This window comes from Mytilus californianus, unplaced genomic scaffold, assembly GCF_021869535.1.
Source record: "Mytilus californianus isolate M0D057914Y unplaced genomic scaffold, xbMytCali1.0.p SCAF_19, whole genome shotgun sequence".
Lineage (NCBI taxonomy): Eukaryota > Metazoa > Mollusca > Bivalvia > Mytilida > Mytilidae > Mytilus > Mytilus californianus.
The window spans coordinates 4,613,209-4,740,181 of NW_026262667.1; the positions used below are offsets into that span (position 1 = coordinate 4,613,209).

General features: G+C 32.7%; 4 protein-coding genes across 7 annotated transcripts; 1 reads left to right on the plus strand and 3 right to left on the minus strand.

The window, feature by feature from the left end:
* Positions 1 to 26,449: 26,449 nt before the first annotated feature.
* Positions 26,450 to 81,929, minus strand: LOC127727095 (uncharacterized). Of its 2 annotated transcripts, XM_052234507.1 has the most exons (22): positions 81,853 to 81,929; positions 72,193 to 72,294; positions 71,325 to 71,422; positions 69,899 to 70,027; positions 68,960 to 69,094; positions 68,458 to 68,519; positions 67,498 to 67,559; positions 57,366 to 57,469; positions 55,448 to 55,649; positions 50,465 to 50,530; positions 49,898 to 50,049; positions 49,235 to 49,393; positions 48,103 to 48,261; positions 47,330 to 47,414; positions 45,473 to 45,663; positions 43,551 to 43,637; positions 42,133 to 42,345; positions 41,567 to 41,685; positions 34,948 to 35,082; positions 31,613 to 31,691; positions 30,026 to 30,149; positions 26,450 to 29,202 (listed from the first exon to the last, which is right to left on the minus strand). In XM_052234507.1, the coding sequence occupies exons 1-22, from the start codon at positions 81,926 to 81,928 to the stop codon at positions 29,000 to 29,002; spliced, it is 2,742 nt and encodes a 913-aa protein (XP_052090467.1). In that variant the 5' UTR covers position 81,929; the 3' UTR covers positions 26,450 to 28,999. The 2 variants fall into 2 exon arrangements, with proteins under 2 accessions (XP_052090467.1, XP_052090468.1); XM_052234508.1 differs by lacking the exons at positions 26,450 to 29,202; positions 30,026 to 30,149; positions 31,613 to 31,691 and adding an exon at positions 31,704 to 31,815.
* Positions 62,765 to 66,308, minus strand: LOC127727108 (uncharacterized). The gene is made up of 2 exons (XM_052234522.1): positions 65,526 to 66,308; positions 62,765 to 63,945 (listed from the first exon to the last, which is right to left on the minus strand). Exons 1-2 carry the CDS (start codon positions 65,608 to 65,610, stop codon positions 63,623 to 63,625), a joined length of 408 nt encoding a protein of 135 aa, XP_052090482.1. The 5' UTR covers positions 65,611 to 66,308; the 3' UTR covers positions 62,765 to 63,622.
* Positions 81,930 to 96,558: 14,629 nt separating the features above from the next.
* On the plus strand, positions 96,559 to 117,825 carry LOC127727101 (actin-2-like). Of its 3 annotated transcripts, none has more exons than XM_052234516.1 (2): positions 96,559 to 96,744; positions 98,154 to 99,315. In XM_052234516.1, exons 1-2 carry the CDS (start codon positions 96,619 to 96,621, stop codon positions 99,156 to 99,158), a joined length of 1,131 nt encoding a protein of 376 aa, XP_052090476.1. In that variant the 5' UTR covers positions 96,559 to 96,618; the 3' UTR covers positions 99,159 to 99,315. The 3 variants fall into 3 exon arrangements, with proteins under 3 accessions (XP_052090476.1, XP_052090475.1, XP_052090473.1); XM_052234515.1 differs by lacking the exon at positions 98,154 to 99,315 and adding an exon at positions 116,621 to 117,825 and having other exon boundaries at positions 96,567 to 96,744; XM_052234513.1 differs by lacking the exons at positions 96,559 to 96,744; positions 98,154 to 99,315 and adding exons at positions 114,692 to 114,894; positions 116,621 to 117,825.
* On the minus strand, positions 106,353 to 109,165 carry LOC127727103 (actin-5-like). Its single transcript, XM_052234518.1, has 2 exons — positions 108,972 to 109,165; positions 106,353 to 107,486 (listed from the first exon to the last, which is right to left on the minus strand). Exons 1-2 carry the CDS (start codon positions 109,095 to 109,097, stop codon positions 106,482 to 106,484), a joined length of 1,131 nt encoding a protein of 376 aa, XP_052090478.1. The 5' UTR covers positions 109,098 to 109,165; the 3' UTR covers positions 106,353 to 106,481.
* Positions 117,826 to 126,973: the final 9,148 nt, after the last annotated feature.

Consider the following 126,973-nt stretch of genomic DNA (forward strand, 5'->3'; position numbering starts at 1 on the left):
AAAATATGTATTGTAAGAAATAAAAAAAAAAAGATTGAAAAATTAGTAATAAAACGAAGTCAAGATGACATTTATATATATAATTAAAGCTTCCATCATTTACAATTAAAGTCGCGATCATATAAATTAATGTTTCCTTCAATAAGACAATCGTAGTAAGCAAGAGAAAGAGGCGCGAAAGATACCAAAAGGGACATTCAAACTCATAAGTCGAAAATAAACTGACAACGCCATGGCTAAAAAAGAAAAAAAGACCAACAGACAAAAAAAACAGTGCTTAAACCACAACATTGAAGACTAAAAACTGAGCAACACGAACCCAACCAAAAACTGGGGGTGATCTCAGGTGCTCCGGAAGGGTAAGCAGATCCTGCTCCACATGTGGCACCCGTCGTGTTGCTCATGCTAGTACAAATAACGGACAAAAAGTTCTGTTTTCTTTTTTTTTGTGATAAAATACAAACCAAGTCGCCTTGGCATTGCAGTAAATAAAACTAATACATTCAGTTCTTTTCTTCAACACAGTACACCTTGATATAACGTGGCTATAGTCCTGTTTTGATTAAAGACATTTATTCCTAAACGACTGTTCTTGAATAATTTATCTTGTACAATTATACAAAACAATGAATTTATATCGAATTTAGAAAAAAAGGTACCGATCATTTGAAAACGAGGAGATGCCTCAAGAGTTGGCATGAAGGCCACTAGACAGTCTCTCTTTGGACATTATAGAACGTTTCTGTTTAATCTATTGTAACTCATTGTCTTCATGAATGCAACATTATCGTCGAGCATACATGATATTCCAATGAGATACACACATAAATGGTGTAAATGTAATTTTGCTCTTACATAAAATAGAAAAAGTATCCTTATATAGTTTTTTTATATTTAAATTTATAATTCAATATATTATAATATATAGAACCTTTTTAGGTAGGGATACGTTTTTTTCACCTATTGCTAAATCGGCTATTTTTTTTTCGGTAGGCTTACTTTTATTTTTGTACACTTTTATTTCCGGCATTTTGTGGGGCAGAATTTTTTTTTCGTTTATTGTTTTGTTATGAATTCACATTTGCTTAGAATGCATTTGAATTGTTGTCACATTGGCAATCATACCACATTTCCTTATTTGTTTTATCAATATGTTTTTAGAAGTTATAGATATCTTTGAATATTTTAATTGCATTTTTTCCATATTTTACCAATCAACTGAATAATAGACCAATTTTGGTCAATATTCAATACATAGTGGCACACATGCCGACACAACGAAGACCTATTTTTCCCATTTGTACCTGACCCTTGTAACATTGTTATGTTGATATGTTACACGAGTTTTGTCAGTAAATTATCATGTTCTTCCGTCAAAATAAAATCATTTGTTCAATATTTAATACCATCTAAGTTGTAAACAAGATACAAACTTAATTCTGTGCGTAATCGGTCACTTCTTAGTACATACGCAGTTTGGAAAAGTTATAGTGGAAGATTTTAAGTAAATGAACAAAATTAAAGGAGGATAATGCATTTCACCTTAAATGTCAATTGTAATTCATAATTTGTCCACTAAATTCGGTTTAAAGCAACAGTTATGGTGTAAAACTTAGTTTAATTTCCCATGACAAGCAAACATCAACTAATTCACATTTAAAGGCATCCTCTCATATTTATACTAGTATAAAAATAGAATATGGAAGTTGATTTTTGCACAATTACCGGTATTATATGCAAATCTGGAGTGTTTTTCGATCGCATGTAATAATCTTTAATTGAACGTTTACACAGTTTTAATAAAATACAATTGAAGTTATTGTAAAGTAGGTGTAATATTTCATTTTTTACCTGGTAACCTTATGTATAGGCATAAAAGTATACATAACAGAATAGCCAAGTGACATTGAAATAGAAAATGGTGGTTTTTGTTTAAATCAACAATATGTATATCGAAAGAAAATCTTGATCGGAAAAGAAACGAGGTCGTTTATGTGGCTTTCTTTGTAAACGTTGGCAAAAAATACAATTGACAAAAGAAAAATGAACAAGACTGTGTATTTAGAACAGTGGGTAATTTAATGGTCTTCGTATCGCATAATTAAGTTAATTTACATAAATAAATTTAAATGAATTCAAGTACTACATGAACTACTTAAAACACTTGTACAGCATTATTTGAAGCATTTTTGTCGACTAGTATTTTTTGTGGATTTATAATAAAATAGGAAAAAAAGGCCGGTTGTCACTATTAAAGTTAACTTGGTCGAAAAAACTTTGACCAGGTATACTTGTTCCAAGTCACCTGTTGTCACTTTTTTAAAGTAGTTCATCAAAAATTTGGTTTCTTTGACCAGGTTAACTTGGTCCAAGTCATCGGTTGTCACTATCGAAGTTTTTCATCAAAAACTTGGTCAAAGAAAAAACTGCACTTTGATTGGATTATTCCCATTCAAGTTTCAAGAAAAATAGGATGAGATTCTTTTCCATCCAAGTCCGTTGGCGGTTGTCACTCCAAAATTTCAATCATAAATTTTGACCACGAAAATTTGTACAAAAAACTTTGATAGTGACAACGGACCTTCATGAACAAGTTGCATTAAAAACGTCAACCTGAATTCAGAAAATACAATGTATATTGGTATTTTGTAAATGCGTATTGAGTTTGCAGATACAACGCCTTTCGTTAAAGAAACTGTACGAAATATTTCTCGATAATGAACGTAAAATGCTCGTCCATTATTTTATAGACTAAACCGACACAGATTTTGTTTGCACTAACTGACCCCCTCCCCCCCCCCCTTTTTTTGCGGAAAGAAATCAACCTCACTGCAAACGGTATTGGATTGATGAAAAGAGGTGCAGATATATCTTTATTTTCTCAATAAACTATATATATAATTTTTTTTTATCTCATTGTTTGTATTGTATTATGAAAAAATTATTGATGTTGTAATGTTTATGCCCTTTGGGGCCCATAATTGGAAATAAAATATCTTATCTTATAGTGGATAGGTGTAATAGAGAAGAAATAAGAGGTAAATGTCTGTCAGAATCACACAACCTTTTATTCATAAGAATTAACTTTCAGTTTATTTGGGTGGTGTGTAATACTTTGTTTAAGTATGTAACGGTTTCTTTATCCATTTTTTTTTTTTGGCATTTCAAAATGTAATGAATTGTTCTCCAACATCATTCGAAGTTCAGAGTGATCAAAATCTATTTACTCGTGGAATTTTTTGCCGCTTTTCTTGTTCGATGGATAGTTTATGATTTGTTGTTCTGAATTTATATTTGCGCAGAAAACACAGTATGTTGAAATAGGTCGATATTTGTTGTTTATAAACTCGCAGTTTTATGCTGCATCCAAAAGTAAATGTTGAACAAACATACATTATTGATTGTTTACATGCACGTTAGACTCGTATGCACTAACAAAGAAAGAGTGCACGAGCTGTTTTGTGAACAGTTTGAAACCAGGACAATTTTTTTTTAAGTTAACAACGTGTAACTCGGTAAACTTTATTGTATTTGGTAAAAACACCTTTTTTCAATGTAGATTTTAACAAGGTATTATAATAGAGTAGAGACAATTTACACCAATTGTCATAATAATCAGGACTGCGTACGTCAATATGCTATTATTTATGCCCAATTTCACTTCTGTGGAAAGATTTAAATGTTCGAATCATTAAATGCAATTATAGTTTACAATGATTGAAAATTGATATTTTAGGCGATAAACTTCTCAATTTGAAGACAGGTATAGATTTCGTAACTGATTACTTTTGTGTTTGTTCATTTTTTATGAAATAAATATACTAGAAATATGTTTCTTATATTGAGTACTACACCTTAAAAAAATAGTTTCTTGCAATTATAAGGTTACAACGTACTAGATAGGTACGTTGAGAGTATTTATTTTGTTGATGAAATCATGGAAGTATTATGAAACCATAACATCGATTTCGGTTATGGAATTGATGTCAAGCAAAATAGCTAGCAGTAACCATTTTAATGCATTACCTAAATTCGTTTTTTTTTTACAAATTTGAGATCATCCAAAATGCAAAAATGGTTTTTCAAATGCATTTCAGTACTACTTTCTGTTTAAAAGTAACCATAAAATATATATTTTAGATTTTTTTGCCTAAGGTTTGTATGTAATGTTGATTTTGCCAGACATAGCCCTATGATTATTTCAGTGAACTGGAGTACAAGAAGAAACCCAATCGCAGCAAAGGTATTTTCAACAAAACACGATTTTCAAAAGCTCTACAGTACAAAGTGTGCTCTCGATTCACTCGTATCACTTCACTTAAAGGTTACAATATATTATACAATCTTAAACTCTTTCCATTTGAAAATATCTATAAATCAGTTGATTTTTTTAGTGATTTGTAGTGTTTTTAAGTAAAATAAATCTTTGACTTCATAAAAAATATACGAAGGCATTTCTCCCCCCCGATCTTATTAATTAAGTTTGAACACAGCCTGAAGAGGTTATTTCATTAATATCATTGGATATTTCTGTCAAGTTTTGCATGTGAACATGTTGTCATTTTGATGAACTAGAATAATTATATACATTAACAAGTAAAAGAACATTGTATACGATTTGATTTGTGTGTGACAAGTTCCATACATCTAAAATATGCATACATTTTTCACCTGTACATATGCAATCCTTACTTTTATTTGTTGTTTCTAAATACGATTAGATGAAATATGGCCAGCCAACATTAGAGAAAACTTTGAGGTTAAAATGATTTAAGATGTCAAACATAAGACATGTATGTAACATATGTATATATACACTGATGTAAACTTTTGTTCACGTCACAATGTTTCTTTGATGATATAGAAATTTATCTGTTTATTTTTGTCTTTTTTTAAATTTCGAACAACAAATGCTTTTTTAAAACCTCGTCTGACTTTTGAGTTATAAGTTGTCGTTATTTTCAACCGCTCTTTGGAAAATAGCCAAGATAACCAAAAGATATAATTTGATGACCATATAGCGTGCTTAGGAAATTTCAGCATCAATTAAATACCCCTCACCGCCCTTTTTTTATTCATGTTGCTGATACTGTCCGCAAACAGTATATATTTATCTCAACACATCAATGGATACTCAACAAAAGATATCATATATTCTCTGATTGAAATACAATATAAGAACAAAGGTGAGAGGCACATGCATGTGAAAGATTTCCTCTATAACGTATTCTCTGTCCTCTGTGAAAATAGCCATTAAAGTTTGCTCCTGCTTAAATATGTTTTTTTTTAATTCGACCTGATATTGTTTCACACATATTCCCGTACAATATTTTGTTTTGGTTTCACCCGTCTGTTTCACACATATTCCGGTATAATCTTTTGTACTGGTTTCACCCGTCTGTTTCCCACATAATTCCCGTACAATCTTTTGTACTGGTTTCACTCGTCAGTTTCACTCAGCTGTTTCACACATATATATTCCCGTACAATCTTTTGTACTGGTTTCACTCGTCTGTTTCATCCGTCTGTTTCACACATATTCTTTCCTTAGGCAAAAATTAATCTGTTCAAGTTAATATGCTGTTAGACAATATTCAGGTGCTCAACCTAAAAAACTCCAGCGAATGCTTCTTAGTAAATGTCGTCATCGGAAAGATAATTTCGCTCAGGCTTTGAGTACAGCCTCACTGTTAGCCTGCGGTCCTGGCTCACTGATTGCTAGCACTGACAGTCGACGAAGTATGATTGGGTAAGGATACCAGGCTACCTTACTGTAAAACGAAAAGTTGGAATCGTGTAGAAACATGTTTTGAAACCTTGCACGTTTAAGTCTTTTCGTTTTTTTCCTATGTTTCCTCAATGTTTGTGATCAGATTTGATATGTTATTGAGCCGCTTGTCCATGTTCTGAGTATGCATCACGCAAACGCACAAAATCATATTGAATATAAATGAGAGACAACTTAAACTATATAGTCTATACATAGAAAAGAAAACAGTCCCAACACATAATGTTGAGTCGAAATACGACATCATAACTTATCAATACCGGTACAAAGCCGCTAATAACAAGAAACCAGTCTTATGTTTTCCTAATCAGACACCACTTTTGTTTTGGGTCTCTATATGTCTTTTGGGTCTCTATATGTCTTTTGGGTCTCTATATGTCTTTTGTTTTGGGTCTCTATATGTCTTTTGGGTCTCTATATGTCTTTTGTTTTGGGTCTCTATATGTCTTTTGTTTATTTGTGTCTTTGGGTTGTTGTCTTATTGGAGTATAGCACACGTCTCTTTTTATTCCTATTTTACACCAATTTTAGTTTCACGTACATGTATCAATACATTTATGTTTGGTGAATATCATTGTAATTTGTAATGTAATTTTATCTGCAAGTTAGGGTCACCCATATTTCACTTTTTACTGTATACGAAGTTATATAGGAGAGGAAAGGGCTGCATTTTTTCTTTCCATACATATGCAACATTATATGAAGCCTTTATGCTGATGTACGATGACTTCTTCAGTATAATAAACTGCCAGCTAGATTGTCTACAGGAATACATGTTAGGCTATTTAACTATTTATATAGTTAAACAATACAAACTCCTCAGAGATTTTTTTATGCAGTTTATAAAACGTGTCTATGTGTAACAAACATATATACAGGAAATATCTGAAGTATTTCAATTTCGTATAATAGCTTCTGGATATTTATACTTCAAAGACATCAAGTATTTACGGGGTTGTTTGATAACTAGAGGTTAATGTTCTCTTGTCTGAATCAGTAATAATATATGGTAGTTGTGTATGGATTAATGTTTCCGAGCAGAGCAACTAAAGTATAGTTGAATGAAAACTTTCGATTCGTTCAATTAAGGGTTTAGATAGTTACAGAACTGCCTGGTATATGGTTCTTCTTTGGCATGGACTTCCAGTCATGACTGTAGCGATTTTATAATTGATTAATGTTATTACTTAGATACAAATCGGACTCTGAAACGAAGACAACTGGTGTCTTTTTCATCTTTTAAATCGTTGCCTAGAACCATAGATATGTATAACAGGTGCGGGAATAACCTATGCGGTCTCTGGTCTTTAGTGGAAGAATACAAAACGCGTTTCTTTGATGTGGCACATAAAAAGAAGTTCTTACCATATTAAGTTTGTTTCATTATGATTTATTTAGTGTCCTCCTTTTTTTTGCTTTCATATGGATTATAAATGTCAAACCGAGAGAGCTGATGACGACGACAACGACGACGACGATGATGATGGTGGTAGTGATATAACTGAAAGCGGAAGGGGATCAACAATTCGTGTATGGCCGTAAACGATATTTGCTTCATAATGAACGTAACACGCGTGCTCGCACGTGTGGTGCACTCGGAAATCATGTAATACGTTTGTTGCTGATATTTTGGATTTAGTTTGCTTCCAATGTTTTCATTTTCCTCCAATTTTACAAAGGTTTTTCTCACTCTGAAACGGTTCCTTAATCCAAATTATGTCTGTATTACGATACCTGCAAAAGGATTAAGATGGACAAATCATGTGCTCACATGCCTTATATTATCCCCCCAAAATTTCAGCAACCCGTCATTTGAGGAAAATATAAATACAATCAAAATCCTGACAATGTGCACACCTTATGATATGTACTAAGTTAGTTAAACACCCTACATGATATGGAATTTCTAGCTTGAAAACTGTATTTGCAGATAGCCGGACGAACCAATACCCTATGAGGAACGGACGAAATGACGGACGAACTGGCGTTAAACAATATTCCCTCGACATTTTGTTGCAAGGGTATAACAATGGTCTGTATGACACCAACAAACTAACTCCTCCGAGAAAATAGACGAACGAACGATGACAAACAACAATAACCAACACATGGTCCAGATATATAGCCTGACTTGTTACAGGTACACAATGTTATCCTGACTTGTTACAGGTACACACTGTGGTGTGGAACGACCAGTTTTAAGTGCACAAAAACCTGTGCAAAAATATCAAGTTTTATAATACAAGTCATATACTTATAAAGGTTTGAAGGTATATCTATAAATATAATTCACTTAAACAAGAGGTTGAAAGTTTTCCTAAGGCTTGTACATTTTCTAATCGTTTTCATCGCTATCATATTTGTCTTTTTTATGTTTTTAATCTTGATTCTAGTATAAAAAATGAAATGCATGCATTAGATGTAGACAGCTAACACGGACTTCATGTCATCGCCATATATCCTTCTTTGCTACGTCAGTCTTCTCTTTATTCAGTCGAACACACTGTCAACTTTCTTTTGAACAGTATAAAGTACACTTGTTCCTGTATACTTGGTATAAGCTGCTTTAGTTTAAGCATAGGTTCTTCTTTTAGCAGATATATGCCTAATTTAGTTGTTTCTTGTTAAACATGTCCCTAAGTAAAACATTTTGTTATTAGTCTTATTTACCAGTCATGTAAACAAGTTAGTTGGATAATTTGTCCTCCTACACCTTGCTACTGTATGACATTTAATGTTTCTTTTTATATATCTATAGGTGGCCATCTGTTTCACACCATGAATCATTGTAAATTGTAGTAATAAAAGTGTATTAATATTCATGAAAAATCAAACTTCGTTAAAGCTTCAATTTTTTTCTATTTACGTTACTTTTATGGTGTTTTTGTGAAGTTTATACTTTTTACTTTTCCTATTAGCAAAATTTTATATTGCACACCACAATTTGTAGACTGAGCAAACGTGCACGCCCCAAAACTAAGTAACGTTGTCATTTTGAGACCTGGTTTACGGTCGGTCTATAGCGTCCTATCATTGGTTTACGGTCGGTCTATAGCGTCCTTTCTAGTCTAGTGTATTAAAGTATTTTGAAAAGTATCATTTGAAAACAATTGATGAATTCATAGATAAGAACGTAATTTTATCCACTAATTACTTGTGTAATTGTTTTAAGATCAATAAACGATAAATATCCTTTCAAGATTTTGATCTGTCTGATAGTTCTTTGGTATATTTCCAACCAAATGAGCGACAGGCATGTCCGGTTCTGACAGTACATATGACATCATCGGAACTTTGAAAACCATGAACCCAAGTTTTAACAGTTTTAAATTCCGTTCTGGATCGAGAGTTGTTTGCTTATCAGCGATATAGAAAACCATGCATTATGTTTTTTGTGATATAAGCATTAATTGGATGAGTAATTCCCGTCTATTACTTTTATGATAATCAGCTATCTGTTTCGTTATTAATTACAAAAAATGTATCATTTAAGAACGGCTTTTTGTTTTGAGATTTAAATCGTTATTTTGTAACAGAAAATGAATTGTTTGATCAATCGAATTAATCAACTATGTACTCGGGGTTAAATGATTGGAACCACTTTTATGGCACTATATTTTTTAGATAATAGCCTTTTTGTTTTGTCTTTCGACATTTTGATTCCAATCAGTACATATCGACTTGTTGACTGCTTCACAAAATACAAATTTGAGAACGATTAAAGTGTAGATTAGCATTTTAAATGCCAAATTTTAAATCAAAATCGTTTAAATATATTGTCAACTGTATCAGATGTATACCTTTTCTTATAGCCTATTTCAATTGTGATATTTTCAACTATTGACTATCAACTCAATATTTTAGGGAATTTACCCATCAGATCCACGAACAAGTTTTAAGACGATTGAATTTGAGAGACTGGCCCGACGCTGCATTCATTTATTGACTGCATGATTATTAAACATTCGGTGCACAAAATGGTATGCATACTTTAAGGACGAGGTAAAGTCAACAATTAACCAATCGGTAGACAGACTGCCAATTGAAAACAAGAGCGGACTAGACATGTCACTATCTGGTCCCAGTGAAATATTAAATGTTAAATGTTGCGACGGTCCGTCATTGTTTCAAATGCATTTGTGCACTTGATTCACATTAAACCGTTCTCTTATTAATTATAATTTTTTTAATTGCGTGCAAAGATTACTAAATGAAGTTTAACCATTTTAAAAAGGTCAGACATGAGAGTGCTTTGCAGTATCATAAATGACGTCAACATGAAGCAATAGTTATTGATCGGGCCTTAAATACCCATACTGTAATTTTATTAATGTTTGTCCGTTTTTAATATCTTCAACTGTACGGGACATGTTTCCAATTCTATATCTCATTTTAGCCCCAAACAATCCTTAGCCTAACAGGGAACATCGATCACTGCTTGCCAGTAAGTTTGACCGGAATGCCAGGCTAAAAGAAACTTAGCCACAACCATTTGTAAACATTTCATGATGGCGTGAATATCTAATGACACTAATTAAGTACAAATCTATTATTAATTTATCTTAATTATCAATTAACCGAAATTAAGTGTCTGAGCCTATTTAATAATATGAAGTTAACACGACATTGTATACCAAGGTAAGCCAGTAAAGGCAACTTTACTCATTGTTCGGGTATCGAATCGGATCTTGAATTCAGAAAAATCGCTCCGGGCACATAATCCCAAAAGGAACTACGCACCGTCATGCGAAGCAATTAGGTAGAAAGTATACTCGTTTTGAATATGCATAAAATATATCCCACTGGACATTTAGCAAACAACAATATAAAAATAAGGAGATGTGGTATGATTGTCAATGAGACAACTATCCACCAGATGTCAAATAAAGTAAATGTAAACAATTATAGGCAACCGTACGGCCTTCAACAAGTATTTAGAGTAAGTAAAATAGTTTAAGGTGTCTTAAGAAAATCCCTTCTCCTTAATTCTACCTCAGTTCGAGTTATTATTCGATTTACAGGGATATATGAAGGATTATTTGCATACAATCGTTCATATATTTTGATTAAAAACTGGAAGTCTTTTATAAGAAATCCTTAAGTACTTTCAACTATTGGTAAATTCTACCTACGAATTTAGTACATTCATACGGTACTTTATGTTAAGCATTTACAAACACCGATATATAATTTATCAAATAACATACGATATTTTGTTTTAGTTTGCTTTGGATACTTGTATTAACCTGGTTATCTCTAATACTTTATATCAAGGCCAATCGATGACACCCCCGCCATAAAGCAGTTCTACCAACAAGGATCAATAGGAATCTCATTTTATTATGTTTGCATAGAAGAACGGTGCATATTTAAATCCGACATAAAATCTATAGACGACCCGATTTTATAGTTTGACCTCGAATGCCTACTAAATAACCACCCACAACATTATACATGTACTTCTACACGTACACGAGGGTCTGGATGTAGTTTACAGAATAGACGGAATAATGGACAAAAAAAAAGAAAAATTAGAGAATAATGAGGTGCTAAAATATATAAAGAATACACAAATTGGGCAAAAATAATAAATAACAGAGAAAACTGAATACAAAAATTCAGAATTGAAGACTCCTCTGCAGACCCTCCTACATGTAACACTCAGAATAACCTAAAGTTGCAGAGGATATACACACTAATGATTTATTCATACTAGCATTGAATTAACCAAATAATGAACGTGTATCTTATAAAATGGATGTTAAATGGAGAAAATTTTTGTTAATTGAAGGTCGTATGGTGACCTGTGGTCATTGACTGTAGTTGCTTAAATCCACATCCTCTGGACTCTGATGGAGAGTTGTCTCATATCATACCACATCTCCTTATTTTATACAATCCGCTATTGTATGGCACTTTTAACATGAGTAACACGACGGGTTAGACTGATTACTCTTCCCAAATTCGAGAATAAACACATGTGTTAAATGGAGTTCGTGTTTCTCGATCTGTGCACAGTTTTCTGTGAAGTGATTTTATACTCTTGTTTGTTTGTTCGTCTTTTTTTTATATTTCATGTCGGTTCAAAAGCTCGCTCAGAGCTTATGTTGTATTGTTGTTTGACTTGCCGACTTAAAATAAAACTTATTTAATAATAATAATAATAAAAAAATAATAATAATAAAACATAACTATAATAATGATATGATGATGATTATGATACTCCTCCTTTATCAAAGCACGTAATAAAACACTTGAAATATTTAACAAAGGTGTCCAATATCAAAGATTTAATATTTCGCCTACGTGTTTACTTAGTTGTACTTTGACAATATTTCAGTGATCCTCAAACCGCAGTCAAAGCCACACACAGACCGCAGATAGCTTGCACCCCCGCGTCATAATCAATGTGACTTAACAAAATAGTATACGTCACGTTATAAATGAGACATTTTTGACTCATCTACAAATTCTTTACTCCTCTTATATTCTAAAAATAACAATTTATTAATATTTTATATTCCATATAAAGTATGAGCGGTAAATGAAGAGGAGTTGATTGTTGAGGTTGTGTGTTGCCTGGAGATATTTTTTTCTTATACGTTCTTTCCACCCCTGGGGTAGACAATTCTGTTACCCTTACTTTCCACACCGGCAGCAAGACCTACAATGGAGGGAGAAATGGGTCCGTTTGTCTGTATACAGAATGTATAAATACTTTATTAAAACTTTAAATGCAGACGTTTAATCCGATGTCTCGTGCTAGGAGAGTGCCACGCTCTCTGCTCGTAAAAGAAAACTTGCAACAACTCATTGAGGGGGTCCGTTAGAATAATATTGCAAGAAAAAACATTTTACTCATATACATACTGGTACCTCTTTTTTAATGACAAAATTGTTCCGCCTTTTATCATTTTGCAGAACGTCCCTGTTTGATTTATCGTAAAATTTGTTCTAGTCCTGAATATGCCATAAAGATTTGTTCTAGTCCTGACTATGCCATAAAGATTTGTTCTAGTCCTGACTATGCCATAAAGATTTGTTCTAGTCCTGAATATGCCATAAACATTTGTTCTAGTCCTGACTATGTCATAAAAATTTGTTCTAGTCCTGACGATGCCATAAAAATTTGTTCTATTCCTGACTATGCCATAAAGGTTTGTTCTAGTCCTGACTATGCCATAGATATTTGTTCTAGTCCTAAATATGCCATAAACATTTGTTCTAGTCCTGACTATGCCATAAAGATTTGTTCTAGTCCTGACTATGCCATAAAAAATTTGTTCTAGTCCTGACTATGCCATAAAGATTTGTTCTAGTCCTGAATATGCCATAAACATTTGTTCTAGTCCTGACTATGCCATAAATATTTGTTCTAGTCCTGAATATGCCATAAACATTTGTTCTAGTCCTGAATATGCCATAAAGATTCGTTCTAGTCCTGACTATGCCATAAACATTTGTTCTAGTCCTGACTATGCCATAAATATTTGTTCTATTCCTGACTATGCCATAAAGGTTTGTTCTAGTCCTGACTATGCCATAGATATTTGTTCTAGTCCTAAATATGCCATAAAGATTTGTTCTAGTCCTGACTATGCCATAAAGATTTGTTCTAGTCCTGACTATGCCATAAAAAATTTGTTCTAGTCCTGACTATGCCATAAAGATTTGTTCTAGTCCTGAATATGCCATAAACATTTGTTCTAGTCCTGACTATGCCATAAATATTTGTTCTAGTCCTGAATATGCCATAAAGATTTGTTCTAGTCCTGAATATGCCATAAAGATTTGTTCTAGTCCTGACTATGCCATAAACATTTGTTCTAGTCCTGACTATGCCATAAATATTTGTTCTAGTCCTGACTATGCCATAAAAATTTGTTCTATTCCTGACTATGCCATAAAGGTTTGTTCTAGTCCTGACTATGCCATAAATATTTGTTCTAGTCCTGACTATGCCATAAATATTTGTTCTAGTCCTGAATATGCCATAAACATTTGTTCTAGTCCTGAATATGCCATAAACATTTGTTCTAGTCCTGACTATGCCATAAATATTTGTTCTAGTCCTGAATATGCCATAAACATTTGTTCTAGTCCTGAATATGCCATAAAGATTCGTTCTAGTCCTGACTATGCCATAAACATTTGTTCTAGTCCTGACTATGCCATAAATATTTGTTCTATTCCTGACTATGCCATAAAGGTTTGTTCTAGTCCTGACTATGCCATAGATATTTGTTCTAGTCCTAAATATGCCATAAACATTTGTTCTAGTCCTGACTATGCCATAAAGATTTGTTCTAGTCCTGACTATGCCATAAAAAATTTGTTCTAGTCCTGACTATGCCATAAAGATTTGTTCTAGTCCTGAATATGCCATAAACATTTGTTCTAGTCCTGACTATGCCATAAATATTTGTTCTAGTCCTGAATATGCCATAAACATTTGTTCTAGTCCTGAATATGCCATAAAGATTTGTTCTAGTCCTGACTATGCCATAAACATTTGTTCTAGTCCTGACTATGCCATAAATATTTGTTCTAGTCCTGACTATGCCATAAAAATTTGTTCCTAGTCCTGACTATGCCATAAAGATTTGTTCTAGTCCTGACTATGCCATAAAGATTTGTTCTAGTCCTAAATATGTCATAAAAATTTGTTCTAGTCCAGACTATGCCATTAAGAATTGTTCTAGTCCTGACTATGCCATTAAGATTTGTTCTAGTCCTGACTATGCCATTAAGATTTGTTCTAGTCCTGACTATGCCATTAAGATTTGTTCTAGTCCAGACTATGCCATAAACATTTGTTCTAGTGCTGACTATGCCATAAAAATTTGTTCTAGTCCTGACTATGCAATAAAAATTTGTTCTATTCCTGACTATGCCATAAAGGTATGTTCTAGTCCTGACTATGCCATAGATATTTGTTCTAGTCCTGACTATGCCATTAAGATTTGTTCTAGTCCTGACTATGCCATAAAGATTTGTTCTAGTCCTGAATATGCCATAAACATTTGTTCTATTCCTGACTATGCCATAAATATTTGTTCTAGTCCTGACTATGCCATAAATATTTGTTCTAGTCCTGACTATGCCATAAAGATTTGTTCTAGTCCTGACTATGCCATAAAGATTTGTTCTAGTCCTGACTATGCCATCAAGATTTTTTCTAGTCCTGACTGTGCCATAAAAATTTGTTCTAGTCCTGACTATGCCATAAAGATTTGTTCTAGTCCTAAATATGTCATAAAAAAATTTTCTAGTCCTGACTATGCCATAAAGATTTGTTCTAGTCCAGACAATGCCATTAAGAATTGTTCTAGTCCTGACTATGCCATTAAGATTTGTTCTAGTCCTGACTATGCCATTAAGATTTGTTCTAGTCCTGACTATGCCATTAAGATTTGTTCTAGTCCTGACTATGCCATTAAGATTTGTTCTAGTGCTGACTATGCCATAAACATTTGAAACTTGGCGTTTTAAGCAAGCAACAACCAATCAATAAATAAAATGCTTTCATCATCTTGTGACTTAAAGGAGCCTTTAGGTAAACGTCAATGAGACAGCAACCAAACGACAAAAATAAAAAAAAAAGACATCTAGAGGGCAACATACGGTCTTCAACAATATACTTATACAACATGTGTATATGTTTTCCCATAATAGACTGCTAATTGGTCGCTCGAATAGAGCTTGAGAAATTATCTAAAGAAATGAGTTGAAAGAAAATATGTATACTGTTAACATCAGATTCACGATATTTGAAAAAAATACACTGTGAACAGAAACCTATATTTCCGCTTGCCTCAACATTATTTTATGCATGGGTCACTGATAAAATACAGAGAATATTTTATAAATGTGGTGCATTCGAAACACCTTTCTGGATTTACCTTCACCAGGAACGCTCAAACACAAATTTGAAAGTCAATATTGTTTAAATGAAGAGCTATGTATGTCAATGGGTTTTGAAAATATTATCGATTAAGTATAAATATAGACCATGTTCTATAATCTAGGATTTAAATTATCAAATACTGAAACACTCTAGGCGATGCATTTACTGAAATACTTTCCGGAGATTGAAGTATCCGAACAATCACTGACGGGCAAACTAGAAGGGAGAATACGTATATACTAGCTGTCCTCTAATAATTGACCCACCATAAATCAAGTCAATAATTTCCACAGTCAGTGTTCTGGTTTTTACTTAAAGTGACACTGAATGGTAAAGTGCATCGTCATATAGAAAATTACACTTCTTTAGAGAGTGGATTTGACCATAGATAATACCAGAGTGACATCACTATTCATGTGCGTCACTAACACGACTATTTCCGCGACAAGGAAATTAAAAGTACATGTATATATTTGTTAAAACATGCACTTAGCTTTAAAGGATTGGGCTTTTAATGTTCTAATTTTTTCCCTGCTTTACCTTTGCACCATTACGTGAACATGCGAAGCGATCTAATTTCTGCATTACTAAATGATTGCCTTACATATGTATTGGTGACTTATCTCAAGATTTTAGCCGACTTGCATGACTAAAAATATAAAGATATAGTGATATTTTTTGTTAGTGTAAAATGTTGCAAATAATCAGCTAGTGGAATATAGATGATTGAAATAAGCTTAACTGGTACTTGATATGATCTCCATAGTTTATTTCAAATCAACATTATATATATTTCTGCATGGATTGGCATAACTTTCATTGACCCTCATCATAACAAATTTTAACCTGTGAAATGATAAATTACTTTTTGTTATTCAATGTTATCAATCAAACTTTGCGCACAATTCATCTCTAAAATATATTAGGGTCATTGCCCATTTATGCTTTAAGCTTCTATACAAGTGATATTGTAAAGAGTAAACTCACAAACATGGCTTTATATTTGAAATAAATATGATTGACCTTCATCTTGATGATTTTTCTTTTTAATCATAAATGCCAAATGTTTCCCTGACTGCGAGGTTGCTTATCATGGTACTTTCTTGTAAAAAACAATGATTCTTTCCAGTGAGAACACTGAATGATTGATTGTTCTTCGTGTTACATTCTGGTCAGAACACTGAATGATTGATTGTTTTTCATGTTGCAGTCTGGTCAGAACAATGAATGATTGATTGTTCTTCATGTTGCAGTCTGGTCAGAACACTGAATGATTGATTGTTCTTCATGTTGCAGTCTGGTCAGAACACTGAATGATTGATTGTTCTTCATGTTGCAGTCTGGTCAGAACACTGAATGATCGGTTGTTTTTTATGTTGCAGTCTAGTCAGAACACTGAATGATTGATTGTTCTTCATGTTGCAGTCTGGTCAGAACACTGAATGATTGATTGTTCTTCATGTTGCAGTCTGGTCAGAACACTGAATGATTGGTTGTTCTTCGCGTTGTCTTCTGGTCAGAACACTGAATAAGTGGTCGTTCTTCGCGTTGCTTTACAATCAGAACACGAAATAAGTGGTTATTCTTCGTGTTGCTTTCCAGTCAGACCACTGAATAAGTGGTTGTTCTTCGTGTTGCTTGCGAATAAGAACACTGAATGAGTGGTTGTTCTTCGTGTTGCTTGCTAGTAAGAACACTGAATTGAGTGGTTGTTCTTCGTGTTGCTTGCTAGAAAGAACACTGAATGGGTGGTTGTTCTTCGCGTTACTTTCCAGTCAGAACACTGAATGATTGGCTGTTCTTCTTGTTGCTTGCTAGCAAGAACACTGGATGAGTGGTTGTTCTTCGTGTTGCTTGCTAGTCAGAAATGAGTTTCACAAACAATATTACGACTAAAGTTGATCGTAAGTCTTACACATTTCAGTAAACTAACGATCAATTTTTATCATAAGACTTTTTTGTGAAACTCATTGAACACAAAATGAGTAGCTGTTATTCGTGTTGCTTACTAGTAAGAACACTGACTGCGTGGTTGTCTTTCGTGGTGTTTAATAGTAAGAACACTGAATGCTCGGTTGTTCTACATGGTGTTTAGTAGTATTAACACTGAATTAACGGTATTCTTCATGGTGTTTACTACTAAGAATATGGACTACATGATTGCTATTAAGCAGTAACCATGTTTGGTCATTTTTGTGCTTTTTAGCAAGAACACTGACTGCATGGTTGTTCTCCATTGTGTTTACTTGTAAGAACACTGACTGTATGGTTGTTCTCCATTGCGTTTACTTGTAAGAACACTGACTGCATGGTTGTTCTCCACTGTGTTTACTTGTAAGAACACTGACTGCATGGTTGTTCTCCATTGTGTTTACTTGTAAGAACACTGACTACATAGTTGGTTCTCCATTGTGTTTACTTTTAAGAACATTGACTGCATGCAGGAGTGAGAGGACATATGACTGCATGGCTGTTCTCCATTGTGTTTACTTGTAAGAACATTGACTGCATGAAGGAGTGCGAGGACATTTGTTTTACAATTTTTATAATTTTGGTCTTGACAAAGATTTTGAATATTTCTGTCGTATGATTTTGCTTGAAATATTTGGCAATGTAGGATAAGCCAATATCAACATATTTTGAAAACCCTATCGTTCCTAAAGGGTTGTGTGGCTCATATGAAAGGCCAACTATATTTAGATAGGTTTCATTAATTTGATAGATATAAGATGGATTAATGTACAGGAGGACTTTTTCCTAACAGACCACCAAATTCTTGATAGACTTGAAGGTTGATGAACGTGTTAACTCGACACCAACAATTTGTTGATTTTGCCATGTTTTCTGTTATGACCACAAACAAGTTATTGTTTTGTTAGATGAATCAGAATTAAGACAATTGATGAAGCTGTTTTTCTGTCTTGAATCATATTCGTTATATTAATTGGTCAACAAGGTCTCCATTTATCAAATTTTCTCACTGATCCTTTTCGGACAAGTTTTTCGTATGATATATCTAATAATTGATTTCTATCCTTTAGGCTGATACAGCCAGGTGACTAATTGTATACAGCTAGAAACATGAAACATACAAGGTATCACCTTGTGAACCTTAGGCCAAAATCTTCACAAACAATACCATACCTACAGGCAGTATTAACACTGATCGTGGAAAAGATAGGTCTCTAATATTCTTATCAATATTTCATATTTAATTTAAAGATTAATGGATGATTTAATTTCAGGTGATAAAGGTATATGTTAAATATCATTAATGATTGGTCTGTGTAGATACATATCACCATGGCCTGTACCAGAGAAGATAAAAGATTAATTATAACTTATGAGCTATTGTCATATAGAGACATCTATTACCCCTCACATTCTTTTTAAAGTAGCCCAGATTTATTATATTGTTGCTTCTGTCATTCAGTCTAATTAATTTTTTATCCACATATTCTCTGGTTATATTAAATCACAAATCCAAAACACAACAAGCTCTTGTTTACAATAAAAATACTATTCCCCTTTTCACAGAAACAATAAGAGATTATATGTGTTGTCTAGTAATTTACACTGCATGACCTTAAAGAACTTGGATAATATATCCTTCTTAAGAAAAATATTTAAATAGCTACTTTATAATAGGAATATTCAATAATAAGAAGACTATTGTCTCCTATGTCCTTATTTTATTATTTTTCCAAATTGTTATTAAAATACTTTTAAAAAAATCCCTGCTTAAACAACAAGTAACATGTTACATGTGCAGAGTAAGACTGATCAGGCCATCAGTATCAACTTACTTTATATACTGTGTTATAATTAGTATCAAAATTGGTTTTTCCCTTTCAGTACACATGGGGAACATATAAGAATATAAAAATAAATAAAGAACAGGATTATTTTTTGATAAAACAGTTAAGGATCTTAATCTAAAACTATAGCTTTTCAAAGGTATAGAATTTCTTTCAGTGATAATACAAATTAACCATTACACATGAAATAAATAACAAGGACCTAATCTCCATCAAAGGATAAGGGGTGTTAACAGCTTTTAATCTTCTAAAAATCAAGCTTAATATTTTTTTCCAAAAGTTTTATAGTTGTAAATATTTCATAGAAAACCAACTCCTAATAGAGGAAAACATTTGTTTACCTCTTACAATAGCATATAAAAATATGAAGATCTCATATTTTGAAGGATTTCCAGAACTCTATTTTTTTCCAGTTTTTGTTACTTTATTTTCCAGCATAAACATATGGATCAACTTAACATAAGACAAAATAAGTCAGACTGATATCAAAGTATTTTTTGAAAATAATTTATTGATCCAAAAAAAATAGTAGAGATGTTTTCCAAATACAAATATCTTCACTTTAATATTTTCCCATTTTTTTGGTCTAGTATTTTACACTGCATGACCTTAAAGAACTTGATAATATACCTTCTTAAGAAAAATATTTAAATTTTCAGATGAATTTTTTTGTCATCACACCTAAAATGCGTTTTCTTTTTTCTTGAATTGTAGATATTGAAAGAGTTTATTTTGTTTAAATTTCAGTGCATAAAAAGAGGTCTTAATGCCCTTAATTCTTTTTGAAAGTACAGAACTTATTTCCTACTTATCAGAACATTTTGGTATCAGAGAAAATTTTGAAAGAGTCTTTTATGCTGAAATTGTATATACAAATAAGAAAACTTACATATGAAAAAAATTAAGATAAAAACTAAAGTTATAAACTGGACAGAAAATTATGCTTATTCATCAAATATATAAGTTTTTATAAATGTTTTTAATTGAAATATTCTTTATTCAAAGGAATGTACTTAAAGAAGTCTTCTGTAATGTCTGGATCATATAATCAACCTTTAAAAGCTTATATTGTGAAAATAGACACCTAAAGTTATTCATTGTCACATAAAGTAATGAAATATTATAATAGTTTTACAAATCAGTCCAAAGATTTTAAACTGACACTTTAATTACAATCAGTATAAGTACGTGTGTGCAGTGTGTAACGTACTGCATTAGGCTACAACAGAAAAAATAGTATGAAATTCTCCCCAGAAATAATATTTAATAATTCTCATGCATAATAATAAAGTTGTCTGGACTTCCTGTAGTAAAACATAATAATCAGCTCACAGATGTATATAGTGATACAAAACATGTACTGGTTATCTTTATTTAATGTACAAAATGATAGATTTCTGAATAAAATGATAATACGATTTATGCAATTAGTTGATTTTATGATAGATTTAACTGAGGTTTAATCAGAAAAAGATTTTCAGTGAAATTTATCTCATTTTTATGTTCTAATATCTGGAAATTTATATGCATATCCAATATTATATCAATGGGAATAACAGCAGATGTTTGGGATGAAGATCAATGAGACAGCAACTTAACAACATAAGTTAACCAAATTAGACATCTAAAGGATTGACTATCTTACACACCAGATGACCTCAAAAAGCTGTGAATAAATCAAATACCTGATACCTTTCTTAAGCTCTAAATAACTAGCAGTTACAGAAACAGCTGATGACAATACATGAAATAGTTTTACAAAATCATTAAAAGCAGGAGAGAACTAGACACAGTCACATAAACATGTAGCTGGAATAAATTAGTTATGTTAGGCATAAACCTTCATTTTTTGCTTTGATCAGTGAAGTAGCAAAAGATTCATGTGAAAATGTACAATATACCAGTAAACTTCAATCCAATTAAAGTTTATTTAAACAATTTACTATGAAAGACATGATTTATGTGTAGAAGACAAAAATCACTGCCCTTTGGTCTGTGATGGATAGTTTTCCCTGTCCTTTGGACTGTGGTGGATATTTTTTCCTTTCCTTTGGTCTGTGATGGATAGTTTTCACTTTCCTTTGGTCTGTGATGGATAGTTTTCCCTGTCCTTTGGTCTGTGATGGATAGTTTTCCCTGTCCTTTGGTCTGTGATGGATAGTTTTATGGATAGTTTTCACTTTCCTTTGGTCTGTGATGGATAGTTTTCCCTGTCCTTTGGTATGTGATGGATAGTTTTCCCTGTCCTTTGGTTTGTGATGGATAGTTTTTCCTGTCCTTTGGTCTGTGGTGGATAGTTTTATGGATAGTTTTCTCTGTCATTTGGTCTGAGATGGATAGTTTAATGAATAGTTTTCCCTGTCCTTTGGTCTGTGATGGATAGTTTTATGGATAGTTTTTCCTGTCCTTTGGTCTGTGATGGATAGTTTTATGGATAGTTTTCCCTGTCCTTTGGTCTGTGATGGATAGTTTTATGGATAGTTTTCCCTGTCCTTTGGTCTGTGATGGATAGTTTTCCCTGTCCTTTGGTCTGTGATGGATAGTTTTATGGATAGTTTTCCCTGTCCTTTGGTCTGTGAGGGATAGTTTTCCCTGTCTATTGGTCTGTGAGGGATAGTTTTTCCTGTCCTTTGGTCTGTGGTGGATAGTTTTATGGATAGTTTTCTCTGTCATTTGGTCTGAGATGGATAGTTTAATGAATAGTTTTCCCTGTCCTTTGGTCTGTGATGGATAGTTTTATGGATAGTTTTTCCTGTCCTTTGGTCTGTGATGGATAGTTTTATGGATAGTTTTCCCTGTCCTTTGGTCTGTGATGGATAGTTTTCCCTGTCCTTTGGTCTGTGATGGATTGTTTTATGGATAGTTTTCCCTGTCTTTTGGTCTGTGATGGATAGTTTTATGGATAGTTTTACCTTAAAATCAGTGTATCTTATGACAAAACTGCTATGATCTGAAGTCAATTGTTCTGTTTGGTAGTACCTAGATTAAAGTCACTTTCATCTAAGATATTACAGATTTTCTTTACTATTTTCATTTATATAGTGATTTAAATATAGCCACCAATGTTATTCAGGAAACCATCAAAACAAATTGGATGAATTGTAAAGATTTGTCATCAATTATAGTCAAGTTCCTTTTAATTGTTGAAAAAATCATTAACTTGTTAAGTTGCACATGGCTATTAGCTAGTAATTTCTCCATTTTATATAACTTTGATATAATTTATTTTTTATAATTGGGAGAGAACATATGACTTGTACTTATTTTGTATAATACATAAATATTGCCTAGTGGTACCTTCTGTTACTATCTGGACAATTTAAAGACTTATTTATTGTGTGTCAAAGGCGCCAGTTTCAACAACATGCACAAAAGAAATTAAATGTTTAGAAATGTTAAATATTGATCTTAAATGGGAACCAAGTCAAAGGGGAGTAACTCCAGTGCTTAAACCAAATTTGGGGAGTATCAGATGTACATATGTCAGCATATATATTGGCCAGATAAGTGGTTTGTAGAAAAAGTTTCATAGAATTTTTTTTTCCAAACTTAAATTTTGGGAAACAAAACAATACATATTGGATTGTCCTGATTTTTTTTAGACAAACAATTTTTTAAATGTTCTTGAAAAAAGTTTTTGCAAAATACATTTACACAATGGAAAACACAACCCAATCTGTCTTTAATTTTAAAACAAACAACAATTTATTTAAGAATGTATACAAAAATATCTTAACAAAATATGATTTTGAACTAAAGCTTCAAAAGAGCCTGAATCACTCAGCTGGTAAGAATATGCAACATTTATAATCATGAGGAACCGTGGCAAACATCTGCCACACACTAAATAAGAATGTATCCAGGTATGATTCACTCTGAGAATATTGATGCATTGTCATGTCATTTAAGGAAAATAACTCAAAAAACGATGTCTCTCACTTTATTTTCTTATAGATCTTGTCTTGCTGTGTAGTTTCTATTATAGTGTTTAAATAAAAAAAAATGCTAAAATTGGTAAAAAAAACCATTTAGGGGTAGTAACTCCTTTAGAAAAGCAAGCCACCTTCTTAGCTATGCTCACCTATTTGTAAATATGATCATTTTTAAAGCTGATCACAGTTTTTCACAGTTTTAAAGAAAATAGCCATAAAAAGAAAAAAAATGATGAAAATTGTCATTGAATGGCACTATAAGTCTATTGTCCATTTTTGTCATGTTGACTTGTTTAGCTTATCATTTTGACTGTTAACAGTTTCTCTCTATTAGTATTAGTGATTGTTTTCATAATATTAGCAAAAAAAATGTAAAAATTTGTGGACTAACAATTTCTGGCATTGTAACTTTTAAGTTAACTTATCTTGGTGATCATTTTAGCTGTTTACAGATTCACTCTATCGACTTTAGTTTTTGCAGAAAACACAAAAAGGTAAACATTATCATTGAAGGGCAATAACTCCTGTAAGCTTGATTGCTTAAAGTCGAAACTGACACAGTCCAAAAAAGCTGTATCCAATTGGATTTAACTGACAATATTGATCATGATGACTGTATTTGTTGATCTTCTCTAGCAGATTGTTTTTGGCTGTTTAAGGTTTCTCTTCATCTTTTGTAATTTTTGTTTCAAGATTATAGCCAAAAATGCAATTATGGGTAAAAGTTGTCTTTTAAGGGCAATAACTTCTATAAGGAGAGGATTGACTTATTAAAAAATGTTCATTTAATTGTAAATCTTATCCTGCTAGTCATTTTTGTCCAGCCCAGAAAAGAGACTTAGCAATCCTAGATTCTGTTGTCGGCACCGTCAACATTTAGGTTCAGTCTGGGGTTAAAGGTTATTTGGACATCATTAACTTTGTCAAACCTTCATGGAATTTTAGGAAATTTTGACAGAAGCTTGTTTATGACCAAAAAAACAGTATCCAAGGCTATATTTTTCCATATTTAACTGATAAATAGACTTAGTTTTTTTAACAGTTAACATTCAGATTTAGTCTGAGGTTAAAGTTTTTTAGATCTTCAATAACTTTGTCAAACCTTCATGGAATTTATGATATTTAGACAAGCAATTTTATAACCAAAAAACAGTATCCAGAGCCAAATTTTGAAAATATCTATTTTCCTTTTTCCGTATTTTAATGATAAATGGACCTAACTTTTTTTACAGTTAACAAGGAGATACAGTCTGGGGTTAGAGTTTGTTACACATCAATTACTTTGTCAAACCTTCATAGAATTTTATGAAACTTTGGCAGAAGCTTTTTTTATGATTAATAGTATGTCTGAAGCAAACTTTTGAAAATATATTTATTTCATTTTCATTATTTTTCTGATAGATGGACTTAGGTTTTTACATTTAACATTTACAGACAGTTTGGGATTAATTTATTTTTACATGATAAATGTGTAAACCTTCATGGATTGTTATGAAACTTGGACAGAAGCTGATCTTCAAGACCAAGAAATAGCATCGAAAGAAAAAGTTTGATTTTTTTTTTAAAATTCTGTATTTTACTGATAAATGGACTCACTTTTGAAGTCAACATTACACTTATACACTGACAGCAGCAATCGCAGGTGAGACTCAGGGTTCCGCAGAACCCCTTGAGAATTTTTGTTTATTTAAAGTTTCTCTCAATCTATAATAGTTTTCAAATTAAAGTATCTACTAAAATGGACATTTGAGGGGCAGTAACTTCAAAATGGATACTTCAGGGTTGATAGATCTTGACCTATTTATTAATTTTAACTGGTCAGTTTTGCTATGACAGCTTTCATTTTTGAGACATATTAATCAACAACTGCAGTTTAACCCCTCTGTTCTATTTTGTGGCTGCCATGTAATAATTGACTAATATATACTTGTTATAGGGGAGAATCATTCACCCAAGTCTTAAGCCCCGCCCCTGATGTCTCCCTCAGCAAAGTGATCAACTAAATGGCTACTATTTATATACTACTTCAAAGCTTGCTGGTTTAGATACAAGGTGATTAGTAGGAATCTTAAGCATGGTTCGTCCCCTGGTCTCTCTTCCAGCTAAGCAAAAAGTTAACCAACATTCTTACTGCAGAACAGAGTATTTAAAGTCATCTCATCATTTTTTTTTATGAATACACCAGTATTATACATTGTATTATTGTACTGTGTTGGTTGTATATGTTGATATAACTGAATTATGACTGTATCCTGGTCATTGCCCCTGAAGGGATCTTAACTTAATTGGAATCAACACATTGTTTTGTATTGTATTGCAACATCACTTTTCTTCATTAAATATTTACATCAACAATAGTGTATGTTCATTCACAACTTAATTGTAACACTGGCAGTAATGACTTCTGTATATTATTCTGAGAATTACCTACTTGAAACAATCTGTATCAAATCAAATGTGTGTAGCCTTTCAAAAGTTAACAAGTGGTATAGTTATCAGGTAGTTCTTAGATACCATCCTCGAGATACCATCATCCATTAGTCTGGAAAACCTAATAGATCTTCTCTTTACTTCTAAAAACATTTCTGAACACTTGATGAGTACCAGAATAAATTTAATCTAAAAGTTAAACCAACATTTACAGCCCATTTAATTTGAAATAAAAAAGACTTTCAAACCTTCTGATAAGTCACTAGTATAGATTGTCCAATACCATTTATTACATATCTAAAACCGTCTTCAAATCCATGCATTTGATATTGATTTGACTGAAATATCTTTTTTTGGGGGGTGGGGGAAGGGGGAGTGGGGTGTTAGGCTTTTTCCTTTATTCAATTTTACCTAGAACAGTGAATCAAATTACAATTTTTTTGGTCGAATTTGTATGTTTTCTCTGATGATGCCAGATTATATTTTTGTATTTACATGACATAATTTTTGGGCACCAAAAGAATCTTTTTCATACTAATACTTTTCCTTGGGCAAATGAAAAATCACAAAAAAATTATTTTACTCTAATAGTTTAATTGTTAATATAGTATAAATATGTAAAAATATTAGTACATCAAAAGGACTAATTATTGTTATTACTGAAAGAAGGTTTCAGCAATTTACAAAAGTATATATCATTTAAATAGCTATATGAAGATAAAAAAAAATATAAAAAATCAACTTTTCTTCTTGGCCATTAGCGTATTTTAATTTCATCTAAAGATATTGATATACCTTCATGTTTGATTTATTGTGTGATAGAATAATACAATAAAATGCTCCGCTGGGCGCAGCTTGATACGACTGCAGAGGTCGAAACCCTGAACAGTTGGGGCAAGTATGGACACAACATTCAAGCTTGATACAGCTCTGAATTTGGATTGTGATTAAATATTTGACACAGCATAGGTTTCTGACACAGAATGAATGTGGTCTAAGAACTTAAAAAAATTTAATTTACCTTTTCAAACCATATCATTATTATTTGCTTTTATATATAATCAGAAATAACCAATTTAAAATGGAAAATTTTAAAGAAAAAAAAAGGGAAAAAAAATCCCCCCCCCCATTTTTTGAACCCCCTTATGATTCATCACCCCCAAACTCAATCCCAGCCTTCCCTTTGTGGTATGGTACCTTGTAGTACAATTTCAGAGAGATCCATACACTTGAACACAAGTAATTGTCTGGAAACTAGAAAAATGCTTGTTTTTTTGGCCCCTTTTTTGCCCCAAATTCCTAAACATTTAGGGCAATTACCCCCAAACTCAAACCCAGCTTTCCCTTTGTGATATGGAACCTTGAAGTATAATTTCATAATGATCCATACACTTACACATAAGTTATTGTCATGAAACTAGAAAAGTGCTTGTTTTTTGCCCCTTTTTGGCCCCTTATTCCTAAAATTTGGAGTCAATTACCCCCAAAATTAATCCCAGCATTCCCTTTGTGATATGGAACCTTGTGGTACTATGTCAGAGAGATCCATACACTTACACACAAGTTATTGTCATGAAACTAGAAAACTGCTTGTTTTTTGCCCCTTTTTTGCCCCTAATTCCTAAAATTTGGAGGCAATTACCCCCAAAATCAATCCCAGCATTCCCTTTGTGATATGGAACCTCGTGGTACAATGTCAGAGAGATCCATACACTAACACACAAGTAATGTCTGGAAGTTACAAAAATGCTTATTTTTGGCCCCTTTTTGGCCCCTAATTCCTTAACTGTTGGTACCATAAGCCCCAAAATCAATCCCCACCTTCCTTTTGTGGTATTGAACCTTATGGTAAAATTTCATAGAGATCCATTCACTTAAACTAAAGTTAGAGTGCGAAAACCAATGTGTCTTCGGACGATGACGACAACGACGACGACGAGGCCAACGTCATACCAATATACGACCGCGAAATGTTTTTGCTGTCGTATAATAATGAATTCATTCACTCATATGAGAAGGGGAGATAATTTGAACCCACTGTATAACAAGAAGATTAACTCTTATGAGAAGGGGAGATAATTTGAACCCACTGTATAACAAGATTAAATGGAGAGAACCAGCTCTCATTGTAAAACATGTAAAAATATATAAATATCAAATATAAAAATATACTAACAATCTATTTTAATTCACCAACAAATAGAAATTCTTTCATTAACAGAATATATATATTCTGGATTGTGACATTACAAATCTGAGTGCATTTATTCCAAACAGAATTAACAAATTATTAATTCTAAATAAACATTCATTCAAAAAGAATTAACAATGACAGAAACTCTTATCCAGTTAGTATAAAAATCAAATGAAAAAATTTGCACAAATACAAAAATTGCTTAAATATGTTAAGAATGATACAAAAACAAATATATAAATGATGTACACAATGGAATGATTGCTGATCAATTATTTTTAGGATGAGTTGTCGTGAACTTTTCAAATGAAATTTTATATAAAATATTAATCTTACATGCATCAACATTTAGTTCAAGAATTTGATACGTATAATAGTCTGAGATGTTAACATTTTTTGGAAGAGCAATGGAAGAGATTTTGTCAAGAACAAGTCCTTAAGGATTTTTTATGAATTAAACAGGGGTTCAAATTAGTGTAGGTCCAAGGTCTGGGACCTGTCTTTTCTGGGAAAGGACTTATCATTTTTAGATTACAAAAGTCAAGGACCTACCATTCTTTACACTGATGCTTGATACACGACCATTGATTTCTTATAGAGGACCCTTCACTTAAAATTTCAAATGGTCCCGGACCTTTCATTATTTAAAGCAAATTTGAACCACTGATTAAAATACCACATACCTTCTTTTCATTGATATGATCACACAGTTATGGAGGAAATGAGGACTACAACCTACCAATTATATTAACTTATAAATTTTAAAGTCACTGAACAATGAAAATGAAGTCAGGGACAGAACATACATGTCAGAATCCTTAGAACTAGACATTCATACCTTCAACTTTTGAAATAAAATTTTATGGGTTTTCTTAATACCATGTTATTCCTATCAATCACTACCATTCATCACAGACAATAAAGCATCAATCAGAAATGTTCAGTTTCAATAATGTTTTGTGAAGGATCATCTAAGTAATCCAATATGAACTGCTTTAATTTGTATGGTTCAAACCAATCAACCAACCACCGATCTTCTTCCAGCGGTGGGTAGAATGCAGCATGAGTGTGGTCTTTCTTTTTTACCATACAGACTCTTGGATAGTCAAATAATAATTTTGGATCACCATCGTCTGTAAAGAGAAAGAAACAATTTAATTTATATATTGGAAAAAGGAAATATTAGACATACTACAAAAAAAATTCAGGCAGATTTATTAAATGTGAAAAATTGTTAATATTCAGGTAAATATAACAGTTTGGTAATAAAAGTTTAAAGATTTTCAGCTGTTATTCTGTGAAACAGCCTTCCAGACTATTTAAAAACTGACAATACTTGTTTTCACAATTTAAGAGTCCTGGAATCATTAGCTTATTTGTGTTATTTTCATTTATAATTATAGTGCTGCTTATCTTGCTGATGTTGTTGAAGTATGCTTTTTATAAATTTTATTTGTGTTCAATTTCATTAGTGAAACCCTCTATTACTGGCTCACAGTGTATAAAATGACTGGCAACAATATGAGATCATGTTTATGAGTTTCAGTGTTTGATGTTCCTTTAAGAATTGTTGGGGCCATGGGACATCAGAGCGAAGTCCATTTAGAAAACATTGAAACTTGGGGTGGCAAGTTTCTGTCTTGAAATTGTAATAGATCCATTTTCAAGTATTAGTTTAAACATATTTTATTTGCTTAAATATGTAAAAGGGATGAGACACAAGTTAATCAAACTTATAAAGTCCTCTCCCATTTTTTATTCAAGTACCAACCACCTGTAGCACAAATGAAAACACTCCATTCAACCCCCCACTTTCTTAGTGGTTTCAATTTGAACAAGTTGTCATGTGGCTTTGTTATCTCATTCTGTGATAATGAATGTTGAGAGTTAATTATAGTTCAAAATATCATGGAGTAAACATTTTTTATTTAACTGCATTACTAAAGAGTTTCTTACATTTGATCATAATTTTAGTGTAATCTATAGGCAAAAACTGCCCTGCCCAAGCTGGAAACTCTTCAACATCCAGGGTCATAACAATTATCTCATTATAAAACTGGTACGCTACCTCTGTTAAAACCTATAAAGATATATAACAACTGTAAAATAAAACTTAACTGATCCATGGTGCATATTGAAACCTGTAAAACTTGACAATATCTGGTTATGGAAAGTAATATGGACTTTTTATTTTTTTTTACAACCTTTCTTTTACAGTGTATGTGTGCGAGACTTTCATCACTGACCACCCCCCTTTTTGCTGCTTGTTTAACATACTGAATGGTCCTATAAACTGACATTTCCATTCAAAATTTAAAACAGGAGTGCACATGCAGAAATATCTCGCCTGCTTTACTGACCATTGATTTTATGTTGATTGTCCTAAATAAAAGCTTTACTACAAGTATCACATAAACTTAACATGATCCAAGAAAATGAGGTCAAGGTCAGATAAACGAAACCGGAAATACATGTACACCATACAATTATTCCATACACCAAATGTAGTTGACCTATTGCTTATAGTATACAAGAAACATACTTAACCAGGAAAACTTAACATTGACCAATGCACCATGAAAATGAGGTCAAGATCAGATGAACCATGCCAGACAAACATGTACACCTTACAATCAATCTATGCATTAACTATACTTGACCTATTGCTTATAGTATCTAAGAAACAAACTTAACCATGAAAACTGAACATTGACCATAGAACCATGAAAATGAGGTCAAGGTCAGATGATACCTGCCAGTTGGACATGTACACCTTACAATCATTCCATACACCAAATATAGTAGACCTATTGCTTATAGTATCTGTTATATGGTCTTGACCACGAAAACTTAACCTTGTTCTCTGATCCATGAAATGAGGTTGAGGTCAGATGAAAACTGTCTGACAGGCATGAGGACCTTGCAAGGTACGCACATACTACATATAGTTATCCTATTACTCATAATAAGAGAAAAATTAACATTACAAAAAATCTTAACTTTTTTTTCAAGTAGTCACTGAACCATGAAAATGAGGTCAAGGACAATGGACATTTGACAGACGGAAACTTCATAACATAAGGCATCTATATACAAAGTATGAAGCATCCAGGTCTTCCACCTTCTAAAATATAAAGCTTTTGAGTAGTTAGTTAACACCGCCATCTGATCACTATCCCCATATCCAGCTTTCTGCGAAAAAAGTTGCAGGCTCGACAAAAACAACTTTTGACCATCTAATAGATTCATTGATACATCCCATTGGGATTAAACAACACATTATTTATAGAAAGATAAATGTAATTATGATACCAGTTTATATGTGCATAACAGGAGTTTCTGGAATAACTGATGTAAACCTATGACATAGATTTCATGCAACTTAATGAGAAGTGTAGGTGAGAGTCGTTACAATGTTAATAGGAATAACAATTTTGTTCCAATTATTAATTTCCATTATTTATATTTTCATATATCTATCAAAGAGGTCTACAATAGCAAAGGAAAGTGTCTTATTAGAACTAGTCATATTAAAGAACCTACCTGTGAAAATGAGGCTGTATCTGTCATATTATCTTTGTAGACTAAAGCAATTAATATTGGTAAGTCTTCACTGTCTAAGCTAAAAATGTCAACAAAACAGAAACTAAAGCAATCAATATTGGTAAGTCTTCACTGTCGAAGCTAAAAATGTCAACAATACAGAGACTAAAGCAATCAATATTGGCAAGTCTTCACTGTCGAAGCTAAAAATGTCAACAATACAGAGACTTAAGCAATCAATATTGGTAAGTCTTTACTGTCGAAGCTAAAAATGTGAATATTCATTATCTTATGTACAGATTTATACATTGTCATCAATTTAAAGTATTGCCTGGAAGTAATTTATCAGATTAATCCATAGTGTTATCTAAAATCTCTATCAATAAGACTGTTTTACAAAAAGAGAAAGATCAATACAATACAAGATCACAGACACAATAAGTTGAACTGTGAGCTGTTGCTCACAAATGATTCCTGTGTATCACACAGTATAGCATATTCACATAAAGCTTGATACTGAATTTCAGGAACACCCAATTTGTAGTTCCCTGAGAAAATATGACAGAGAAGGACTGACTAATGGACTAAGGTAAACCAGTATCACAGTGTAGATACTATTCTGTACGCTATCTGGAAGTCACGATTTTCGAAGCGATGATTTCGAACTGGCTAACAGGACGGTTTTGCCTACGGTGACTTTTCTCATCATTTGTTTACTCCTATATCTATAAAGTGCTTTGAACATCTTCAAGGTATGTATAGCATCATAAATATAAGTAACTGTAACAAAAACATGCATAAGAATATAAAATATACGTGTGCATCACACCAACTTGATAGAAAAAAGTGAAATCGATGGACAAGTTTGCTCTCGTAGTACAAAGCAAATAATCTTTTAATGCAAATATTTGCATCAGTTTACAGTTAAATATATACTGTTTCAATATTCTTTTCGTATTTAAGTAAAATATTTGTATTTCCCATAAAACAATATGTTTTCCTTGAGGATCCCAAAATAAATTACTGTACGATCAGTCTAGAACTGACTGTATTCTAGAAGCGATTTCAGATTTTTTGACTGTATGACCAGTCGTGATTTTGAAAAAGAAACAACGGCAATTTGAAGGTATATATGTGTCTATGTGATATTATGAACTGTCCAGGGAACTATAATGTGTAATTTCTTTCATCAGACAATACAAATATATTTCTGATGATTTTTGTAGACGGCATTTGTATGGGAACATATATTTGGAATCCCTTTTCTCCTGGAATGGACCCCCTCTCCATTTAAAAATGGCTGGAACCCACAATGTATATTAAGTGGTTTATGAGGAGATGCACTTACAAAACCGACGAAACATATTGTACCGGTCCAACGGAAAGACGGACTTCATTATCACTATAAACCCCCGCTTTACAAAGTGGTGTACAATTGAGTGTCAAAGAGACAGCTCTACATCCAAAACAAAGTGAAGGAACTGTGATCAATTATAGGCTACAGTACGGCCTCGAATGTGTGTAAATACATGCATTTTTATATAACAATTAAATCTGTGTGTTTGTACAATTTTAAGTATAACGGAGGACATTTCTGAAACTTATATATACAACAAACCTTCCTCTTATTTTAGCAACATTTAAATATCCTTATACTTAATGTAGTAAGTCGAGTACACCCCATCAAGCTAAAACATGTTTCATAAGTTTTCAGGATGTGAATTTATTGAAATATATTTGTGTTATTTAGAAAAATGCCACCTTCTAATGTATCGTAAATAACTTTGAAATCACCACTAGAATACAGTGAAATAAAGACTGATCATACAGTTTCAAAATATACAAGCGAGACTGATCGTACAGTGAGAAATTCAAACAAGTGTAATTTTCTTATTTCTGGCTTCAAAGATCTGGTTGAAACTTTTACCACCACTTGAAATATACATGTACTTCATTTAGTTAATTACGTCTGGTTTTTACGTTAATTTGTACACTAAGAGGGTAAAAAGATTGTTTTTAGGTTCACCGACTGATTTTCCTTAGTGATGCACTTGAAAATCTCTTGATGAAGTTAAAGATACGAATAATGAATGTGCTGAATTTAATTCTAAACCATTTGAGAATATCGATGTCAACTGAATTAATCATTAAGCAATGTACAGATGATCAACTTACCGTTTAATTCAGTATATCCATCAAATTTAAAATGTGATCCAAAAAGTTCTCGCTTCGAAAATCGCGACTTCCGGAAAGCGTACAGAATAGTATCTACACTGTGAGTATACCCCTACTTTAAAGTGGATGTATGATAAAGATGGCTTTATACTTGTATTACAACCTGTTTTTTTTTTAATCTGTTCTAGAGGTTGTATGCATTCAAACCTTTATTTCATTTACCATACATTCTATTTAATGATAGAAAAATATTTTATGTCTTGATATAATTTTTACATAGTATCAACATGTTCAGTTCCAAAAAAGGGTCTATATTCTGCTTTAATTAGTATTATCAATACAGAGGTTTGATGTTATCTGATATAAAGATATACAGTTATTATGAGGGAACAATCATCCCTCCTTGATGACAAGTTTATGCCATATAAAACATCTCGTGTTCAGGTACTGGCAGCACATGAAAAAAATCCCCTATTGATGATGACACATGTTTAAATTTCTACAAGTGGACAAAGGGAGATAACTTAAATGAGTTATTTCTAAAATCCTGCTGATTTTCAAATGTCTAAGTATGAATATGGCTTAAGTTTTCAAGAAGAGACATCCTAGCTTTACAGTGTATATTACAGAATATAATCAGATCAACAAATGAACTTTGTGTTTTCAAAAACATAAGGACAATAACTGCATCTTACAAATAAATGTCTCTCCAGGGAGAAAATAATTTTATATATTTCAGGCTGATCTTTATCCAAAAAAGGTTGTCAAAAAGATACATACATTAAATATCTACTAACCAAGACATATTTTTTTAAATTCTGTATTATAAAAACCAGATAATTAATTTGAATAGCCTTATATTAATTATTGGTGCCCCCAATAGACAATATTAGGAGTAACACTTGTTAATCAGGAGATAAAATTTATTAAGAGGTTTTTATTTAGAGCAGGTTTGTTTTCCTTCATCACTGCTGTCACACTGAAAAACAGATTTGATGACATCAGTTTATCTGTAAACTTATGATTCCTTATAACTATCTATGTCACAAAAACAACCTGTCCTAATTTTGATTTTTTATTAACTGCCCCTTCTCTTCTTAAAATGGAGCATAGACCAAAAAGTTAAATACATGACATTATCAAAATGTGTTAAGTCTTACCTATCAGATGTATGAAATGCATTAGAGTTGATCTGTGTTATTGGCAGACGTGAATGGTCTAAAGTAAAGGCTGTTATAATATCTGTACAAGCAGCATGGTCAGTTTCACATTTCTGACCATGCCCTAATTTATATCTGCAAATGAAACATAGATAGTTGAGTTATAATGGATAAACAAAGGAATGGGATATCCATTCATGACACAAAATCAGTACATGCACAGCAAAAAAAAAAACACAAAAAGTAAAGGAACAGCTTTTATCTATGTACATTCTTCAATGATATAAAATAACAAGCATTCTGTGAGTATTGCCTGGCAATACATAGTCCTCTACCAGTTAAAACTTCGTTGTACTGGAACAAAATACTAACTTGATCTATAACTTGTCATGGTGTAAACTATATAACAAATATCAAGTCAATATCTTCAAGTATGATGAAAAAAATGTGGAAAATTGATTGTTTGAGTGAATTTTCTAAGTCCAAGGACCATAACTCTGCACAAAATCATCAGACCGGAACAAAATTCAAATTTGATTTGTAACTTGTCATAATAAAACTATATACCAATTATCAAATCAATATCTTCAAGCATGACGAAAAAAAGTGAGGAAAAGTGATTATTTGAGTGAATTTTCTAAGTCCAAGGACCATAAGTCTGCACGAAATCATTAGACCGGACCAAAATTCGAACTTGATCTGTAACTTGAACTTGAAAATTCACTCAAATATTCAGTTTTCCGCATTTTTTTTTGTCATGCTTGAAGATATTGATTAGATGATTGGTATATAGTTTTATCATGACAAGTTACTGATCAAGTTCAAATTTTGGTCCAGCCAAATGATTTTGTGCAGAGTTATGGACCTTGGACTTTGAGCAATGAACCTTGAAAATGAGGTCAAGGTCAATAAAAAACCTACCAGACTGACATGTGCATCACAAATATTTCCATACACCAAATATATTTGACCTATTGCATGCAGTGTTAGAAAAACAGACCAAAACACAAAAACTTAACTTAAACCAATGAACCATGAAAATGGAGTCAAGGTCATACGATACATGCCAGTTGGACATGTACACCTTACAGTTACAATCATTCCATACAACAAATACAGTAGACATTTTGCTTATAGTATCTGAGATATGGACTTGACCATGAAAACTTTACCTTGTTCACTGATCCATGAAATAAGGTCAAGTAAAAACTGTCTGACAAACATGAGGACCTTGCTAGGTATGCATATACCAAATATAGTTATCCTATTCATAATAAGAGAGAAATTAACCTTACAAAAAATCTTAACTTTTTTTTCAAGTAGTCACTGAACCATGAAAATGAGGTCAAAGACAATGGGCATATGACAGACAGAAACTTCATAACATAAGGCATCTATATACAAAGTATGAAGCATCAAGGTCTTCTACCTTCTGAAATATGAAGCTTTAAAGTAGTTTAATAGTTAATGCCGCCAGCGCTGCTGTCAGATCACTATCCCTATGTCGAGCTTTCTGAGACAGAAGTTGTAGGCTCAACAAAAAACTAAGTCCATTTATCAGCAAAATAAGGAAAATGTATTTTCAAAATTTTGCTCTGGATACTATATTTTGGTCATAAACAAGCTCCTGTCCAAATTTCATAAAATTCTATGAAGGTTCGACAAAGTTATTGATGTCTAAAAAATCTTAAACCACAGACTGAACCTAAATGTTGATGCCGCCAACGACGGAATCTAGGATCGCTATGTCTCGCTTTTGCGACATAATGTTGCAGGCTCGACAAAAAGCTCTGTATAATCAGTTTGTAACAATGTATGTATGAGCTTTGTAGAGAATGATTAATTTTGCATGACTGATTTTTAAAGAATGATTCTGTGAACATAACAAAGTATTATTGAGCTTTGTGGAACCTGATTTTAATCATGTATCTGCCTGATTTTCTGAAAACTGTTTCAACAATGTAAAGTGTGATTTACTGCTCACTAATAAATACACCCCCTCTTGATTTCCAGTGAAAAGAAATATATATAGGTTACCAATTTGAAGCTTGGTAACAAATAACAAGAAGCTCTAATTTGTAGTTGCTGAGAAAAAGAAACAGAATTTCTTGTACCTGAATCAAAGTATAGATCATACAGGTAAGAGAAAAACAAAAAGTAGACAAGAAATGAATGTAACAGGATGCTGTTACGAAGTCTCCCAAACGAAGCTCCCATAATTCGTAATTCCCAGGGTCGCCTGACATTGGGCAACATCCATTGAAAATTGGTTTGGTCCAGTAAAGTTATATGCATTAGTGATGCCTGGGGACTAACCTTGTATATCATTCAAATCATCTTGGCATGACAAACCAGAATATATATGGTTTAGGGGTGGGGATCTCAACCATTTACAAGATACTAGAATATTGGGGGTGGGGAGGAACCCCTGGGGACTGGCCCTATACATCATTCAAATGTTCATTACATGACGAACAGGAATATATATGGTTTAGGGGTGGCGATCTCAACCATTTACAAGATATTAGAACATTGGGGGTGGGGGGAACCCCTGGGGACTGACCGTATACGTCATTCAAATGTTCGAGACATGACAAATAGGAATATATATGGTTTAGGGGTGGGGATCTCGACCATTTACAAGATATTAGAACTTTCTCAAATGACAGGGGGTCGGGATGACCCCTGGGGACTAACCCTGTCTATCATTCAAACCATCTTCGCATGACAAACCAGAATATATATGGTTTAGGGGTGGGGATCTTGACCACTTAGAAGATATTAGAACTTTCTTAAATGGCAGGGGGTGGGGGTGACCCCTGGAGACTAACCCTGTATTTCATTTGATGTGCTTTATCATGACAAACCAGAATATATATGGTTTAGGGGTGGGGATCTCGACCATTTACAAGATATTAGAACTTTCTCAAATGGCAAGGGGTGGGGGTGACCGCTGGGGACTAACCCTGTATAACATTTGATGTGCTTTATCATGACAAACCAGAATATATATGGTTTAGGGGTGGGGATCTCGACCTTTTACAAGATATTAGAACTTTCTCAAATGGCAGGGGGTCGGGATGACCCCTGGGGACTTACCCTGTATATCATTCAAACCATCTCAGCATGACAAACCAGAATATATATGGTTTAGGGGTGGGGATCTTGACCACTTAGAAGATATTAGAACTTTCTTAAATGGCAAGGGGTGGGGGTGACCCCTGGGGACTACCCCTGTATTTCATTTGATGTGCTTTATCATGACAAACCAGAATATATATGGTTTAGGGGTGGGGATCTCGACCATTTACAAGATATTAGAACTTTCTCAAATGGCAAGGGGTGGGGGTGACCGCTGGGGACTAACCCTGTATAACATTTGATGTGCTTTATCATGACAAACCAGAATATATATGGTTTAGGGGTGGGGATCTCGACCATTTACAAGATATTAGAACTTTCTCAAATGGCAGGGGGTCGGGATGACCCCTGGGGACTTACCCTGTATATCATTCAAACCATCTCAGCATGACAAACCAGAATATATATGGTTTAGGGGTGGGGATCTTGACCACTTAGATGATATTAGAACTTTCTTAAATGGCAGGGGGTGGGGGTGACCCCTGGGGACTTACCCTGTATAACATTTGATGTGCTTTATCATGACAAACTTGAATATATATGGTTTAGGGGTGGGGATCTCGACCATTTACAAGATATTAGAACTTTCTAAAATGGCAGGGGGTCCGGATGACCCCTGGGGACTAACCCTGTATATCATTCAAACCATCTTAGCATGACAAACCAGAATATATATGGTTTAGGGGTGGGGATCTTGACAACTTAGAAGATATTAGAACTTTCTTAAATGGCAGGGGGTGGGGGTGACCCCTGGGGACTAACCCTGTATAACATTTGATGTGCTTTATCATGACAAACCAGAATATATATGGTTTAGGGGTGGGGATCTCGACCATTTACAAGATATTAGAACTTTCTCAAATGACAGGGGGTGGGGATGACCCCTGGGGACTAACCCTGTATATCATTCAAACCATCTTAGCATGACAAACCAGAATATATATGGTTTAGGGGTGGGGATCTTGACCACTTACAAGGTATTAGAACTTTCTTAAATGGCAGGGGGTGGGGGTGACCCCTGGGGACTAACCCTGTATTTCATTTAATGGGCTTTATCATTTAGAACATTTTCAATTAAAAAGTTTGTGTCTATCACGAACGGTTTTCAATTTATAATCATTTGAAAATTTTAAAAAATAAAATCCCATAGGGTTCTATAGTAAAACCCTCTTTTCTTTTTGCCCCTCAAAGTACCCCTTTATAAACCCCATTGCAAAAACAAAACCCTGATTGCACCACTAGACATGTTAGTCTAACATATTGTGAAACCCTAAGTTAATCCGACAAGCGGTTTTGGAGAACGGGTGCGGACAAGTTCAAATTTAAAAGCGGCGGAAGAAGAAGAAGAAGAAGAAGAAGAAGAAGAATAATAATAATAATAATAAGAACTGAGCAAAAACAATAAGTCTTCCCAAACTTCGTTTGGGAGACTTAATAAGTAACAGATCAACAAGATATGAACTTGCTGAGACAAACAAGAAGTAGATAAGTAACAGATCAACAAGATATGTACTTGCTGAGAGACACAAGAAGTAGATAAGTAACAGATCAACAAGATATGTACTTGCTGAGACAAACAAGAAGTAGATAAGTAACAGATCAACAAGATATGTACTTGCTGAGACACAAGAAGTAGATAAGTAACAGATCAACAAGATATGTACTTGCTGAGAGACACAAGAAGTAGATAAGTAACAGATCAACAAGATATGTACTTGCTGAGACAAACAAGAAGTAGATAAGTAACAGATCAACAAGATATGTACTTGCTGAGAGACACAAGAAGTAGATAAGTAATAGATCAACAAGATATGTACTTGCTGAGAGACATAAGAAGTAGATAAGTAACAGATCAACAAGATATGTACTTGCTGAGAGACACAAGAAGTAGATAAGTAACAGATCAACAAGATATGAACTTGCTGAGACAAACAAGAAGTAGATAAGTAACAGATCAACAAGATATGTACTTGCTGAGAGACACAAGAAGTAGATAAGTAACAGATCAACAAGATATGTACTTGCTGAGAGACACAAGAAGTAGATAAGTAACAGATCAACAAGATATGTACTTGCTGAGACACAAGAAGTAGATAAGTAACAGATCAACAAGATATGTACTTGCTGAGAGACACAAGAAGTAGATAAGTAACAGATCAACAAGATATGTACTTGCTGAGACAAACAAGAAGTAGATAAGTAACAGATCAACAAGATATGTACTTGCTGAGAGACACAAGAAGTAGATAAGTAACAGATCAACAAGATATGTACTTGCTGAGACAAACAAGAAGTAGATAAGTAACAGATCAACAAGATATGTACTTGCTGAGAGACACAAGAAGTAGATAAGTAACAGATCAACAAGATATGTACTTGCTGAGAGACACAAGAAGTAGATAAGTAACAGATCAACAAGATATGTACTTGCTGAGACAAACAGGAAGTAGATAAGTAACAGTTCAACAAGATATGTACTTGCTGAGACAAACAGGAAGTAGATAAGTAACAGACCAACAAGATATGTACTTGCTGAGACAAACAAGAAGTAGATAAGTAACAGATCAACAAGATATGTACTTGCTGAGAGACACAAGAAGTAGATAAGTAACAGATCAACAAGATATGTACTTGCTGAGACAAACAAGAAGTAAATAAGTAACAGTTCAACAAGATATGTACTTGCTGAGACAAACAAGAAGAAAATAAGTAACAGTTCAACAAGATATGTACTTGCTGAGACAAACAAGAAGTAGATAAGTAACAGTTCAACAAGATATGTACTTGAGGAGACAAACAAGAAGTAGATAACAGTTCAACAAGATATGTACCTGCTGAGACAAACAATAAGTAGATAAGTAACAGTTCAACAAGATATGAACTTGAGGAGACAAACAAGAAGTAGATAAGTAACAGTTCAACAAGATATGTACTTGCTGAGACAAACAAGAAGTAAATAAGTAACAGTTCAACAAGATATGTACTTGCTGAGACAAACAAGAAGAAAATAAGTAACAGTTCAACAAGATATGTACTTGCTGAGACAAACAAGAAGTAGATAAGTAACAGTTCAACAAGATATGTACTTGAGGAGACAAACAAGAAGTAGATAACAGTTCAACAAGATATGTACCTGCTGAGACAAACAATAAGTAGATAAGTAACAGATCAACAAGATATGTACTTGCTGAGAGACACAAGAAGTAGATAAGTAACAGATCATCAAGATATGTACTTGCTGAGAGACACAAGAAGTAGATAAGTAACAGTTCAACAAGATATGTACTTGCTGAGACAAACAAGAAGTAAATAAGTAACAGTTCAACAAGATATGTACTTACTGAGACAGACAAGTATACCCCTTCAGTTTGAAACAGAGTGTAATGATGTATCACTGGATAAATGAGCTTTGTGAAAAATGTGTAAATTTTCATTATACTGATTATCTAAAAACTTTTTCAGTGTATTAACAAATTACCTATGAGCTTTATGGAACATGTGTAACTTTGTATTTTCTTGATTCTCTAAGGACTGACTGAGTGTATGACCAATCTGCATCAATGTAGCAACAACTCCGTCCTTTCTTTGTAGAATTATCTAATCAATATTCATTATAAAATGTTAAAAGCCTATATGTATATACAGCAGGTACAATAAGTTTTAAACCTAATTTTACAGTAACACACATAATGTATCTTTTTCTTCAATTTTATGGTAAGAAATATAAGTAAAATCCTAATTCGATTTTTATGCAATCCTTTTTAAATGGTATTCAAAACTATCCTGAACTAATAAGGCTGAAAACTGGAGCCCAAACTACGATAAAAATAAAAGTATGAAAATTTAACGTAAAAATGTTTTATTTGGCCTAACACTTATTATGAACTACTGTCTGTTATAAATGGACATTGAAGTAAAGTGAAAAAATATGTTCTGATGATTATCGTATTTATAACTAGTTTGTAGACTGCATTTTTTATTAATAATACAATAATACAACTTTCATCTTAGCTAATGAATCTTTACCATAAAACAAATGCCTACCTTTGATATAACAACATCTAAATCTTTTTGTTTAAATTCTATTTGTGGTAGTTCTTTACTGTAAACTGAATAGCAGGTAGCTTTACCAAATAGTCTTTCACATATCAATCGATAACACTCATAAGAGAAATAATAGTTCTGTTTTCTGCCTGGTGGTATAGGAAGGAATCTGGATGCTTTAGGAACCAGGACACCAACCAGTCTTACATCCTCCTGCGAATAAATTTACAAGTGAAAAAAAAAGATGGTAACATGAGTTGACACAATATCATATCTAGAATTCTGGCCAAATGAAGTCAGTAAGATTTACTTTTTTAATCACATGCAAAAAAATTTCTAACTTTCATGTTTAATTTCTGAAATACAGTCAAATTCTTCGTCTGAAATTGCTCTGACCTATGAAGCCTTTTTGGGACTTGCTGGAGTCATGAGATCGAAATACTTATAGAAAACATGGAAATTGTTGACCCTGACTTGTTCAGAAAACATGGAAATTGTTGACCCTGACTTGGTGTATCAAGTTTTTGTCTCAAAATCATAAAGATCTCAAACAGATAAACCATACATCATTCACCTCACTTTTCATTTTTCTCTACTTATATTTACCTTTTATTCAGACTACCACCCTGTAGCACAAATGAAAGCTTTACTCCCCTCGAGCTGATGTGCTTTCTCTTTGAAGAGAGTGCCATGTGACTGCATTATTTCATTTTATGCCCATAGAACTTTGGTAGTAAATTTATGCATATCACCAAGGGGACTTTCATATATTAACTTAATTTGCTCCTTCTGTCAATATGTTGTATGCAAATGCAGGCCATGCAAACCAATTTAGAAAAATAAGCTCCCATGATTACAAGTTCTGTGAGGAAATAATGGATTGATTGATTGTTGGTTGCTTTACGCCGCATTAGCACAGCAAGGCTATATCGCGGTGAGGAAATAATGGAAGATCACACTATCCATTAAAAACAAACTTGGGCCTTTTATAGCTGACGATATTGTATGGGTTTTGATCATTGTTAAAGTCCATACAGTGAACTATAGTTGCTTAAATTCATTTTGTATGGACTCAGTTGGATGTTGTCTCATTGGCATTCATACCACATCTCCTGATTTGATATTGAGTAATAAATTCTATCAGTAAAACTATTATTTTAGAATTGTAGAAAAATTGTTAAAATGAATAAGAAGTTAGTCTCAATGATAGCAAACATTTTACTATAACTAGTGTTGTCAAATTGAACAGTTTTGCAGGTTACTCGGATAGTCTTTCTACCAATTAACCGGTTAACCAATTGATAGAGTTATACTGAATGCAATGCATGTTTTGTAAAGCAAAATATTTGTCAAATTTAAAAACATACAGCCTATAATGTTCAATTAAGATATGAGAATGATTTATATTTTTTGCTTACCACTAACTGTTGCTTTGGCCATTCAAATAATCTGTCTTTTACTGCAGAACTAGCTATTTCCCCAAACCACACCATTATTGGTTTGGCCTACAAAACAAGTTCTCAATAGTATTAAATGTTGACACAGAAATGTCCTGCCTGTCTGCATAAAATTCAGAAAAAAGACAATCTGATGGCCTCCAAATAGTCGTCAAATTGATATGTACAGATATTAATGCAACTTTATAGAAAATATCATTGATCTATCACAAGTAGTTCCTATCAAACTGACTTAAGCAGAAAACTTAACATTGAAAATTGCTAATTAATTCAAAGTCACTGGTCCATGACCTAGGGGGCAGGGCCTTGAAATAGTTGTTAAACTGATATGAACTGTTAGTAATACAACTTTATAGAAAATATCAATGATCTATTACAAGTAGTTCCTATCAAACTAACATCAGCAGAAAACTTAATATGGAAAATTGCTGATTAATTCAAAGTCTAAATAGCTGTCAAACTGAAATGTGATGATAGTAATGCAACTTTATATTAGATATCAATGATCTATTACAAGTAGCTCCTATCAAACTAACTTAAGCAGAAAACTTAACAATTGTTGATGCCGTCATCTTCGTCGCTGGAGAAGCAATTCCTATGTCTTGCTTTCCGTTACAAAATTCCTCCATTTTCGTCATAGGCAAGACAAAAATCCTTTGAAGTTAATCTTTAAATACACTTGTAACAGCATAACCAGTTATTTTTGCAGTAATCTTATTTTTCACAGTATTTCACTGTCAATTTCAAATTAAAAACAAATTAAATCTGCTAAAAACAAATTGAAAACAGAAATGTTCATGTGGTTTTTATTATTAAAGTTCTTAAATGAATTTAGTCAGTTATTGTATAAATGTAATCTTGCTTTTGTGCACAAAGTTTTCGTTTCTGGTTGATTGATTATGGTAGCAATCATTACCTTGTTTCATGTGCTGATGGCAGTTAAAAATCTCTCATTTGCTTTTTGAAAGTGTGTTGCAAATTTAAAAAATTGAAATCTGCAGAAATATACTTGTATTAAAACCTGTCTTTTGACACTGTTCTAGAGGTTGTGCAATTTTAAAACCTTTATTTGATTTACTATGAATTTCATTTTCTAGGTAGAAATATACTTATGTCTTGATATAAGTTTTACATGGAATCAACAGTCTAGAATCACAAATAATCTGGGGAACATCTATCCTCCTCTTAATGACAAGATTATGCCATAAAAAAACAAGAATGTGTCCATAGTACACGGATGCCCCACTCGCACAATCATTTTCTATGTTCAGTGGACTGTGAAATTGGGGTCAAAACTCTAATTTGGCATTTAAATTAGAAAGATCATATCATAGGGAACATGTGTACTAAGTTTCAAGTTGATTGGACTTCAACTTAATCAAAAACTACCTTGACCAAAAACTTTAACCTGAAGCGGGACAGACGGATGGACTAAGGAACGGACGCACAGACCGAAAAACATAATGCCTCTAGGTAGGGCATAAAAATATCTGTTAGCTCAGGAAAAACACCCACTACAAGTATGTAATTTTTTATGATGACACAAATAAATACAAAACTGTGCCAACTGTTTTAATTTCTGCAAGTGGACAAAGGGAGATAACTAAAATTAGTTATTTCTTAGATTCTGCTGATTTTCAAATGATAAGTATGGCATGTGTTTTCAAGAAAATAATTCCTATTCTTTACAGTGTATATTACAGGATATAGATCACAGCAGCATAGATCTTTGGATTTAGAAAATTTAAGGTTAAATTGTATTTTGAATTTAAGTTGAGCCTATTCTGCATTTAAAAGCAAACATTTAAATTGTTTTTAAATAAACAGTATCCATTTCTAGCTTTCTTGGTCAGAACATAAAACCTAATGGCTAAGACATATACCTGTAAAACTCCATGGTAATCCATTCTTCTGTAACTTTTGTATAATATCTGGCTTTCATCAGAAATACATGTACTACTGTCTAACCAACCAAGTCCTCTGAATGCTGTTACAGTGGGGAATCCCCTTATGTCATGTTCTTTACATAGTTCTACTTCTTCTGTACAATTCACCAAGTAAACTGAGCCACCAGCTACAATAAAAAAAAGAAACTTTCAGATTTGTAATAATTAACCTTTAAAGTGCATAATTTTAAGAATTAAATATTTTTATTACCTTTCAACCAGAGCAACTTATTCTTAAACTGATCTTAATGCACAAATGAATATAAAGGCTGTATGAGCAATACATTTGCATGCAAAGCTATCTATTTTGAAGTATTACTGGATCAATAATTTTCCAAATGCACAGAAACAAATCATTTCTACAGAAAAATAACAAAAAATGTAAAAATAGAGGCTACTTCCTTTAGCCTTAATCTCTATTCTAGCAATAATACTGAATTCAGGCTTGTATAGTCTGCGGATTTTATTCTCCAAAATTAAACTGGCCAGACAGGGTTTTGGATTATAGAGTACAATAAGCAAGAAATAAGAGAAAAACTCGATTTCGCAGGGTTTGTTAATGAAATTGTAGAGGGTGTCCTTAATATCATTTTCAAAACTAATATTTTACCTAATCCATATGAATGTGCAATTTTAATTCAAAATCCATTATAAAGTGATTAATTTCAAAATTAAATGCTCCATTACAAATTTCTCGTTTCTTTTCACAGCATTGCATAACATAAACTGGAAATCGCTTGTATTTAACGAAACGAAAAAAGTGTATAAGTTAGCAAGAACCAGTTTATGCATAACGATGTATAAACTACAAAAAGTAATCGGTTATTCGTTCCATTTTGATGATTCATACTGACGCATGTGTTTTGTTTTAGCTTAAGATCCTTCAAACATTAATATGATGGATATGTTTAACAGCATTTTACTAAAGGATTGAGCTGTTTTACTTTAAAAGTTGTATTCTAGTGGTATCTATTAAGTACAGATTTTCAGCACACCTTCACCGTATTCATTTTCATTTACACATGCTATTTCAAATTCCGGTTTAAACATACACAAGTTTCTCTATACACCATATCGTTATTTTTTCCAATCCGGATTAGTTCTGAAATAAGACAACTTTTTCATCCAGTTGAACCTATCTGTGGCCCTGTTTAAACAATGTATTTTGCATAAAACTTTTCAAAGAGACATTTTTTAACCATTGTGAACACTTCAAACAAAGCATTTTTATGATTTCAATTTGTGTTTTAAAAAAGTGGATCATAATTTATCAAAGTTTCACAATGTTCACTTTCTAAACTTTTTCCTCCCTCAACTCGTTACTGATGACCTTTGTTTTTGCGACACTTGACTCAAACAGGAAGTTGTCTAAGTGACGTTTTTTTCCAGATTGGACTAAATAGCGATAAGGTGGATTGTTTCTTTTTTTTTTGTGATTTTTACTTATTTTAACACTCGTGAAGTATTCTAGAATCATTTTCAAGAATTTTCAACTTTTATTTGATGATGGAAAATAGTTTTTTCCATAATAATACAATAAGCGATCACACACGATTTGAAACTACCGGAGTTTCATTAGACGTTTCAAACAGTTACAAAAATTTTACCTGAATTCTCGTGGCAAGAAGGGGGGTGTGGACAATGTACCAGTGCAAACTATACAAGGCTGATTACGAGTATTAACAGCAGTTAATGGAATGAAGAAATCCCTGTAGGCTGCTAATCTCAGGAGATATATATTTACATAACTATCAGAAGTTATCATGGAAATTATAAATCTGTACTAAGGTATACCTATATATTTGACAGAATTCTGTAGATTTTTAAATGTTTCCATTCCATTTTTACAACTCCTGCAGTCAGCCATTATAAATATAATCTGAAACCAGAAAATATACAATTTATTACTGTGTCACAATAATTATTCAATCCAATATAACTTGCATGTTGCATTTAATAATTTCTTGACTGATTTATTTTACATTCTATTTCTGGAAAGTACTTTAAACACAAAAATTGTTCTTCTCAGTTTCAATTGAGAGGGCCTCAGGGAAGATTAGTAATTGTAACTAACTGTGTTTACCCTCTTTAAATAAAGAATTTATTATTATTATTATTATTATTATTATTATTATAATTAATGCAAGAACATTTATATGCAATCTACAACAAAGAAAGTTCTCCCCAAATAGGCTTAATAAACTTTATATCATCACCTTGGAATTTTAACTTCAATATGAAAAGGAGCAAAAGCTGACCATCTCAGAAATGAGTGTGACTTTGTACAGCTCAAGGAAACATATAGTGCAAGTCAAACTGACCTACTTTTCAAGGGAGGTTGTTATACTCTCTTAAATCAATCCTTACAACAAATTACTAAATTGAAAGTCACTTGTAAAAATAAATACAAGTCAATGAAGTGTAAATTGTAAGTCAGGGTGACCTACTTTTATATACACACATTTATACTGTCCTAAACATATCCTTTCACAAGTAAGACGATGGTATATAATTTAGTGATAATTTAATATCTGAAATATGATGTGAATAATTTTACCCATACTTACAAGGGCTACTTTTGTCACTTCACCAGCCCACTCTCTACCTGGCATAAAGGGATGTAAAGGTGCGTGTGATTTCTCCACTACTTCAGACCAGTACAGATGACTTAACAATGGAATGTTTTCTAGTTTTTCCAATTTTTTATTGATGTTTTCTGTTCCAAACTGAAGCAAAATAATACAAAGTTCTTAAAACTTACCAAATATTGAAGTCAAAGCAAACTTTAGAAGAGAATTGTTAAAAGAAAATTTACAAGTAAAACAGAAAATTTTAAAACAGGGTCATTGTGTGACTAAGTAGTTTTATAGAAATTAATAAAATCACTTTGTCATAATTTAGTTTAAAATAACATAAAAGTAATTAAATGTAATATTCATACTTGAAAAAACTTCAATGGAATGAAGGAACTATCATGGGGATTATATTGAAATTTAACATCAATCTGTGATGGTGATTGTCATCTACTGTGAAAACTATGTAAACATTCTAATCATTGAAGAGTGTCTGAAGGAGAGGGCATTATATTCTGATTGAACTGGAATGTATTTATGCTAATACAGCAGTCTACCATGCATAAATGGTCTGTATAAGTCCTTCTTATAAAACAATTGATTTAATGATGGAATGGCACTACTGTGCATATCAAAAATGTCAACAAGATGTTAATGAAATGGCAATTAATCTTGGACAATTAGCTGAAATATTTTACTAGTTGATCATTTTGTAGTGATGAATTCAAACTGCAATTTGTTAAAACATGTCAGGAAATTGGTATTGTAAAAGGACAAAACTTTTGGATATGCACAGAAATAAAACTAAAAATATGACCATTAAAATATCTATGTCTTTGGAACATAACTGTGTGTAAAGCCTAGTGTACTGTTGCACTAAGTTGCATGGATGCTTGTGTAACAGTTCAACAGTTTCAAACCATCATTTTTTTCTAAAAATGACCTGATCGGACAACTTTACAATAAGTGTTGAAGGAGGAGATGGCACCACTACAAAAGCATGGATGTCTAACCACCCATGACTTTAATGACACAAAAAAAGAGTGATATTTACACATGAATAATTCTACTCAAAGGTTATCGTAATTAGCAATGATACAATTATAATATTAATATATGAGATTACCAAATCATGCCATGATTTCTGAGTTTCTGTTTTTTTCTGTCTTTGTTTCTTGGGATGAATTGTCCATGTCCACCAGTATTGTTGTGGTGTACTGACTGTCTGGTTGTGTGATGTCAGGTAACAAGAACATCCATATGGTCCTTCATCTTTGTATGTAAACTACAATCACACCATTATACACATAAGCTTTTCAATTTCTCTTCACTTTTTAATAATTAAAACAACTAATAAAAAAAAAAAGACAAATTATCCAATTTTCCAAGGTGACAATAGTTGTTTACAAATAAAGGATTTGGATGATTTTCTATTGGAATATATTTCACTGATGCATCATTTATTGTCCACATTTTTTCTGGTAATATTGTCTCATCGTCAGTTACTGAGGGTATTTAATAGTTTTTTTTCTTTCTGTCTTTCTTAACATTGTCTTGCTCCAACTACATTTTGTTTTTATTTTCAAAAGGCATTATATGGTTTTTTCAGTTTTGTTATAATAAACTAAAAAATCCTGCAGGATAACATTAAGAAAGAATAATCAGTTATAATGTATGAACAAGGTTGTTGTTTTACTGACACACAGAAACTCCAAAATACCAATCTAATAAATATAATAGAAACGTGGAATGTGTCAAAGAATACATTGAGAAAACTTATTTATAATACCATATTAGGATCTTCCACACCATAGGGTTGGTAAATAAGTGGTAAGCGTATTGCATCTGCAACCTCTTCATAAGTTGATAACCAGTTATATACTGACATAGGTGTAGGTCTTTCTTCAGTAAATAATCTCTGTTGGATTGTATTATTGCTATCTACAATACAAAACAATTGTCTGAAATGACTGCAAATCTGATGTTTTCAAATAATTATAAAAACAATAAATTTTAATAATTGTAGGACTTCGAAAAATGCTTCAAACCTGATCATTAGTTTTTGTTTCATTTAAATTGAAACTTATACATATTCACATTACAATCAATACAATTGAAGCAGATGACATTTAATTAACCTTTTTCACTATTTCAGAATCAGTGACACTTGATCTGAGATTTAATGATACTTAAACTATTGACTTCACACCACAGTCACTTTTGCATTGTAGCATCAGGCATTCCCATTACGTCAAAATGTTACTGGATCTTAAATAATAACATTATCTAAAATTAGGAAATGGCAATAAATAAATCAACAACACCAAGGTATAAAATCAATTGACACTGCCCTTACCTTTATAATATAGCAGGGTAAATGGTAATCGCTGAGCTATTCTTGAACTGATCCATCTGTTTATAACTGGAAAGAATAAACACATAAAATACATATCTACCAAATTTATAAAATGCATGCGTAAATTTGTGAATATGAAAACAAAATATTTTCAATATAAATATTTGTTTTCAATTGTTCTATAGGGCATACTGAATATAAAAGAAAAATTATGAACAAGATATTTTTTAGCATTAGAAAATATAAGGAGATACCAAGGGGGAAATAAAAAATTATAGGTCAACGAGAGACACATAACACCATGGCCAAATGATGATAAACAAGAGTGCACATGCTGAAATGTCTTGCCTGTTTTACTTATCATTGATTTTATGTTGAAAGTCTGTCATATGCACTTAAACTTAACATTGACCAATGAACCATGAAAATGAGGTCAAGATCATATGAACCTTGCCAGACAGACATGTACACCTTACAATCATTCCATACAACAGATATAGTTGACTTATTGCTAAAAGTATCTGATAAACTGACAAAATCACAAAATTTATAACTGACCAATGAACCATGAATATGAGGTCAAGGTCATAGACAGACACATACACCTCACAATTATCCCATACACTAAATATAATTGACCTATTGCTTATAATATCTGCAAAATAGACCAAACCAAAAAAAAACAACTAAAAATTGTCCAGTGAACCCTGAAAATGAGATTGAGGTCAGATGAAACCTGGCAGACAGACATGTTCACCTGACAATCATTCCATATACCAAGTATAGTGGCCTTATTGCTTTTAGTATCTGAGAAATAGACCAAAACACAACAAGAGTGCACACGCTGAAATGTCTCGCCTTCTTTACTAATCATTGATATTATGTTGATAGTCCTAAATATAAAGCTTTATTACAACTGTCACATAAACTTAACATTAACCAAGTAAACTAAACATTGACCAATGAACCATGAAAATGAGGTCAAGGTCAGATGAACCATGCTAGGCAGGCATGTATAGCTAACAATTCTTCCATACAACAAATATAGTTGACCTATTGCTTATAGTTTAAGAAAAACAGACCAAAACACAAAAACTTAACACTGAGCAATGAACCTTGAAAATGAGGTCAAGGTCAAATAAAACCTGCGTGACTGACATATAGATCATAAAATATTTCCATACACCAAATATAGTTGAACTATTGCATATAGTATTATAAAAAAAGACCAAAACTCAAAAAACTTAACTTTGACCACTGAACCATGAAAATGAGGTCAAGGTCAGATGACACCTGCCAGCTAGACATTTATTTTGTATTTACATTGTGTCATAGGTCAAATTTATTTGTTCAGTGTATGTTCAATGGTGTTAATATGTCCTTTGATTGAGTTAAGCTATTTCAGTTGATATTTTATAGTGTGTCTTTCTATGTTGTGATGTTACACTATTGTTTCAGAAAAAGGGTGAAGGTTTGGTACCATTAAAACGTTTAAACCCGCTGCATTTGTTTGCACCTGTACTAAGTCAGGAATCTGATGTTCAGTAGTTGTCGTTTGTTGATGTGGTTCATAAGTGTTTCTCGTTTTTTATATAGATTAGACCGTTGGTTTTCCCGTTTGAATGGTTTTACACTAGTAATTTTTTGGGGCCCTTTGTAGCTTACTGTTCGGTGTGAGCCAAGGCTCCGTGTTGAAGACCGTACTGTGACCTATAATGGTTTACTTTTATAAATTTTGACTTGGATGGAGATTTGTCTCATTGGCACTCATACCACATCTTCTTATATCTATGTACACCTAACAATCATTCCATACACCAAATATAGTAGACCTATTGCATACAGTATAAGAAAAACAGACCAGAACACAACAACTTAACACTGAGCAATGAACCTTGAAAATGAGGTCAAGGTCAAATAAAACCTGTGTGACTGACATATAGATCATAAAATATTTCCATACACCAAATATAGTTGAACTATTGCATATAGTATTAGAAAAAAAGACCAAAACTCAAAAACTTAACTTTGACCACTGAACCATGAAAATGAGGTCAAGGTCAGATGACACCTGCCAGCTAGACATGTACACCTAACAATCATTCCATACACCAAATATAGTAGACCTATTGCATACAGTATACGAAAAACAGAACAAAACACAAAAACTTAACTATAACCACTGAACCATGAAAACGAGGTCAAGGTCAGATGACACCTGCCAGTTGGACATGTACACCTTACAGTCCTTCCATACACCTAATATACTAGACTTATTGCTTATAGTATCTGAGATATGGACTTGACCACCAAAACTTAACCTTGTTCACTGATCCATGAAATGAGGTCAAGGTCAAGTGAAAACTGTCTGACGGGCATGAGGACCTTGAAAGGTACGCACATACCAAATATAGTTATCCTATTACTTATAATAAGAGAGAATTTAACATTACAAAAAATCTTAACTTTTTTTTCAAGTAGTCACTGAACCATGAAAATGAGGTCAAGGACATTGGACATGTGACTGAAGGAAACTTCGTAACATGAGGCATCCATATACAAAGTATGAAGCATCCAGATCTTCCACCTTCTAAAATATAAAGCTTTTAAGAAGTTAGCTAACGCCGCCGCATCACTATTCCTATGTCGAGCTTTCTGCGACAAAAGTCGCAGGCTAGACAAAAACTAAACATTGTTTAATGAACCATGAAATTGAGGTCAAGGTCAGATGAAATCTGTCAGTCAGATATGTACCCCTTACAATCATTCCATACACCAAATATAGTTAACCTATTTCTTATAGTATCTGACAAATAGAATAAACCACAAAAACTAAACATTGTTCAATGAACCATGAAATTGAGGTCAAGGTCAGATGAAATCTGCCAGTAGGACATGTACCCCTTACAATCATTCCATACACCAAATATAGTTGACCTATAGCTTATAGTATCTGTATCTATATGTAGAAACCAATTCTGACTTTCACTTAACAGGAGAGAGAGAGAGCACCACATGATGATGGCATCAATGAAACTGTCAATGAGAAGACTTCTTCTTTACATTTGAGAACCCTTGATTCAAAAGTTGTTTGTTACCAGCAACCATGTGTCGGGGAAATCTTGATAGGAAATGCAAGCCCTGTAATACTGTATAAATTGTGAGAGATATACTCCATTTGCATGTGCTGCTAGAATGTTGCTACATTCAAATGAAAATTTACTATGGAATGTTAAATTCATGGTTTTTCTTCTTACCTGCTACGAAAGTTGCGGGAAGCGAGACATAGGGATAGCTTTTCTGGCAACGGGGATGGCTTCGGCAACGAAGGCGTCAACAATTGTCAAGTTTTCTGCTTAAGTTAGTTTGATAGGAACTACTTGTGATAGTTTATTGATATTTCATATACAGTTGCATTACTATCAGTACATATCAGTTTGACAACTGTTTTAAGGCCTGTCCACTAGGTCATGGTACAGTGACTTTGAATTAATAAGCAATTTTCAATGTTAAGTTTTCTGCTTAAGTTAGTTTGATATGATTTACTTGTGATAGATCAATGATATTTTGTATGAAATTGCATTACTATCAGTTCATATCTGTTTGAGAACTAATTTGAGGCCCTGCACCCTAGGTCATGGTCCAGTGACTTTGAATTAATTAGCCAAATTTTAAAGTTAGATGTGCATTTATAACTGTGTTTATTCATATAAAAATAAGGAGATGTGGTATGACTGCCAATGAGACAACTATCCACCAAAGTTCAAATGAAGTGGATGTAAGCAATTATAGGCAACCGTACGGCCTTCAACAATGAGAAAAACCCATACCGTATGGTCGGCTATAAAAGGCCCCGACATGATAAATTACCCATGTCATATTTAAAGCTGCATATATAATATTAACTACTTACAATAGACAAAGACATTCTCTATAAAGTTACATTACTGTCTGAGCATCTCAGTTTGTCAACCATTTCTAGACCCTGCCCACAAGATCATGGTTCAGCGACTTTGAATTAATAAGCAATGTTGTTGTCCATCAGATTGTCTTTTTCTGAATTTAATGCAGACAGGCGAGACATATCTCTGTGTCAACAGTTTATTTTGTAATGTTTAGGTCTCAACAAACGCTCACTGTGTGTGTCAGTATATAAATGAAGCAGACCTAACTGAATCTAAAGTATCTTTTATTTCAATTTCAAAGGGATATATGCCAGCAATCTTTTTTTTTTATATAAGAGGCAAAAATAACCATATTTGATTGTGAAATAAATATATTAAATTTATATTATACCACCAAATTTAACAGAGTTTTAGCAAAATGAAAGCTTTGACACAGGTAACAATTCAAAAAGCTTATGAATATTTCATATAACAACAATAAATGAAAAAAAAGTATTCCACTGTAAAGAAATGGAGACAGTACCGTAGAAAGGCTTGTATAGTCCGCGGTTTTATTCTCAAAAATTGGACCTTCCAGACGGGTTGCGGACTATAGAGTACAATAAGCAAGAAATAAGAGAAAAATTTCAATTTTGCGGGCGAGGTGGTTTGTTTACGTTCCGCCATCTTATTTTAACAATCATGAAGCGTTCTAGAATCAATTACAAGCAGTTTCAGCTTCTGTTTGATGATGGAAAACAGGTTTTTCCAAGAAAATACCGCAAACGACCACACAGGATTTGAAATTACCGGAGTTTCATAAGACCTTTTCTAAGAGTTACAAAAAGTTTTTTTTACCTAAAATTTCGTGGGGAGAAGGGGGTGCGGACTATGTACCAGTGCGAACTATACAAGCCTTTCTACGGTAAATGCCTGGACTTTCTAAAGGATAACAGGGGAGAATTTGAATTTTTAACAAGGAAAAGATGATTTTTTTTAGTTTAAATATAAAGTTTGCTGTTTTTATGACTTAAACAAGATCGTAAAACAACAACATGTGTTTTGTGTCATTTAAACAAGTAGACATAAGAAATCCTACTTTTTCTAGAATCTGCTGTGTCATCAGTTATATCAACCAAACCAAAAAGGACCTCTACACCAAGGTCCCAGAATTCATCCATAGTCCTGTTTAGAGCTGATAAATAACCATATATTCCTGGACTCCAATATGCATAAAACGTTAGTATCTTGGGAGTATAAATTTTCATGCTGCTTTTTATTACATCTCTTTCAAACGTAGCCTGCAATACAGAGACATTAAAAAAGTATGTTTCTACCGTTTTTTTTTCTTCAAATATATATATACATATATATGGTATTTCAAGTGAGTTCAGTTTACACAAATTTCATTTTTACTGAAATACAAATTAGATAAGACACAAGTCAAACAGACTTATGAAGTATTTTCCATTAAACACATTTAACAATACAATTAATAAGAGAATGCATACATTTCAAATATTATTTCTACATTTATATAAGTTGTAGAGAAATTCAATTTGTCAAAAGACAGAAAATGATTACTAAATATACTGTGAAATTTGATTGCAGTTCTTTTTATTGACAGCTGGTAGGTCACAAAGAATAAGCATAAAAATCAGCTCATGAAGTCAGATCAAGACAGACCCTAGTGTCAACATAAATCAAGCTGTTAGATATTCATTGAAAAGTGCTAAAAATGTGTGTGGAAGTCCAAAATGGCAAAAGTAATTAAACAACCAGTGAAGCCAGAAATAGGATTCAACAAATGATGCTTTTCAGTCTAATACTGGTATAACAGGATTGCTACATAGTCAAATATCACCCATGCTGTATAAATAAGGAATTACAATGTGTCATTGTGGAACGATTATCAAAATATGGTAAATGTCCCATAACTCCTAATTAATGGTCACATCAAAATGATAGTATATATGGTCAACTACATATGATGGCAAAAGTCTTACCAAGTATAAAGTAAAATCACAAAAATACTGAACTCTGAAGAAAATTCAAAAAGGAAAGTCCCTAATCAAATGGCAAAATCAAAAGCTCAAACACATCACATGAATGGATAACAACTGTCATATTCCTGACTTGGTACAGGCATTTTCTTATGTAGAAAATGGTGGATTGAACCTGGTTTTATAGCTAGCTAAACCTCTCACTTGTATGACAGTCGCATCAAATTCCATTATATTGACAACGATGCGTGAACAATACAAACAGACACAATAGGTAAATGTCAAAAATAGGGGTACAGCAGTCATTATTGTGTTATCATCTTAATCACTATAAAAACAAACAAATGTATATTAAAAAAGAAGCACAAAAAGGCATATATCAAATTTAACATCCTCATTTTGCTTTTTATGAGAGCTTTGTCAAATGTTCTCAGTTGAATTGCTTTCACAAGGTGACAGTATTATATTATTCTAAAAATGGCGAAAGTCACAAACATGGCAGTGCTATATTGTCAACTTAACATGGTCACAAGACTCCAGAAAGTAGTCAAAGTCCCATAACTCTCTTTGTTTTGATAAGATCAAAATGGCACTTTTAGATGATCAACTACAAATGATGGCACACAATCTTACCAAATATGTAGCTTTCTATTAAACTGTTACACAGGAGTTGCATTCACAAGGTGTTTTGTCACAACCCTAAAATAATTGGTCAAAGTCATATAACTCTGGTAAAAATGTTTAAATCGAAATAGTGGTACAATATGGTCAACTACACATGATGGCAAACAATCCTACCAAGTATGAGAGCTTGTAAAAATAGTCAAATCAAACTGACGATAAACAATGGTCAAGAGAATATGACGATAAATATGCCTTCTAACGTAACCAAGTATGAAACCTGTATGTCAAAGGGTCTCTTGAGAATTGATGTGTTTTGGACAGATGGACAGACTGACAACGCAGATTATTACCATATCCCCAACAGCGCAATGGGGGTGGATAATAACATACCAAAGTGTAATGTGGAACTGGTAACAACCTGGACTTGATAAATATATCTAATGACAAAACTGTCATCTGTTGTTTGCTGAAGTGATGTACTGTTTTGACAGTGTCTGAAATACAAAATGTATATGTAAGCGTCGTGTAGTTGGAAATGAGGCAGTTATATTTTTGTCAGTAATATTCATTAAATAAAAAAATATGTAACACTTCCATATAGTAATTTTGTAAATAAAAATCATATGCGAAATTGTTCTATGTGATTTCTTTGATCTCCCTTCAGAAAAACAATGATACATTCATTTATATACTGTTAAATGGTTCATAACAAAACAATAGCAATCATAAAACAGACAAAAGGTAGACATATTTCATCTTTGTTTCCTATAATCAGTTATAATGGTTGCATGGATGTATGTAAGTAATTCATCTTTGTTTCCTATAATCAGTTATAATGGTTGCATGGATGTATGTAAGTAATTGACTAACTCATTGACACACCCAGTCCAATAAAGATTCATGCAATTCAGACTTTCTTCATTTTCTTGTTTATATGCTTCTTGATATTTAATTGACTGCAGTATACAGTGTGCTACAATTAAGGTAGATTAACTGTATACCGCCACCTTGGATTGTAAACTGGCAGTACACAATTGGTCTAGTTCTTTGCTTGAATCTGCAAGTTTTGAGACAGATTGGCAACTAATGAGTAAGACTGTTATATGGTAATTTAAATTAAGAAACATAAGTGATTTATTGCATTTTTCAAGAATGTTTTAACAATGCCAAATATTTGTTTTTGTTTGAATAAATTTTTCAACTTTAAATAACTGACTATACGGTATGGGTTTTTCTCATTGTTGAAGGCCGTACAATTGCCTATAATGCTTACAACCACTTCATTTGAACTTTGGTAGATAATTGTCTCATTGGCAATTATACCTCATCTCCTTATTTTTATATAAATAAGGAGAGATAACTCTTATAGTAAATTTTTTATAAAGAAATGCTAATGAAATTTTCATTTTTTACTTGTAGCAATAAAACAAGTTCAATAACCATTTTTCCTTAAAGCATTTAGATTTCTTTTCATTGAGACTTTGGGTATTTCCCGGTGTTATAGTTATACTATTTATATGTTTAAAACTGGTTAGAGTAGTTGTATAAAGGGTTCTTGTTTTGGGATATAAATATATATTGGTAATATATGCATGTGAAATAATTTGGCAGTTTAAAAGGTGGGATTCCGTTATATTATATAAAGAAATTTTTTGGGTGTCCCTTCATCGAAAGGTGCTCACAGTAACTATGACAGTCAGTCGGTTTGCCGTTCATTGTCGCATATCAATACTATATGATTATTATATTAAGTTTGATTTCAGTTCATTTAAATGTATTGGACATTTTGTTTGTATGAAAAATTTGAATATTGTTGTTATATAATATATTGGTTTATAATGTTATCAAACATAGTTTGCTAGAAAAAAGAAGTTACTACGAGCAACTAAACCTATACCTAGAGTTTTGTTTTATTTATTATAATAAGGATATTAGTAAAGAAATGTTTTTAATTCAGACTAGCATTGCGAGGGAGAATTTAAATCATAAAACTTATTTTCTCATATTTCATTTCAAAATTCTATCTCATAGATTTTATTTATTCACAAAAAAGCGTTTTTTTCTTGAATAATTCATGCAACATTAGGCAATTTTGCATGACTTGTAGCTTGAAAAATAGCATGATGACCCAAATGTTTTGTTACATTTTTGAAAAAAAGCATGGTAAAATCTACATTTTGGCAAAGAAGAAGAAAATTCAGTCTGAGGAAATATATTGTGATGATCCCCATCTTAAGTAATAATCAAAGCGCGAAAGCGCTGTAAAGGCAGTTAATTACAGGTTGTGTGTATTTTTAGTCCAGTTATATCATTATCTTGCATAGTACATTGTACTTATCAGAGGTGGCTTTCAGTATTTAAGATTTAGAGTTCTCTAATGATATTGAACAAGTTTTTATGAATGTCATATTCTGAGCACTATATGAAGGCGATTGTTCTCACTTGTTTATGAACTAGTGCATTATGTCCAGTTTGTACCTTTTTTATCTATGTTTATAGTCAAATACTGTTTAAAATAGTTTGGCATTTTCTTTTAAGTAATAAGTAAATGTTATCAACTGTATTTTATTCAACTTTGCAAATGTGGTTTGTTACTGGTAAGTACAATGTATGGATGATAGTTGTTTCATTGGCAATCATAACACATCTCCTTATTTATATAATGATCTATATTCAACGACCTCACCCCCCAAGGGTGACTGGGGAATAGAAATATGGTCACCATTGGTCTTCCTCCGATCGGCGGTAAAACCCTCGTCACAGTGGGGCGTCCGTTTGGCTGTGCGGGATGTACAAAATCGCAGCCACGTCCGGTCAGAATGGGGACGTTAAATCCGATGCCTCGTGTAAAGAGAGTGCCACGCTCTTTGCACGTTAAGAACCCTTGCAACAACTCTTTGAGGGGTCCGTAGGTGACCTGTTGCAAGGCTAAATTTCTGTCTCTATCCAATATACCCTCATTTCCCGTGGCAGTCTAAATTTCTCCGACCTTAATCCCTTAATCTATTACAGAACCTACCTATTGTATTTATTGTGAACTTGTTCTCGTCCTGAATATGCATGAAATATTTGCCACTGGACGTTAAGCAACCAACAATCAATCAATCAATCAATCAACGACCTCAGGTACAAAAAAAATGTATGTAACTAAACTATGATGGGAAACCTTTGACTTCTTTCTTTAATATAAACTTTTGATTTGGTACCATAGAACTATGTAGAATAAATGTACATTGCAACATGTCAACTCTTTCAATGACAATACTTTTTTTAGAAACTATAACTCCAAGCAAAATTATATTTCCAAGTATAAAGTAATTTATGAATGAAACAAGAGTGCACACGCTGAAATGTCTCGCCTTCTTTACTAATCATTGATATTATGTTGATAGTCCTAAATATAAAGCTTTATTACAACTGTCACATAAACTTAACATTAACCAAGTAAACTAAACATTGACCAATGAACCAAGAAAATGAGGTCAAGGTCAAGGTCAGATGAACCATGCTAGACAGGCATGTACAGCTAACAATTCTTCCATACAACAAATATAGTTGACCTATTGCTTATAGTTTAAGAAAAACAGACCAAAACACAAAAACTTAAAACTGAGCAATGAACCTTGAAAAAATGAGGTCAAGGTAAAAAAAAACCTGCGTGACTGACATATAGATCATAAAATATTTCCATACACCAAAGTTGAACTATTGCATATAGTATTAGAAAAAAAGACAAAACTCAAAAACTTAACTTTGACCACTGAACCATGAAAATGAGGTCAAGGTCAGATGACACCTGCCAGCTAGACATGTACACCTTACAATCATTCCATACACCAAATATAGTAGACCTATTGCATACAGTATAAGAAAAAGAGACCAAAACACAAAAACTTAACTATAACCACTGAACCATGAAAATGAGGTCAAGATCAGATGACACCTGCCAGATGGACATGTACACCTTACAGTCCTTCCATACACCGAATATACTAGACCTATTGCTTATAGTATCTGAGATATGGACTTGACCACCAAAACTTAACCTTGTTCACTGATCCATGAAATGAGGTCGAGGTCAAGTGAAAACTGTCTGACGGGCATGAGGACCTTGCAAGGTATGCACATACCAAATATAGTTATCCTATTACTTATAATAAGAGAGAATTCAACATTACAAAAAATCTTAACTTTTTTTCAAGTAGTCACTGAACCATGAAAATGAGGTCAAGGACATTGGACATGTGACTGACGGAAACTTCGTAACATGAGGCACCCATATACAAAGTATGAAGCATCCAGACCTTCCACCTTCTAAAATATAAAGCTTTTAAGAAGTTAGCTAACGCCGCAGCCGGATCACTATCCCTATGTCGAGCTTTCTGCGACAAAAGTCGCAGGCTCGACAAAAAGGAGTTCTTAATTAAGTAATAAACTGATTCGCTGAGCGCAGCTGGATACACCCACAGAGGTCCAACCCTGAACAGTTGGGGCAAAAATGGACACAATATTCAAGCTTGATACAGGTCTGAATTTGGATTGTAATTAAATATTTGACATATTATAGTTTCTGAATAAATGTAGTCAAAGAACTTGAAATCAGTTATATGAATTGAATTTACATTCAATTAAAGATTTCTTGCTGTTGTGCAATACACTGTGCTGTTGCGCAATACTTAATAAATTTGTTGCCAGACTATAAACAAATAAAGTTCAATTTCTTCTCAATGTCATATTTGAAATTTATGAAAATCAATAGGGAGATTACATCAATAGCTATAAATAATTCACCAAAGTTTCATGCGAACTGCTTAAAGCATTTTTGAGTTGTTGTCCAAAAACTGGAAAATCCCCCCCTTTTTAATGAATAAAACCCCATAACTCAGAAATGTAAAATCTAAAATTTATAAAATTCTAAAGGGAGCTTACGGATTGATAATTTAGTCTTAGATGCAAGATTTTTTTATCAGTTGTTTGTGGCTTTGAACTAGCTGTCAGTAAATGCGAGTACTCTCAGATCTGTACTTAGTGTCTTTTTGTCGTTTGGATGTACAACTACCCGGCCACGTCCACTTGTATTTGTATTTATCCATCTGATGAGTTAAGCCTCTTTCAAATGATTTTTATAGTTCGCTCTTATATTGTACTGTTACACCACTGTCCCAGGTAAGGGGGTGGGTTGGGATCCCGCGAACATGTTTAACCCCGCCACATTCTGTATGTACATGTATGTGCCTGTCCCAAGTCAGGAGCCTGTAATTCAGTGGTTGTTGTTTGTTTATGTGTTGCATATTTGTTATTCGTTCATTTTTTGTTCATAAATTAGGCCGTTAGTTTTCTTGTTTGAATTGTTTTACATTGTCATTTCGGGGCCTTTTATAGCTCACTGTGCGGTATGTGCTTTGCTCATTGTTGAAGGCCGTACTGTGACCTATAGCTGTTAATTTCTGTGTCATTTGGTCTCTTGTGGAGAGTTGTCTCATTGGCAATCATACCACATCTTCTTTTTTATATTTACATCAACAGATATAAACAATTCACCAAAGTCAAGGTGAGACAACAAAACTTAGTTGTAAGATCTCTGAAATTTTTTACACGGTACAAGTTTTTCTAATTGTTGGAGATTGTATGGTGACAGTAACACCTGTAACTGCTTAACCCATTTCTTATGCACTTTGGTTCGATAAACTCACTGAATATCATACCACATCTCCTTATTTTTATATGCATTACAATTTACATGTGCATGTAATTGTAAATAATATTTATATATATATATCAGAACAAACTTCATTGCATCACTTTTATTTATGCATCCTTTGGCACAATACAAGTTCTAAAATTACACAACATAAAACAACTAAATGTTATTTCAGATGAAAGTTTTGTTTCAGTTCCATTCATAGGATTTATTAGAATTTTGTATGTTTTGACAAGTCCAATAATTAGCTCTATGTGCACGTGTTAATTGGAGACTTTTCTATCCCGTATAAGAGTTTTGGAACTAATTCCGTTTCTTTTTTTGAAAAAAGTGAGCAAACAAATCTTGCACATTTAAACCTTTGTCTGCCATCACACTGTCACCTGGATCACATAATTGAACTATTCTACATCTTTCAACTATTTCACAGTCACTGGTACAACCAACATATGCATTAGAGACATAGTTGACTAAGCCACCAGGTGTCCAACATACAAGTATTTTCAGTGTTTCTGTTTTTATATGATGAAAAGGTTGCCTGAGCTCTAGGAGCTTTAGGTTTTATCACGGGATATTCTGTGCTGTCAATAATAATCCAAGTTGTAGGAAACTTTAATTCTAAGTTGGATGGCGAAAAATACCTGACTAAACCACTAAATGGCCAAGTGTTAGCCTCACACCACTGTTTAGACATAAAAACAATCCATGTTTACACAATATTCTTAACACTAGTTTCAATCTAGAATCTAGACAGTTCAAGGTTGGTTGTATAATGCATCAATTTCATCAAAGTCATAAAAAAACTGATTTTCAAATGACACCCTATCAATTTGAAAATATATGTATCTCAAACAATGTGCTGTTGGACCAAGTGTGGTCAAAACAAATAAAAATTTAGTATACAACTCTAAACCGGTATAAAAATGCATGGCTGTGTCACGTGTCTTCATTTCAAAATTCTCTGCTGAAAATAAGGCATTGATGGTGTTTGCGTAATTCCATCTGTGAAGCTCAACATTAGCTCGGCAGTTGGTGGTGGACAGTCATAAATCCTGTCTGCAGTATGAATTACCTCTTCAGGAAAACCAACTTTACAATCAAAACTTTCCTCTAGATTTCTACTACAATATTCATCAAGTTTAGTTCTTTTGTTTTCACAGGAAACTGCCCTGATTTTTCTTTTTGCGGACGATTCAGTCTCTTGCTTGGTCCAGGAAAATAGGCTTGGATTGGCAGTAGACTTAAGTCTCTGTATGGTGGGTTTGTGCCCTGAAAAAGGTTATAAAACATTAGTTTTTTGATAATTAAATGAACTTCCATTAGCAATGCATACTTTGTACAGAAGCAAGTTAACTCGTACCATTGTAAACTCGTACCACTGGGAAGTCGTACCAATCAGAACTCTTACCACTGCAAACTCGTACCATTAAAAATATATTCAAAAATACGAAAGTTTTATGATTTTTTTTTGTGGTAAACTAAATAAAAAAGTTGAATTACTTGAATTTTATACTAGATTTTAATGAAAACTTAGACAAAAATACGAATGTTTTATGATTATTTTTTTTTAAGCTTTATACAAAAAATTAAAATATCTTTGAAATTTATACCAGATTTTAATGAAAACTTAGGACAAAAATACAAATGTAATTTCTTAATTACCATGCTAATAAATATATTAAATTCCTTTGATTGTGTGATTATTGGTTGATTATTAACTAATCAACTTGTTTTTTTTTATCTTTTACTAATCAACTTGTATAATCATATAAGCATGGTCATATTCTGCTGAAATGTGCTGAATATTGTATAAAAATAAATTTCATACTTTCTAACTGTTGGTCATAAACAATTTTAAACCTTTAAAACACAATCAATAAATTCTTTCATTAAATAAAATTCCTTTTAGAAACAATAGAAAAATACCCAAATCTATTCAATGTTACTGATTTGGAATGATTAAAAACTAAATCAAATAGTTGTCAGTAAAAGTTTAAAAAAGAGTCTATTCAAGGGAGACAACAAAGCCAATCTGCCACGGTTTTCTCTATCCAATTAGACAAGGAAAATTAGCTACAAATTGGTTATTGTAATTTCAAATTATATACATTTTACAGACTTAAGAGGTATTGAGTAAAATTAAAGTATATATTCATCATTAAACACCATTTGAATGCATTTAAATAAGTTGGTACGAGTTTACAATGGTATGAATTTACCGTGGTACGAGTTAGCAGTGGTACGAGTTTGCATTGGAACGAGTTTTTGTTTAGTGGTACGAGTTGACATTGGTACGAGTTACAATGGTACGAGATAACTATAATTCCTTTGTACTCGTAACCTGGCAAAATATTAACTAGATTTATTCATTACAATCTGGATAAAACTATGTTAGCCTGATTCAATGTACATCAAAATGTATGTTATGTAAATCCAAAGGACAAACAATGAGAGAAGTATGCAACAAACATACATTGTTTGTACCTAAATAACTATAATATAGATGAGAGCATGTCATTGTTTTGTTCCTGTTAACATTGTCATTGATATTTTTCAAGAAAGTCTATGAGGCATAGCTTATGCATTCCTGTCATTACTACATAAGCATAATTACTGCTAAAATAATTCTCAGTATGATATACCTCTTGTAAGAAATCATTATAATTGTAGCAAGCACCAAAAAATCTCAAACAGATCACATTGAATCGTAATCCAAAAAATTATGACGTCTTGAATTAACCACCCCCTTTTATTCTAAAACGATAATTGCGGTTGTAAACTGACTTTGGTTTATTTGCATGGCGATTACATATATAACTATATATTTCACAAAGAAAATAGAGTTTTACCATGAATAGTTTCCTGCACGTAGTCTTTTTCAGTAAAACGTGCCTTGCAAACAACAGCTGATTGAGATGGACTCCACGATATCATCGTGTTCTCGTCCAATCTGCGTATGGGCAATGGCGTTGATCCAACTTTTCCTTCTTTTTAAGTCATTTGGAAATGCATGTCCTCCTCTTAAATGACATCCAGGTACACAACAACAAGTACTTGGCATCGTTAATTAAAAATATAACTGAAATAGTTGCACTGTGCAGAAACCGGAAGTTGAGGAACAGGATCCGCTACCACGGCGCCACCTATTCAGGAACGATAATTTGCTACTTTATATAACTGCGAAATAACAATAACGTTAGACGGGTTCACGTGCATAAACAGAAATGCGCTTTAAATTGTATAATATAATTCATGTTCAGTCGACCTTTAATTATTATATCAACGACTGAAATGATTTATAAACATCTAGATTGCAGATAGCACTCGAAATTAACCCGAGCTCTTTCCCACGGAATTCAAATAATTCTAGTTTGTCAATCGGTTGACTGCTTATAATGCAAAATACTTATAAATCAAAAGTTTTTAAAACTAACAAAACACAATGATCGTTTCTCTATTTCCCAATGTAAATGAAATGAGACAAAAAACATTTTATACCACAATAAGAAGAGGAGAGAATCAACATTTTCCGGATCTACTTGGAGCTAAATGACCCCCCACGTAGATAAGTTGGATATCGCGGAAAGAAATATTAACACGGCAACTAGAAAGGCATTAAAGCACTGCCTTTAAAAATGTTGTATTTGAATAGTTACCACCTTGTCAAAGAAAATACCATTATTCATATTCTAATACTTGTAAAATGCTCTGATCATTTGATATATCCCAGGGGCATTGACTGTGATTGCTCAACATTTTTGCCAATGTCTTTTACTGTCTACAGTGGAATTGATGGTAGACTTCATCCAATGAAAACAGGCATTACATGCATACCTGTCAACCTATGACAATGAAAATGCAGGTGATGACCTGCATAGAAGAATGAAATCTCAGGTCATAACGCGTAAAAACATTTTTGAGCTGAATTTCAGTATTTAGGGGACATTTTTCTTATAATTTATATCAAAGTTTCCAAAACATGTCCACATGGTTAAGTAATTTAAAATTGTACATATTATTATTTCATTGCAACTGGAGGCCATTGATAGATTTGTGTTACATTGCCTTAATTCCTGTTCATATTCATTCCATGACATCCAATGTGCCAATTTGTGTTTTCTTAACATACATTTATGCAGCTTTTAAACAGTCGAACATATAATATGTTGATATTAGAGTATAATAAAATAAAGTTAAACAATTAAAGGAGGTATAGATGAAAAAAGTAATTTTCAAAATTTTTTATTTTTTAATTGTTCTAAGGTAGAACAATAAGTAAAAGTATTATTCTGATATGTTTGTGCATTCAGTTCATTTTAGCTTTAATCTTTTTACAAAAAAAACATAAGTTTAAGGAGTATATTGTGAATTGACAAAAAAGGGGAAGTAACTCAAATTGTTTTTAAAACAACTTTGAAATACACAAATTATTTAAGACCTAAAGCTAAGGTAATTGGTGTTAATTAACAGTGTGTTTGCACTGAAATGGGTCAATTGAGCTGAGTTAACACAGCTAGTTGAACCTCTTGTCCAGAAAGAATTACGAATTTGCCGGTATTTCATTGAAATCACTTAATATCTAATCAGTCTGAAGGCTAAGGAATCCGGGTGAAAACGGTTATTTTCCGAATTCCAGGGTTATTTGGTCATCCGGCGGGTGTTCCGGGTGACCCCTCAGAATTGTGAAAACCTCGGGTCACATCCACCAGTCCGGGTCAGTTGACAGGTATGTTACATGACATATAGCATTTGAATCATATTCCATACCTGTTTATACTACATGTATTAACAATCACTGAATTAATAATATGATTAACTGACCTTTCCTGTAGATAATAATAATGGATGGAACTTCATTTACTTTATATTTTAATCTTATTTTTCTGAAAATAGAAAAAAAAAGATATCAATGAATTTGTCCAGCTACATCTTTGTTAATTCATTGACAAATTAGATTTATTAATATCATAAATTCACTGTTGTCTACGCTTTAAGCAGATGACTATAGATATACTTTATTCCATATCTCACAGATGACATGGTTTACTTGGACATAATATTATTAAAATGTCTTCCTATATGTTCATTTTACTTTTACTGTTATATGCCAAGTGTTTCACTGTACAAAAAGCAACACAGCAGAACAAAACAAGCAGATGTGACCCTGTATGTTCCTGTACATGATTATGGGTAAGATACGTGCTAATTCATCATTAGGTTATGCCAAGTATAAATAGCGGAATGCAAATACCTGAAGTAAGATTTGTTGCACAAAGTAAAATTTGTTGGTGATATGAATTGAAAATTTAAGAAAGTCTGCTTGCTCAAATATGTCAGTAATCATGAATCAAGTATAAGAGAAGACAAATTCAGTATAGTAAGCAGATATTGTCGTAGCAGAGATTCCTTATGCAATTAAGAACAAATACATCAACGATGTATAATAGTCACAAAACTGATTTCTTTTCATGTTTACATCTACTGTGGATACCAAATTGACTGACATGTTGAAATTCAGAATTCATTAACAAATTTACAGATATAGATTATTGTTATAATTATTTACATGGGAAATCCAAATATGAAAAATCAGGGAACACAGAGAAAAAATTCCTGGCAGTTACATAATAGTGTATTTACTTACCTGTTATCTCCTGGAGTTACCCCTTACCTGTTATCTCATGGCAGTGACATAATTGTGTTATTCCTTACCTGGTATCTTCTGGCAGTTATTCCTTACCTGTTATCTCCTGGCTGTGAAATAATTGTGTTATTCCTTACCTGTTATCTAATGAATGCATATGACTTATATATGCTTTACAGTTCAAGTTCTCTTCTGTAACCTGAAATATACATACAGATATGTTTAGTATTATCTTATAATTTGAATTATTTCTGCAAGAAAAACTTCTGTTCATTAGACATATGTTGGATTAATATAACAATTACAATACAAGGTATAATTATTTGTTGACATTGTGCTTTGAGCTAGTTTCAGTAAATGTGAATATACTCTTACTTTGGTTCATTGTGGTTTTTTTTTGCCTTTTTGTTAGTTGTTTTTGTGCTACCATAAAATGTTGTGTATAAACCCTTATTTATGCATCATCTGCACACCCTTTTTCACCACTGGAGTTCAGGAATTTTTTTTTATCACTTGGTAAACAACAGTACATTGCATGTTGTATATGATTATAGTTGATAAAGTAAAAAAAATAAATTCCTTTTAAGTTCCTGGCAATAAAATAAAGTGCCTTTATGACATATATAGATCAATATAAACCTGGAAAGCCATTTCTTCAATTTCTGAGTGCCGTGCAGGGTCAGGAAATGCTATCACAGTAAATTTGTAATTGCCTGCAGTTTTTTCCACCAATTGTTCAGTTGCATCTTGTAACTGGTCTTCTAATGTTCTGGCCTATAATGAATTATTCTATAAATAAACAGTTTCACTTCAATCAATCATAGCCCAACAAAACCTTTACATAAATTATAAAAAAGCATTTTATTATCCAGTGTTCTCCAAAACTGTAAGTCCTGTCAGTACTGACACCAATAAACCAGGTAGGTAGGTCTGTCTATTTCCAGTGGTTTGTGTTTCATATCTTTTTGCAGCTCTCAGATATTGAGATAGCATTTGAATTTGTTATGGCGATAACTAAGCTATTGTTGTAATCTCACAATTGAATCAATATTTGTTATGGAACCAGGTGTGTAAATATCATTGCAGCTTCCTCTCAGGACACATGATTCAATATATTACCTTTAAAGCAGACTCTTTAAACATCAAGAGATAAGCCTAGACAAAATTGCCTTTCTATAATGCATGGCCTCAATGTATGGGACCAGTCAATAATGTCAAATGGCTTCATACATACTTGTTGAAACAAACTTGAAAAAAAAATGCCTCTATCCTGAAAAAGGTAGTTTACTAACTCCAATTCAAAAATTTCAGCAGGCAGATGGGTGAAGGAAACATAATATGTCCCTCCATTTTTTGCCAAGGGAGCAACCAATCTGAATGGAGTACGGCAGTCAATATAGAAAACTTCAAGGTATATTCAAGTCAGTGATCTGATATGCATCAGAGGTGATATTGTCTACTGCTAAAATATTCAACTTTAAAAAGACGCCAAACAATCAATCGATCAAATTGCTAAAAATGAATCAGAAATGGACTTTTAACAGGTTAAATGATTTCTTGTTTATAAAAGAGACTTACCAGTCTATCTAACCAATGGTTGATCTTGTATTTATTTGGTTCATCTGTATAATCAAAGTGAGATGTAAGTCCTAGGAAACATCTCAATAATGGAACAGTTGATGGATTTCTATAGTGAAGTTTTGTATTCTGCAATAAATAGGAAGGAATTTTCCCTATCTGATAACAAAACATTTATTACGTCACAGTTCTTTCAGAAATAATTACATATGAATACTGAGTTAATAAACATAAGTAATGCATGTCATGGCTTTCTCTTTGAAATGTTGTAAACATTTCTGAAATGCTATAGAAGGTACTGTGGATTCATTATTTTTGTAAATTTTCCTGAATGGAAAAAAATTTGCTTTTTCGAGGCGATTTAATTTCTTGGTTTCATCATTTGGTCCTAACAAAGTAAATGAAATAAAGAGCTGCACCATGAGCGCATGATACGCCTGTCCCTTTTTCAACGAATAAAGTTCCATAACTCCTCAATGTCATATCAGAAATTTATAAAAAAAACCAAAGGGAGGTTATTTTAATAGATATAAACCAGTCAACAAAGTTTCTTGAAAACTGCTCAAAGCACTTTTGAGTTATTGTCTGAAAACTGGAAAATCCCCCTTTTAAAAAAAAATAAAACTCCATAATTTGGAAACGTAAAATCTAAAATTCATAAAAATCGAAAGGGAGCTTACATCAATAGATATAAACAATTCACCAAAGTTTCATGAACACTGCATAAAGCATTTTTGAGTTATGGCTGAAAACTGGAAAATCCCCCTTTTTTTAATAAATAAAACTCCATAACTTGGAAACGTAAAATCGAAAATTTATAAAAATCGAAAGAAAGCTTACGTCAATAGATATAAACAATTCACCAAAGTTTCATGCAAACTGGTTAAAGCGTTTTTGAGTTATTGTCGGACATGTTGACGACGGACGGACAGAGGTATACCATAATATGTTCTGTAAACGGGCGTATAAACATTATATTTTATTGAATATTTAAATTTGTGGTTTCCTTCTACCTAAAAAATCAAAGAAAAATCGGAATCGTATGAGTACTGTAAATTCAGAACTTAATTTTTTATTAATGCAACTGAGTGAGTATCGCAATAATAAAAACTTGCATTATGATATCTAATACATATATCTGTATGCAGATTTTCCTAAAATCGCAATAATTAATCTCGCATTATTGTCCATCTTTCAAAAATGGCTATAATAAATGCATGCATTAATTTCTGAATTTACAGTATTAACGATTCCACAATAATAAAATATATCATGTTTAATTAAAAAATGCTGCAATATTAGAAGTTTCTTGCTAATTTCTTTTTTGTTTTCTTTTTAATGGCAAATGCTGGTAACTATATAAGTTGTGTCTCATTTTTCATGTTAGCATGGCGTATTGACCATTAAAGTAATATTTAAATCTTACCTTGCCAAAGGAATATGAACCAAATTCCCAAGAAGTAAAATTCTTTTTATCACCTTTCCATAACTCATGTACTACATCCTCTAACGGTGAACCTTCACCTGTTTAATTAATAAAATGTCATTGTAAACATATTGTAAATCAGAATCAATTAATAGTCGACTACATTTGTATCTTATACATGTATCAGCATATTTGGGGTAATCAAACAGTTTTTGTAAACATATTGTTTTTTTAGAAAAAAAAGTCATTGTTATATTTTTCAGTGACCAATTCTTGCTTTAAAGTGATTAAGTGTAAAGGTACATTGTACCAGCACAGACTTCGCCTCTTCTCAACTGTTGAACCAATTATAATGAAACATGGCAGGAATGTCCCTTTTGTGTTCAACTGTTGTATTGACCAAACTAGTGCTATTGATACATTTAATGTGCAAATTTACCAAATAAAATGGTTTTCAGTCAGACGGTTATTTACACAAAATTTAAAAGTTTGGAGAATAAACTATATGTATATTGAAATATTGGCAAATATAAAAGAAATTTGATGAGAATAGGTGAATTGATAGGTAAACACACAGGACAGAACTGATGGGACAAAAAGACATGTATGTAGTTATAGTTGTTTCTTTTTGTTATTTTCCATTTAGGACTTTGGTGTTGACGGCAGATCAGTTCATTTATAACTATTTGTACATAAACACAGTAATTTACAGCTTGACCTAGTTTTTCTTTTCTAATGTTGACATGTACAAAATTTCGGTATGTTGTTGGGTCACTGTCTCAAGGATGCATATAGGTAACTCAAATCTCCTTTTATTTTCATAGGACTTATACATTTACTACACTAAACAGTCAGTAAACAATCCTACCTGGTTTTCTGTATATAACACACACTGGTAAATGTCTTGACACTTTTATATGTCTTTCCAGAACATTTGGTAAAAAATCTTTAAATTTTGGTGAAAGGTCTGCTAAAATATAATTAAAATCAACCTACAGTTAAATAAATAATTTAATAAAAAGGATTAAAGAAAAAAATGACAGAAAAGAAACATTATACACATTAAACATTTTTATCTACCATTGTCCAACAATGGCCCTTGTCAGACAAGTTACATGTATTCTAAACATCATAATACAATAATTATCATAAAACATGCAAGAATAATATTTTTCAGTGAAAATACACAATACACAAAAAAAATAAAGCATGAGCAATATGGGATATTATTACAGTATAAAGTGTGTAGTGTTAGGATGATTTTTTAAAACTAATATATAAAATATACTTATTTAAAGTAAATGATAGAACAAGAAATGTAGTTTCATATTTTGTAGTAGTTCTCCTCTTGACCAAGGCACAGCAGTGAGGAACTTTACATCACCACAATGCAGAGGTCATAAAGGGGCGGTCATTTAGAACCAGCTGCAAATGGTTCTCCTCATGACTAATGCACAGCAGCAAGGGGTTAGACATTGCTACTGTGCAAGATTCATCAAGGAACAGTGTTTTAGATTATGACACATCCTTTTCCATATCAGCCCAGTTATCATCTGGTTACAAAAGCAGAGGTTCCCTGATTTCCTGAAAACTCCCCAAAACTAAATATGAACCAGAGAACCGATAGATATTACCCCAAAACTCTATTTCATATAGTATTTTGCTGCTTTTATAGAGTCTAAGACAATAAAGACTATAATTTTGAGATACATGTCATTTTTACTAAATAAATGTACAATTCAACTTCAGGAATTTGATTTGTGAGTCTTGTATGCAAGTTCCTTGTATAACAGTACAGCAGACACATTTTTCAAAAGGTAGATAACTCTATCTAAATAAAAGAATAAAAAGTACTTCATCATTTTTTAAATTTAAGTTTTCAGATAATGATTACATGTAATATATTTACTTTTGGGAAATGGGTGTACCCCAAAATTAGCACTCAACAACAAAAAAACCATGGTTAGGAGAAATGATAGCCAGTGGAAGTGATGAAGATATTGTCATTATAGTAGAATTTTATTCACTTCCGCACCTGGTCAAATCGGCACCCAGTATATAAAAATAAGATGTGGTATGATTGCCAATGAGACAACTATCCACCAAAGTTCAAATGAAGTGGATGTAAGCAATTATAAGCAACCGTCAATTTGGTACCTATAATATACAAATCTACACCTGGTTAATTCATCATCCGATATAGCATTAGCTATTTCAGAAACTGATGTTTACATTAATTTTTACAAATGAAATTAACACCTAAGTCCTTATAAATTTCCTGCGTCTGGAGTCTGGTAGAGGATGTCTTTCTCTGCCAGATGGTCAAGTGTTCGAATTGCAGCTGGTACAGTAATTACAAAGATATCCAAGACAATGTGATTTTGGATTGTGGTTACATTTGGCACCCAACTATCTAGCAGTGTACAATAATGTAAGTGTGAGAGGATTCCTTCCCTTTGGTATTCGATTCTAAGCCAGCCATATGAGGTTGAGATAGGGAAGTACTTCTTTAGCTCAGTCTGTTAGAGTGCTGACTTGTAACACAGAAGTCCAGGGTATGTATGTATGTACGTAGATCCCTCCTTTATTCAGTGCACCCATCGAGAGCTGGGAGGGTACAGTAGAATTAGTGTACACTGCCTATTAGGACTAATGGAGATGTGTCACTAACTTATTTACACCAAGGACAAACCTCCTACCCAACACAATGGGAGTTTTAGGACACAGGGATGTCTGTTATTATGGCAGAGGAAGCGGAAGTACTCGTAGAGAACCACCAAGCTCCTAGGCAGGAACTGGCAAACTGAAGAGATATCTGAAAATTGATCTCCAGGTCAAAGTCAGGGGCCACTTTGACAAACCAAGGCCCACAATGTAACCATTCTGGTTTAAACTGCGGGCTGGGTACCAGAGATGTGTGTGGGAGGATGGAAATACTAATGTACTGAAATTCCATACACCTTATCGCTATTTGCCCGAAATTACTGGACATCACATAGGTTCCCGTAAAATTTTGACGTCATAATAGAAAATATCTGACGCCACAATGGAAAAGTGATTGTTGTATGACGTCAATAATTCAAGCTGCGCAGATACAGTACATACTGGGACATAGTCTGAAAAATCATCAGCATATTGTATGCCTGGCATTAAATGCTGGGCTTTTATTGGGGGTCATAAATCACAGGCTAGACATAGCGATCCTACATTCCGTCGGCGTCGTCCGCATCCACAAATATTCACTCTGTGGTTAAAGTTTTTGAAATTTTAATAACTTTCTTAAACTATCCTTGATTTCTACCAAACTTGGACAGAAGCTTGTTTATGATCATAAGATAGTATCCAGAAGTAAATTTTGTAAAAATAAAATTCCATTTTTTCCGTATTTTTCTTATAAATGGACTTAGTTTTTCTGCCGGGAAATATTACATTCACTCTGTGGTTAAAGTTTTTTAAATTTTAATAACTTTCTTAAACTATCCTGGGTTTGTACCAAACTTGGACAGAAGCTTGTTTATGATCATAAGATAGTATCCAGAAGTAAATTTTGTAAAAAAATAAATCCATTTTTTCCTTATTTTACTTTTAAATGGACTAAGATTTTCTGCCAGGAAACAACACATTCACTCTGTGGTTAAAGTTTTTAAAATTTTAATAACTTTCTAATACTATTTTGGATTTGTACCAAACTTGGACAGAAGCTTGTTTATGATCAAATGCTAGTATCTAGAAGGAAATTTTGTTTTCTTCCAGTTAACATTACATTCAGTCTGCAGTTAAAGTTTTTAAACATTTATTAGATTCATAAACTATCCTGGATTTTTACCAAATTTGGACAGAAGCTTCTTACAATCAAAAGATAGTATCAAGAGGAATATTTTTATTGATTTACTTCCTCATTTTTGTTGAGCCTGCTATTAACAGAAAAAGTAGGCGAGACACTGGGTTCCGCGGAACCCTTACAAATTTTTTTTTAGGTTAAAGCTCTTTCTTTTATTTCTTTAGTTGTTGTAGCAATCATGGTATTTTTAAATCTTGGTTTTGATGTTTCACCAGTAAATAAAATATTTTTTATATTTATTACATATGAGGGGCCTGATGGGTTATTTTCGTTCTTCGTGATTGGCGCATTTTCGCTATCGTGATCTGTTTTTCTACAGATTCATTTTTTTTTTATATTTTCGTGATCCGTGATCATGGAAATTTAATTTCTGTGAATCGTGATTGACAAAAAAATCAACTCGTGAATCGTGATGAGACCCCCCCCCCCCCCCCCCATCAGGCCCCTCACATATGTCATTAGCAAATATTTCTAGTATAGAAATGTATAATATTTATAATAGTTTAAATTTATTTTCTGGTGTAACAGCATTGTTTATTTAATAATATACTCAAACAAATACAGATAGCTTATAACATTTATCAGGAGCACATATTATATATGACAACGTTAACAAAAACAGATACAAGTAGTAATAAAATAATGCAATACATTTGAATTTTTGAAGTCCAATGTTTGTTACTAAAGAGTTTTCTTCTTCTGTTTTCCTGGAATTGGTCTCCTTAAGGCTTCATTTATCTTTGTCACTACCATCAGCTTCCATGCTTGTTGTTGGGTAACCTTGGGAAAGAAATGGCTGACATACTGTTGTAAATACTGAAGCCTTACTGTATCAAGAGGGTTTTTGTTGTTTTTTGCATCACCATTATAAGAATAAAATCTCCTCAAACATTCAAACGTAAAAAGTTCAGGAAACAACAGTTCAACAATATGCTTGGCAAAATTACCTGGGCCAGAAGATGAGTTAAATTCTCCGAGTAAATCAGTTGCTGCAATCTTATGATCTTATCTTTTGAAGTTTTATAGGTGAAAAATATATTTTATTATTGTTTATAAATATTGCCAATAAATCCCTTCATCCCTCTCGGGTCAAGTGGCACAGATTTCCAATAGCGATAAGGTGTATCGACTATCGGCATCGAACCTGGGACCTTCAGCACTGTAGCCATCGGTCTTAACCACTAGACCACAAACCCACATATCGAGTAATGTAGGAGAAAATGTGATTTTCATAATTTTATTTTTTAAATTAAAATTTTTAGTAAACATGTATATTATTTTAATGTCTATAAACTATGTCTAGTGCTATATCTGTGTCTTTGTAATATTTTGTATCTGTCAAATTCATGCCTTTTTTTATCTTGAATAAATATATATATATATGTAAGCCTCAAATCTATGTCCAGCTTCAAATCTATGTCCTTTCCGCAAATCTATGTCCTTTTTAAATTTTGCGTCATAGACGTTCCAAATTTATGTCCTTTATTGTCTCAAATCTATGTCTTTTATTGTCTCAAATCTATGTCCTGTATTGTTTCAAATCGATGTCCTTTATTGACTAAAATCTATTGCCATTTTTGTCTCAAATCTATGTCTTTTATCGAAATGGGGTGACGTAAGACATAGCAAGACGTCATAAAGTATAATGAAACATTGAACAAAACGTTTGTAAATCGGTATGTATTTAAAGCTTACGATACAGAATAGCTTTAATTCATTGTTGAAGGCCGTACATGTAAATTTAGTTGCTGTTATACAGATGTCATTTTGTCTCAGTTTGTTTATTAACTTATATTTCGTATTTGTTATCAAGACGTAAAGAATAAAGTGAAGTAACGATTATTACTACAGAAACAATTAAACACGGGATCAAGAAAAGCAAACAATTTGAAAATGTTGTAGTTTTACAATAAGATGTAAATCATACAATAAATACACACGAATGTAAATTTTAAGCACACACATCATGCACATGGAGAACATATCCCAACTTAACACTGAATTATGGGAAATGACTGTATAAAATCAAAAATCCTATAAGGCCGTACTTATTAGCAAAACAAACTGGAAAAAGATTTAAGAAAAGGACACAGATTTGAGGCCGTATCTTTTTTAACGGGCATAGATTTGCGAATCACGTCACGATTGAAAACAAATTTGAAAATAGGACAAAGATTTGAGGCCGTATCTTTTTTAACAGACATAGATTATCGAATGACGTCACGATGGGACACAGATTTGAGAAACGGACACAGATTTGAGGCCGTACAAGATCTGAGGTTTACATATATATAATCACTATACTATTATGCCAGCTTTAGCTGGCACTTATGGTAGAAGCATCGAATTGGAATAAAGAACGATAACTCTCTCTACATGATCAATCTAAAAAGTTTCGTCACTCTCGTTAAATCTCGTACAATTTTTTTTTTTTAAATTTCGAAGTTGATCAAGTCAAGTTATCTAACTCTTAAAATTTATTTTTTCTTTTTTTTTTCATTATATTTATTAAATAAATATTGTATTCTTGCTTGGCTACAAATATAAAGTCAATTCTTCAAATAATGAAAACGGAATTAGCATTGGAATATCCGTCAGGACATTTTCAGGACATTAGTTTAACCCTTATATTTTTAATGGCTGCCAGATTCTCGTTTAATCGCGATCTTGAAAAACGGGACAAAACGGAATAAATTCGCTGTTTAATACGACAAGAATTTTTATTTGTTTACAAAAACAAGAATTTAGAAATTTTAGTAACCTGTGTAGTTTATTTAAATTTTTTTGTTCCACGGAAATAACCGAAGTTTAGACAACAACATCTTACGCCATGTTTCAGTTTTATCGTCTGCTTCATCTTTCCATCATCAGTGACAAATTTCCTAAATAACCACAGGTACTTCATTTAAAAGTTACAATATCATAATTTATGATAACATTAGTAGTGTAAAAGTTCCGTCCAGCCATGGGAACACAGAAAAACCCTTTGCAAGCAATAAATTTCGAGAGAAACGTTAACGTAGCCGGAGGAAGTAAAATCCGGTGCTCTGCCTTTGCCAAAAGGCTTTGGTTGACCATGACCACTATTGTTCATCTGCTACAGAATTTCCCAGACCCATATCAAGTTACAGTGATAATGAAGTTGGTTATACTGTTGAATGTGATCACGGTTATTCCTGTAGCTCACAGACAAATGCAGGTGAAATTCAAAACTTAACAAAAGTTTTAAACAAAGAAAATATATACTTTCACTATCTGTAGACTGTACTTCCTTTGACAAACTCTCAACAAATCTTGACATTAATTATGACACATATCTACCTTAAACAGTCCCAGGAGTTTCATCATAAATTAAAACAGCTGTAAAAGGAGACTTGAGTCTGAGTCAGAGTGATACATTTATAGGTACATATATATTGTATGCACCCATATTGTCCAAAATAGGATTTTATGGGAAGATGGAGTTATAATAACCCATGATAATACCATGACTTTTGATAGGTATAGAGCATGTTACTTGGAAGTATGTGGGCTACATCCTTTGAAATTCAAGCTTCCGACACATTATTTGGATGCAATATAAATAATTGCCTCCCGCAGTCCCCTGTATATTTCATGCGTCAGTTTAAACCTGATCAAAACATTTTCCCTCTACTGAATACTTTTATCAGGTGCACATTTCAACCTATTAAAGCAATAAACACTTATGGCTATAACGTTCCCAAATTGCACCGAGTACCCAATTTGCACCTATTCAACAAAAATAACTGGGGAAATCTTACAAGTTTTCTTTGAGACTAAACAATTTGTATTGTTATGATTTGACAATATACATGTCTTTTAACATCTGTTAATATATTTAGATATACACAAATCGTTCACAATGAGAATATATCAACAGATGAAGCATTCCCGGGAAAAAGTAAATCTACGAAAACGTCAGTGTTGTCACCATGCGAAGTTATCTAATTATCATCTTTTAAAAATGTTAGCAATTTCAAAACTACAATTTAATTTTCATGACCAAAATAAAATAAAGTACAAACAAAAAAGCAATAAAATGCTTCGCCAATCACAACCTGATACAACCACAGATGTAGATTTAGCATATAAAAAACACCAAAAATTTTATGTCAGTTGAAATCAAACATATTTTAATTTTGGACCCTTCAAACTTTAATATGGACTTATTTGAAAATGGGTATCATGTGAGCCCGAACATTTCTATTCAGCAGCAGTCTCCAAGTACATATCTCCTTAATTTTATATGATAGTCCCACAAAAATGTTGAAAATGTGTACATTTAATTTTTTTTTCTAGATTCTCTCATGTCATACATGTGAAAGCGGTACCTTTTTGGTCACTATTTATGTGTTGCGTCTAAATATGAATTGTAACACTTTATAGTGACTGACCAGGTCAAACAAATACTTCTCAAGAAACATGCAGAGAAGAAGACAACTTGAACAGCACCAGCCATGCCAGACTATGTATGAATAAAAACTCAGATCGGAATAGCATGGACGATATGTTAGTTATATGTCCTAGTGAATTGTAAGGGAAGCTATCGATAATTCTGCAGATAACGCAATTTTATCACTGAGGTTTATTGTACATTTTCTGTTCAAATTTTCACACAATCAGTGAATCGTCCAAAAAGGCTAAACTAACTTTTTATTACCAGCTGATTACTAAATGTTTCAAACAATGACAAGTGTTTCATTCATGAAATAACTTGTGCGTTTCTGCGAAAAAAATCATGTGCAATTTTATGAATTAAAGGGAAAGAAGATCCTTTTGCGGTGCACTCGTGCATGTCAATTGCGAACTGACCCAATATATTTTCTTTATCATGACCAGTTCACTGATACTGACGTTGACATTATCAAGAAGTACACATCAAAGGAAAAATGCACAGATTACCGTTAAAATAATTTACACACCCTGTTTCGTGTGTATCACCTGCCATATCAGTATTTGTTGCATTTATATATAAATGAGAAATAATCAATGTAAAAATGGTAAATATTTGGAGAAAAAGACCCAAAAAAAATGTTGTTTTTGACCACTGACTCCTAAACTGTTGGTACAATAATTACGACAACCCCCAAAATCAATTCTAACCTTCCTTTTGTGTATTGAAGTTGAACCTTCTGGTACAATTTCATACATTGTCATAGAGATCCATTTACTTAAACTAAAGTTATTGTCCAGAAACCAAATGTGCCTTCGGACAACAACAGTGACATGATTGCATTACTCGAAAGCAAATTTTTGACATATTCCCCATTTCCATTCTGAATTTTATTTTGCCGTCGTATAAAAACTTGAAAAGTAAGCTAATAAAACAAAATGCAAAAATGACATAAAACTGACTCTGAATAAGTACATGAAATTGATGTAGAAACCCACAAACAGAAAATGATCAGGAATACATTTATACTGCTGAGCAGTGTTCTCCCCTCAAATTTTAATTAGCATCCCAGCAAATAGCAAAATCTTTAGATTATCAACTTAACAATCCTATTTATGGTTCCTTGTGCTTAGATCAAAATGAAAAACCTGATCAAAACATTCTTCTAAACAGGCTCACTGTAAATTCAAACTCTTCTTTTTTAACAATCAGAATGATCCTCTTGCTGATTACATATATATGAGATGCAGGAAACTGGGAATACAATATGAACAACCAGCTAATTTAGAAAGTAAAAATAATTCAACAAACAGAAAGCGTTGTTTGCAATATTAAATAAAAAAAACCGCTACAACTTTTAGATAATGATATTGATGAAAAAGATATTCCAAATCCTCCACCTTTTCATGAAAATCAACAAAAAATTAATTTAATAAAGTTATGGATTGTATAACTGTACAGTATTCATAGTTTGGTAATTAAACAAATGTCTAATTGTTTTAAATTTTGTAAAATTTGCAAAGAAAGAAAAATGGATATGAAAATGCACAAGATAATGAATGTAAGCATTGTCATTTATATAAATCACCAATAAATTCATTTTCAGCAGAAAACAATAAGGGAGCAACCATTTAGCTTCAAAGGGGGGGGGTATGGTTTTTTGTTTGAGTCAGATTTTTTACACGTGAAGCACTTCAATGCTATCAATCAACATTATTTAGTCAAAATATAACACTAGAAGGTATGGGGAAAATCTGGATTCAGAATATTTTTTTTTTGTCCTCTGCTTGAACAGAGTATTTTTTGTCATTAATTTTTAAAGAAAAATACTAGTCCAAATAATTATGACGTCCAGGAAGGCTATTTTAAATTTTTGCTTTGATGCTTCCTGCGACACACCAAAAAAAAAATACCATACCTCCTTCTGCCTTTTGAAGTTCAATGATCTTTCCCTAAACATTTTCCATCTAAACTTATTATTTTATTTTAGACAAAAACTATATGTAGGACATTAGTCCTGAACATGCATGAAATATTTGCCACTGGGCTTTCAGCAAACCAACAATCAATATATATGTAGGACATAGTTTTAGTAAGCTGGCATTCAAGGTAGCGCCTTCCTCATATTACTAACATGACTATAGTATGAAATTATGCATTAGCCATTACGGTTACATTTGGAAGGCAAATGGATAATGGCAATGTTTTTGATATAAAAATCCCAATTTAGTGTATCTAGGAAGTTTAGTGCAATGTACACTGAATAAACTTACTCGACGTGGCTGCAGACTGTACCAAAAACAAAACAATAATTTTTGAAAAGCCATAGCGTCGTTCGCAACCCGCCATATTGTGCAAGTGCCATCTAGCGTCAAAAAAGCGAACTTCAATTTAAAACGTATAAAACCAGCACCTGCATCCCGTAACCTTACCGTATTGTCCAATGTCTATGAGAAAATAAAATTAAAATCAAATTTTATAGATTTATGGCACGCTACACAGCTTAAACATTCAAATGGTAAACTTTGAACTTATGTGACATTTAAATCAAGCTTTGGAAGAGAAAAGTATATTTCAATGATGGCAGGGCAGTTTTGAGTCTGAGCCAGAATTTATATAATAAGAAAGAATTTCATCACACCCTTAAGAATTGAGACAGGAAGGTATCAGAGAACTGTCCTAAACGACAGAACCTGTAATTGTTAAATGTAGAGGATGTACATCAATTTATATTTCAACATGTTACATTTGATGATGATGGCATTCGGCATATTTCAAGAAATAATAAAAATTTACCTTAATTTTCTAGATCTTAACGGCAAGGGATAAACTGATATGGTTTTTGAACATAGAAGATAAATCCATTTTTACTGCTGTTGTTAAATCAATTACTTAAAGGGTTGATCTTGTCCGGGCTTTCCTGTCTTCTTTAGACTCAATGGTGACTGTGTGAGATTCTACACTTAGTATTTTGAAGCTCACAGTTCAGGGAACACCGTCCCTTAGTGCCTGTTGCAGTAGGGAGACATACAATATTCCCAAAAACTACACGGCAGTATATGTTATTTGCTGTGAATGACATTGAATCATTTTGTTACCTTGATATAAAATAAAGAGATGTGGTATTATTGCCAATAAGATAGCTATCCACCAGAGACAAAATGACGTAGATACACCTTATGACCTTTAACATTAAGCAACACCCATATCGCATAGCAAGCTATAAAAGGCCCCGGCATGGCAAATGTAAAACAATTCAATCGAGGAAACAACGGCCTGATTTATGTACAAAAAAACAAATAAACAGCAACAAACGACAAAAACAAGCGAATAACAGACTCCTGACTTGGGACAGGCACATACAGAATGTGTCGGGGTAATACATGTTTACGGACACCAACCCTCATCTAACTTGGGACAGTGGAGTAACAGAACAACATAAGAACAAACTATAAAAAGCAATCGAAAAGGGTTTGACCCATCAGATCGATACAAAGCACAAAAAAACAAATAACAAACTCTTAGGATACAAAGTATTGAGATGAGAGTACTAACAGCTACTGAAAGCTAGTTTAAAGCCAATAGCAACTAAAAAATCATGTAATCTAGACAAAATATCAATCAGTACACATCCAATGTATTTATTGTAAAGATGTCACGAACAGTCTAAGAAAACACGACATTATTTGTGCAATGCAGAAATATAAGTATCGTCAGGATGTAGAACCGTAAGTTTGAATAACTGTATAGCAATAAAATTGAGAATGGAAATGGGGAATGTGTCAAAGAGACAACAAACTGACCAAAGTGCAGAAAACAGCCGAAGGCCACCAATGGGTCTTCAACACAGCGAGAAAATCCCGCACATATGTTAAAATACATATTTAGTTATGTTTTAAATCATTGATAACAACATCAATGTTAGTGCCGATAAAGACAACATTTAAGGATCTTATTACAATGTTAAATTTGTTTCTCTGCATCAAGTACGACGGGATTTGCGAGAGTTATTAAGTCCACAATCCTAGAGCATCGTCCCTTGGTGCCTGATTCATGCTCTGTTTGCAACCTACCATTATCTCTTTTCATGCTCTTGTTTTAAACCTACTATTATTTCATCCATGCTCCTGTTTTCAGCCTTCCATTATCTCAATCATTCTCTTGTTTTCAACCTACCATTGTCTCATTTATGCTTTTGTTTTTCGCCTGACATGGTCTCATTCATGCTCTTTTTTTTCAGCCACTACCATTTGTTCGTTTGTGATCTTATTTGCAGTCTACCATGATATCATGTATGCTCTTGTTTGCAGTCTACTTCTATTTCATTCATACTCTTTTTGCAATCTACTATTATGTCATTCGTATATTGTTTGCAGCCTAACATTATCTTATTCATACTATTTTTTGCAGCCTATCATCATTTCATTCATGCTCTTGTTTGCAGTCTACCATTATCGCATTCATGCTCTTGTTTAGAGCTTCCAATTAGGTTGTTTAAGCTCTTGCTTCCCATTATCTCGTTTATACTCTTCTTGTAGCCTACCGTTTTCTCGTTTATGCTCTTGTTTGCAGTCTGACATTACTAGTATCTCGATCATTTATTAGTTTGCAGCCAATCATTAGCTCGTTCATGTTTTTTTTTTGCGGCATCCCAATATCTCGTTCATGCTCATGTTTGCAACCTACCATAATCTCATCCATGTTCTTGTTTATAGTCTCTCATTATCTCATCCATGTTCTTGTTTACAGTCTCTCATTATCTCATTCCTGCTCTTGTTTGGAACCTACCACTATCTCATTCATGCTCTTGTTTACAGTCTATCGTTATTTCATTATTGCTATTGTTTGCAGTCTTACATTACTTCGTTCATGCTCTTGTTTCCAGTCAACCATTATCTAGTTCATACTTACCTTTGCAGCCTATGATTGACTCGTTCATGCTTTTGTTGGCAGACTACCATTAGCTCGTTATGTTCTTGTTTGCAGCCTACCATTAGCACGTGTATGTTCCTGTTTACAGCCTACCATTAACTCGTTTATGTTCTTGTTTGCAGCCTACCATTAGCTCGTTATGTTCTTGTTTGCTGCCTACCGTTAGCTCGTTATGTTCTTGTATGCAGAATAAGCCCGTTTATGTTCTTGATTGCAGAATGAGCTCGTTTATGGTCTTGTTTTTAACCTACCATTAGCTCGTGATGTTCTTGTTTGCAGCCTCCCATAAGCCTGTATATGTTCTTGTTTGCACCATTAGCTCGTTAAAGTTCTTGTTTGCTCCATACCATTAGATCGTGTATGTTTTTGTTTGCACCATTAGATCGTTAAAGGTTTTGTTTGCTGCATACTATTAGCTCGTTTATGTTCTTGTTTGCAGCCTCCCATAAGCCTGTATATGTTCCTGTTTGCACCATTAGCTTGTTAAAGTTCTTGTTTGCTCCATACCATTAGATCGTGTATGTTCTTGTTTGCACCATTAGATCGTTAAAGGTTTTGTTTGCTGCATACTATTAGCTCGTTTATGTTCTTGTTTGCAGTCTCCCATAAGCCTATTTATGTTCTTGTTTGCGCCGTTAGCTCGTTAAAGTTCTTGTTTGCTGCCTACCATAAGCTCGTTATGATCTTGTTTGCAACCTACCATTACGTCGTTATGTTCTTGTTTGCATCATTAACTCGTCTATGTTCTTGTTTGCAGCCTATCATTAGCTCTTTATTTTCTAGTTTGCAGCATTAACCCGTTTATGTTCTTGTTTGCAACCTACCATTAGCTCGTTATGTTCTTGTTTGCAACCTACCATTAGCTCGTGATGTTCTTATTTGCAACCTATCATTAGCTCGTGATGTTCTTGTTTGCAACCTCCCATAAGCCTGTATATGTTCTTGTTTGCACCATTAGCTCGTTAAAGTTCTTGTTTGCTCCATACCATTAGATCGTGTATGTTCTTGTTTGCACCATTAGATTGTTTATGTTCTTGTTTGCAGCATTAGCTAGTTTATGTTCTTGTTTCAGCATTTGCTCGTATATGTTATTGTTTGCAACCTACCATCGATCAGCTCGTTTATGTTCTTGTTTGCAGCATGAATTTTTGTATGTGTTTTTGTTTGCTGCATACCATTAGCTCGTTATGTTCTTGTTTGCAACCTACCATTAGCTCGTTTATGTTCTTGTTTGCAACCTACCATTACCAGTGGCAATTAGATCTGCATACGATGGTTGCTACACTTATTATTTTCTAGATATCAATTTCAGTTAATTTTAGTTTTACAGAATCAAAACAAAAATTTTGTAAAAATATGTTAACATTTTGTAAAATGCCTTCAACAGCAACAAGCAAATAACATTACAATCTTCATGACAATATGTAAAATTTATGACTACACAATTTTATATAAATATAAAATATCAGTATGAATTGACAACTTTCGGATTTTGACCCTGTGCTCATATACGTACTATTGGTGTTTTCCATCGACATAATTTATGCAACCAAATAAAAAAAATCCAATTGTTACTTTATTTTTTTTTCGCAAAGCAACATTATTTACTTATTTGACATATAAATCTATAACTTGTTGTTTTCTTTTACCAGACCGTAATCTAGCGAACTTCTAATAAATTGAGTCCATGCTCAAAATGTGCCAAACGTTAAGGAGTTTCCGGCTGAAATGATATAAATACTTGCCATCAGTTTTCTCATATACTAAATTACTAATCTTTAATTTACATTAAATACTTGTGTACATTACTTTATTTATCATAATTTCTCTTGTCAGTTGTAATCTTTTAAAGATATATACATGTATATATAATATAGTGGATTTGTAAAAATCCTGAAGAAACTTCGGGAGTTTTGTAAAAATCACTAAATTGATTAGAAATTTATAAAATTCCTTCTTTTGACTTGGGATTTTTTTTCTAAATCATTGAAATAGTTGAGAACTTTTTTACAGATTCATCTGGAATTTAGAAGAAGTAAAAATCTTTTTTAAAACACTCTGGATGCTAAATGGTGGACTTGATATCCCAAATATCTTATGTAACACCGACTCTATTGGAATGAGGCAAACCTTATAAAAGTGGATCTAAAAAAAATATCAGTAAAATATCATTTTCAGTCTCAAACTGCATAGTTAAACTTAAAAAATAGTAAAGAAAAAAAAAAGAAGAAAAAAAAAAATACCTTCACCAAAGTACTTGTTATAAGACGTGCATTTTAATAGCAAGGTTGTCATCGAGACTAAAATAGATCAATTTGACCATTGAAAAAAATGTAAATTCCTAGGGGTAGGTTGATTTGTATGATTCGTATCTTTTTGTCAAGCATTATAACAATTACATTGTAGACATTGGTGACGTATTTGTGCAATTCTCTTGCAATATCTTATAATGTTCTCTTATTTATGTGAGCAAAATCAACTATTACTGAACACCCTCACTCAAAAAACTTGAACTCATGGATCTTCAAAGAGAGTTAGTTTTTCTTGGCTTCAATGATGAATTAATACAAAACTTTATTAATTTCGTTTTTTTCTGTTTTTCTGTTTTTCTTTTGGTTTTGGTTTTGGAGGGGGGGGGGGGGGTACAAAACCCTATTGTCACTGGCTTGATACTTTATTGAAATTCTAGGGCCCCATCTCTACCTTACCTATACATAGTGCAGTGAGGTGACCTATTTTTAGTTTTGGTAATTAAGTGCACATTTGTTCTTTCAAATAGTTATAACACATCTCATTTTATTATTGGGTTGCTGTTTCCGTGATGTTCACCGAAACATCTTCTATATTGAACTTTCAAATTTTCAAATGTTAATTTCAATTACCGCTGTATTAAAGCCTCTTTTCAGTAAAACAATGATGTTAAATTATATAAAAAAGACGATGTAGTGTATACGTCAATAAAACTGCAATCCAGCGACAAAAACATACGATATACCTATTTATACGCATTGTCCACATTCTACTTGTGTGTTTTTCTAGGATTCGGGGACTAGAATTTCCGTTGACTAACATAAGCTTGGATTACATATGCTACTAATACTGAGTCTTCGTGATCATTCAGTGCCACTTCATAATACACGAAGCATCGAAAGAAATGGTTTCAAATTTCAATTTAAAACTATTTTTACATCAGTATCTAAATGTTACATGGCGTCAAGATAGAACAGTAATAATCATAAGGTGATCAAAGTATATTTGTATATTTTATATTAAGCGGTCTTAATGTCTAGCATTATAGATCATAAATTCATTCGTTTTGAAATTAAACTTCAAAACAGTCCAGCGAATGTCCTTTGTCAGCATATATATAATTATCACTTGACCTTTACTTGACAAATCAAACTATTTTTATTGCAAGATTTGACGGATTGCCTTATATGGTAATGAAATTGTACACACTACATAAATGCAGGCTGAACTAAATAGTACTTAAGATATGATATCTCGAGTACTACAAATTGATCGGGGATTATCTATAAACTGTACTATCATACGATGACACTTCCTCACCGTACGTACAAACACAAGCAGGATGAAATATTGGAAACTTCAACAAAATTGTCCGTTATAAAAAAAAATTAACCGTTTTTTACTTTAAACTTGATTATGACTTCTTCATTATCTTAAAACGCAAAAAGTAATAGTGATATTAAAAAAAATAATTTTTGCACATACTAGTATTTTAATTGACCACATCAACATCAAAGACTAAATATTTTTTCTATAATAGAAATTTCCTGATCACTGACAGTGATTCCATACACAACATACTTTGTAGCTGTCTCTGGAAAGGAAACATTTTTCTAAAGAGATGTTTTAGAACTATTGTTTGTTGAAAGACATCGGATTTTTTAAAGAATTGATGAAACTTTGATCATAATTAATGTTTCAGCGCTTTATAAAATTTGCATCAATGTATGAAATATAAATATCAATCTGAATTTATGAATGTATACCAATACTCTGTTAGCACATAAACAAAAAAAATCAGGCTTCTAAAAAGAGGTAATGCCAATTTCCCCTGAATTTATTTTACACAAGGGCTATGTTCAAAATGTCTTCCAATCTTTTCTTAACTTCAAAGTATGACAGTTTATTGTGTGAACTTCGTCCTGAATATGCATGAAATATTTGCCACTGGACCTTAAGCAACCAACAATCAATCATTTGTGACCTTTGAGATTCTAACAACATTATTTCAAATAACTGAACATGTAACCAAATTTTAAATGCTTAAAGATAGTTTAAAACTGCAACTTGACAGATTTTGGAAACTTTGAGTAATTCTTGAAAAATTGATAAGAGGGACACTAAAAACCAAAAAAAAACACAATCCCACTGTCCAAAACTTTGTTTTTCCATTCAAAAATAAATGAATTATTATTGATTAAGAATGTGCTTTCGATGGAATATATAACAAAGAAACATATGTACTATACTATTATTGTCTTTTGATGAGGGAACTGTGTGGTCTTTAGCACTTAAAAAAATAGATAGAAAATACTTTTTATATCCAAAATTTGTTATTTTATGTTTATAAGATTTGATAAATACATCTTTGAGGTCCCAGAACACAATTATTTCTAATTCATTTCATTAGAATAAATGCATCTTTGAGGTCCGAGAACACAGTTATTTCTAATGAATTTCATTAGAATAAATGCATCTTTGAGGTCCGAGAACACAGTTATTTCTAATGCATTTCATTAAAATAAATGCATCTTTGATGTCCAGAACACAGTTTTTTCTAATGCATTTCATTAGAATAAATACATCTTTGAGGCCCGAGAAAACAGTTATTTCTAATGAATTTCATAAGAATAAATACATCTTTGAGGTGCGAGAACACAGTTATTTCTAATGCATTTCATTAGAATAAATGCATCTTTGATGCCCGAGAACACAGTTATTTCTAATGCATTTCATTAGAATAAATGTATCTTTGAGGCCCGACAACACAGTTATTTCTAATGCATTTCATTAGAATAATCACATCTTTGAGGTCCGAGAACACAGTTATTTCTAATGCATTTCATTAGAATAATAAAATCGCACATGCATTTAAAATTCCTCAAAAAGATTTTTACAGCGTAGTAAATAACTTTTGGGTCAAATTTTATCAAAATCATTATACTATTCAATGATATCTACCCATGTTTGCTTTGTGCATTTACAATCTATGATATGTTGATATAACAGATGACTGTTTTATCAAACATTTTCACAATTAAAAGGTAACAAAGTTCAGCGTGATGTTTGCAGTTATGAACGAATAAGAGTTGAATAATTCATTTTCATTGATAACTTAGTACTCGGATTTCGCATTTTTACATCGCGATGACCTTGAGGTCATTTCGATGTATTGCTATCGGCTAGATTTCCATTATGTAAATTAGTTTTGGGTTTGTAACCGAGCTATAAACATGATAAATACGCGCACATAAACGAGTGCAAAATAACATTCCTTATCGTTTGATATAAATACATCTCTTCAATGAATACTGATAAAAATATTTTTGTTTACAACATTAATTAATAACATGAAAATGTTTTGTAGTTAAATATATATATATAAGTAAAAAAATCATTGATAATATCAATGCACACGTACCGAAAAATTGTGTTAAAGCATGCGGAAGAATATCTCAAAGAACGTTTTGTGAAAATACCGTCAAGGACCGGTAACTCTGTAATTGTTTTTGCGGGAAAATATGAATGCCTACTCGTATCCAATCTTAGAAAAATCGAATTTTTACAGAAAAGTGTCCACCATGCACTTGCATTGCACTATTTTTAGATTAGTAGAATAGAATGATATACAAATGGATTCAAATCATATATATATGTAACTGTTATTTTAATATAATATAAACAACAAATCAGTGTATCACTACAATATAATAGTTATTACGGTGAAGTTGAATTTCCTGTAATTTATTCATCATCCACGCACGAACTTGTCTCAGAAAAAAATATATCTCTGTACATTAACCTCAGTTTTAGGTAAATAGATATGTTGTTTTTTCTGAGACAAGTGCTTTTGACCATCCTCAAGAACTTGTGGTCATCCGATGTTCAGTACTTCAGTACTTTGATTTTTGTACATACAGTTTATTTAAATAATGCACTATTATACCCCAATGGGGTTGATGGCATACATTAAAATTAACAAATAACATATTACATAATACATCACAAAAATAATAAAAAACACATGAATTCATATATGTACATATCATGCAGTTGTTTAATCCACTCTCCCCTGTGACCATGACTTTCTAATAAATGGAGCAGCATACCGTATAACTGACGGACACGAAAGACATGAAACCATAACTGACGGACATTAAAGACATAAAACCATAACTGACGGACACGAAAGACATAAAACCATAACTGACGGACATAAAAGATATAAAACCATAACTGACGGACATGAAAGACATAAAACCATATCTGACGGACATGAAAGACATAAAACCATAACTGACTGACATGAAAGACATCATAACTGACGAACATGAAAGACATAAAACCAATTTATCCAAGTTGTCCATATCATCTATATTTTTTTTTCTTAAGAATTCAAGTCTCAAGTTTTCATTTTGTGTACATTTAAATAAGAAATGATCTTCGTCATCTATTTTATCTAAATAACAATGTTGACATAAAATTCTTTTCTTTTTATGTTTCTGTACCTCCCACTTTCAATTTAGAAAATTTGGTCACTTACCCTTAATTTAGTAAAGCATTTCCTGGTTTCAAAGTTATTTTCTTTAAGTAAATATGGCTCAATTTCATAATTCTTTTTAACTTTACTATAAATATATAATTTATTATTCCATTAAAGAATTTAATTTCTTAAAGAACAACTGTTTATAGTTTTCTTGTATAATCTCTTTCATGTGTTTATTTATTTTATATTTTTCTTTTAAAAAGTTAATATTTTCTATCTCTGATAATTCTATATATTTTCAAGAATGATATTTTTGACAAAGGTATACCAAGAATAAGTTCCTGCTTCATTCAATAGTTTTGTTGTGCAATATGCATCGTATAAGGGAGCTACCATTTGATTTTTATAGGGGGGGGGGGGGCTAGGATGAAATTTGAAAAAATAGGCAGGACAGGAGTTTGGAGTAAAAAAAAGGCAGGATGACAATTTAGTTAAATAAAAAAGTCAGGATAAACTAAAAAAAAAAGGCAGGACCGAATAGAGTGAAAAATAAAAAGGCAGGACCGAATAGAGGGAAAAATAAAAAGGCAGGACAAAATTTTTCATCCTAGCCCCCCCTCCCCCATAAAAATCAAATGGTAGCTCCCTAACAAAGGATTAACTTCAATGTTAGATAATCTTGCTAAATATTCTATTGCTTGTACTTTTACATATACATTTATTGGATATTTTCCTAACTATTACTTTTGATGCAATGTTTACTGCTTTTTTTTACTTAAACCTAGAATTGATTTGCAAAATTTTAAATTTACTTTTTCAATAAAGCTGCATGTTATCAATAGAGGTTAGTAAATCAAAATCTATTATCATTTGCTGCTCTACTCTGGGATTTTAATATTTTTTCATAGTAGTCCATATACAAAATTTCTGAATTATACATTAAAATTGGCTTAACTAAAGATTTAAAAAGTATTTTTTTATGTATATTTATAGGTACATTTTCTACAATGTTCAAAGATTTAAACATACTGAATAGAACTTTTATACAAATGGGAATAAAGTCAATACACATGGTCTACACTTGGCGGTGATCACCCTTTTTCAACAGATAATTAACTTAACAGTTTTTAATTTACATTTGATCAAGTCTGCAGATTTCTGCTGATACCAGTATACGAGCTTTTATGGAGCTTGATTAGCTGCAAATCGAGTTTGCAATACCAACATTTCAATGTGGCAATTAGTATTTTAAAAACCGAGAAAAAATTACAATTGTTTTATTATGTAAAAAACGACAATGTGTCCATCTGAACGTCTGGACAATGAGCAGCATCTGCTATCAGTAAACGGAGTACATCCATAAAGTGAAAACTGTTTAGAAGAATCATGGAAGTATTAGTCAATATAATACTTCCATGGAAGAATGTACTGATAGTTAGGAATCTGATGTACAGTAGTTGTCGTCTGTTTATGTAGTTCATACGTGTTTCTCGTTTCTCGTTTTTTATAGATTATACCGTTGGTTTTCCCGTTTGAATGGTTTTACACTAGTAATTTTTGGGGCCCTTTATAGCTTGCTGTTCGGTGTGAGCCAATGCTCCGTGTTGAAGGCCGTACATTGACCTATAATGGTTTACTTTTATAAATTGTTACTTGGATGGAGAGTTGTCTCATTGGCACTCATACCACATCTTCCTAAATCTATGATAGGTTCAGACTAACTGAATTATATAAAAGAAAGCCAAATATGACAAGCAATTTTAAATTCCTGTTTTTCAAGGAAATTTACAGATATGTGTACTACATGTACTGTTGTGGTTGTTCTAGTATTTTTTTTATATCGTCTATAATTATAAGTACAGGGTTGGGTGGTTTTTTTTACATCGTCTATAATTATAAGTACAGGGTTGGGTGTTTTTTTACATCGTCTATAATTATAAGTACAGGGTTGGGTGTTTTTTTACATCGTCTATAATTATAAGTACATGGTTGGGTGTTTTTTTACATCGTCTATAATTATAAGTACAGGGTTGGGTGTTTTTTTATATCGTCTATAATTATACGTACAGGGTTGGGTGTTTTTTTCATATCTTTGATAATTATAGGTAGTACAGGGTTAAGTGTTTTTTCTTTATTGATTAAAGTTGTACGTTCTTTCATGTACGTTAACTTTTATTTTTTGCATTGATCAAGATTAAAAGTGAAATGAAGTGAACTAAAAAACTAAACCTACCAAGCCAAATGTTAGCGTACAAAGTCATGAATCTTGTCAGTGGTTTAATTATATCATGATGTTTTTGATGGTCGAACCATTGAACACCAAAATGCAGTAAAACATGTAAGAAACCCATTTACAATATGTTCCAATTGTCGTAACAACAATCCCGTCCCTTTTCCCCGAATGTGACCTATCGAATTAGACTTATCACCGGGTTTGTACTAACAAGAGCAACACAAAGGGTGCCACATGTGGAGCAGGATATGCTTACCCTTCCGGAGTACCCGAGATCACCGCCAGTTTTTGGTAGGGTTCGTGTTGCTCAGTCTTTGGTTTTGCATGTTGTGTTTTGTGTACTGTTGTTTGTCTGTTTGTCTTTTTCTTTTTTAGACATGGCGTTGTCAGTTTATTTTCGACTTATGAGTTTGAATTGTCCCTTTGGTATCCTTCACCTCTCTTTTAAAAATATAAACGTAGCCTTTAGTCACTCACCCAATTGTACCGTTAAACATAACATGTAACGTAGAATTCCTTTGGTATTTGCAACAATCTGAACCCAAATTTGATATAATCTTCTTTTGAGCCAAACTTCTCAAAAATGGACAAGATTCCCATGACCCAGCCTTACCTCTAATCAGTTCAGAAGTATCTCAACCATATTAAATTTGCAAATGTTTCTATAGTTAAATTAACCCCACCTCCAAAATCTGATAAAATCTGTGAAAAATACTCAAAACGGCACATTTTCATGAAATTTCTCACCGAAACAAGGTCTGCTAATGCAAAACTCATATGATATAGTAAATTCATTACCACACAAATAAATACCAAATACCATCATGATATCGGCAAAAATGAAAGATATCAGTAGAAAACGCTCATTTTCATAAACTATCTTCGTTCTATTGGAGAAGTTTAGTCAGAAGTTTGTCAACCATTGTGTATCATTTTCGTATATTACAAACCATTCAGTGTACAAATCAATTGTTTTATCAGATTATTGAATAAAGAAGACTGCCGCGTTGGTTGGTCAAAGAAAAAAAATATTTCCATTTTACCACTTGTTGCCGAAGATTGATTGATACCAAGTTTGGTTTTCAGTTGACTAAGTTGGCAGTTCAGAAAGTTTTTGAAAATTTTAAAGGACAACAGACTCCAAGTGATAGTGATTTAACATATTGCCATGGCCTTTTTGACCGGTAGAGATTAACAGTATATCATAAACAAAAAAAACCGGTATTTCCTCCTGCAATAATTAGAAGAGGCATATATAAAGTACAGAATATACAGATACAAACAATTTACTAATATTAAAACTTATAAAATGATAGTTAAGATAATTCACTTTTCTTTATGATATGTAGACAATATATCTTTGACGGTATTCCTCATGCTCAAAATTGGTTAACCTAAAAATGCAGCTTTAATAATTATATGTATTAAAATTGTCAAGTTATAGATTTGTAATGTAAAGTTAATTGCGTAGGACAAATAAAAACGGTTATAACGGAAATGCAAAATGTATCGGGGACGATGCAACAAGGCCGAGTTACAATATTGTTCAGCCTCTCGTGCCAAGAATAGAGGAGTTACCTTAACACATGTCTTTCGAAAATGACAGTTGAACAACCGCCCCCCCCCCCCCCCCCCCCCTCCCGAAGCATCCTTTCCCGGTGTAGGTTAACTTCCTATAAAATAGCATATCTAACATTGAACATTTTTAAAAATTGTTTGAAGCAACGTTAAATATTTTTTGCATCTTGTTGAAAAATGTAGTAAATGACTGGATTAATATTATCTTATTCATATTTCTCTCTTAACCGTAAGAAAACAAATAGGTTCCGCTTTCCTCTTATTTGAAAACTATTTGATGCAATTGTCACGTACTGATATGAACTAAAACGAGTTGACACTATTGTTAGAGATACGCGAGATGTTATCCCTTAACATATTACATTTTTACGTTCAGTTCTTTTAAAATATTTCAAAGCCATATTTGTAAATTCAATGAACAATATGTATAATTAATACGAGTTTGGAAGGTTCTGTTTTGAACCACTTCAAGACGAATTATCAAAATCCGCTTGTGTGTTCGATAGTTTGTATAAACACATGTATATTAGTCAAGGGAGCATTGTTATACTATATTAAAGTTATTGTACAAACCTTTGTAAAACATATATGTTATATTCGGTGCATGATATTTGCGCTCATTACCCTTAAATTTGCGCGTAAAAAATAATTAATTTGCGCGCATTCATTTCACAGGTAAAAAAGGGAATTTTGTTTTACTGTTTTAGTTTTATTCTTTCATGTGCTTTATGTTCTTTCTGTCTTTGTTAACCTTGATAATATTAATGATATATCGATAGTTTACGCCGTTGAAAACCATAGACCATTGAATTGATCTCCAGTATCTCCATAGTACGATAAGGATTTTGTCTAATGCCAATATAATATACATGTTAGTTGGGTTGTTTTTTTTTGTTGTTTTTTTTTTTTTTAAACTTTTATAACTAAAATGTTTTTATTTTTATATCTCATCAAACTCATCGCCTCTATCAATGTTGCACAAAATTGAAAGTGTTTTGGGCTGCACTGGTTTATCGAAAGAGCGAAAATATATCCATTAAGAAACTTCTATATGACCCGTTTTCTAACCCCGACACAACAAGCCTCAGCTCCATTAATTTTATCAGTGGAGTACTACTTTAGCTTAGTTTTAAAGCAGCGGCTTGCTGTTCCAAAGGTCCATTTACCCGGTAATTTTGTAGTTTTTTTGGAAATTAATTTATGCGCTGTTACTTTCGCAAATTTTCACGATTTGCATCTTTCAACTTGTAAAGTTCAAAACAGTTATGTAACTTGTAATGTAAGTAAAACAAAACAGATTTGGTTACACGATGACATGGATTTGTTATAAAGAAGGATACCATAAGTATCTTAAGACCTTTACTGACAAAATAAACAGGATACCGAAATGACGCACGGACAATCGGATGTGGACACTGTTCAGTGCCGTATATGGTCATATATTGTATTGTTAAAACAATTTAATCCTATTGTGTCTAAATAAAACTGTGTATGCCGGTATTTCGCATCATTCAGATTGTTAACTCTCCCATCTGTTAGTAGCTCTAGTTTATAAGGAAAATGTGTGACGACGACGTAGCCGCTTTAGTTGTAGACAATGGATCTGGAATGTGTAAAGCTGGATTTGCAGGAGATGATGCTCCAAGAGCTGTATTTCCATCAATTGTCGGAAGACCCAGGCATCAGGTATGTTAAGAGTCGAACACACGTAGTTACTTTAACTTGATCTGCTTTTTAAAGGACCTAAGATGCTAACAATAATAATTTACACACAACTTTCAACTGGCTTACAAAATTTAAAATTATCAATTTCTGAATGAGGAATTACGGAAAAATATACATATAGATAGATTTGTTTGTGTTAACTTCTGAGGTTTCCCCCGATATCTATGAAGAAGGAAACAATTAATTGTAATTAGAAAACTATAATTTCCGTAAATTATGTTTTTTTTATAATATACGGCTGGCATATATAAATAAATCATATATATAATGTACTGTGTATTCTCTTCGTATATTCAAATACTGATTTCCTGCATTAAGTTTCCTTAATTGCACGATTTCTCTTTGGAATTCGAGCTACCGTCATTGATAAAATTGTAGAAGTAAGTGTTTACCTATTTTTTGTCTTTCAGTAAGATGAACAAAAATCATCATCCTTTGTAAAAAAATGCATTTTTTCCCATCAACGACGGCTGTATTTTGGTATACCAATGTTCCCCTGTCCGTCCGTCCGTCCGCGTACTTGATAACTCAAGTTTGAAGTTTGCTATGACCAATCATAACCATAAATTTACACTTTATTTAAATATATATCAAAATACAAACTTCCGTTCGATTTTGAAAATTGCACCCCCCCCCCCCCCCCCCCCAAAAAAAAACAAAAAACAAAAACAAGCAGTGTCGGTAAAATATTTGTTATACAGCAATTTAACATTGATTGACTCCTAAATATTTTTTTTTTAATTTTGAACAGTTGTTAAGTAAAGTGTGACGCAAACAGTAATTTATTTATTAAGGTTAACTCATCATAGAAGTAGGACACCCATCTTCGCTAGCACACCATGATACTTTATATAAACTACAAAACAAGGAAAAAATAATTTATATACTTGTCATTTGTACAAAAAAATCAATTTTCCGCCGAATGCTCTTAAATTATATAACTTTATTTCAACCAATTTAATCGTCCTTCAATTAAATATTAGTTTAAGATTTTATCTAGGACCGGATAACAGACTCGAATGACTTTATGAGATTAAGAAGACCTATAGACCCTGTTTAAAATGTCTGCACCATTTTTTTTGTAAATGTATTTGTAGAACTGAGCATAATATATGTGCATTTGCTTTAAAACGCGCCAATTGTCACTCTTTTTTTTATCAATGTTCGATACATAAACAGTTTTACACTTTCAAGGAAAATAAACGGTAACCTACTTTGTGTTGGTCTTTTCGTAATGCCATACATTTGACAAATATTTTGGGCTTAATAAGAAAGTAGACATAGTTAATATGTGTATGCAGTTTGTGATCGTTTTTATGTAGTTTAAGTAACTTAAACATTTAAATAACATACAACTATTTATATTACAGGGTGTGATGGTTGGTATGGGACAGAAAGACAGTTACGTCGGTGATGAAGCCCAGAGCAAGAGAGGAATTCTTACCCTGAAATACCCAATCGAACACGGTATTGTCACAAACTGGGACGATATGGAGAAAATCTGGCATCACACTTTCTACAATGAACTCCGTGTAGCACCAGAAGAACACCCCGTTTTACTGACAGAGGCTCCACTGAACCCTAAAGCTAACAGAGAAAAAATGACACAGATTATGTTCGAAACCTTCAACTCCCCAGCCATGTATGTAGGAATCCAAGCTGTATTGTCCCTGTATGCCTCTGGTCGTACAACTGGTATCGTGTTAGACTCTGGAGATGGAGTATCACACACCGTACCAATCTACGAGGGTTATGCCCTTCCTCATGCTATCTTGAGATTGGATCTCGCCGGACGTGACCTGACAGATTACCTCATGAAAATTCTGACCGAGCGTGGGTATTCATTCACCACCACAGCCGAAAGAGAAATCGTAAGAGACATTAAAGAAAAATTGTGCTATGTAGCATTAGATTTTGAACAAGAAATGCAAACCGCTTCAAGCTCATCATCATTGGAAAAGAGTTACGAGTTGCCCGACGGACAAGTCATCACCATTGGTAATGAAAGATTCCGATGCCCAGAGACAATGTTCCAACCATCATTCATCGGAATGGAAACTGCTGGTATCCATGAAACAACATACAACAGTATCATGAAATGTGATGTCGATATTCGTAAAGACTTGTATGCCAATGTGGTCTTGTCTGGTGGTACAACAATGTACCCTGGAATAGCTGATCGTATGCAAAAGGAAATATCTGCGTTGGCTCCACCAACAATGAAGGTCAAGATCATTGCTCCACCTGAAAGGAAATATTCCGTATGGATCGGTGGTTCCATCTTGGCTTCACTTTCAACCTTCCAACAGATGTGGATCAGCAAACAGGAATATGATGAGTCTGGTCCATCTATCGTCCACAGAAAGTGTTTCTAAACAAAACACTCAAGTTATACATTTTCAAAACATTTATCGTAAGACAGTTTGAGTCATTGGCACACGTGGCCATTGGTGACTGTTCTTATATTATATGTACCTATACAATATTGTATTTATGATTAGGACAGAAATAAAAAAGATAGTTGATTTTAAATGCTTTTTAACTATGGATCCTTATGATCAGGCTTATGTACCCAATAAAATGTTTGATACATGATTTTGACGATGCAGCCCAAATGTTTTATCAGTCTAAATGATACTCGATTTATACAACCGTACTATTTTGACTATACCATTCGAATTATTGAATTTAAATCTGGTATACAGCTCAAAATATCAATATTTACATATAAAATCTGGTATACCACCAATAAAACATGATTGTATATATCAAATCTTGTATACAGCTCAATAACATCTATGATGATTTCAAATTAAAAAGAGGAAACTATGTATGTGTTGCAAGTGTCTATACTTTTGAATATATCAGACTGTTTTAGAGCCACATATCTTCTGAAACTACAGAATGACATACAATAATTTGGTTTATGCCATAGGTTTGTTACAATATGAACATACCAAATTCAAACAACAACGCAACCAACGTACCGTTAATGATTACAAGATAAGTTTTAAAATACCACACAAAAAAACCAAAAAAAAAAAACCAACAACGCAACACAACACAACTGTCTGAAATGAAAATAGAATTTGTCTGAGAAAAAAAAAATGACACTTCGAAGGAAAAGACATTATGAAAATATCAAAATATCAGTTCCTAGACACACAGTAAAGCTTTTTAGCTCGATCGCCACGCTTAATCGCTGAAAAGGTTCATATTGTGGCTCGCGGCTGATATTTTACATATTAATGTGTAGAAATCACGACAATCTATGCAAATATCCACCAGAGTTCAAATGAAGTGGATGTAAGCAATCATATGCCACCGTACGGCCTTCAACAATGAGAAAAATCCATACCGTATTATCGGCTATGAAAGGTCCCAACATGAAAAATGTGAAAAAATTCAAAACGACAAAAACTAATTGCATAATTTATAACAAAACAATTTAAGAAAAACAGATATGACAGATATGAACCAACGACAACGAACTGACATAAAGAATGTGGCGGAGTTAAACAAATTGTGAGCGCTCAACCCTTCCCTTACATAGGACAGTGGTGTAACAGCACAACATAAAAACAAACTGTAAAAATCAGTTGCAATTGGCTTTACTTAAAAGATCGGTACGAGTTAAAAAAAAATAGGCACAAAGCACAGATATAAGCGTACTTGTAGTTTATGAAAGCTAGTTCAAAGCCAATTACATCTAATAAATGAATCGTGTTCTCCCGGTCATATAAAGTATAAAACGAACACATAACTTGCAACAAGAATAATATAATTTTGATGAAAATCACATTTATCTAGTATAAAGAAGGATGCCATAATTATCTTAAGACATTTGCATACAATTGGAAGCGGATAACTAAATGGCACATGGTCAATAGGATTTGGCTACTGTCGAGCTCTATGTGTGGCCATTTGTTGTTAAGTTGCCATAAATGTAATCCTGTTGTATCTAACATAAAACTGTGTATGTCATAATTTCTCTCCATTCGGATAATTAACTATCCTATCTGTAAGAAGCTTTAAAGGAATTTTAAGAAAATGAGTAATAATTTAGTGTTGGACAATGGATCGGGACTGTTCAAAGCTGGATGCTCTAAGAACGACATTTACAACAACTAGTGGCAAACCGAGGCACCAGGTTCGTGAGGAGGCATGTTTATGCAATTCCTAAGTTTAATCGTTTCGTAAGGATCAAAGAACCAATTGCATGCACTTCTCCTTATTTACACACAACTTTTAAACTGTACTAAAACGAATGAAATAATTATTGATTCCCCTCCAAATGTACGATGTTGAAATTATATAACATTATATGTGTTCTTGTTTTTTTTTTCCATTTGATAGGAAGATTGATTGTTCTTGTTTGCTTAGTGTCAAAGGAAAACATCTCAAGCATATCTAAAACGAGAAAACCGAGGGTTTCTGGTAGCGTGCTCGCCTCGAGTGTGAAGGTCGTGGGTTCGATACCCGGCTGATTAAAATCAAATACTTGTAAATTGGCATTTGCTGGCTCTCCGCTAAGCACGTAACATTTCAGGATAAGATCAAAGGCTGGTCGGATCGGAATTAGAATAATGTGATCGGTGACATTTCTTCCTGTGGACTGTTACTTTGTGTAACTAGCACATTAAAAATTCAGCTCAGCGTGTCAGTGAGTTTAGTATAAAAAGGGCCAATATTCAGATCACAGTATCTTGTTCTCGTCCTGAATATGCATTTGATTTGCCATTGCTCGTTAAACAGCTACCCGACCTTCCATCAATCAATCATAACGAAAACAGATGATCAATATTTCTAATAGGTTGCTTCTGCAAAGTGAGTCGATCGGGATTAAAGCGGGAAATTTGGACTCTCAATGGAAAATGGGAGTATGAAAAAATAACAGTATCAGGTCGTTTAATGGGATATTTTGTTTTAAATATACATTTCTAAACATTTTTGTATTCATCCTTCGACGACTGTTTTATTATGGTATATCGCTGTCCCTCTGCCCGTTTATCCAAGACAAAATGTGAAACAGTTCAACCGAAATATCTTACATCCTAATTTATGACAAACTAATGAACGATAAACAGATATAACAGACAGCAACTAAATTATAGGCTCCTGAACTTAGGCAGGCACATATAGAGTGCCTGAGACGAAGGTTTTATATATACTCCTATATATATACGAATATGTGAAAACTGTTGTTTCTTTTTTTAACAAGCCTGGAAAATTTTTGAAGGAATCACTTTGTTTAGATAATGAGGCTATAGAATGTGTTAACAGATATAAATATTTAGGGATAGTCTTTACTTCCAGTGGTCTTTTTCAGCAGGGGAAAGAAGAGCTATTCAAAAAGTCCTTAAAGGCAAAATTTAAACTACAAAAATCCATGTCAGCTTGTAATCCAAGTATTGATACTGCAATCCATTTATATGATCACACAATAAAACCAATTTTATTATATTGTAGTGAAATCTGGGGTACCTTTAAGATTAACTCTGCTGCTTGCAAGAAAAAAAGTGATTATCTATTTGAATTAATTTACATAAATGATTATTTGGAAAAATCACATTTCAGGTATCTAAAATATATTCTTGGTGTAAATAAAAAAGCCTCAAATTTGGCAGTGTTATCAGAGGTTGCAAGATTTCCTCTTTATTTTTCTGTCATTATATCTATGGTAAAATATGTACACAGGCTTAACAAATTGGACGATGGGTTACTTTATGATGCTTATGTTTGTAATAAAATTTTAGATGCAGGAAACATTAATTGTTGGTATTCATCTATGAGATATGTCCTTCAATCACTTGATATACAAAATTTGAATACAAAGCTCAATAGATTAATTAAATTTGTAAAATGTAAACTTTGTAACAGTTTTAAAACATTTTGGGGGGTCAAAAGATCTGATACCTTATCACAAGGTAATAGTAAATTAGAAAATTATTTCAACCTCAAGACTGACTTCGTAAAGGAGGCTTATTTATCAATTAAAGATTTTAATATAAGAAGAGCTATATGTAAATTGAGAATAAGTGCACATGATCTTAAAATTGAGAAAGATAGGTATAGTAAAAAATACATAGAGAGAAGTCAGCGTCTATGTCATCACTGCCTATCACATGGATCAAATTCTATTGAAGATGAGACCCATTTCACAGTAAGTTGTCCTTTATATAACGAACAGAGAAAATTATTATGGGATAAAGTAAACAGTTTTTGTAATAATTTTAAAGAATTACCCAAGGATAAAAAATATTTCTGGCTGTTCACAAATGAGCATTTACCAACTCTTATGTGCCTAGGCAATTATATAATTAAGTGTTTAGAAATAAGATCCAGGTGGATACAAAATATATAAAATTATTATGCAATTATTGTTAATGTTATGTAAGACACATGATGTGTTAGGCTCTGATCCTGTCCAATATATGATAGTATTATATTAGGATATAGTTTTTCTTTTTTCCAATCATATTGTGCTTAATATTGTTGTAAATGATGCCCTTTATGGGTTCTTGATTAGATTAATAAAATTCTTATCTTATCTTATCTTATTTGTGTTTGTAACTATGTATACTGTATTGTTTATTATATTTGTAAAAATAATATTATAATGATTATATTTGTAAAAATAATATTATAATGATATTATATTATGCTCCTTGTGAGCCCATTTGATGGAAATAAAGCATCTTCTCCTTCTCTATAGAATGTAGGGGCCCGAATGTGGCGGGGTTACACATGTTTGGCAGCACTCAACCTTTACCCTAACCTGGGACAATGGTGTAACAAACAAACTGTAAAAATCAGTTGGAAATGGCTTGACTCATCAGATCGACACTAAGCACATAAACAATAGGTAAATGAGTCATTATCAAAAAAAACATGCAAAACTATGTTATTTTGGTCTTTTTAAGTCACAAACATGAAAATATATCAAAATAATACTTGTATATGTTAGACATGAATGTTTTGTGATACACTATATACAGTTTACAGTATGAAATGTTATAAAAACATCCTTAATGTTTTCTTAAACCCTTGGATATAGCCAGAATTTACTGTTATTTTTTACTAAAATACCTTTCAGACCTGAAAAAGGACTATTATTCATATCATTTGTTATTAGGATTTATCACTATTTATTGCATTTTGATACATACAAACATTTTTTAATGATTTGGGAGGTGTATGTTTGTTTTATAATAAAAAGTTTCAACAAAAAGAAGAGTCTCATTTTTTTAAGTCACTGGTGTAACCAAAAGACAAATTAGTTGGGTAAGAGTTATCTTTCTCAAGATTTCAGCATTTAAAATAGTTTCTCCCCTAGCAATGTTAACTGTAAGCATGTTATGCAAAAGAAAAAATAAATCAATGTTGAAAATTTAGTGAAAAAATCTTAAAAGTAAGTAAAAGCTATATCGTAAATGAAAAAAGTGTCCATGGTGTACCCTTATAAAAATCATTTTCCGAAAGATTTCCTGAACTTTTATTTATGAAAAGATATTGATTGTAGAAATATGCACCAGGAACAACATATAAAATATGGGAATGGAACACTTATTTTGTAACTAAATCTAAAAATACACCTGTAAATCATTGGTGTTACTGTCAATGGTGGGACCACTTTAATAAAATAACACCACTGACCAGTTAAGTAACACCACTGAATATATTATGACAATCAGCATATTTTTGTGTTTCTTTCATGTTTAACAAGCGAAAAATCATATCATTTATGAAATATAATAATACTTATTTAACAATGTTTTAACAATATAATGTATTACATATACAAAGTTTTCACAAACTGGTGTATGCTGGTAACACCAATGACAACTATTTAGTAACACTATTGACATTTTTAGTTATTGATGTTATGTTATATAATTTGAGATTTTTTAGCCTAAGAATTATTTTTTTTGTTTTTCTTTTGCTCAGTTTTCTTTGTTTTGTGTTCATTTCTTAATAAAAGTAAAATTTGAAATGTGTTGTCAATGGTGATACTTTTGTGTCATTGTAGTTACTGAAGGGTCAGTGGTGTTACTATATAAAAATGCAATAATTTTAATTTTTTTATTAACAAATGAAATTGTTTATAGGCCGTATACGAAGGATTAGGCATTATATATAATCATTCAGTCTTACACATTTTACATATATTCAGTTTTAAGTGTATTTTTTAATATTAACAAGGGCCATAATTAGGACAGCCAACCTTTTTTACAACAATTTACTCTGAAATTTATGTTTAAATAGAATGCATACCTATAAAAATAATGTCAATAAGAAGTAATTTTAACCTTAACAACAAATTGGAACAGTTGTTTGATATTTAACAACATGTTTTGTATTGGTAACACCATTGACATGATTCTATCAGAGGATGACCTAAATTTGTTAAAATTGAAGGAACTCTGCATTTTTCCCATTGCATATTTCTGAATATAGTTGCTACCATATTATAGAATAGGAGGACATATTTAAATTTTTAAAACAATGACATCATTTTTCCAAATTTTCCCTCATCGAAATTTACATGTTTTTTGATAATGACCCAAATACAAAAGATTTGGTTTTCAAATTTGGCTGTACTTGAAGAATTCTTATAAAAACCTGTATATCTCATCCTGATTTGTTCTATAATGTTGTTTATAAAGCCTGTAAATTTAAATATGATCCATGTTAATTTATTGATCCTTTGAATCAACTTATCCTTAAGGATACCATTTCAACATCGTAGTAAGATCTTTTGGTGGATAGTTGTTTCATTGGCAATCATACCACATCTCCTTTATTCTAAACATGAACTACAATGTTCTTATGATAAAGTGTATGCATCAAATGTTCAAGTAAATTATTGTCATTAATTAAGCAGTATCTAAATAACGTATGATACAGATTTCCATGTGTACGACTTTTTAGTAGGAGTTTTAAAACGTATGATACAGATTTTTTTATACTGGTATAATTCTTTTTCCGGTGATAGAAAATTTGTTAAAGAGCTATGATGCAAATCCAATGGTGAAAGCGAATTACATTGTATATTATCTGCATTCATAAATCTCCTAACGGACGACTTACATAATATTTCAATTGTAAAATTAAAGTAAAGAAGGCAGTATAACTCACGGATGTTGTCTGGTCTAAATTATTCGTCAGCCGAACGACTTGCGCTTTAGACTTACAGTAGGTAAATTTAGAACGTATACAGGTCACTGTGTATCATCACCACCTGATACAGGTACCCTTGGCCTGGTTCTCTGTTCATTCTCTAAGAAAAACAACATTACTGTACAAATACCAGCGTATAGCCCTACCTGGGTACCTATATGTTGGTATATGTACAGTAATGTAGTTTTCTAAGACAATAGTTTTCTAAGACAATGAACAGAGAACCAAGTCAAGGGTACCTATATCCGATGGTGATGATACACAGTGCATGCATAATGGCTTTGTTTCCGACACACAAACATCCGTGATACGAACCAATGTGTTTGCACGATTAAAAAAAAGATCCGACTGGGTAATTTGTAAAGGATGTGTTTTGAGTGTGTCAATAATGAATGCGAATGTCTTTTTAATTCCATTAACATTCTCTTTCAATAGTTACACAAATCTGCTATTACTGTACAATAAACCATGCTTACAATTGTTTAATATTATAACAAAAACGAGAAAAAGTTTACACGTTAGAAACATTTTCTGTGTACAATACATGGACCAGACTCGTCATATTCTTCTTTACTGATCCACATTTGTTGAAACGTAGACAGTGATGCTAAAATTGACCCTCCAATCCAGACAGAGTACTTTCTTTCGGGTGGAGCTACTACTTTAATTCTCATAGTTTGTGGCGCCAACAAATTAATTTCCTTTTTCATACGATCAGAAATCCCTGGAAACATGGATGATCCCCCAGAGAAGACGACATTTGCATAAAGGTCTTTCCGGATGTCGACATCACATTTCATAATGCTATTGTATGTAGTGTTATGAATACCTGCGCTTTCCATTCCAAGAAAAGAGGGTTGAAACAAAACCTCTGGACATCGGAAGCGCTCATTACCGACAGTAATTACTTGTCCATCAGGAAGTTCATAGCTCTTTTCCAAAGAGGAAGTAGTCGCAGCTGTTTGCATTTCCTGTTCAAAATCATAGGTAACAAAGCAAAGTTTTTCTTTAATGTCTCTTACGATTTCTCTCTCGGCTGTGGTTGTGAATGAATATCCACGCTCTGTGAGAATTTTCATGAGGTAGTCCGTGAGATCACGTCCAGCGAGATCCAATCTCATGATAGCATGAGGAAGAGCATAACCTTCATAGATAGGTACAGTATGGGTTACGCCATCACCAGAGTCCAACACAATACCAGTTGTACGACCAGAAGCGTATAAAGATAATACAGCCTGGATAGCAACGTACATAGCTGGAGAGTTGAAGGTTTCGAACATAATCTGGGTCATCTTTTCTCTGTTGGCTTTAGGGTTGAGTGGAGCTTCTGTCAGTAAAATTGGATGTTCTTCTGGTGCTATCCGTAGTTCATTGAAGAAAGTGTGATGCCAGATTTTTTCCATATCGTCCCAGTTTGTGACGATTCCATGATCGATTGGATACTTTAAAGTTAGGATTCCTCTTTTACTTTGTGCTTCATCACCAACGTAGCTGTCTTTTTGTCCCATTCCAACCATCACACCCTTTACATGGAAATTAAGATATAAGTGTTACTGTAAAAATTAATCCTCTTGTTGAAGAATCATTACAAACTTAATATAAGCTTACTTTATGATGGACAAGTTTTGTGGTCTTGTTTGTTGATAAAGTTCTGAAAGATATGAAAGTCAAAAATCCGAAACTTTATTCCGATGTACCCTTCAACCAATTCCAAAAAAGGTTAAAATTTTAACATTGAAAAGTTTGCATCAGATAAATATGAGAAATTGAAACATTCAGAAAGTTACAAAATATGTTTTGTATAAACATGTCACGGATGGTTTTAGAAAGATCATGAATATAATCATTAATATATTACTAAGTTAATGGAAGCAGACTTTTACAAAATTTAGCTTTTTTGATAAGAGTAGTATTGTTGATATGTAGAGGTAATGACAGAATCGTCGACGATGGCATTATTTGATATGTAGAGTTCATGACAAATCGTCGACGATGACATTATTTGATATATATATATAGAGGTAATGACAAAATTGCAGACGATGTCATTATTTGATCTGTAGAGGTAATTACAGAATCTTCGACGATGTCATAACTTGATATGTAGAGGTTATGACAGAATCGTCGACGATGGCATTATTTGATATGTTGAGGTAATGACAGAATTGTCGACGATGGCATAACTTGATATGTAGAGGTAATGACAAAATTGTCGACGATGGCATTTTTTTTAAATATATAGAGGTAATGACAGAATTGTCGACGATGTCATTATTTGATATGTAGAGGTAATGACAGAATCGTCGACGATGGCATAACTTGATATGTAGCGGTATGTTTTCTCAAAATATGTGTTTTGCAATGACATAATAGTATCATACTGTATCAATATGCATTAGAAAACGTCATAATATCTTCAATTTGTTGAATTTCAACGTAATATGTGATATGTCGTCGGTTTTTTTCTTCGCAAGGTTAATTCTAGCAAAGGTTTTTACAGATCGGCAGACATGTTCATATGGCCGGTTTAACGAAAAGTTGTAACAATTACATAACGGTTATGTCCCCCCTAAAAAAACATATCAAAGCTGTACGATACTTTCTGCTTGAGAAACGGAAATATCAGTTTGAAAGGATTGAGGGTGGGTTTGTCTTTTATTGGAGTCTATTTGAAATGCTTGTAAAAATCTTTCTTTAGAACCGCTAAACATATTGAAAGGTTTCTTGGTTGGTACCTAGTGAAAGGTTTCATGAACTATGACCGCTAATTGTGTGGCTTTTTGGTATTTCCGCTACTGAAAATAGATAGAAAAATATTCATGAAAACTACTGAATCAGTTGAAACCAAATACGAAAAATGGTTTACTGTTAATGTCTTTTTCTCATAAATTACGCATTGAATAAACGGACTGCTGATAATTGAATGACTGTTTTTATCAAATATTAAGACGTAAATATATCTAGTGTATTAAAACGACCCTTTTTATTAGAAAAAAAAGTTTGCAAACCTGGTGCCTGGGTCTTCCAACAATTGATGGAAATACAGCTCTTGGAGCATCATCTCCTGCAATTCCAGCTTTACACATACCGGATCCATTATCAATGACCAACGCTGCTACATCTTCCTCTGACATGTTATAATTCTATATTTACTCTATCTAAAACAATGTCAAGTATCTTCCTAGAAGGAGAAGGACTTTGGTAAAACTAAATTTACATTTTTTCACGTAGTTTCCGCTCAAAACTTGATAAATATCCGTTGTCGGAAATAAATTGTACTTTGAAAATAAACTAACGCACTTATTTAGTATGTCCATATGTAAAATACTTATAAGACATTATTTTAAAGTTTGGATTATCAGATAACGGTGCGTTAAAACACCTGTATATAGACCAATAAAGAACTGGAGCCGCCTTATCGCTCGCCCATTACTTATATTAAGTTTTTGTTACTCAGTGTATCTAAATCAATGATAAAGATTAAATTTACTTAAGGAATAACAGTACAGTATTTGAAGAATTACTACTGTCAATTGGGGATTTGACGGTCGCGATTGCAGTTTTAATGGTGACGTAAGACGGATAAATGATAAAATGATCGTCTTTAAATGATATAAAACTTCTTATAAAAATAAGATGAAATGGTAAGTCTGCCAATGAGACAACTATCCACCAGATTTCAAATGACGAAGATATCAGCAATTATAGGTCACCATACGGCATTCAACAATGGTCAAAACCGAATCCGTATAGTCAGCTTTAAAAGGCCTCGACATGCAAAATGTGAAACAATACAGACGAGAAAACTAACAGACTAACTTATAACATTACAATTTAGGAAAAACAAATATGACAGTCATGAACCGAATGAATTACAGGCTCCTGACTTTGAACAGGCACATAAAGGTCAGAGTTAATCGTTAAATGTAAGCGCTCAAGTTTAAGGTTGTTTTTTTTTTTAATTTAGCATTTGAACTAAACAAGAAGGTATTTAAATGGACTTCTGGGAAGAAAACAATTAACAAAACGGGGCGTATCAACTCGAACCCGAACTCAATGGTGATCCACACCCGTTTTTGGGTAATCTAACTAGAGGCTCACCTATGTCTATTTGCATTTTCAACACTCGCACTCTCCAACATTGTGGACTAGAACAGAATTCATGACAAAAACTCTTTTGTGTTGATCTTGTCCTGCTGATATTTTTTTCTGTTTACAGTTTCTTTATATCTTCTTTATATAAAGGGGTATAAAATATCGTCATTTAAGAGCAATCACTCATATAAAGAGTTTACTAACGATTACGGCAAAATTTTACTTATTTGTAGATCTTTTCTTGCAGATTATTTTTGCTTTTTCAAGTGTCTATCTAACTATTAAACCATTGTGGTGACGTCAGCCTATTCATTTACCGTGGATTCTTTTTCTAGAATCAACGCTTCCTAAATCTGCCGCTGAAATTGAATCACCAAATTATATTCAATTGTTTCCTTTGTGTGCCTAATTTCATTAAGTTTGAATTGGCTAATTTACTGATTTCTGTTCACTTATGGAATTAATTAAAAAACTTACCTTTAATTTTTGTAATTTTTATATGCCTTCACTGGGAATCGAACCCTTCCTTGAAATCTGTTATGTGTGACTTTACATCAACACATCGACGAAACCTCTCGGCTACCAATGGGTTACACTATAGATGTCTATTTTATATATTTAAATGAACATCTGATATACATCGGTTCATCGGACACACAGGGCTTGTACCTTTATATAGACAAAATAGGCAGTCGTATAGTATGAATTGGTAGCCGCGAGGTTAGCATGGTTAAAATCAATGAGTTAAAGATAGGGATTTGTCGGTTTAGGTTCGAATCCCTGTATTCTCTCTGTTGTTCCAATTCTTAAGTTATCCTGGTTTTTTTTCTAAATTTGCATGTTATAGTGGATATTTTTGTAATAATAGCGAGTTTTACCGGTTTTTTTTTTATTATTATTGTCTATTTCACATGTTTGAAACAAAAATGATTACATTCTATTTGTCAATTTTTGTTTTATAAATATAGTATGATTTCATCTGTTTTACTACATAATTTTACAAAGGTTTGTTCGCAAATTCCTATGCGAGAAAATCGTGATGTGCCTAGAGTGCTAGAAAAATTTCGATAACATACGTATTATATATACTTTATATATGCTTTTTGGTCGGGTTGTTGTCTCTTTGACACGTTCCCCATTTCCATTTTCAATTTTATTAGAAATAATTTCGAATATGTCTTATCATTTGTATAAACAGATAATATTCATATGCCTGGTAATATAAATTCTTTAAATGTAGAAGTGTTATATTTGTATTTTGTTAACCAACTAATTGTGATCTGAGATTTATCAATGCATCGTTGGACACGATAACATGGTTATTTAAACTCACTTATAATACCTTCTAATTAAGAAAAGGCTTTAATTTTGAAAAGAAATTAACACAATAGTTTAAGTTATAGATACAATGGATAAGCGTAGATTCATGAAAAACAAACCATTCGCCCTCCGGGCTCATGGTTTCTTTTTCAAGAATCCACGCTTATCCATTGTATCTATATAACTTATAATTTTTTTAAAGATAATAGGCAAAAACACTAAAAATGGATAAAATCGTCATTAAAGAGCAATAACTCATAAAAGGAGTCGTCGGACGATTTTGACCATGTTGACGTATTAGAAGATATTGTCTAGCTAATCATTTTTGCTTATTTTAGTTTCTATTAATCTATTATAGTTTTTAAGATATTACGCAAAATGGCGAAAAATGGTAAAAATCGTCATTTAACGGCAACAACTCCATTAAGGAGTCGATTTCGGTAATGCAAACTTATTTTTAGATCTTGTCTTGCTGATCATTCTTGATTTTAAAGTTTCTCTCTATCTATATAGTTTTCAAGATAATTGGCAAACGTTAATAAATAGGTAAAACTCATCATTCAGGGGTTATAACTCCTATAAGACGTCGTCTAACAGTTTTGCTATGGTATTCAATAGGTAGATCTGAACATTATGAACATTTTTGCTTCGTCATATTTTATCTATTTATAGCGGTTTTCAAGATAATAGACAAAACTTGCATTTCATTCCTTATGTTCTATTCATAGCTATGTCGGTCATGTTGGTTGGCAGGTGGGGTCATCGGACACATTTCTTAAACTACACACCAAATGATGATTGTGGCCAAGTTTGATTAAATTTGGCTCTGTAATTTAGAGGAGAAGATTTTTGTAACAGACAACAACAGACGACGGACGCCAAATGATGTGGTAAGCTTACCCGTCTCATCCTTTTCTTTTCTCAAAAATTCATCGGAAAGTACCAAGACCTAATAGATAAATATTCGGTGTCTACTTCACAAATAATACAATGGTCTTGAGTTAGAGATTCTAGGTGCTGAAGTTGTGTATCTTTATATTTTACTTTAGTTTCCTTTAGTTTCCCCGTTATTTGTTTTCGTGCTGTTATGTTTCTTTTGGTCATATGACTTTTGATGTGACTCGGCATTTTTGCATCCCGCCACCGGGTTTTTGACATTTTTAACTTTGGGCATTCCTGGTGCAGGTTGGTCCTGAGGTGCGATTCGGACACAAAAGGTGTTTACAGTGTTGTTTCTTTCTTGTTTACCCTTGTGTTCATATTTACTTAATTTTTACTTTATCGAGAAAGTGTATACTATATACGGTATGTACTATCAACGACAAAAAACTTTGTTTTTTAAGTCATTGTCAAATTTACTATTTACTACACCTTTTTTGATGGCGTCTTTGTTAGATTAATTTGTTTGTTTGTTTGAATTTTGTAGTCAGTTGTGGTGTATATCTGTGATGTATGTTTATAGAGTTTTGGCGGATAGATCCCAATTATTGTCACATTAACATATTATATAAAAATAAGAAGATGTGGTATGAGTGCAAATGAGACAAATATCCAGCCAAGTCACAATGTGTAAAAAGTAAACAATTATAGGTCAAAGTACGGCCTTCAACACGGAGCCTTGGCACACACCGAACAGCAATCTATAAAGGGCCCTAAAAGACTAGTGTAAAACAATTCAAACAGGAAAACCAACGGTCTAATCTATATAAAAACGAGAAACGAGTATGTCTGTATGAGCTGCTCACCCAATTTTGTCAATATAACGGAACTATAAACAACTTTCGTACAAGTGGGAGGTTTAGCTAGCTATAAAACCAGGTTTAACCCATCATTTTCTTCGGAAAACGCCTGTACCAAGTCATGAATATGGCAGATGTTTTTCACTTGTTCTGTTGATTGAGTGGACTTCCCCTTTTTGAATTTACATTTGATTCGGTAAATTTTTGTTATACCTTTTTACATACATGGAGGAAAATATTTTTAAAAAATGTACTCACTCCGAAACAAGAGAAAAGCTCAGTGAGGCTCGCTTCTATGAGATATCATATAGAGGAAAAATGATCTTATACAAAAACAGAAGATTTCGATGGCTCATGAAAAAAATGAAATATTTTGAAATTGAATAAATATAGATACGGCTTCTCTAAATGTATGTACAGTTTGTTTTCTGTGGTAGTATCATCTACCTCAATGTTAGTTCAAGCTTTTATATTATTAAAAAAAAAACACAAAACATTTAAAACCAAAAAAACATATTAAATACTGAGTTATAACATTACTGGTTTGTCATGCAAACTATTATGTCTAAAGTATGTGCCATCAATAATTATATTTTGTTCTTTGAGTTTCCATTTTCATTTTCGATATTAGTAATGGAGACATTTTCAGTTGGACAAATGATGTAAAATCTGTTTTATCCTGAGTTTATTCTACTTTTGATTCTCGACTGGTTTCGGTGTCTTTTTTAATTTTAGTTTAAGGTTTACTGCTCTTAGGTGTTTATTGCTTGTTTTTCAATATTTGGCCAAGTTTTTAGAACTACTGAAATAATTTCCAAAATGGGCATATAATACATTAAACTTGCTTTGGTATTCCAGTTGATTTTTAATATAGCAGAAATGAAGTCGTTTAAATAAAAACAAATACGTATTTCCAGCATTTAGGACCCCCAGATTGTCTTTAAAGAATTAAAGAAAAAATCTTGGTGCTTGTTCATATTCATAGAAAACAACAATTACATATTGCACAAATTTCGCCTTTCGTTTGAGCACAAAAACTATTTTCAGTCTGTCACCTATACAATGAATTTAAAATCAAGTTAGGGTCCGAAGACATTTTTTTTTATTTTTGTTTGTTTGGTTTTTTTTTTTTATAAAATAAAATGTACCATTGATCCTGAAAATTCGAACACTAAGTGGTATATATAACTTTCGTTGATTGATTATTGTTTTGGTAAATATAATTATAAAGAGATGCGGGTATGATCGCCAATGGGACGACTATAACCACCAGACTGTGTAAACCTGTTTTAAGATTAATTTTTGTTTTATCATAAAAATTTATCGCAAAATAAATCACAATTAAATGTACCTCAAATGGCATAGAATTGAAATGCCATTTTTAACTTTAGGGCAAATTTTAATTGTGTCATAAACATGAGTATTATTATCTACCCCAGTAAACATGAATGACGTATAATCGATACACCTGATTAAATAATCACTATAAGGTTGACCATATATGGATATTTTTACCTTACAATTCCGAGAAATCTCCGCCCATTTTACATATAAATTAGATACCCACCTAGAATTACTTCACAATACTAGAACAAGTTGAGAGGTTCGCACGTGGAGAAATAACAACCAAAAAAAGAAATAAGCAGAGAAAATGTGTGACGACGACGTAGCCGCTTTAGTCGTAGATAATGGATCTGGAATGTGTAAAGCTGGATTTGCAGGAGATGATGCTCCAAGAGCTGTATTTCCATCAATTGTCGGAAGACCCAGGCATCAGGTTTGTTATTTTCTTTAGTTTTCTAATAACGAAAAAAAAAGCGTCCCAAACCGAATACAAAATATATGTTTCATGTATCCAGAAAATCAAGTAAAAAGGGCCATCCCCTGTTTCCACTTGCACTAAGATTTTCCTCAATCATTGTAATTTTGATAATTAATAATTTTTGTTTTCCCCAAAAATGTTTAAGAGTTGTTTTTACTTTTATCAATGGATTTTGATACGTTGTTTCCTTGCTAAACGTAGCGACTGATGTTTACCTGAAAAAAAGTATAAAAGTTTGACAAATGCAATAAGACTTTTTCCGACCGTGCAAGACCCTCGTGGGTAGTCGAGGTCGTTAAAAACCTACCTCGTCGTCGTAATACTTTTTTTAATCAAAAATTAAGACTATCATTTCCAAAACAACAATTGTACGTAAACATTAAAATATCTTTTTTGTTGTTTTGTTTTTGGGGTTTAATTCATCTTGGAATATGATGTCTGATAAAAACTTCCTCAGCCATGTCGGCGAAGACGTCTGAAATTATTAACAGTATTCAAAATACAGATCGTTTAGATTGCCTAGTTTAATTTGACCTTTCACAGAATTCTATTGACCACTTTTAAGAACAAAAGATGTAATATGTCTATTTTTATTTTTGTTCAGACTTGGTAGATTCGACGAAAATTATGTCCTATAATTTTTCAGAGAGTCAGTTGGGAATATTTGAATTGTTTTGAAAATAATTAGTTATTTCGGCACAGCTTTATACAACTTTTGACATTTACTCTACAAAAATTACCGATTAGACGTGAAGAGTATAAATTATAAAAACTGACATATGATATCATGCCCTAATATTGCGGCAAGTAGATAACGTAACGTATTGGACATTGGCCCGCTCGTGTGTAGCACTATCACCAATGATTCCTTAATCTGTGAACGGTAACCGACAAGTGTTGCTATCATGCTCGAATTGCAAGATTGTATTTATATAATGTATGAATTGTAGTAATAAATTACTAAAAAGCACTACATGATGCACTCTTTAATATTTATTGTACTTGATACCTATAAGCTGTATTGTGTTTGGAATCAAGAATGTATACACTAAAAAAAAAGGTTTGGCAACACAACTTAATTCTGACTGAACATAAAGCAAACAAACTATCAATGTATCTTTAAAAGTTTGTGTTAATCTTCCATCATTTCTATATTTAAAAGTACTACAGTTATGTTTGTCAAATTTCAGACAGGTACACTGTTCGCAAAATTTTAGGGAAGGGGTCAAAATTGAAAGTCACAATTTTAACAATGTTTTGCCCATGATCTGGTTAAAAAATGCATACAAATCACAAAATTGACTACGTGGTGAATCTTGACATTAGACATTATTATACACCAATCATGGGCCCTTGTCAGGCAAGATACATAAAGATTATATTATAAAACATGCATGTTTTTAGTGAAAGTACACAATACATATGAGTTACCCCATTAATCTCAATGGAACTTGATGATGATGATATTGCCGAACTTAGTCTTCGATAAGTATATATTAGTAGTCTACGAAATTCCGTACAAACATGACCGCTTCATTAATAATCAACTATTGTTACTTAATCTATTCCTTGCAATTTTATTAAGTAACACATCACATACCACGCAATTATCTCGTTAGGTACAATGTATACACTTATTACTAGTACTTGATTAATAACTAAACACATTATTATCATTTAGGGTGTAATGGTTGGAATGGGACAAAAAGACAGCTACGTTGGCGATGAAGCCCAGAGTAAGAGAGGAATCCTTACACTGAAATACCCAATTGAACATGGAATTGTCACAAACTGGGACGATATGGAGAAAATCTGGCATCACACTTTCTACAATGAACTCCGTGTAGCCCCAGAAGAGCACCCCGTTTTACTGACAGAAGCTCCACTCAACCCTAAAGCCAACAGAGAAAAAATGACACAGATTATGTTCGAAACCTTCAATTCTCCAGCTATGTACGTTGCTATCCAGGCTGTATTGTCTTTATATGCTTCTGGTCGTACGACTGGTATTGTGTTGGACTCTGGTGATGGCGTATCACATACCGTACCAATCTACGAAGGATATGCTCTCCCTCATGCTATCATGAGATTGGATCTCGCCGGACGGGATCTCACTGACTATCTTATGAAAATTCTCACAGAGCGTGGATACTCATTCACAACTACAGCCGAGAGAGAAATCGTTAGAGACATTAAAGAAAAATTATGTTATATGGCATTAGACTTTGAACAAGAAATGTCCACAGCCGCTTCTTCATCATCATTAGAGAAAAGCTATGAATTACCCGACGGACAGGTTATAACAATCGGTAATGAAAGATTCAGATGCCCAGAGGCTCTTATGCAACCTTCATTCCTAGGAATGGAAACTGCCGGTATCCATGAAACAACATACAACAGTATCATGAAATGTGATGTTGATATCCGTAAAGACTTGTATGCTAATACAGTACTATCTGGTGGTACAACCATGTACCCAGGTATTGCCGACCGTATGCAGAAAGAAATAACCTCATTAGCACCATCAACAATGAAAATCAAAATTATTGCTCCACCAGAGAGAAAATATTCCGTGTGGATTGGTGGTTCCATCTTGGCTTCACTTTCAACCTTCCAACAGATGTGGATCAGCAAACAGGAATATGATGAATCTGGACCTAGCATTGTCCACAGAAAGTGTTTCTAACTATAATTTACTGACTTGGATTGTGCAATGTCGTAACATTTCATCTAATATGAGGCAGTATGTCATGTTATCCGTCGGTCGTTGTTATATTTAACAGTCAAGTGTTCAAATTTTCTCTTGTTATACATTTTTATATTTGTAATAAAAACATAAAGGTACCATATAAAGCCTTAAAATGCAATAAACATTATGGCGCTCTTTTCTATACTTAATTCTCTTTCCAAAAAGTATCAGATGTTTACTGCAATCTACCCTTCCTTCAAGGAAGTTCCTTGTAAAATTGTGGACATAATTATCTCTTTCCTGGTTTTGATAGTTCAAATAATATTAGCTTTTTACATGTATGCATGTCCCACCTGTGTTACATGTTTTTTGTTAGTTTTTTTGTGCTGATGTCATCCAGATGAATCGAGTATTTTTCAATTGATTTTTAGTTTATAAAAAAAAAAATGTGATATAATTGCCAATGAGACAACTCTCCAATAGAGACCAAATGACATTGAAGTTAACATCTGTAGGTCATCGTACGGCGTTCAACAATGAGCAAAACCCATAGCGCATAGTCAGCTTTAAAAGGCCCAGAAATGACAAATGTTGAACAATTCAAACGAGAAAACGGCCTGATTTATGTAAAAGAACAATGAACGAAATACAAATATGATATACAGAAACAAACGACAACCCACTGCATTACAGGCTCTTAACTTTGGGACAGTCGTTTGTTTTTGTGTTGTGTGCTGTTACACCACTGTCCCAGGTTGGGGGAGAGTTGAACTCTTCGCAAACATTGTTGAAAAACGCCACATTCTTTATGTGCCTGTCCCGAGTCCGTAGCCTGTAATTCAGTGATTGGTGTTGGTCGCTCTCAATCCTGTTTTTCGTTTGTTTTGTTCATAAATAGTTTTCTCGTTTGAATTGTTTCAGATTGTGGAAAATGAAAATAGAGGGGCACATATTATCAACTGTTATTGTATAATATCGTATGAATAAGAGCAATGATTCACGAAATAAATAAATATAAGTAATACAATAAAGAATGTTAACTAAAAAAATGATACCCCTCCCATCTACGTCATTTTAATCTCTGGTGGATTGTTGTCTCATTGGCAGTCGTATCACCACGTCTATTTGTTTTTGCGTCGAAACGTCTTAAAATATTTAATTATTTTATGTATATATGCCCCATTTTTATCTTGTTCTCTCTTCCCCCGTTCTCGCATTTTACTTTCAAAAAGCGATTGATATCCTAGTTGTTTTTTTTTCACTGGTCCATGTTTCATGACGAAACATTTATACTTCTTAAACTTTCAATATAGACTAACAGAACATTTGTAGTTTCTGCATTTATTTATCTCTTTCGATCGACTTGTGTAACATAAATGCACAAAAGTCGATCTATTTTAAGGCTTATAGTTTTGCTTATACTAGGAAATAACTCGCGTTTGCATGAAGCATACTTGAAAATATTTATGATTAAAGCAAAAGTACTGCAACACAGTAATTTTGATGGGGTGGCTGGTTGCAGAATTTCAGTATAAATGAATTTTACCTATCGGGATTTAAACGACCATCGTTGGTGGTTTTTTTTTAAGCCCTGCGATAGAAATCGTTATTCTATACATTTTTAAAAAGAGATTTTGGCTACACGCCAAAGAGACAGCAACCCAACAAAATAATTATTTTAAATTACCTCTTTTTCGATATAATAAAATTACTGTACAATGAAGATGTTGTTACAGATACAATTGTGAAAAAGACAAAATCCAAGTTCTTCATGGAATGTTAACCCTCCTTTAACGATCTGTTGAATAAAACAAAAACAGATTAAGAACAACATTCTGACAACTCCAACTCGGATTGTTTTCATAGTTTTTTTTGTCACAAAATAATTTCTCCTTCGGATTTCACAGTAGCCTAATATATATATATATATATATATATATAAAAGTCTAAATTGAAAACAACGTTCAAACCTATGATTGCAATTTTTATACGTGTGCATGTAAAACAAATTGCTTGGTAGAGGGGTCTTAATACAGCACAAACAACAATTTCCAAAAGACCAAAAAAAGTGAAAAGGTCTATTTTAACAAAACGCATTTGACTAACAGGTCGAACAACTGATGTTCTTAAACCCTGCTGACTGCCATTGGCGATTGCCAAATAAATTGATCACCAGATCTAACAAAATGGATCTTATTATTAATTTAATACCAAACAGAAAACAATAAACTTGTGGAAAAGATGGTATATCACAAACATGAGGTGCAAAAATTTGTACACCATATCCGGATTTCGACAATTAATGTCTCTTCAGTGATGTTAGGGATCGAAACGGTATTTGGAAGGCCAGATAATTTACCTCAATTTAGGAAAGACTCTTGAGTTTTAAAGAGTCAAAATAGGATGAACGGATCATATAAACCCGAAGGAAAATATAATACAAGCCCAAACGAAAAAATATATAAAAGTCTAAATTGAAAACAACGTTCAAACCTATGATTGCGTTGGATAAAAACCGCAATTTTTATACGTGTGCATGTAAAACAAATTGCTTGGTAGAGGGGTCTTAATACAGCACAAACAACAATTTCCAAAAGACCAAAAAAAGTGAAAAAGTATATTTTAACAAAACGCATTTGACTAACAGGTCGAACAACTGATGTTCTAAAACCCTGCTGACTGCCATTGGCGATTGCCAAATAAATTGATCACCAGATCTAACAAAATGGATCTTAATATTAATTTAGTACCAAACAGAAAACAATAAACTTGTGGAAAAGATGGTATACCACGTTCTTCCCTCGAACAAAAAAATTTGCGAAAGCAAATTTACAGATCTAACATTATTGGGCTGATGTTTAGACGAGTTGTATATACAGAATGTACACAGCCATGTATCACCATTTTCCACCTGACAATAAACATTTATAAAAATGAATAAAAGAAACCGTAAAAGTGCAGTGCGATATCTTGAATATTGATAAAAGATTACACATATATATTTAGACTCTCTTAAAATACGCATTCACATAAATTTGGAACACTTTCAAACTTTCATTCATATAAATTAATTTGGACAGTTAATGACTGAGGTCAGATATTTTTTTGCCCATTTCATCAACATTTTTCCCTACAAAAAGGCTATATGTCGCCGATGATTAATTGAAGTTGACAAAGCGAGGCAACACTGAGAAAAAACACGCCGGTTCCTGCATTGAGAAGGAAATAGTACAAATCAGAAAACTGAAACGTTCTAGAATATCAATATATGCCTGGTAATCATCGAGGCTTCGCTTTTCAAGGATTTCGGACTTAAGCTTATCACAAGCTTTTATACCAAAAAACTTATTAAACGCTTTTATATTAACGTTTCCGTGTATATAATGGTCTAGTCCAGTGGACTGGAATATGCCGTTAATATGATTAAAATATTCATTTTTTGATAGTTTAAGTTTGTTAAAAATCATTTTGCAATATCTTGTACAAGGTAAACCTAGCAAAATATGTGATCCTTTGACGGTCCATATAATTTGTTAAAGATTCCCATCCTATCTCCGATAAAACAGAGCATTTTGGAAAGTTCATTTTTAGAGTTAATTATAACTTTTGCGACTTTGTACTGCCAGCTGTCTAGCATTTCGTTTCCGGATTTTGACGTGGTGTACCATACGCCACAAGCATGAGCAATGGATGGACGTATAACAGAAATCCAAGTTTCCTTTCAAAGTTTTCCTTTAGGTATTTCTCGATATAATGATTAAATTTTAACGTTCTTGAGAAATAAACTTCCAAGTATTTATATTCTTTTACTTCATCAAAAAAAAACATCCCCTAGAAACCAGTTATTATTTACGTTAAGTCTTTTTCCTACCACTAGAACTTTCAATTTTTTGGCATTAAACTTTAGGTTCCATTTTGAAACAAATTCACTGGCTATTTTCAACAGGGTTTGTAATTTTTCTTCGGTTTTCCCTAATTAAACAATATTGTCAAGAAGAAAATCTTTCTGACAATTTCAACTCCCATATTGACCCCATAATTTTGCTAGCATCAGGTTTAGCTCTGTGTTTGGAAATAAAGCATCATCATATCATTTTTTTTAAATCTCGTTATTTCGTAGGTTTTCATTTCCTAGTTAAATTGTACAAAGGGGGATAATTCATAACAGAACCAGCGTTTTCGAAAGTCTTTTAAAATAATGAGATGTGATATGATGAGCAATAAGGCAACTATATATATTTCCAACATAGTCCACATGAAGCCGATTTAAGCAACCATAGGTCACCGTGCGGCCTTTAACAATGAACACAACCCATATCGTACACTACATAGAGAATATCATATGGCTTTTTCAATATCACATCCATATCAACCCAAGACACCAATATAATCACAAGAGCTCTGCTCGAGGGATTATATTGGTTGAGGGTTGATACGGTGTGTGATATTGATAAAGCCATATCATATACACTTTATTATATATCTGAAGTAGATGTTTTTTCATATGACGTGACGTCATACATATTAGGGGTTTGATATGATTGTCATTGATTGTATTATATATACAATTTACATGTTTTTACTACTAAGTATATAATAAAGTCCGCTATAAAAGGCCCCGACATGACAAAAAGTGAATCAATTCAAACGAAAAGAAAAATAAAAAAAATCAACGGCCTGATTTATGAAATAACAATAAACGAAAAACAAATCTGACAGACAGAAACCAACCACTACCACGGAAATAAGAAGCTCAAGACTTAGGACAGACACATATAAAATGCATGTGGCTATGTTAAACATGTTTGTGCTTGTAACTTGGGACAGTGGTGTAACCTCACAACACAAGAAAATTTTTTATAAATCCGATGATATTTAATGTTCTTGGGCCGTCCGAAAAATGTTTTGACACTAATTTATTTTTAAATATATTATAAACTACTGCTATTGTAATATCGTTTGGAAATGTCCGTGCTCCAAACGCCTGTGATATCCAAAGAAGTCTTCAATATTGCATAACGATTTGTCAACTTCAAAAGACGATCTTCAGTTGATATGAATTTCAGTAAATGTAAAACACGTTTCCATCGGCACTTTTGCAAAATGTATATTATATTCTATAACTCGATTATGCTTGCATGAATTTATATGAAATTTTAACACAGAATTAGACTTTATAAAAATAAGCGACTTCCTTAATCATTTTAAAGATTCAGAAAAATGGAGAGAAGATACTTAGGGGGAAACAAAAATATTGCCGAGGAAAGACGGACAATACCAGTCTATGAACAGGCATTAAAAGTCTACAAAACTCTACCCAGAAACAAATTAAAAGATTGAACAACGCTAAAAAGCAAAATAACAAACAAAAAAAACTCCAAGGAAAATTCTAAACGGAAAGTCCCTTATCAAATCCACCAAACACAGAAAAATTTCTATATTTTGATATGTTTATAGGGATACCCCAAGTTTGCTCTCACATAATTGCATGCAATTCTTTTACTATGTCACAACTATTAAAGGAAACTCTCTTTGAATTTTGGAAATTTTCGGATTGTTTCAGAGTATTATAAATAAGAGTTTTGATCGTCAAAAACTAGGCAATTTTTCTTATCTCTATAAAAATAAAAAGATGTGGTATGATTGCCAATGAGAAAACTCTCAACCAGAGACCATACGACGCAGAAAATGAATACCCTGGCCTGGAAAAAAAGGAAAATAAGTAACTTTTCCTTAAACAGGATGAAAATGAATATTGTGCAACACAAAATGCAGTATATACTTGTATGCTAAAGTGAAAAGAAATTATCACGCAAATTCTCGCGCGGGTAAGTCTCGGAAAAAAAATAAGCATGCGTATAGTGACAGATGTCCACCCGCAAAAGTTCCTCTAGCCGCACCCCCACCCCAAATATAAAATGGTTGTCCCCTTTTATATATTATATAAAAATAAGAAGATACGGTATGATTGCCAATTACACAAGTCTCCACCAGAGTTCAAACACGCAGAAATAAACAATTATATATTTAAGGTACCGTACGGCCCTAACCCAATGAGCAAAACCCAAAACTCACAGCAGGCTATAAGAGGACCAGACATGACAAACGTAAAAAAAGAAAACAAGAAGACTAACGACCCAATTTATGCATAAAATAATAAATGAAAAACAAATATGGTATATAGCAACAAACGACTACCGCCGAACTACAGGCTTCCGACCTGGGACAGGCACATACAAAACGTGGCGGGGTTAAACATGTTTGCAGGCTCCTTATTCTCTCCCCCCAATCTGGAACATTGGCGCAACAGCACAACACAAGAACAATTTACGAAAATCAGTTGAAAACCTATTAAGGTTATAACAAGTGTGGGGCATCACCCTTATAGTGTACCTTTGAATTTAATCCTTGACCTTGATATTTTACCCCAAGTTCAAATTATTGATCTTTGGAAGACATTTTGATGTCTGATGTCCATATAATAACTTTTTTGTTATCGTATTATATATACAACACTACTCTGACACCCCTTAAAATGAGTGTTGAAAACAATGGATGTTATATTTCTGTTTCATCAAACTCCGAAACAGTGGTGACGTTGCTTCGCTAAACTATCAACGTAGCGTAAGTAAGGAGGACGTAACCGCTGTTTCGGAGTTTGCTGTTTCATAACCGATCAGTAAAATATCACTGGAATGACGAAACTATATAATGGTTTCCAGTAAAGTTTTCAGCCTGTTTTCCAAATTCAATTTTGAGAGATTCCGATACTAGTTGCGACTCGAGTCTGTCAATAACTATTCATCCCCCATTTATAGTCCGTTAAGATCTATTGTGCATGGCTATCAAAGTTTTCTCTGACCATAAAACTGGGTAAAATGTTTGAAAATGTTTTGGACTGTGACAACGTCCAAAGAAAACTTTGATTAAAAACTTTGACAGATTTTGATGGGAATAGAATCTCTTCCTTGTTTTCTTGGAACATTGATGGAAATAAGCCAATCAGAGTTTAGTTTATAAGGATGGTGCAGTTTGTATTTACAAAATAAAAACAAATGGTAAAAACGGTTGTAAAGGAGAACCAAATAAGCAGTAAAGTTTATAGAATTTTTTTATAGATACATGACATGACATGACATGACATGACATGATTTGATTGAATTGTTTTAGTTGAGAAAAGTAATAAGTATGATTAACCTGCCTACAAATATATAATTCTTAATAGGCTTTGGTAAAGTGGTAATACACAGAAGATATAGTGAAAGAGAAATGCAATCATTTTCAAAAGTTTCTTGAGGCCATTTTAGTCTTTGTAAACCTTGAATTTCCGCAATTTTTTTAACCAACCGCCAGAAAAGATTTGACATTGACAACAATACTTTAAGTACTTTTCAGTGACTGCGAGTACTCTCAGATCTGTACTTTGTATCTTTTTTGTTATTAGGGATGTGTAAATACCCTGCCACGTCCGGTCTGTGTTTTTGTTAGATGTTTTTTTCTGCTTTGTATCGATCTGATGAGTAAAGCTCTTTTCAACTGATTGTGCTGTAACCCTACTGTCCCAGTTTAGAGTAGGGTTGGGTGGTCAGAAACATGTTTAATCCCGCCACATTCTGTATGTACCTGTCCCAATTCAGGAGCCTGTATAGTTAAGTGGTTATCGTTGGTTCATGTCTGTCATATTTGTTTTTTGTAAATTGTTGTTATAAATTAGGCTGTTAGTTTCCTCAATTGAATTGTTTCATATTTTTCATGTCGGGGCATTTTATAGCCGACTAAACGGTATGGGTTTTTCTCATTGTTGAAGGCCGTACGGTGCCTATAATTGCTTACATCCACTTCATTTGAATTTTGGTGGATTTTTGTCTCATTGGCAATCATACCACATCTCCTTATATTTTTATATTTTAGTGATTTAGACGCTTGTCTCTTAATTGCTTTTAATATCAACGCAATGATGAACATTTTCATTTTAAGGATATATGTAAAATTGGAGAATCATGTGTGAAGTATGGTATTTTGACTCCGTAATATTCCAATTAAAGTATTATAATAAAAAATCTTTACTTTACAATGGTAAACTTTCACCCTTTTCAACTACTAGTAATTCAGTTTTACAGTTTGTTTAGATATAGAAAGATGTGGTATGAGTGCCAATGAGACAACTCTCCATCCAAGTAACAATTTATAAAAGTAAACCATTATAGGTCAAGGTACGGCCCTCAACACGGAGCATTGGCTCACACCGAACAGCAAGCTATAAAGGGCCCCAAAAATTACTAGTGTAAAACCATTCAAACGGGAAAACCAACGGTATAATCTATAAGAAAAGAGAAACACGTATGAACTACATAAAAAGAATACAACTACTGTACATCAGATTCCTGACTTGTTTGAATGTTTTACACCACTGTCCCTGGTTAAGGATACAGTTTGGCGACTGTAAACATATTTAACCTCGCCACATTTTGTATTTGCCTGTCCTAATTCAGGAGCCTGTAATTCAGTGATTTTCGCTTGTTGCTGTACATCATTTTTTGTGTTTCGTTTATTGTTTTGTATATAAATCAAGCCATTAGTTTTCTCGTTTGAATTATTTTACATTTGTCATGTTGGGGGCCTTTTATAACTTGCTATGCGGTATGGGTTTTGCTCATTGTTGAAAGTCATGCGGTGACCTATAGTTGCTAACTTCTACGCCATTTGGTCTAATATAGTGTTAGTACTAGTCATAACAATCTTAGGGCCGTGTTATATTTTGGAATGTTCGTACATGGATGAAGTAGAAAAACATTTTTAATGCACAGTGTTGTAAACAGACCAAATATTTTAAATTTTCCAGATTTATGAATTCTTAAATAGTCGGGCAAATTTATGCTAGTAATTAGTAACTAAGTACCTAAAATCTTCTGGCTAACCGCTTTAAGTCTCTACCTTGCAATTGCATTTATATTTCATACTATGTATGTTGATTTATTTGTACAGGTCTCCACCGTACTTCGGTTTACGAGAATATATACATGTATGTGTTTAGAAAGACCAATAATATGAAATGAAAAACAATTATGTCGCTTTTTTATTATATTGAACAAGACAAAGACTTGTGAGTTTTAAAATTACAAAAAAAAAAAAGAATAATCTGCAATATTAGTTGCGAAAAAGACTTAAGGTTAACATTTAAAAAAAATATCATACACAAAAAAAATAATAATGTACGAGCAAAACTTGTTGGTATATACATTAATACATTAATAAGACAACAATTGTGTATGTTTAAACATATACATTTCCTTTAGATAGTCTATTAATCCTGGCACAGATATGAACGAAAGGTGCTTGTTTACT

Bases quoted from the DNA above. Each gene is read 5' to 3' on its own strand.
- LOC127727101 (XM_052234516.1), top strand. From the start codon at position 96,619: ATGTGTGACGACGACGTAGCCGCTTTAGTTGTAGACAATGGATCTGGA. The intron at 96,745-98,153 runs GTATGTTAAGAG...TTTATATTACAG, and splicing joins TCGGAAGACCCAGGCATCAG to GGTGTGATGGTTGGTATGGG.
- LOC127727108 (XM_052234522.1), bottom strand. From the start codon at position 65,610: ATGATATCGTGGAGTCCATCTCAATCAGCTGTTGTTTGCAAGGCACGT. The intron at 63,946-65,525 runs GTAAAACTCTAT...AACCTTTTTCAG, and splicing joins CGTGCAGGAAACTATTCATG to GGCACAAACCCACCATACAG.
- LOC127727103 (XM_052234518.1), bottom strand. From the start codon at position 109,097: ATGTCAGAGGAAGATGTAGCAGCGTTGGTCATTGATAATGGATCCGGT. The intron at 107,487-108,971 runs GTTTGCAAACTT...TTCCATGTAAAG, and splicing joins TTGGAAGACCCAGGCACCAG to GGTGTGATGGTTGGAATGGG.
- LOC127727095 (XM_052234507.1), bottom strand. From the start codon at position 81,928: ATGGCGGGTTGCGAACGACGCTATGGCTTTTCAAAAATTATTGTTTTG. The intron at 57,470-67,497 runs GTCAGTTAATCA...TTTGTATTTCAG, and splicing joins TATTATTATCTACAGGAAAG to ACACTGTCAAAACAGTACAT. The intron at 41,686-42,132 runs GTAGGCATTTGT...AATATTGATTAG, and splicing joins TAGATGTTGTTATATCAAAG to ATAATTCTACAAAGAAAGGA.